The 144,179-nt window shown below is 42.8% G+C and overlaps 2 protein-coding genes and 2 long non-coding RNA genes across 5 annotated transcripts; all 4 read right to left on the minus strand.

Moving 5' to 3' along the window:
* Positions 1-5,448: 5,448 nt before the first annotated feature.
* On the minus strand, positions 5,449-61,909 carry gfra1b (gdnf family receptor alpha 1b; the record flags this gene model as incomplete). The annotated part of the gene is made up of 8 exons (XM_079492331.1): positions 5,449-5,478; positions 6,692-6,891; positions 11,331-11,465; positions 15,215-15,324; positions 20,986-21,158; positions 23,547-23,725; positions 60,943-61,026; positions 61,570-61,909. The coding sequence occupies 8 exons, from the start codon at positions 61,907-61,909 to the stop codon at positions 5,449-5,451; spliced, it is 1,251 nt and encodes a 416-aa protein (XP_079348457.1).
* Positions 41,548-42,602, minus strand: LOC306915296. Its single transcript, XR_013788787.1, has 3 exons — positions 42,544-42,602; positions 41,963-42,385; positions 41,548-41,804 (listed from the first exon to the last, which is right to left on the minus strand). It is a non-coding gene; the product is annotated as an uncharacterized lncRNA (long non-coding RNA).
* LOC306915295 (uncharacterized protein) lies at positions 42,723-50,991 on the minus strand. Its single transcript, XM_079492598.1, has 13 exons — positions 50,891-50,991; positions 49,760-49,876; positions 49,466-49,564; positions 49,287-49,358; positions 49,075-49,194; positions 48,829-48,897; positions 48,630-48,677; positions 48,446-48,517; positions 43,820-48,222; positions 43,482-43,642; positions 43,163-43,323; positions 42,927-42,995; positions 42,723-42,775 (listed from the first exon to the last, which is right to left on the minus strand). Exons 2-10 carry the CDS (start codon positions 49,860-49,862, stop codon positions 43,631-43,633), a joined length of 4,998 nt encoding a protein of 1,665 aa, XP_079348724.1. The 5' UTR covers positions 49,863-49,876; positions 50,891-50,991; the 3' UTR covers positions 42,723-42,775; positions 42,927-42,995; positions 43,163-43,323; positions 43,482-43,630.
* A 9,494-nt stretch (positions 61,910-71,403) lies between the features above and the next one.
* Positions 71,404-85,588, minus strand: LOC306914930. Of its 2 annotated transcripts, none has more exons than XR_013788759.1 (3): positions 85,392-85,588; positions 81,283-81,416; positions 71,404-73,040 (listed from the first exon to the last, which is right to left on the minus strand). It is a non-coding gene; the product is annotated as an uncharacterized lncRNA (long non-coding RNA). The 2 variants fall into 2 exon arrangements; XR_013788760.1 differs by having other exon boundaries at positions 81,272-81,416.
* Between the last annotated feature and the right edge of the window lie 58,591 nt (positions 85,589-144,179).

Raw genomic sequence — 144,179 nt, forward strand, 5'->3', positions numbered from 1 at the left:
TCAAGTAAACCAGAGGCTCCCTGGACCTCACTATGAGAACCACAATAATGCATTACTTATAGGCTACAGTACAATGGAATCACTGTTTATCAAAAAATTATAATGAAGGTCAAAATTATGTTGATTTCGAAAAATATAGGAATCATTAATCGGACCGTTAAGGGAACCGGGATCGTTGAAATCCTTAAGGATCCCAAACCAAAGCTAATACTTTGTCGTCAATGTTTTCGGTGCTGGGTTATTGTTGCAGAGGAAAAAAAAGCTTTGTGTTTCCAGCTTGTGAAAACATTAATAATGCCGCCAAAAATATAATCACATAACAAAAAGAACCATCACCCATTGATTGACTGTACATCACATGTTACATCATACAGTAGTTACACTGGAGAAAGCCGGCACAGAGCAGCGACAATAATAATATAACTTCCTCAAAAAACACAATTAACAATTATGTTACAAGCTAAAGACGGCATACTATGTTAGAGAACAGTACAATAACATGTAGTCATATGTACAAAACGTTTTTCAAGAGGTGCATTGGGGGGAAAAAAATAAAAAAAAGGTTAATGCTACCTTTCACTGGGTCATTTTCTTCAGAATTTGTTAGAGGAGCAGTATGTTTGAGATAAAGATCTTTACTTTTCTATGGTGCAAACATGTCACAGCGGTGGTTTTCAAACATTGTGTGCCATGCAGACACACAGATGGACTAGTCAAAATCTTAAAGCAGCACTATGTAACCTTTTAGCAACTATAGCGTATTATGTCCCACAAAATTATAAAGTATATTACATCTTTAAGCAATAACAACCAGTAAGACGCCTTAAGGGCGAGAAGCGACCGCAGGAAGTAAAGCATGAACACTTACTAACAAAGTCTCTTCATATCACACGTACAAGGGGGTCCCTGCTAGGGGATTGAATCGATACGTTTCTTGTTTACAAACATTGAGCCGGTTTCATGTCAATTCCCAAAAGATCCCCACACATTGTTTTGGGGAGCGCTGGTTTCAGTTCATTCAACCTCCTCTTGTGTGTGTTGGCTGGTGAGACGCACCCTAGTGAGACAGATATATTACACCCCGCCAACAGTATCGGCTGACATACAAGCTCACATCGTGTCGTGGATGCGGCCCCTGTGAGCTTGGAGGTCTGCTGTTCTTGGCCGTTTTCTGTGCGCAACATCTTTGCGTGATCAAGGAGCCAAGGAGCCGCCATATAGGAAGCACTCCCTCTGCGACAAATGCTTTGAGAATTGCTATTATTGTTTACACACAAGTTGACAACATAAACCAAGGTATATATTTCAAGAGTGTGAGATCACAGTAAACATCCATCTTAAACCTTCTTCTTCCACACTGGGAGGAAAACAGCATCGGAAAGTTTGATGGGATGCATTTTTACACGTCACTGCTGTGACCACTGTAACATTGCATCTAATGAGTGGTCGGTTTCTTTTGCACCAGAACTGCGCGCGCCTACAGGTTCTTGTCAGTGATATGTTGTCTGGAAATGTGTCAATAGGGGAGACAATGAGTTACATCCAGGCATTTGCCAAGGCATCAAGGCAGAACTGCCAGTCAAAGGGAAGACTGGCCAATCACAGCGAGTCCTCACCGGACATGCTTGCAGAGAGACTCTTGGGTAATGAAGTCAAAGCAATTGGCTGCCATGTTGTTTGTGTTCAAAGTGGCCACTGATACCCCAAACTACATAGTGCTGCTTTAAGTCACACCGTTTTTTACTGTGAATATGTATGCTGATGTTTTTTGTAGAATAGAAATGTGCCGCTGTATTGGGAAATGAGTGTGCGCAAAGCACTAATATAGTAAATCAAAACAATAATGCATAACCTGTTGTATATATTGCAATAATATTATCTTCTCATAATTGGTCCTCAATAATGCTCATAATAATATGGCACCATTTCTTCCTCAGCACTTCTAACTTGTACGTTGGCAGCAATGGGAAGCATCTGCAATCTTGTTCTTGTTGCACTGACTCTTTGGTTTTATATAGTGTAAATATGATATATCTGATATATATCTCACACACACACACACACACACACACACACACACACACACACACACACACACACACACACACACACACACACACACACACACACACACACACACACACACACACACACACACACACACACACACACACACACACACACACACACACATCTATAATAATCAGTGCAAGATTGTCCTTGTTGCACTGATTATTAATTGTTAATTGTTATTATTACCACCAGTAAGACGCCCCAAGGGTGAGCAGCGACCTCGCCCTTTAGGGTGAGTTGCACGCATACACCTGGGTGACGGCAGACTGCTGGGCGAGCGCTGGCGCTTTGGCATGGGGGGTCAGATCAACATATGGAATTTATTCTGTACTGGCCATATATGGAGCGTGTCTCGAGTGTACAAGGTTTGATGAGGACAGATCAACATATGGAATGTCAGAACAGGTCAGCTCCATATATGGAGATCTAAGGGTGGCAGTGGGGGGCAATGCGTAAATAGAAGCCATTGTTCTTTCTTTAATAAAAGAAATACTAGTCACAGCGATGATGTCACTGGTATGGGCAGGTTTCTGAACTGTCCACAACCCTCCTCTGAGATGAGTAGTGATCTGAGTAGACATGCGAAATAGTGCCACTGTGCCACAGTATAATGAGCATTATTGAGGACCAATTATATGAAGACATTGAAAATGGGCGAAGCATCTGTATCATTTTAGCTATATATCGTATGTAGCAACATATTTTTTTCTTCAAAAAACTCAGGAACAGTTTAGAACAGTAGTTCTCAACATTAGCATATATACAAGCTCATAGTCCGTCACGCTTAGCGTCGCGCTGCGAGCTTGTACATGTGCTACTTTTGAAGATTATTGAAAAATCTTGAAAGGTTTTAATTAAAAAAAAATCTTCTGTTCAAGGTGGCCCCCCGCCAGAAAACATTTTCAGATGTGGGTCCGCAGCCAAATACTTGGCACGAACAAAAGTTTGAGAACTACTGATTTAGAATGCATTCGTAGAATCGCCCCTCAGAACGTAATGGGTAAAAAGAAAACAATAAGTCAATGATTCATTGTGAAGTCTGCCTTGCTCAACTCTCTGCTCAGTTCAGACGAAGGTATCACTTCCAGACGGGCTACAGTTCAGCAGAGGTACTGTTGTAGGAACTGTACTGTATGTGCATCAGGATGCACTGCTTGCAGTCAAGATGTGCACAGAGTCATACTGGAATTCCAAGGAATCAAATGTTTCCCCCGTAGATTCCTCGCGTCCACTGCTTAGGTCAACCCCAGAGCACAATAGTGTTCCAAATAGTTCACTATGGAGTTGACTTTAGAAGTTCCCCCAAAGTCGCTTTTCCACAAAAAACAAACAAAAAAACAAGCCTCGCAGGGGTCTGCGTCTCTGAAGATGCCATCCTGTGTAATCTGCTTGCAACAGATCGGATAGGTATAAGCCCGTGAGAGGCCACAAAAAAAGCATCCTTGAATTGGAGCCTGTTTTTTTTGGCTTCCTTATCTCCGCCACCGTGTTGCCTGCCTGCCTCGTCCCCCCCCCCCCCCCCCCCCCAATCCCAGGGTGTCAGGCGCATGTCCAAGAATTTCAAATGAGTCAAATCATTGTTGGGAGTAAAAAGTGGAGGTGTTTTTTAAAATCCATGATGTGTCTGGAAAGATCTACAAAGGCCTGGGGATCTTAAAATCCTTTTACAACGATGTTAACGAGGTTCCCCCCATGCGGGGTCGGTTCCATTCCTATTCTCCCTGTACACCCAAATCTCTTCGCGAAAACCACCGATCTACAAGCTCATGCCGAGTTTGTAGCTTGTAGATCGGTTGTTCTTGCCGAACGTCCCCCCCCCCCCCCCCCCCCCAGAATAGGGGCGCTAGTTTAATTGATTTGTGTAAATTAAGGAAACAATATCATGGGCGTGAAGGTGAAGGTTAGGGAGAACATCAGAGTAGAGGAGCACAGCGAGAAGAGATCCGCCGGGGAATTCCTCGCCAGGTTGTTGGAATTACTGGGATCGTCCGCTTGAGGATCCTGAGGGAGGCAAAGGATATCAACGTTTAGTGATGATGGTAGTTTGGATTGACCGTAATGTCTTTATAATGGCATACTGTCAGTGTTGTCTCTGGACGCCTCCTTATGGGAGGCACGCGCATTGTTCCTCACGATGGGAAGAACGTAGACGCTAGCAGCCTAGGCAGCACGGAAGGTTAGTGTTAAGCTTCGGCTCCATGGTATTGATATAACCCTTACTACATGCCATTGTCGGGTATGGCGACCTCCGGGGTTAAATCTTAACCCGTCATCTGACAGGTTGCGAGGCGTTTTAGCTTGCATCGTGTTAAGAGTGAAACTACAAAGTAAGATGCTCCAAATAGCCATTGCACCCTGTCTTTTAGTTTTATTTGTGTGCAAATAAAACCCTCTTTTTTCTTTCTAGCCCATTTTTCTCCCCAATTTCATCGTTATGCCAATGAATTCCTCCCCAACACACATTCGGTATTCTGTGACAAACATCACCCTACCCGCCCGGCGTCCCTCCATCGAACACGGGCCATGCAATTGCGTTCATATAGACAAAGCCGGATGCACCACGGTGGATTCAAACCCCCAGACTCTCTGGTGGTGGCAATCAACCATACACATATTGAATACCAAATAAATATCAGCAGTTGCAAAAACGTTGTGATGATTTTACAGAATGTAGGCTACATAAAGAACAATACATCAATAGACCAAAACGATCTAAAAGAACAATTAGAATTCTTACCACACAAAGACCACTGTCCATGGTTTGATTGGACTTCAGTTTCTGGGCCTAGAAAGAAAGAAAGAAAGAAAGAAAGAAAGAAAGAAAGAAAGAAAGAAAGAAAGCAGAGAACCCAATAAATCATAGGGTTTTGTGTATGGTGGATACATACGTATAGGATAGAGTAATGTGTACAGTATAAGGTAACCTTTTCTCTTTGGCTTTGATGCCAAACTCAGTGAGTTGTGAACATTCCATTTATTTATTGTGAGAAAGTCACCGAGTACATAGAGGCAAATGAAATTTATGATAATACGCTCTTTCACACAGACCTCTCCCAGCTAAGAGCAATGTGCACCTCACATATTGATCTGGTGTGTGTGTGTGTGTGAGTGTGTGTGAGTGTGTGTTCAATCAGCTTTGTGACAGTTAAATAAATTAAATTGCCCCCCGCCTCCCCACCAACCATCTCTTTGAGACACACACACACACACACACACACACACACACACACACACACACACACACACACACACACACACACACACACACACACACACACACACACACACACACACACACACACACACACACACACACACACACACACACACACACACACACACACAGAGAGAGAGAGAGAGATGGGGAGATGGGGTTTAGGGGAATGATAAACCGACTCTGGAGCACTTGGGGGACATAATACACAATAACCCACACAAAAAATGGTTCCTGACCAGAAATACTTGGACCTGGATAGTGAAAGAATGATTAATGGCTTCTCTAGCTACTCTCCCCTTTTTCCTGGGAGAATCTCTTCTGCACTGATAAATCATATTATCACTATTAAAAGCCAATATGATAAATAGCCTTCCTTATAAAGAGTGTGATATCATCTAATTTAAACAAAATAACATATAAGGCCTATTGTATTTATCAGAGAGGGGGGGTTGTTTGGTTAAAGCCATAAAGTTTGGCCGACACGAGCGTGCCCCCCGACCCCCCAGAGTCTATTAAATCAAGTCATTTACTGCACAGTGCAAGCAGAAACAGTACTTTTTACAGTACAGGATCATGACTATTAGGGCCAATACATGCACCTTTGACAGTCAGACATTGACTGACTACTTTATTAACACATTGCGAACATTACAGCAGAAATTGTGCAAGTAAATGTATTATTAATACTATACTTTTAGGTATCAACACGTAATAAAAACCAATGTTATTTATTTAATTATCTTATACATTATATCCTCTCTGGTATCTCATGTACACACCCTGACCCTGTATTTATTTCTCTCTCTTGCACACACCACACCCACACCCCTCATGAAGAGCTCTCGTTAAGAAGAAGTCCTTAAAGGGGAAAACCACCCATTTTCAACATTTTACTATGTCATTAATATACATTAGAGCTGTTGTGTGGAAATAATAAAAAAGTCTCCCCATTTTGTATTTCCTAGAACTGTAATTATGAAAAAAATCATTAACATGGTGAAACACATCTTGATGATGTCATCAAGATGTGTTTCACCATGTTAATGATTTTTTTTCAGACCTCTAGTTCTAGGAAACACAGAATGGGGGAACTTTTTTATTATTTCCACACAACAGCTCTAAGGTATATTAGTAAAATGTTGAAAATGAGTGGAATGCCCCTTTAACGCTATGGACCAAGCTAACTGGCAACTGACAATAACTAAAGAACGGAAGTTTGTGCCGGTTACAATGCCTTTTATTTTAGGGGGGAAAAAAAGCATCCGCGTTGGAAATAAATCAATAATAGTAATCGGTGGATCTCGAAAGATGAGTAAAAACGCTGGCAGTAAAGTGAGTAAATAATGACTTAATAATCAGTTAGTTAATGTGTTATACTGACATAAAGCAGTAAAACCTCACCTGTAAGTTGCCACAGAAGTGGTAGAGCGGGTCGGCCTGTGCGTCCAGGCTGTTGGAGGAGAAGGAGTCCTGCAGGGTCTTGCTGCTTCTGTCTCCACCCTTCTGAGCCGTGCCCGGCTCCAGCACGGTGGGCTGGATGGGGGGCTGCGGCTGCCACACGCCTACATCAGTGCCATTTCCAAAGGCCTGAATGGCATTTCCTGCGCGCACACACACGCACGCACGCAAACGCACGCACGTACACGCACACGCACACACACACACACACACACACACACACACACACACACAAAATTAATTTATGGAGTTTCGGCTATAGACACATGAAAACACATTCAAATCAGCTATTTGTCGAAAGACGAATAGCAAAAATCTCCACAAGCTCACAATTTGCCGTGAGCCTGTAGATACGGGGGAGTGTATTTTGTGCTTAATGTTTGCCTAAAATACATAAGTAGACCAGTGTTCCCCAAACCTTTTTAGCCTCTCCCCGCCCGGGACCCAAACTACTGAAAATAGCAGATCTCCAAGCTATAGTCTGGGAGGGAAGCTTATAAAAGTGTATGCAAACAAGCCACTAGACTAGGGGGCGAGCACAACTTATTTGTCATGGGCTTTGAAAATCGTATGCCCATAATTTTTTGTACATGAAATCCCAGCTTATAAGCCTTTTAAGTTCCCGGCAGCCATCGTGGACGCCATCTTGACAAGCATGCCTTTCCAGAAGTATTTTTTTACAAAATGTTTAGTATGTGATTTAGCACAGTAATTCGCAAACTTATCAGGCCACGACCCCCCAAAATAATCACTTTGAAATGGGGACCCCCACCCTGACAAGCACTTGGAAGGTAGGAGTTGAGGCAATACATTTTGTTTGACTTGGTTCCACAGATACATATTGTGAAAATAGCCGATCTACAAGGTCACAACGCCTCGAAACACAAGGCGTTGTGAGCTTGTAGCCCGGCAATTTTCCCAATTTTTGCCGCTTTCTTATACAATTTGGCCGATGTTTCACCAGCTTTTATAGTATATAGTATAGTTTGTTGATTAAAAAAGGCCTTAAATTGTTACTTTACTGCCATCTGAAGACCGCCCAAAATCATGTGGGGAGCCCCGACCCACAGGTTGAGAACCACTGATTTAGCATACCCAGTAGTAACATAATCCATCGAAAAATAAATTCTAGCAATAATTTGCAGTTTCAACCAAATACTGACCTAATATTGGACTCATTGCAAACCGACCGGTATAGTCACCAAGTGCACAATCTTTATGAATTCCCTCCCAGCTATGATGTGTGTGTGTGTGTGTGTGTGTGTGTGTGTGTGTGTGTGTGTGTGTGTGTGTGTGTGTGTGTGTGTGTGTGTGTGTGTGTGTGTGTGCGCGCGTGCGCTGAGCTCTCCTCAGTATGGACGTATGGATCCTCAAATACATCACTGTAGTTATTTAACAGTAAATAAATAATAATATAGGCATATGTTAAGGCTATACAATTGTTTTCCCCTCCTGGGAAGTAGGCTAATAATCACATTCTAACAGTCAATTCTAAATATATGTTATTGGTTATGTCTAAATTACAGAATAATTAATTTTCAGAGCAGAAACGACCTGGATATTGAAAGGGGTGCAGGACCCCCAAAAAGAAAGGTTATATAAATTATGGTTTTCTTGCACATTATTAACATTTTCACGTGTGGAAGGCAAACTTAATACAGTAATATAGCACCACAATCATTTGAACCTATTAAATAATGGTTAAATAATGTCTTAGTTAGTTAGTTCTGGATATAGAGCTGACCACCCACGTTTCTCCAATTAAAGAGGTTCGTGACACCAAGAGTAGATTCAAGGTTTAGTTATTTATTTCTCCATTTCCATTCACCATGATTTATTGGTCATGAAGGCATGGCTGCCTGGGCTGGAGAATTCTGCAGGTGGACCTGCAGTGAATACATGTGGGCTGAGTAGTTCTGCAATCAAAATCAGCTGTGTTTGAAGAACGTGCAGCTATGGGATGAATTATCTTCGGGTGCCCTCGCAGGGGGCAGGACTGCGACGCTCTATTTGCTAACCTTTTAAGTAGTCAGAATATTCATCTTCACTATGATTGCACTCTCTCTCTCTCTCTAGGTCGTCCTCAGACGAGCCCTCTCCATCGGTACACCCTGGACCGTTGATAATGAGAAAGCCCTGCATTCCCTGTGCGATTGCGAAAAGAATCCCTAAAATCCTTTCAGTAGTTAGAGCCCATTGAACATGGAATGGTGGTGGCGGCAAAAGTGGAACGACACAGGAACTCACCTATGCTTTTTATGGCATAGGCAGCTCCCGGCAGGATCCGCCGGGATAAACTATGCGCAGCTGTTAGACATGAGACTAATTGATTAGAGTGACAGAGAGAGAGAGGAGTGTGTGTGTATATGTGTGCGTGTGTCAATTTAACAAAGGTGCAGACGATCAGAAATCAGCAGAGAGTGAGTGTTGTTTGCCCTACACACTATGCCGAATTGAAGTGGACTCGGACCCAGACTTTTTTTTCCTCCCTGGAAATAAAATTGTCTGGGTTTCCGAGGCTACAGGAAGAGAGATATGAGCGTTCTAGAACATCCTCTATCCAGGAAGTGGTGGATGGACATAAGAGGTTTCTGCCCGACACCAACGATATACTCAAGTACAGGCCCACTGACACCAATGATATACTCAAGTACAGGCCCACTGACACCAACGATATACTCAAGTACAGGCCCACTGACACCAATGATATACTCAAGTACAGGCCCACTGACACCAACGATATACTCAAGTACAGGCCCACTGACAGCAACGATATACTCAAGTACAGGCCCACTGACACCAATGATATACTCAAGTACAGGCCCACTGACACCAACGATATACTCAAGTACAGGCCCACTGACAGCAACGATATACTCAAGTACAGGCCCACTGACACCAACGATATACTCAAGTACAGGCCCACTGACAGCAACGATATACTCAAGTACAGGCCCACTGACACCAACGATATACTCAAGTACAGGCCCACTGACACCAACGATATACTCAAGTACAGGCCCACTGACACCAACGATAGACTCAAGTACAGGCCCACTGACACCAACGATATACTCAAGTACAGGCCCACTGACACCAACGATATACTCAAGTACAGGCCCACTGACACCAACGATAGACTCAAGTACAGGCCCACTGACACCAACGATAGACTCAAGTACAGGCCCACTGACACCAACGATGTACTCAAGTACAGGCCCACTGACACCAACGATAGACTCAAGTACAGGCCCACTGACACCAACGATATACTCAAGTACAGGCCCACTGACAGCCATTCTGGCTGGGGTGAAAACATTTTCGAAATCACTTTAAATGAGAAGGCCCGTTTTGAGTGGGCCTGCTGCTCACGTAAAAGTATTACAATCTCAAAATTGCACAGTAAATGTACTTAGTTTACGTGACATTACGTCCGATTGATTCACTTCCTGTACATGTATTTAATGATCATCATCGACCTGGAAATAAACAAATAAAGTAAAGTATAGTTACTTAGCGCCCACATCTCTCCACTGGTGACATCAAAAAGGTATTTGAACACCATGTAAACCTCAGATGCCCCACAGTGTCTGTGTTCAATATTTTAATGTGTTTTTATTTAATATAGAAATCCATTCATTATCTCAATTATGCATGAATGCCCGGGAGCACGAGGGGAAGTGAAGGGGGAAGGAAAAAACAACAACATTCATCAAATAAATTAAAGACTCATGTTTACAGTTATCTTATATTTCTCGAAATGTTTATCGCTGAATTTTACCCTCCGGGGTCAATAAAGTGAAATCTAATCCAATGGAATAATACTTACAGTTCATTTGAGCCAAGAATTCCTTTTTAAAAACCAAGACAAATATGAATAAATCAACATTACAGTTCTACTGCGAAACACGCGTTCCTCGCTATTTAATCCAATATTCTACGCTGCCGAGATTGTTTTATTACCTTTAGAGCATACGCTGAAGTATTTGCAGCTTTCAACCACGAAAAGCGGGTGAAAAATGGTCCGTTGGTTTGTTATGATCAGAAGCACCAGCGGCCATGACAATGCGAAACGAAACCACCCTGCACAGCATGTTGTAGTCTAAACAAACGGCCCATCCACTTGCATTGGCCTCAATTTCCCAGAAGCCCTAGCAGCCCAGAGGATGACTTGATTTCCGGTTTCGTCATCATAATGCGACGGCCTCGTCACCAGGTCCGGGACAAATCCGCTGTTTCTTTTTAATTATTTTAAAACAGTGAATTAAACGCATTAAACAAATAGTGGGTTTAGCGTATTAAGCGTGGTGGAACCCTGATTAAACAATTCAAGGCCTGCAGCAAAGTGTTAACCCATTAAAACCAGGAAAGCAGCTGTCTCATTTTAGAACATTTCCATTGGCTATTCAAAAATAGCAGCTGTACAAGCTTGCCAAGCTTATAGTCTACACCTGAAATTTTTGAAACATTTTTGAAAAATCTTGAAGATGTGAGAAAGACACATTTTTAGCCTTAATGGGTTATTAAACCTGATATTTTCGCTACAAACAAGAGACTTGAAGGGGGTTATATTGTGACTCACGCAGACATCGGTTGCTGGTGAAGAACTCAGCAAACTTGTCGCACTCTGCCTTGCTGTTGCCGGCGCTGCTGCAGTCGCACCAGGGTGACACGTAGATGGACGGCGAGCGCACATAGTTGGGGGTGATCACCGTACCTGGAGGAACAAACAAGAGTAGAAAATACACTCTCTATCAGGGGTCTTCAACATTTTTCAGGCCAAGGACTAATGTGGCTGCTGTGCACAGTGGCCATATTGGAATGAAATCGGGCCGCTTATTTTCATCCTTCATAGGTGTTTCCAATGATATGAATTATGGCTCTGTTCCATTCTGGTTGAACAGAGTCAGGGTGCTGATATTGTGCATGTTGGCTCAGAGGAAACACTCTGCTATATACCAGTGGGTCTCAAAGTGTGGTTCAGGGACCCTCATGGTTCCTTGAGGAGGTTCCAAATGGCCCAGGTGTGTAACTGTGTGTGACCATTGCAGGGCCATTTGGTTCCATTTGTACCCTCTGAGAGCTACTTCCTGTCAAGAAAATGATTTGCAGGTGAGTATTTTTCTAAGTGTCAGAGTTTGGAAGCGCTCGTTATCAGTAAAGCAACGTCCTGCTGCCTCCTGCATTATGTGCAAATTCAAAACAGGTAGTACGCAGGGCCGTTGAGTGATATCCAAAGAGCACTTCCAAACTCCAACACTTAGAAAAACAAGAAATGATGACGTAGTCATATTTGTCAGGTGAAACAAGCCTTGTCTCCGTTGTGCATCTGTTCCCCCCTTTTTTTTCTTTTTTCCTGCTCTCCAGTTAGCTCATAACATTAGCCGGTGTTATGCGGTGCGCCGCTCCGCGCTGCGGTGTGTATATATGTCTATGGTTGTAGAATGTGACTTCTGCGGTGCGCGTGACATAGCTTAGGAGTCAGCCAATCATGACTAGGTCGCTACTACGCGATTGGCTGGTGGTGTTTCAGCGGCGTTTCAGAGTATGGGGTCAGACTCCCATTGGCTTAAGCAGCGTTTCAGAGTATGGGGTCAGACTCTCATTGGCTTACGGGGCAGTCAATCATGACTAGGTCGCTAATAAAAAAACGGGCCTGTTGTATGTCAGGTTTCACCTGACAAAAAATCACCTCCAAGGAATTTCTTGACAGGAAGTAGCACATAAAATATATACGGTGGATTTTTTATGAAACAAACACTGCAGATATTAAGATTCAAGCTTTTCGTACAGCTGCAATGTTGGTGAGTTTGACGTACTTGTTTAATACAATCAGATAGGACCTGGATGGATGGGCTGTCAATGGGAAATTGCACGGTTTGCACCTAGTTACCACCTTGCTGGCAAGATGGACGCAGTCTGCATATGGTCAATAGGCCCATGGCCTATTGTGTTTACTGGAGTGCACAGTCAAGCTGAAGGCACCGCGAAGGTATCAAACCCCAGTCTCCACAGTGGTGGGATAGAAACTTTACTCCTGCAACACCCAAACACCCTGAGGGTCCTAGTTTGAGGACGATAAAACTGGTGCTTTCAATCAAATCTCATGTCAACACATTCCCACGTAACGTGAGCCCAAAGCACTGCCGTGGATGTGACATTCCTTGTGTAGTTTCTAATGACAACGAGCAAGTCTGACTCATGGCAGTTCTCACAGAGATACTTGAAGTCACACAAGATAAAGCAGTATTTTACAGTCCAATATTTCCATAACAGAACTCCGCTTAGGGGTGAATTTAGAGGTGCAACCGTTAATTTATTTAAACAATAATGACAATAAATCGTCAATGGATAATTTAATAAAATTATGTATTATGTACATATTCGTATGTACATAATAATATACCCCCCGGGTATATATGAAGTGGTTCATGGTGTTGTTTGTGTTGTTTTCAATCATAATCATATACGTTATGATGCCACTGAGCTGTATTCTAATTATTATTATGTGTCATATTGTATGTATTAAATGTATTATTAATTAACTGGGTATCAGGAATCACGCCTGCTGAGGGTTTTTGTGCTATTCTTTTAGCATAACCTTTGACTGTACGGCCTGCACTGTTAATAAGCACGATAATAAAGCATTCAATCAATCACTAAGTGAACTGAAAATACGCTAGATAAATTTAAACTGCATACATGAATCTATGCTGAGATTGCTGATCTGACAGTGATTAATCTGTTCTGAAGCAAACCTCATGGGGAAAAAAACTAATTATGATTAAAATGACCTACAGCTTGTTTAGTAATGGATTAATATTATCAGTAGATCTTAGTGTCCCCAAAACATGGCAGGTAATTTGTGCTGGAATTCTTCCTCTACAAAATGATATACGTGACAGATTGAACAGTTATAATATAGGCCTACACATTATTATTTTTTAGTTTAGTTTATTTTGGTCATTGAGAGAAAAAGAAACACATTAATACAAAAAAAGACCGCACGCACGCACGCACGCACGCACGCACGCACGCACGCACGCACGCACGCACGCACGCACGCACGCACGCACGCACGCACGCACGCACGCACGCACGCACGCACGCACGCACGCACGCACGCACGCACGCACGCACGCACGCACGCACGCACGCACGCACGCACGCACGCACGCACGCACACACACACACACACACACACACACACACACACACACACACACACACACACACACACACACACACACACACACACACACACACACACACACACACACACACACACACACACACACACACACACACACACACACACACACACACACACACACACACACACACACACACACACACACACACACACTAGAAACAATCCTTCTCGACTGGCCTACTTGGAACGATGCAAGTTGGAAATACATGCCTCACCCACATATTACGTCTGTGTCCCTTTTATGCCCATATATGGAGTTCTTTGTCAGGCATGCCTGCACCCCCTGCAGTGGTGTGGAACGCGTGTGTTGGTGGGGTGAATGGTTCTCGAGTTACGTGCATTACACACAGACAGACAGACGTACAGAAACCTGGTGCATTTATAGATAGATAATATCAATCACAATGCTCTCTTTTTTGTGTTATCCTTTTAGCCTTAATATCTGACTGTACCTCGTGCTGTACATTTCTGACTTGTAAGGTATTCTATGCAATCAATCAATAGGATAGCAGTATTCAAGTGTCCCGCATTACAGTATCATTTATTTTATTGCATTTACTGTATACTTTATTTTGCTATTTTTTGGGGGTTCTGTGAGGTCACTATTTCCTTTTTCATTTACACATGAGGGCAATACTTGCTCTCATGTGTAATACTCTTCACAAAAGTTGAGCTGATAATCCATGAGGCAAGGGAATAACTTGGCAAATTGTTTCTGCTTGGGAAACAGTGGTCAACACGTGTGTTGAATTTGAAGTCGGTGGGGTGAATGGTTCTCCAGTTACGTGCATTACACACACACAGACAGACGTACAGAAACTTGGTGCATTTATAGATAGATAATATCATACCAGTGGTTCCCAAACCTTTCAGGTCGAGACCAGAGTCCAGAGTAGGGATGTCCCGATACACTTTCTTCGTTCCCGATCCGATCCCGATACCGGTGTTGTGATATCGTGTTGTGTTTATAGCTACTAGCTATATATCGTATTGTGTTGTGTTTGACTCCTGACAAATGTGCACTTTCAGTTCGGGCAACTCGAAAGCAAACTCCACATGCCCCAACATTTTAATTACCTGCCATAGTGTCAACCCCTTACCCCTGTGTCGGATCGGTGGTTAGACTGGCATATTCGCCGATACCGATATGACCCGATATGACAAATAAGAGCCGACGATAACGATACAGTATCGGGACATCTCTAGTCCAGATCAAGCCAGCAGACTGTATTGGATGTTGGATGGTAACTTACCAATGAGTCCAGAGTAAGCCAGCAGACAGTCAGCATAGCTGTCTTTCAGACAGCCTGATATGGAGCGAACCTCCGGTTGACAGTTGCTCAGAAAGTCCGCAAGTCTTGACCTAAAATAGAGATAAACATAAAAAGATAGAAATTGCCTAATTGACATGTTTAACAAATGTGGGTGTCCCACACCCCCAGCAGTCCTTAGACAGGGGCTTCCAGGGAGACAAGGTAAATCATTGATAATTATGGCATAAAGATGACAGAGCATGTGAGCGGCACGGAGCGCAATCGGCGTGAGGAGTGGAGCGGGTGCATTTTGAATTGAGCGCTGAGCGGGATCAGAACAGCTTCCGGAGAAAGAGCTGTCCTCCGCTCCGAGCCGCTCCGAGCCGCTCAGTGCACACGGCACACGTTTAAAAAGTGTTACAAATAAGAGTTTAGAACCTAAACGCTTGGATTTAGTGTGTGCAGACTCTGCAGATCGCATTTACTGTACCAAAGGTATGAAAGTGTGCTGAATAATTCAATGTGTGATTGGTGTGGCGACCGACAGTGCCAGCAACATGATCAAGGCATTTAATCCCTGACGTAGCGTTGAAGGAGAAGAGGAGAAAGATGATGATGATGAAGTGGTGGTGGAGGAAGAGGAAGATATTGCGGAGGAGGAGGAACCTTATCATTGGCATTTTAATAGTGTAACTTGGGTCTAGAGTCTAGTCTACACGTCTAGTCTACACACCTAAGTTACACTATTAAAATGCCAATGATAATGAGATAGATTTTTGTTGTTTTATGTTGTGATGTTTTATTTGGAGTCGACCCCAGGCAGACTAGTGACCGTGGCAGCGGAAGCTAATTGGGATTCAAATAAAAAAGAAAGAATAAAGGGTCAAACCCGTGCTAATAATTTCTGACTAAATGCATACAAGTGAGTGTGTGCATACTACGTGTGTGCACGCGCATGAGAGTGGAGTACAATGTAGAAAGACAAATTCCAATAGCTCTGTGCAAATGGACAATGAAGTCACCCTCTTTTCTTTGGAGTCAAATCAATATTTCTCTCTCTCCCTTGAGCTTGTTCAGTGGATAATAAACAAGAGTTTGATAATGAAAACATAAATTATAACTCCCTGCATGCTGGCTCCAGTATTTGTCGAATTATACACTTTTAAAGGGGATGGGAGAAGTCCTTAGTCTCTCGCGACATGCTGTCTATTCCAGATGGTTCTCAAAGTGAGGTCCGGGGACCAAAAAGAGCCAATTTCTAAGTGTTGTCAAGTAACTACTAAAGTTAAAGTAATATATTACTTTAGGGCGGCGGAGGCTCAGGGGTAGAGTGACTGGATGTTAACCGCAAGGTTACCAGTTCGAACCCGGGCTCCCCTAGAGTTAGTGTCGAAGTGTCCTTGAGCAAGACACTGAACCCCTAATTGCTCCTGATGTGCTGGTTGGTGCCTTGCATGGTTTCCTGCCACCATGGTGTATGAATGTCTGGGTGAATGGGTGAATGTAATGCACAATCTATATAAAGCACCTTGGATAAAGGCGCTATATAAATGCACCATTTACCATTTACTTTCAGTAATATTATTCCTTTTTTCCAGTAACTAGTAACGTAACGTAACGTTACTTTCACATTTTGAGTAAGAATTATTACATTTACTTTTTTCCAAAAGTAACTAGTTACTATTTTCACGCGCCTTGGTGGTACTGTGGGTTTGAGTTTATTTATAATGGTAGACTGGGTTGGGGTCGGGTTGCTTTGCAGGCTGCTGCACACTAGTCAGTACGAGTGAAGTATCGGCTGCAGAAGGGCGGGTCTTTAACCGCCTGGATCGCCAAACAAACTAGTGTCTGACTCGTGTTAGACCGCAAGAGATGTAAACAAACTAAACATGGAGGTGGAGGAGACACCGGCACCGCACAGCGTTAAACTTACGTTCAATATTTGGAAGTATTCTCATTATTTCTTCGCAACCTTTGAACAGCAGAAGTTGTTCAAAGATTGCGTTTCATTATCATTTTGAGCCCAGGTGTGGTTTTCATTTAGTCTGTACTTGATGAATTCATACACAGTAAAAGCCTTTTAGTGTTTAATTTAATTCAAATGAGTGTACAAATGGAACCAAATGGACCCATCATGATGTGTACACTATACAGTACATTTTTCAGAGTTAAATAAAGAATGGGGAAAATGCAAAGTACAGTAAGACTTTTGGGGACAAAATATGCAATTACTGGGGGCGAGAAAAAAAAGTAGGCTAATAAATAAAGTAATAAGTAACTAGTTACTTTTGGCAGGGAGTAATAAGTAAAGTAACTATATTACTTTTTAAAAGTAATAAGTAATAATAAGTAATGATATTACTGTTTAAGAGTAACTTTGACAACACCACAATGCATCCGTTACCTGTGAGCAGGGAGTGTTGGCAGGACAAACAAAACCAAAAATGGAAACCAGAACAAAATAATTACTCTTATGTACCCCTCCCTGTATACGCAAGATAGTATGAGGATACCTTGAACCTTGACTTTAGTGGTGTCGTCTCCACCACAGACACATTGGTAGGCGTTATCATTGTATAAGAGGGCAGATGGAAGAAACCTCTTATCTCCATAGTTACACTTTTTGCGCTTTTCCATAAGTTAATGCCTTAATTGATCACACTACAGTGTCTCACAAAAGCATCAAAAGGAGCAGATCCACAAGCGTGAAACGCGCCTCGAAACGCGCTTGTCGATCTGCTATACTTTTGCTAGTATTTTCTCATTTGAATCCTGAAAAGTAACAGTTTTGGACAAATGAGGTCTCCACCCGGCAGTTTGCAGCCACCAGGTCGCTCGCCGTGATTCCATTTCAGATTGTACAACCCAACAAATAATACCGCTTTTGTCTCAAAATAAATAAAATAAGTGTAGACTTTTTTATATACATTTCTCAACCTTTTCTAAACCTCATTGTGTCTGCATCAGGGTTATCATACTTGACTAAAACTAGAAGAATTCCATTTCAGATTGCACAACCGACCAAATAATAGCCTACAGCTTTTTTCTCAACATTACGTTTGTTTTAATAAGTCGCTACCTTTTGCAAACATCAATGAGTCTGCATGGGTTGACACGTATAATCATAATAATTAATGTTTTATGTGTATCTGTAAACCGTTCAGAATGAGGATGAATTGACCTCAAAACGAGGTTTGCCTCAAATAGGATAAACCACACAGCATAAGCTTCTGTAATGACCAGGTCTTCAATAATGACCGTCTGTCCAGCAGTAATCGAGGGTGTTGTGTGTACTGCGTGCGTGCAGATAAAGCGATAAAGGCTGTTCGGTTCCCCAATAAAAAGACGGAGGAAATCTCTTTTGGAAATTACCATGAGAGGCGGATGCCATTTGCATTTGAACAGCATGTAATTATTGGAGAGTGCAACAACATTCACATGTGGGTGAAGGTGGGTGTTCGGCCCGCTAGATAACCAGCTGCATTATACAGTAGCTGCATATGCCATTCTGATCGTCCTGTTGATGTAATAAGCCTTATTTTAAGCTTCCCAAACATAGCTCGAGACCCAAAATAGGAATTCTATGTCTTCGCAGGACCCAAACAAGTGAAAATAAACAAGCTTGTAGATCTGCTATATTCAGTACAATATATATGTGTGTGTGTGTGTGTGTGTGTGTGTGTGTGTGTGTGTGTGTGTGTGTGTGTGTGTGTGTGTGTGTGTGTGTGTGTGTGTGTGTGTGCTTGCGTGCGTGCGTGCGTGCGTGCGTGCGTGCGTGCGTGCGTACACTGTAGGTAGGAAACAACAAATGAGTGACTTGTCTATTAGGAGGTAGTCTCCAGACCTGCTGCTTCAATCTGGCATAAGTATTATTGTACAAAATTACACCCAGTGTGAAGTGAAGTAAGCGCTGCCTATTACTGATGCATTCATTTCATTGAGCAGCATTATGTGAACCACAGGAACAATATTAAATCTCTTGACATTCTATCTCGAGATCGTCTTTGGACGTCTTTTTTAATATATATTGCTTACGCTTCACAACTCTGTTCTGCGCGCGCTCGTAACAATCTGGTTACAGTGCGATGAAGAAAATAAGTGAAAAGTCTGCTGGCTTATGCTGTCAACGGGAACAGAGTTTTTAGAATCCTAATATCTCGGATTCTTCTTACAGTTAAGGTGGTGGCACACTGGACGCGTTTTTAGGAAAACCGATGGAGAAACTCCGCTAGAAATCCGAAAAAACGCGCTCAGTGTGTGTGGACCTTAACAGGCTGCTTTTTTGATCAAAACAAGCTTTTTTTGCAGTTCATTTCTATAAACGATATGATCGCCGATTACAAAATGTATGATTTGGTTGAATTAAATAACATTCGCGGGACTTGATACATAGCGATTTTCCGAGAGAAACGGCTTTCAAAATAAGGTGGTTCCCCGTTTAAATGAATGGTGGCGTTCTGCGAGTATCAATTCAGCCACCAGATGGCGTGTCGGCGGCGAATGAGGTAACCCAACTGATGAGACGCGTTGTTAGCTTGAAGACCAGTTCTTGTGGTCAACAGTGTTGATTTTGACAGCAAATTTTGATTTCGTTGTAGTCATAGTCTTTTGAATAAAATTCCATTTAGTTTTAGTCGACTAAATAGCATGTGATTTTAATGCAATGTTGTGATCTTGTAGATGTGCCTTTTTCAGAACACCCGAGCACAACAAAATGCCTCTACTACTCTTCTACTGAAACTCTTCACCCATTTGAGTTTATTTTGTATTTGTTGACACCATTGCCAATATATTTATATTTAAATTAGTTCTCGTCAGTAAAAAATCAAAATCAAAAATCACACCCGTGTGAACCGAGTGGTGCAACTCCCCTCTCCCTTTCTCCCTCTTTCTTTAGTTATCTGTACCTGTCTTGTCTAACCAGACCTTTCATCTCACTAGTGGTTGTGTCCCACACTTCAAACTCAAAGTCAATGTCAAAGTTATACAGTCTCCTTCCACAGGGGGTGGCTCCTTCCCGACAGGTAAGGAGTGTGCTTTTAGCCTAATCCTATAAGGTAGGTATTTTATTTAATTTTACTTATTCTGTCCTCACTCTGGTGGGGGGTTTCTACGACGGATCGTTCCAATTGCCTCTGGTCTACAGTGGATCGTTCCACGTTCAGTGGCTAGACTGGATCGTTCCAAGTTCCACCTCTCTGGCGGATCGTTCCAAATTCCACCTCTCTGGCGGATCGTTCCAAATTCCGCCTCTCTGGCGGATCGTTCCAAATTCCGCCTCTCTGGCGGATCGTTCCAAATTCCACCTCTCTGGCGGATCGTTCCAAATTCCGCCTCTCTGGCGGATCGTTCCAAATTCCGCCTCTCTGGCGGATCGTTCCAAGTTCCACCTCTCTGGCGGATCGTTCCAAATTCCGCCTCTCTGGCGGATCGTTCCAAATTCCGCCTCTCTGGCGGATCGTTCCAAATTCCGCCTCTCTGGCGGATCGTTCCAAGTTCCACCTCTCTGGCGGATCGTTCCAAATTCCGCCTCTCTGGCGGATCGTTCCAAATTGCTTTCTGGCACAACAGCAGTGCCCCTACTGGTACTCATGAGTCACACATGAGTCACACACATTAACACAAGTTACATAGGTGAACACGAGTCACATATGTAGGTGAACACGGACATTGCTGTTCCTTGGAGTGGTTGCACCACTCAAAAAAGGTAGTCGACGCACATTGTTCGTTATAGTTTAGTAGCCATATAGCCTACAGCTGTAGGAGTGTACCTGCAGATGTAGTTGGTCTTGCATGAGTTCTGCACGGTCATACAGTTGGGCGTGTCTTTGTCCTCGTAGGAGCAGATGGGGACGATGGTTTGCCGCCTGCGCTCTGCGCACGCAGACAGGTCCCCCGGTGGACACGAGCAGAACAGCATGCCATAGCTGTGTTTAGGAGGGACCTGCAAACACGCACACACACACACACACACACAAAAAAACAATAATGTGCCTATTGTGCACTAGGTCCACTCCAAGTCAAGGTTATAATAGTTTTGGAATTGTCATTTTAGTTTAGTTTTAGTATTTATTTATTCTCTAATTAATTAAAGTTTTTAGAGCCGATTTGCTATAGTTTTTATTCTTAAAAATGCTAATAGTTTTAGTAAGCTTTTATTAGTCTTAGTGTTGGTATTAGTTTTGTATACTTACAACTTTGAAATCTAAACTATCCACATAGCCCACCAATGAGACACAGAGTGAGTAGACAGAAATGGTGCCATAAATAGTGCCATAATTGTCTCCACCAGGCCGAAGGAATGGGGAGAGAGTATGTTTTGCACTCCGTCCGTGTGTGTGTGTGTCCTTCCTTCCGTCCGTCCGTCCTTCCGTCCGTCCGTTATCAGCTAATGTCCGGCACCGCTGGCCCGATCCATGCCAAACTTTGCACACACACTCCCTGGATGCCAACGATGAACCTCTGCCCCAAATATTCCTCAACGGCCTGTTATAGCGCCACCATGAGGCCGATTTAGGCAAAACACATTTCTGTAGATGACTCGTACACATTTTATCCATACATCACACAATTCGGTATACACTATCTCCATAGTCATGTGATCAACACAGATCTGCACAATTTCCCATCTTCCATCCTGATTGGCTAAGATTGGCTTCCAAAGCTCACATGATTGGTCCGTTTCGAACAAAATGCCACAAATCACAAACACAGTGTCCAATTTTGATGAAATTATACACTCACATTTCCACTAGGCCGAGGACGACATTCCACAATTTTTTCCCCAAATCAGCCTCACGGTGGCGCTATAACAGGCCAAATCCTGTTTCGACTGCATCGACAATTTATGTATGTGCACTCCCTAGAGGCCAAGGAAAAACATTTTCCCTGCATCCCTCCACATCTGCCGGTTATAGCGCCACCATGAGGCCGATTTCTGCAAAACACATTGTTTATGTTAGTCGCACAGATTTCATCCAAATCTCACGCAAATCAGTACACATGATCTCTGTAGTCATGTGATCAAGACGAGCCTGTTGGATTTCTCAGATTCTACACTGATTAGCTAAGATTGCCTTCCAAAGTTTTCAGGAGTAGCCCGTTTTGCACAAAATGCTGCACATGTCCTGCTCATCCAGAATTCTATCCTCAGAGATGCTATGAGTGATCTGGCTCTGCATTTCCTCAACAAAATTAAGAAAATTGTTGCAAGAAACAAACAAACAAAAAAACATGTTTATATTACTCCTAAACATTTAGCCAAACATCACACACACTCCTATCCTCCTGGTGGAGACCTGTGCCCAGAAGGGCACTTTTTCTAGTTGTAGACTGTAGCTAGTTGGTTGGTCTACTATTTTTTGACAAGCGACACCGGTGTACAACTAATTATGAATCAGTATGAATCATAAAGTATTATTGGTATTATGTAACCTGACTCCAGGATCCAAATGTAAAAAATAATAATGCGTGTGCATGTGTGTGTGTGTGTGTGTGTGTGCGTGCGTGCGTGCAGGTGTGCGTGTGCAGTATAAAAAAATGTAATCTTCTCTTCTGAGGGAGCTGGGTAACCTGACAGTATTGAGTTCACCAGTTCCCTCCTCCTAGCCTGGCTAATAAGCCAGACTAATATCACACAACACTGTTGCGGTATATCAGTCTGGGCTGGCTCCACTTGGATTTCATTTCCCGGGGAACATTTTCTCTTTGATGCAATTGGTCAGAGCTACTGTCAGTCAAAAGTCTCAAGCATTGAACGTCACTGTACCAAAGCCCGCCTATATTGCATACCGTGTCCCGATTGGTCCGACCTGTTCTCTGCTGTAGGAAAGAGGCGTGCTACTGAGCCTCGCCAGACCGTAATCCGCTGGTAGGCAACTTTTTTTTGCCAACGGCTGATTCGGTCTGGTTTATTAACCAGGCTACCCTCCTCCTGCCTGCATCTGGGATCTCTCAAGCAGAAACGATGAACCCGGAAGCAGCGGGACAAACATTTGATATCTCCATAACAATTTCGAGTTGTAGTCTTGTTAGGTTGTGTTTACATTTGCGCTGTGGCAGCGCTTCAATATGTCATAAGTCTCGCGTTGATCCCGCCTCTAACGGCCTCATACAGCCGCATATCGCTCCGGACAGAATTGGACCGGAGTACATCATCTCTGCCTGAGAGTTCCCAGACTCTCCCTGCTGGCAGAATGCAAATGTTGTCCAGCAGGGGGAGTGGTTTCACCAGGCTAGGAGCGGGGGGACCTTGTCACAAAACCTTTTCAGATGGCGGTCCGAGGTCCAAAATACATATGATTTTGGGGGTCCTGAGAACTACTGTATTTACCTTGTCAAAGAACTGCCGCAGGGCCTTGTGGCACTTGCGTTTGTTGCAGACCTCGGAGGCGGACACCCGGGTGGTGCAGGGGTTAATGTAGGCAGAGCGGTACTTCTTACACGTGTCGTTCAGGTTGCATGCCTTCGCCGCGTTCAGACAGCTGTTCTCCTTGTTGGAGGGAGGCTCTCCTAACAGGGAGGGAGGGGGAGAGGGAGAGGGAGAGGGAGAGAGAGAGAGAGAGAGAGAGAGAGAGAGAGAGAGAGAGAGAGAGAGAAATGTATTAGGTACACTATAGTACTGTTTCCCGATCAGTGGGTCGGGACCAACATTGGGTCGCAGACCAATTTGTATTGGTCGCGACTTGTGAGTAAATAATCTCCTTTTTTTCCAATTCCTCTCTCTCTCTCTCTAAAAAATCTCAACTTTTCCTCAATTAAAACAATTCCAACATTTCATACATAAAATAAAGCAAATAAAATATCAAACTAATGAAAAGTAGTAAAAAGCACTTCGGACAAAACGTCTTAACTCCATTGGATCCTCAAAATATCTGCTAAAGGAACTAACTCCACCTCCTCTCATGCCAGTAATTGACAATATATAAAGTCAGAAAAAAACTTGGCACAAAGTGACACATGCACTTGCTAATTTCTGTAGTTTGAGTCCTGGGCAAACATCTAATTTCTCTTTTGGGTCTTGAGGTAAAAAGTTTGAGGAACCATGTAACGCACATTTCTAATCAACCAATCACATGACAGCAACTCGCTGCAGTTACAGTAGGCATGCGCACATGGTCGGGTGACTTTGAACACATGGCATGGTTGTGGGTGCTAAAGAATGCTACAGTTGGGTGCCACCGATATTGTCCCTTATCATTTGACCCATTTAGGCCTGACCTCAAAATTTAAAAAAATCCTTCTAAATCCTCCAGTTTTCTGAAATAAATATTTTCACGATTTTTCAAAAATAGCAGACCTACAAGCTCGTAGCGCGCCACTCGGTGGCGCGCTATGAGCTTGTAGATCTGCTATTTTTCAATAGCTAAATTATAACATAATGTTTAAAACACCAAAAGGGGTTCCCGCCCAAAATGGGTTAACTGTCCTTTTGCGCAGATCACGCAAACCTCAGCAAAAAGAAAAGGACAATATCGGTGGCACCCAACTGTACTTGCTATACTGCTTCTGAGATCTCGATAGGTGGTGAAACTGGTGGATCTGTGTCTGCAAAGGAACACAACATGTCACCTGCTGCATCTCCTCACTGTAAACACAGTGGTGACCTTTCAGACTGCAGGTTGAACACAGATCTGCGCCAGCCGCACCGCCTCCTAATCTACTCAGACTGACGCTGGTTGTGTAGTTATCCTTTCTTCCTTGCTCTCCTTGCACTCTAATTACTCCCAACACACTTATCCTGTCAGTGCCTGACAAATGTTCAGGCCGCTTGCTCCGACTTTGCGCTTTTGTAAGTCGCTGCGGACGAGGGCACTAAATTGGAAATGCAAATTCAAACAAGTTGTTCTTGTGCCACCTCTGTTCTCTTCGTGTCATGCCTACAATAGCAAAGATGAAAATTGGCTAATATGGCTGGAGGGCGGGGGGGTGGGCGGACCACGCTATCACGGTCATGTCAGCACGACGAGCCGTCGCCATTACTCCGACGGTGCGTTGATTACCAACCCTGTCTCTAACTCTAACTGCACACGAAGCCACGCTGTCTGACTAATGCTCAGCCATAACCATCAGCAGTGTACAGTAACTAGTACATTTACTTAAGTACTGTACTTAAGTATAATTTTAAGGTATTTGTACCATACTTGAGTATTTTCAATTTCCAACTCTACATCTCAGAGGTAAATATTGTATTTTTACTCCACTACATTTATTTGAAAACATTTTAATTATTATTACAAAATATACTATATTGCAGCCAACAATTCTTTTTGTACATTTTGAACTTGTGATATGGGGCATTCTGCACAATGAGTACTTTCTACTTTTGGTACTTTAAGTACATTTGTATGTACTTTATTATTTGTATGTACTTTTTGATAAGGGGGTAGTTCTACATTGCAGTATTGATACTTTTACTTAAGTAACACATGTGAGTACTTTTTTCCACCACTGATAACCATAGTCTATATACTGTAATCACCTTCAGACACGCCAAGTTGAAGTCGATTGTTCGGCCCGGTTCTCGAGATATGCGAAGGACAGGTGCACACAATCACTCACAGAGTGAATTATAATATCGTCTCTGTCGGGTGGAAACCTCATGAGTCCCAAGCAGTTACTCTTCGAGCTCACAGATCTGCTATTGTTGATGCTTTTGTGTGACGCTGTGGTTAGTACGATCAAGTGGGGCGTTCATTTACAAACAAAACACAACAATATGGAATATGGCGATCGATAAGAGGTTTCTGCCCGACAGCAAGGATGAACATTTGTGTCCGTACTGTATGTTAGAGAGAGTGTGTGTGTGTGTGTGTGTGTGTGTGTGTGTGTGTGTGTGTGTGTGTGTGTGTGTGTGTGTGTGTGTGTGTGTGTGCATGTGTGTTTCAAGGCTCTGACTGGCTGCTGTCCTTCCGTTTTGTCCTCATCATATCTCACCTCCACACATCCCTGACACCGTGCCCCCCCCACACTCACATGCGCACGCACGCACGCACGCACGCACGCACGCACGCACGCACGCACGCACACACGCACACACACACCACAAATTAAAATGTTTAAGTGTTTGGCAATCTTTAGCCCCAAGTCAGGAGTTAGGAGCTAAAATAAAGTGAGTTCGTAGATCAGCTTTTCTCAGTATGTGACAAGTATAAACTAGACATAACTCCAACCCCTAAAGCACCTTGAAAGAATTCCATGGTCCCCAGCTAAATGATGAACCAAATGGACCCTTGTAGACCTTTACCTCTTGAGAGTGTAAAATGATTCCATTTGGTTTCATTTTACGCTCTCAAGAGTTAAATTGTTAAACATATGCATTACTTAATTTACAAGAAGTCTACACAATTATGAGATGTAAAATAAATATTATTCCAATCAACATTTGCCTATTATCACTCATATGGTACCACCAACATCAAAACAGCATGGAATTGTGCCTCAAATCCTATCCAAAAATAACAACATATTCTTTAGGTTGGGGCTGAGAGGCTAAACCTCAATAGTGGTCTGTACAGTACGTGGCTCAAATGCCAAATACATAATGGACCTTGATAAACCACTACCTTAAAGGTAACCTCTAAAATGTTTAATCCTAACCCCCCTGAATACCCAAACCTCACAAGTTACGTACGTATAGTGTGCGCACGCACGCAAACGCGTGCACGTTCCTGAGAGTTTGTGTGTGTGTGTAATTGTGTATGTGTGTGTGCGTGCGTGCACGAGAGAGAGAGAGAAGGAGAGAGAGAGATCATACAAAAGCATCGCAAACATGTCACACCATGACTTTGATATTTCTAACATTAAAATCAACCATTATAAATTGAGCATTTTGTCTGTCAGGCCATCATATAGCATTAGCATATAACATATCTTCAAATACTGTGACGTTACCATATTATCCACCACAATTTAAACACAAATACATTTGCCTTTTTGTCTGATATCCTCTAAATGATGACCTTGCTACATTCCAACCCATAATCTAATAACAACGCTCATTACTGCACCAAATCAAATCATGAGAGAACTCAACATCACCGCTTACATCTGCCAGTAACTGTGGCCCTGTGGTGCAAAGGCAGGCACCCTTTTATCACTGACACAGTGAGAGAGAGAGGATTGTTGGTGTTTTTGGTGTTTTAACTAAGCATTATGTTATACTTTAGCTATTGAAAAATAGCAGACCTACAAGCTCATAGCGCGCCACCGAGTGGCGCGCTACGAGCTTGTAGGTCTGCTATTTTTGAAAAATTGTGAAAATGCGGCACAAATCTTTGAATATATATTCTTTCAGAAGACTTTTTTTTTTAAATTTCGACGTCAGGTCTAAATGGGTTAAAATAAACAATATATAATATATATATTAAATATAGTAAAATTAATTAACAGAAAAGGCTCAACCCCCCACCCCCCTAAGTATATAAGCTTACACCTGCATGGGACAACCAGCAGCAACCAGTACCGTAGAAATGCATGGCAGACAGGCGTGTCCATGCAGCTCTATATCCGCTTTCTGCAGTTAGGAGACAGCCCCTAATTGTTAAAAGACAGTTATTAAATCTGAGTGACTTGTGGTTTCTAAAAGTCTGCATGGTGAGGTCCGGAGGGCATTGGGTTTCACATCACATACTGTACATTACAGGTCGTATACAGTATGCCATGGTCACCACATCATAATTAAGGGGGAAAGGTTAATTGTCGCTGTACATTTGCACATACGTGCTGCAATTTGAACCCGTCCCATCTATTAACCACTTAAACCCTATATACTTAGTTCCCCCCGGGCTCCATTTGTTGGCTATTCAAAAATAGAAGATGTACAAGCTCATTGCACGTCACTTCATGCACTTGTCTATAGAGAGAAAATGATGTATTGTGAAAATAAGCATCGTAAATAAGCATCGTATTTGGACAACAAAGTTAAAGTGCAACTTCATCCCTTTTGCAACCAGATTTGAATCATCATTTGAATGATGCTTGGGAGACAAGAAACACTTTCCTGGGGTTTATACGTGGGTAATATGTGTTTTTAGATGTTTTAGTATTTCAAAGTATCCATGGGCTCCGTGATGTCATGGACACTGGGCTCACTTCCTTCCTGGACTACAATTCCCATAATGCTTTGGTCCACTGCTCCTCCTTGTGGATAGAGGGAGGGCTGTTTTACTGAGACAACATGTAGTCCAGGAAATAAGTGAGCCCAGTGTCCATGACATCATGGAGCCCATGGACACTTTGAAATACTGAAATATCTAAAAACACATATTACCCATATAAAAACCCCAGGAAGGTCATTAAAATAAGATCTGGTTGCAAAAGGGGTGAAGTGGCTCTTTAATAACAACTGTGTACTTTAATCTGTAGTGTACAGACCTCAACTCTGGGAGCTTGCACAAAAATATTAAAAATGTGGTAAAAAAAAAAAAAAGAAAGGAAAAAAGAAGATGGCTGTCCGCAGCCAAAAACATATACATTTGGGTGTCCTTGACAAGTTTTAGAACCCCTGCCCTAACCCACTGCTACCTGCTACCTAGACAACACTTTACTTAACACATAAAGTACAACTTCCTTATTATCGTCAATGTATGTTTCTTCATGAATTAATGCCATGTTTGATCATCACAAAAAAGGCAATCTGCAAGCTCACAATGTGTGCTACGATACGCTGCATTGTGAGCTTGCAGATCTGCTGTTTGCAGGGATACCTGCATATTTAATGGCATAAAACCGTGCATATTTTCTTACGTTTCTGCATATTTCACAACTTTTCACATTTAAAAATCTTCCGCATAGTTTCAACTTTCCGCATAATTATTTCGCAACTTTTGTGTCACAGAAACACTGCAACTAATCTGGGCGGCTTGAGCTGGAGAACAAAGATAGCTACCAATCGAAACGACTCTATGTAAATGCGTGCAGGAATGTTCACACCCCCAAAATACGCAAATAATCTTTAATTACAGAGACATTTTTGCAATGTAATTACAACGACTTAATGACACTAAAACGACTTTCTGATGGAATAAAAACATTCTTTAACATTCCAACTGTAAGGTATTTTGGTCTATTGTGGAGTTTCATTAGAGCCGACTTGTGGGTGAAAATACTGGAAGGGGTCACATATGTTCCATCTAACATGTAACAGGTGGTAAATGGCCTATAGCCCTCAGTGGCACATAGACGCCTGTGAAAGAACATATATTACTGCTAATAAGCGGAGTTTCACGACTCGAGTTTCACCGACGTTGTATGAGTGCGGTGGACATCACAATGGCGCATCACAATAAGCTTCTCATATTCTCTGTATTAGCAAGCACACCACCTCAGGACACAATCATCATTAGTCTCTTAGGATTAGGATTCCCATCAACCCATTATGTCCGTGTGAAAAATAGCCGATCTACAAGCTCACAACGCATAACGGCCGTGACACGCTGTGAGCTTGTAGATCGGAACCCAAGTATTTAACTCAGGCTTTTTTTTTTTTTTTACCCAGGCTGCCCGTCGGCGTGTCGGAAAAGGTTTTTTGTGTCAGGCTGATTTTTAACAGGTCACGGGGTCAGATTCCGCAGTGCTCGTCTGCCGTTGTTGTTGTCACCTGTCACTTATCCTGGGTATCAAAGCTTGGCCCTGGTGGCCTGGCTTGGGGGGGGGGGGGGGGGGGGGGGGTGCAACGTGATACTGAGGGGTTTGTTCTGGAGAGAGCAGGAGAGAGAGAGAGAGCGGTGGGGTTTGAAGATGGGAGGGAAAACTTTCGCCTTCTGTCTCTGAACTGGTGGGGTTGGGATAGAAAAGTGGGTTGTTAGCAGAATGTGAAAATATCTCGGGATATACCAATACCGTACTGCCAGCATGCCCCCTCTATCAGGACGCACGCACGCACGCACGCACGCACGCACGCACGCACGCACGCACGCACGCACGCACGCACGCACTTTTTATGAATGGCATTTGTACAATTTGTGACATTTTTAGCCCTAACCCTGACTGACACCACAAATTATAATAGTAATAATTATTTGGTCCGTACTAATTTCGTTTGCACATAATATAATACAGTACATGACATTAATTTTGTCCTCTGCATTTTGCCCATGCTATAGGAGAGCCGATCTACAAGCTCACATGGGCTCATGCGAGCTTGTAAATCTGTTTTCTGTGCACGACACCGGCACACAACTAAGCCATAACTCCGAGCCTAATCTCTACCTAACATTTTTAAACAAAAAAAACATTTTCTCTTTTGTTCTCACAATTGCTATGCAGTATGTCTCACATTCTTCTATATATTTGTGCATGTGCCCTCGCACACGCATGCACAGCTACTGTAGAGTACAATGCAAGCGCTGCTTCTGGGAAATGAGTCCATATTTCATGGCTGGCATGTTAGTCTAACAGTGTAGAGAAAGTGCTCATCATAATTACCATAATTCTGCAGTGACATTTTCGCTCTGTTCATTTAACTGGACCCCATTTGACACTGTCTGGGTGTCTGAGTTTGAGATGTACAGTAAGTACAGTACATGTAACTCACCCACTCTGAGGAAGACGTAACCTTCACATCCACATGTCAGTCACAGCTGGTTAGCCGACATTTTCAGATGCTTCTTTTAGAGGGGCGCTGGCCCCTCCAATACATGGCTTTTTAAGATTACGTCATATGGCAGGCTTGTCAGCCAAGTCTATGGATTTTAGGGCAGTGAATAACGACGTATACATCAAGTGGACAATATAATTCATATTGCCTGTATTTATATTATTATTATTGAGGGGCGCTAGCCCCTCCTATATACAGGTTTAATGTTTGTTTTTAGTTCAATGTTTGATTTAAAAACGCCATTGACAATGAAGGGAAAATGTACGTCATCTTGTCCCTAACGCAAACATTAAATGCCGTTTGTTTTGTCACCGTTTGTTTTACATCACCATTACATCACCTAATCATAGCAACATGAGTTAGACTTTAATATATTATATTAGCGTCCCTCACTTCACACGGGTGTGATTTTATAAATACAGGCAGCCACAGTGGGCACCCCTCACTTCACACAAGTGTGAATTTTATACATTGTTTTCAGATTTACTGATTTACGATTCAGATACTGATGACCTCAGGGATCTCCAAATCAGGGATCTCCATTTATGGGCATAAAAGGGACACGGACAGACGGGTTACTCTGACAGAGCCCCCCACACATCTGACTATGTGTGTAGATCAACACCCCCATGAAGGACCCCCAGTTTGATGTGCCTTAGGCCCACGGACCCCCAGAACTCTGTCGGTGATGCGGGTCCATTTGGTTCCATCTGTACACTCTCAGAGTTACAGACCCGTAATGGGTCCATTTGGTTCCATTTGTAGACTCTCAATGTAACTTGTCAATGCTCAGCTTATAGAGGGTATGCGCGTGACATCATCATCAAACCAGGAAGTTATGCAGGAACGCCTACTGAGTGGTAAAAAACTACTTTCTGGCCTTGACAGCCCATACATCCACACAGAAAAGTCCTATCTGATTGCATTAAACAACGTTAAACAATGTTAAACTCACTTTGCATGTTGCTTTGCCACTCGATTTGCCACTCGATGTGCCATTCACTTTAAGCATGCGCATACTCTCTATATCTGCCTCCCTTGCAAGACAGATTGTAATTTCTCCAACAAGCTCTGGTTTAAGTAAAGGTTAAACACGCATATCCGTTTTATGAAGTATTGCACTGGCTCATTTTGCAGACAGCAGGGGACAGGGTAATTATTACACTGATTGTTGGCACAATGACGTAAAAAAAAAAAAACTATTGAAGCCAAATAGCAGCAGCTGCTGCCCCATTAGCCAGGATTAATGGACAGATCAGATTGATAGCAGGGTTGGGAGATGATAAGGGAGATGGCATGTGGGGGCTAAGTGTAACATCATAGTGCAATATTAACGCTCAGAATAAAGGAGACATTTCCTTTCAGCGGTGGTACTTTGAGGGGTCCTTGGGGGGTAACTTCCAACGTATTGAGAGTCAGGGCCGTTTTTATGCACAGGCAAACTAGGCAAATGCCTATGCTCTGTCATGGGGGGGGGGGGAGGACACCTGTGCAAAAAAGAAAGAGAGACAAATGTCAACACGGCCCTGATAGTTAGGAAGTATAGCAGCCAAATGGAATGGACCCGTACAGATCTGTAACTCTGAGAGTGTACAAATGGACCCGTACAGATCTGTAACTCTGAGAGTGTACAAATGGAACCAAATGGACCCGTACGGGTCTGTAACTCTGAGTGTACAAATGGAACCAAATGGACCCGTTCCACTCTCAGAGTTAAATTAGCACTGATGATTTGACACTGTAGATTGGTGTCCCCAGTCTCAGAGATAGAAATGGTTATCAATTTGGCCTAATGTTTATTGTCACTGTATGGAACATACAACAAACGGATTAGCTCATCCGCTAAATGAAAATGCCATAAACTGTGAGTCCGTCATAAAGTCATCATAGTGTGTTAAATAAAAGCATCCAATACTGTACATACAATAATAAGTCTTAAGATCTTGAGGTCTTCAAATAAGGGGAGGCCACGGGGAACCATCCACTGTACTTGGCATCATAAGCAAAGAGAACAGAGTGTGTGTGTGTGTGTGTGTGTGTGTGTGTGTGTGTGTGTGTGTGTGTGTGTGTGTGTGTGTGTGTGTGTGTGTGTGTGTGTGTGTGTGTGCCTCCCTGTGTATGTGTGTGTGCGCTTCACCAATGCCGTCACAGTTCTTGGAAGAAGCTGTATTACAGTCACTTAATCGTGACGCATAATATGGAGAGAATGGGATTATGAATAAGAGTGTAAGAAAGTGTGTGTGTGTGTGTGTGTGTGTGTGCGTGCGTGCGTGCGTGCGTGCGTGCGTGCGTGCGTGCGTGCGTGCCTGCCTGCATGCGTGCCTGCGTGCGTGCGTGCGTGCGTGCGTGCGTTCTGTTCATAACACACCAAGTAGCTGCAGTTAAACTATAGAGGGTATGCGTGACATCATCATCATACCCGGAAGTTATGCAGGAATGCCTACTGACTGGCAAAAAACTACTTTCTGGCCTTGACAGCCCATACATACAAACAGAAAAGTCCTATCTGATTGCATGAAATTACTTTAAACAACCTTAAATTCACTTTGTCACTCACTTTGCCACTCGATTTGCCACTCGATCTGCCATTCATTTTATACATGCGCATACCCTCTATTGACGGCATAATCATAGTCATGTTCCATAATATATCCCATATGCAACGACAACAGATGCTAAAGCCTCGTTCCTGCAGCAACGCTTTGTGCCAATAATTACTGTAAAGCACACCCTCTCATGTAATATTGCTTCAGTAAACATCCCTGGACATAACGCTAGTATGTTGTGGCAAATCGACGTTGTGATGCAGCATTAAACAGGGTTTAACAGCTACATTCATAATGTATTTTTGTAAGTTTGGGTCCAGGGCAGACACCACATTTATCTTTTGGGTCTCAATCTAAAATGTTTGCGAAACACTCTCGTAAACCATGGCATGGTTTGAAACTATCTATGCATACAATACACGGAAATACACTTGGCCACTAAATGGAAAAATGTTATCTTCCACTGCACTCAAATGCATCATTATATCTTCCAAAAATGTTCAAAAACCTTTTAATACATCGATTTGCATATTTGTAAACAGGTCTTTAGAGAGCACGGAAAACCATAGCGTCAGAGCGACATTATAAGTCAAGTCCTAGTAACAAACAATCAACATGCACTTTATGCACGCCGACAGCGGAGCGCTCCTTAATCCATAAAGACCCGAGGCCGGTTCTACAAAACCTCTTCTAAACCCTAACAGTTTCCTGAAAAAGAAAAAAAAACATATGCTGCTGTATCACTGGTGCTCTAACATTTTCATGTCAAAAACCCCCATCTCAAAGGATTTTGTTCCAGGGAACTCCAGCATATTATTATCAGAATTCTTTTTTTTTTTTGAAAGATTTGTCACAAATGTTCTAGATTTTTCAAAAATAGCAGATCTAGAAGGTCATAGCATATTAGTCACGTTGTGCCGCGCTATGAGCTTGTATAGGCCTATCTGCTATTTGTATTAGCCAATTCAACCAATATGCTAAATATATATAGCTGAAATCTAACATGACACAGGTGCTTTCTCGGTTTTAATGGCTTAGCGACGCGCCATTAATCTTTTAACCTGTGGCAAGTTATTACATGCACTTTAACAACGCCACAACAATTATGGGCACCTCACTTTATCTGCAGACAACAAAAGGACAGGCAGAATATGGCTGAGGGGACAGCAAAATGAGCATGTAATTAATGTTCACCTTCACAGCAGCCACAACTCCACTCCTCTCTGGGAAGGATGTTCTGTTCTCTGGCGTCACATTCAGAAGGCAGCTAGTATAGCTACTGTAGTAACTGGTGTGTCGCGGACCCCCAAATTGAGGCATATTAGCCTGGTAAGCCCGCGGACCCCCCTCCCCATTTGAAAAGATATACCAGATGGCTATAGCAGTGATTTTTAACTATCTTTATTTCAAGGACCTACCAGTTTGATCAAAACTAGACTAAAATGTTAGGGAGGAACTAGTGGAGAAGAGGTCCAGTAGAATTAAAACAAAAGTCATTTTATGTTTGGTTGCGCTCGGGTGCTGCACTCTGACAATAGCAGATCCATAAGCTCACAACGTCTCATGCTTCGGCGCGTTGTCAGCTTGTAGATCTGCTATTTTCGGCATGCAACCAAGTCAAGTAAAAAAAACAAAAAAAAAAACAATCAATGCCATATCAAGGCCATGAGACTCCTTGGTGATGTGGTTGTTATGTGCATGTCTTAGGGTTTCTTCCTGGAGGCTGAAACCTTGACAGTCAAATGTGCCAATGAAAAAAACAGTGATATAGTGACATCACAATATCATCTCCACTCCTAACTCCTCCCCCTTTATCATACAACAACAGCTGTGGGTGCGGCTTCAGTTCAGGTGGATCACCACCCATCACCACCCACCAGGCAAACCAGGCATACTAATACCTGATGGTCATGTTTTAGGGTGGAAGAAAATCACGGCACTCCATCTTTAAATGCCAAATTCATACTGATGAAGAGCCGTGAGGCTCGAAACGTCATGTCCACTTTGGTGTTAGAATAAATCTTTAAGCTTTGGAGCTCAGTCCAGTGTGTGGACCTTATTTTCTTTTCTAAATGTTTATTTATGGTCATAAATTACACTAGAACACGAGTACACCTCAAACACCTCACAAGAACACCTCAAACAGTTTAGTGTTCGAATTAAACATGTATATGACTGACTTTTGATTGTGTACTGAAACACATACATAAACGTGTTTAAAAAGTGTAACAGGCGATTAAACATGATCTTCTGTTTATAATCTAAACACTGTGACACGTTTAAATAGTGTTACAAATAAGTGTTCAGAACCTAAACCCTTGGATTTAGTGTGTTGTTGGGTGACAGTGGCGTGCACTGATCCGTCATCTGAGCTGAAATGATCGTTGACCTTTGACACGTACTGTAGCACATCTCCCTGTGTCTTATCATCCATGAAAATTAAAAAGGCGTATGCAGCCATTTCCCCACCTGCACACACTCAATAAAGCCATTATCTCCATACTGTATGCATCAGGACTAAGTGATTGGAAAACAACAGCTTCTTCCAAGAACTGTGACAGCATTGGTGAACTCATAACTTAATTCTCGCAGCGCACACACGCACACGCACACACGCACACACACACACGGTCCCTAGGGCTCCCAAGTAAAATTATCTAATATGAACCAAATGGACCCTTATGGTCTGACTATCAAAGCTTCGGCTCCATTCTAACCCATTACAAAGGGGGAGGGGAATTGATTTTCCCTAACCAATCACTAGAGATCAACGTAAGTTCGGGGCCACTCGTCACACCAACCTGTTACAGCATCATTGAAACGTGAGTACAATGGGGTTTAGATCAGTGGTTCTCAGACCTGTGACCATGTTTGCCCGGGACCCAAACTAGAGAAAATAGACGATCGACTATTTTCACTATTTCTTAAACAATATTTGTTTCCTCTTTATGGAATTTATTTGATTTTCCTTTTATTATCTCCATGAAATTACTGAAAAAAACAAATAATTGAATTTGTTTTGAATTCATGGAAGATTTTCCTTTTTGGGGGAATGTTTTTTTTTAAATGTTTTGAAATAACATTAAAAAACAAAAACAACAAAAAAATGTATTAAAGGGACCCATAAAAATGTGTCCGCGGCCACATTATATATGGGTACCAACCCGGTGTATGGGAACCAGTGGTTCTCAAACTTTATCATGTTATGGACCCCCAAAATTATACTCATTAGCCTGCGGACCCCCATTTGAAAATATATTTGACAGGGACCCCCATAATAGGGAAGATTTCTACGGCTCTAGCAGTGATTCTCAACCATTTTCATTTCAAGGGCCCCGGTTTGACCTGAATTAGGCTATACGGCCCACCTATTTAATGGCATTTCTACCTCTGGGACACCAATGCATATTGTACAATCACTGTTAATTTAACTCAGACAGTTTAGATGCCATAGCCTGAGGGGACAATCAGCCGATTGACCCAGAACCACATCGCTGTGTCTCAGTTCAGTGAGTGTAACACATTGCAGGCAGGGCTGTCCATGATTACACCATTTAAGTTGAGGATTCATTGTCACACAGATTATTGTGTTGTAATACAAATGTAATTTCCGTTTGCCTTTCAGGTTTCGTAATAAGAATTTGCACAGGGCTGATATGACAAATAGCTTAAATATATGAATATTTGACATAGCCATTTCGTTAAAAAAAGATTGCAGATTTGCTATTTCCACTAAGTTTGATTATTTATTTTTAAGTGTGAAAATGTTTCAACGTGCAAACGAGTATTACGATTCTGCAGAATAATTGCGATAATATCTCATGATGTAATAATTGAGACAAGCTTAAACGCAGTCAGAGCTCCAGCCAAGCGCTGTATGAACTAGTGAGATAATCATTTGAAGGAAACATTTTAGTGAATTGTGCCAGTGTATTTTACAGCAAATTCTGATTTAATCTTAGTATTTTGAACACATTTAGTTTTAGTCCAAGTTAGTCATCTGCAATTGTCTTAGTCGGCTAATATCAAAAACCTAGTCTTTTAGTCTTAGCCAACAAAATGAACACTGTAGTGTGTACTGTACTGAATGATAATTCACTCAACTATCTTACTATCATTACTCCTCAGCCTGCAGCTGTCAGCTGCGCACAGCTCAACAGCATGGCAACGTTCCGTTGGTACTGATTGGTTCATTGTTAGACCCTATTGTTAGACCCTCTCCCACCCTAGGCCCTCATTGGAGAGTCTCTTTTTTTCAAACCGGTATAAACTGTGTCAAAACACAGATGGCCTTATCTTGGCCACCCCTTATCCCTTATCACTAAACTTATTTGGCATTTTTATATATCTATATCGACACGTTGTGAGCTTGTAGATCGGCTATGGACTATTCACGGCCTACCCAGACCTGTTGTTTCAGCGTGACCTCGCTCTTTAGGGTGTCTTACTGGTATTATCATTCCGGGTGTCGCCACAAAAATGTTTGAGAACTACTGATTTAGAAGGCATTTTATAGAAAACAAAGAAAGTCAATAAATAGATCTATTCAAGGTTTTTGCTCAATAACCACAATATCAAACCCTTGAAAGAGAATCAGCAGCACAGAAACATGTGCACAGACAGATCAAAGTCATAGTCCAGCTGAGAGATGACAACAATGTCTGCATGACAACAAGGACGTCTGGCCTCGTGACAACACTCATTTTAAACGCACGGGCGCACTTTATTTCAACCTGTCTAATAAATACTGCGGCGGAAGGTCAGTGGTGGAAAGTAACCAAGTACAACTCAAGGCCAACATAAGTTTGGGACAGGATTATAGACTGATTCTGATGTGTTTTGGTTTGGATTTCTCCTTTAAAAGTATATTCAGTGATTTGACTTAATTCAAATATCACTTATTTTTTCTTTTTTTCTGGATAATCCTCCCTACTATAGAGTGTGCTGACCATATAAGGAGTTCCTCCCGGCCCTCAGTGAGCCCCTGGGGTCAAAAAACCCTAGTTTCAGTTTTGGTGGCGGGTGGCAAAGCCTTCATCCAATCAGGATGAGAGGGGCCTTCCTCCAATCATGATCGAGTGGGGGCGGGCCTTGGTGCACATGCTGTTGGCCTGTTGCACTTCCCCCCACTGTAGAGCGTGCATGTGCACATTTTGTTACCGGGGCAGACTGGGTGGTTTTCCAAATCACCCAAATCACTGAATGCTCCTTTAAAAGTAACAAATGTGAATACTTCTACCAGCCCAGAGGAAGGCAAAGGTATTCGACCCCCCCCCCCCCCCCCCCCAACGCCCCCTCCCCCGCTGCGCTCCGTTGGGCCAGATGAACAGAGCACCCTACAGGCCCCGGCACCGCGCCGTGTCGTGTTGCATCTCTCAAGGCCTTTGTGTTCATTGATTTATAAATGAGGCAGCGTTTAATTCCACAGTCCTTTTTTTTCCTGGAGGATTTATTCCCTGCCGGCCCGTTGGTCGCCGTGTCACACTGCTTTCTGCCTTGGATTAAGCCATTCTGGGCGGGAACCCCTTTTGGTGTTTTAACTAAGCATTATGTTATACTTTAGCTGCTGAAAAATAGCAGATCTACAAGCTCATAGCGCGCCACCGAGTGGCGCGCTACGAGCTTGTAGGTCTGCTATTTTTGAAAAATCGTGAAAATGCGGCACAAATCTTTGAATTTATATTCTTTCAGAAGACTTTTTTTTTATTTCGACGTCAGGCCCTAAATGGGTTAATGAGCTTATAAACACTGCGGACCTTCCCCCCAGAGGACAGGCCAATGGGAGCGCAGCGGGAAGCGAGGCAGGGGTGGTTATTGACAATCATGGTGTATTTAGAACTGCTAAAACATATTGATTCTTTTCTGGGGGATTATTCATAGATTCTTTATTTTTTACCCATTAAGACCTGGAGGCAGATTCTACAAATGCCTTCTTAATCAGTAGTTGTGTCACTTTCAAGATCAAAAGAAAATAGCAGATGTACAATTTTTCAGTGTGGAACGAAGTGGCACACTGTGAGCTTGCATATCTGCTATTTTTGCATACAATCTAAACCAACACAGATGCTTTTCCGGTTTTAATGAAATAACCAAAAAGCCTTTTTTTATTATTTATTATTATTATTATTATTAATCATTATCATTATCATTATCATTATCATTATCATTATTATTCATTTTATATTTGTTATCTCCACCAGGACAAGAGGCAGAGATTACCATATCCAACCATTATAGGGTTTAGAAGTGGTTAAACAGATTTTTATTTCATGCCACTAGGGGTCCCCAGACCCCACTTCGAGAACCGCCGCCATACAGAACTGCAAACATTAAAACCATACAATGGATTTTGCATTAAAATAATAACCGGAGGAAGAACCAAATCTCCAATTTAAACCAGGGAGAATGGCGTGTCTAACAATTTGAGCCAATTACCTCCATTGTGTGAACTTCTGGACCAGTGCTATCTTGGCAACACTGTGCCCAAGGCTTGGCTTAGTTACACAGCAAGGAATGAGGTCACCTTATGCCAAATGGATTTATGAATAATATTTCCTGTTAAGTGGATTTCTTTTCTCTCCTTCGCCTCACGGCCCCTTGGGCTGTTTACAGACTGCTGTACATTAAACAGGCTACTCTAACCATCTCAGCATCGCTATCCGTCTTGCTCTCTCCTCCCACGCTGAGTTTGGCCGATACATCATCACAATACCCGAACTTTGAGGGGAAATGGCTAGCATTAACGCATTTTGGGCGGGAACCCCTTTTGGTGTTAGCATTATGTTATGCTTTAGCTATTGAAAAATAGCAGATCTACAAGCTCATAGCGCGCCACTCGGTGGCGCGCTATGAGCTTGTAGATCTGCTATTTTTGAAAAATAGAAGAACGACTGACATAGAAACATAGCTTTTTCAGAAAAAAAGCTATGTAGAAGACATTTTTAGAATCTGATCTCAGGTCAGAATGGGTTAAGTTCCAGCGGTGGAAAGTAGACAAGTATACATTTACTGAAGTACTGTAGTAGAATTTTGAGGTACTTTACTTGAGTATTTCCAATTTCCAATCATTTTACTTCTACTTACACAGTTACACTACATCTCGGATCCAAATATTGCACTTTTACTCCACTACATTTATTTGAAAACTTCAGTTACTAGTTACTTTGTAGATTTGTATTATTATTACAAAACATACATTAACCACTTCAGCCCAATACCAATACATTTCAGGCATTTGAAAATAGCAGATCTACAAGCTCACAATGTGTCGTGATGTGACGCATTGAGCTTGTAGATCTTGAAATGGGACATTCTGCATAATGAGTACTTTTACTTTTGGTACTTAAAAGTACATTTTGATGCCAGTACTTTTGTACTTTTACCAAAGTGCATTTTGAATTCCGGACCTTTACTTGTAACAGTATTTCTACAATGCAGTATTGATACTTTTACTTACATGTAAGTAAAGAAATGTAGTACATTTTCCACCACTGTTAACTTCGACATGTCCTCGATCAAAGGTCTGCAAGTCATTTGAATGACAGTCCAGACTTTCGAGTTTTGATTACATTTAACATGTTTGTATGTAAAACATATGTACTGTATGTAAACACAATTTGAATTCACCCATTTTCATACATCATCTTCATATATTTGGTCTTCACTAATGCTCATTACAAGATGGCAAATACCGAGGCACACAGCGACCATTGTTTTGCTGAGATAGATAGAAAAATAGGCAACCGAGAATGTGAGTATTTGTTAGTTCGTCAAAACATATCACCACTGATGTGTTTTGGACATGAGACACATAATTAGACAGCGGCTACAGTGATTACGACCGCCATGCACGCACTTTGACATCTCTCCTTTCAATGTATTGTGCATTCAGAGAGAAACATGGAAGATGTTCATTTAAGTTCACCTTCTGACTGGAACAATTTACTTACTTGAATAAGATCAATTACTTAATTTACCGTTTTCAAAATGTCTTTGCTTAAATCGCTCAAACCTACCTGCTCTTGTTTTTTATTCTTGTTTTATATACCGGTAAGTGACTTTTATTTTATTTTTGCATTTATTTATATTTTCATGTACTGTTTTGGATGTCATATGTGAAACACTAGAATTTCGCGGGCCTTCGGCCCGCTCATCCTAGTTCCCTGCGCGTCGCAAATCGGAGGAAGGAAATTGTGAGAGCAAAGGTAGACAAAGTCACAACATTTCAAAATGTAGTTCTCAGTGTATTTTTAATGGAGTCTGAGTGTTTTTTTAGGAAAGAATGTTAATGTTAACAGTGAATGTGTAGTAAAAGAAGCTGCAGTGCCATGAGGTTGCCCAGATTTGGCCAGTAGAGCCTGCAGAATGGGATCATCATCATCTTCAGTGATGTAGTTCAATCAGAAATGGGATTTGTGAGAATGCAACAGCCTATACATTGCAGAGGCTGTAGAATTGGGGAAACAGAGAAGGTAGGGATAAAGTATACATTGAGACATCTCCACCAGGTATGTTGTGAATGGAATGACAATGCTATGTCTATGTTTGATTATCAGTTATGTAGACTAATCAACAATGAGACTTGTAAGAATGCAACAGCCTTACGTTGATGGGGATGGTTTGGGGAAGACGCAGTTGTCGTGGAAAGGCCAACTTAGCAAAGGAACAATTGTATTTGGCAGCTGATCCAGAGGAGGGCGTGGAGGAGTGGGGTGATGTGGAAGGGGTGTTTGTGTTTCTGGTTCCAGAGATTGTCATGGTTGAGCCTGCAGAAAAGGAGACACAGATAAGGGATGAATCAACCACACAATGTGACATGTCCACCACAGATCATGTGAAAGGTAGTGATATTTCTGGAAAGTGTTAATCAATGTTACTTCCTTTTGTGTGGCTGCAAGTTTGCACAGCAGCAGTTTGTTGTTGAGGGTTCTGAGGAAAAACAGTTTGGTGCCATTGCAGAGTCCGTCTTTGGGGCTGATGTTGCGCAGTAGCATCAAGGGCATTCCTGGCTTGAGGGTGATGAGGTGCCTGGGAAATCCATTGGGGCAGAGGGTGTTGAGGTATTCCACGTTGAACCGCATTCTGTCTTGGTAGTTCTCCAGGGTGTATGTGTAGTGGGACAATGTGATAGTTGTATTAGAGTTATTGAGGTGAAAGTGTAGATGTGAGTGTAGTGCGTTGGTTACCTGTGGTTTCTGCTGTGGCCATTGGCTGTGTTGTAGCCATCATGTGCTGCTGTTTGTCCAAGTTATGCTGAGCTGAGAAATTAAGATGGGAGTGTATGTGACTATATATTCAGTACATGTAGGTATAACATACACACATATGCGTAATGCATTGAGGCAGAGGGCAACATATCTGAGGCCTTACCTCTGGTCCGTCTCACTCTGTCACGTGTTTGCTCCCGCCTGCGCTGACCTGGGTATGGATGTCAGTAGTGTGTGTAGACACAGAGGTACAAAATGTTATCGACATGTTATGCAGAGATATGTAGATAGATGTCTCTATACAGTGTGTCAGGATGCTCGGTACCAAGCAGTAAGGTTATCTGAATAACAGAAGTCAGTACCTCTGGCCTCAGCCACGTCCAATGAAGGTGTGTTGGCCATTTGTGGAGGAGTGCTGCCCTGGTGTTGAGCTGTGAAGTGATGTGTAGAGAGTTATGTAGAGCACAGGGTGTGAGTGTAGTGTACACAATTAATGTAGGTTATGTGATGAAGATACTGCAGTATCTGTGGAGAAAGAAACAGCAGTGTATTGCATTGTGCAATGTGCTGTGCAAAGTGTAGTTTTGAGCAAGTGTACCTGGTACATGTTGTGCTGCAGCTGCTGGAACCAAGCGTTGTGTTGGGGCTGTTGGCGTGTGAGTGGCATGGGAGGGTCCATGTAGTAGTTCAGCTGCTTGATGCATGCATTTGCGTGTAGCTGTTGGCGATGGATGTTTTGCAGACTATACATTGCAGAGGCTGCAGAATTGGGGAAACAGAGAAGGTAGGGATAAAGTATACATTGAGACATCTCCACCAGGTATGTTGTGAATGGAATGACAATGCTATGTTTATGTTTGATTATCAGTTATGTAGACTAATCAACAATGAGACTTGTAAGAATGCAACAGCCTTACGTTGATGGGGATGGTTTGGGGAAGACGCAGTTGTCGTGGAAAGGCCAACTTAGCAAAGGAACAATTGTATTTGGCAGCTGATCCAGAGGAGGGCGTGGAGGAGTGGGGTGATGTGGAAGGGGTGTTTGTGTTTCTGGTTCCAGAGATTGTCATGGTTGAGCCTGCAGAAAAGGAGACACAGATAAGGGATGAATCAACCACACAATGTGACATGTCCACCACAGATCATGTGAAAGGTAGTGATATTTCTGGAAAGTGTTAATCAGTGTTAGCAGCAGTTATGTATTATTCAGAAATGACATATGTAGAAATGACATGTAGCAATGCAACAGCCTTACCTCAATGGGGATTGTAGGGCCAGGAAGAACAGCGCGAAGCAAGTCTCGAAAAACCACATTGGCAGTATGATGTTCCGGCTGTCCTTCTTTCTGCTTTATGGCATAGGTGAGAGCTTCTGGGTTACCTGTCCTTGAGCTGGCAACATAAAGCTGTCCGTGACTGAAGACAGGGGACGAAAGCCAGACCCCCACTCTTGTAAGTGTCTGGCCTTGGGATTTATTGATGGTGGTGGCAAAAGCGGTGCGGACTGGAAACTGTCGTCTGGCCCACTCAAAGTAGGAATGTCTAGGATCAGGAATGAACTTGATTCGAGGGATCAGGACTTCCTTTTGTGTGGCTGCAAGTTTGCACAGCAGCAGTTTGTTGTTGAGGGTTCTCAGGAAAAACAGTTTGGTGCCATTGCAGAGTCCGTCTTTGGGGCTGATGTTGCGCAGTAGCATCAAGGGCATTCCTGGCTTGAGGGTGATGAGGTGCCTGGGAAATCCATTGGGGCAGAGGGTGTTGAGGTATTCCACGTTAAACCGCATTCTGTCTTGGTAGTTCTCCAGGGTGTCAGCACTGCTCAGGTTGGTTGACAGACCTGGTACCCAGGTCTCCATTAGGTCGTTGATGGCGTCCACGTCCTTGTTGGTAGGGGCAAGTACTGATCGGCCATCCAGCCAGCCGGTAGTAGTGAAGTTGTTGGACATATCTGGAAATATAGTTTGGCAAAACATCTTCATGGAGCACTCCTCCGCTGTGTGGTCATTGTCTGTGTTGCTTTGAATGTGGAAATACCTGTCATCTGGGATGAAGATGAAGTCGTTTGCATCGTTGGCTGTACCATCACCAATGCGGAGTGTCCATTGGTCAAAGGCCTTCAGGTCTTGGTTTTCACTGGCCCTGACTCGCATGTTCTCTGTGAGGCTGGAGACTTGGAAGTGTTGCCAGAGGCCTGAGTTATTGAGGCAGCTGTTGACAATTTGGGCAGGATTAGCCCCTTGAACCACTGGAAGACACTGGCGGAAGTCGCCGGCCAAGATGATGATTTTCCCACCAAATGGACAGTCTGGCTTGTTCATCAGGTCTTTCAGAGTGTAGTCAAGTCCCTCTAGCAAGAAGCGGTGCAGCATGGTTGCCTCATCAATGAGCAGGAGGCGTGCCCGTCGCACCAGCTTGGCTAGGCTGCTTTGAGCTGTGATGTGGAAGGGTGTGTGTTCTGTTGGGTGGAGAGGTGCTTTCATCCGCGAATGGAATGTTCTGCCTAGGTGTAGGAGTTGTGCAGCAATGCCAGTAGTTGCCATGGCAAGGGCAATACAGCCACCAGGTTCCAGACTGCGCACAGCGTCCAGTAGTGCATTGAGTAGGAAGGTCTTACCACAACCGCCACGTGCTGATATGAAGAGTTGTAAGTTGGCCTGTTGCTGGACTGCCGTCATGACAGTGTCGTAAATCTGTTGTTGTGCAGCAGTGAATTGTGGAATTGTTGCCTGTACATTGGCTTTCAGCTGGGCCACATCATAGTCCAGCTCCTCACGGATAAGAGGCTCTTCGATGTTGACCAGCCCATGGACAGTGGCCTTTTCCTCATCTGTCATTTTTTCCAGGAGGAAGTCTTGGAGGTCATGTTCATGTGACTGGAGGCGGACTTGCAGATCCAGTCTCACCATGGTTTTGAGTTGCTGGTCAGTGAAGGTCGTTGCACTCTGCTGTGCTCTCCGCTTGAAGTCATCTGTCCAGTCTGGCCAGAAGTCGTTAAACAGGCTTGCAGGGTTCGCTGGTTGGCAGAAGATGAGGATGATGACGAATAGGGCACGAATCTGGGGGCAGAGGTGAGTGGCAGCAGCCTCAGTAAGGACAGTGGACCACTCTTGGTCATCATCCAACAGGCCAAGCTCCCTGCACACTGCCTGGTAGGTGTCAAGGCGGCTGCCATTGACTGAGTAGAGGTCCTCAAAACTTGTTTTCCCTTTGGAGTGGTCATTGTGGAGGAGCAGTCTCAGGTAGAACACATCTCCAGCTAGGGGGCTGATGGTGTGGACACGGCCAACGGAGAAAGCGTTGTTTTTTCTGAGTTGCCACTTGTTGTTTGTGTAGGTGTATTTGTGAGGCATGTCAACATAGCGCTGCATGGTCATAGGGTTGTAATCTGGACCTTTGGCTGTCTTCTGTTGAGCATTCAGTTTGAAGAAAGCAGTCAACTCTGTCTGTCTGCCCTGCTCCACCACATTCTCCTCATCACCCTCGGCGAAAACGACGTATTGCTCGTGTTCCAGATGCAAGCGGAGGACTTGAACAGGAGGCTTGTTGGCGGATATGGGGAATGCGAAGAGTTTCCAGCAGGCCTCACTTGAGCCAACAGAACGCATGTCTTCATAGTCCCTAATCTCATCACGGGCAGCCTGGGCGCCCTCAACTTCAACACAAACCATTGCACGGTCCGGCCCCTTGGTCACATATTTGTAGAGATATTTGGCCGCAAGTGCAGAGATGCATACTTCTACGTTGATGTGGCAGTTGTATCGGAGGCTGAGGTAGGGGTTGTAGGGCACTACCCAACTGTTGTTGATGTGGTTCCCATGTTTTTGTGCAGTTCGGCCACCATTATCTGGAGAGCGACGGCGGTAGATAGGATAACTTGTTTCGTCACCAACTGTTGTTCTGGGCTGGAAGGGTTTGGGGAAGTTCTTCTTGCAGGCTTTGCAGTTGGAGCCGGCTTTCTTCTCCATGCAGGGATTGTTGGGATGCTCTTGTCCACAGGGACCGTGGATCATGTTAGCAAGTACAATGTCCCACAGTGGCTGGCGCCTTGCTTTTTCTTGGGCAGAGATCCCATTTTCATGCGGGTCAGGGGGAAGTTCTGCACAGACAATTTGGTCCACTTGGGCTGGTGTCTTGGGTTTGTCCTGCTCTGCTAGAATGAGGAGGATGTGCGAGTGAGGCAAGCCGCGTTTTTGAAATTCTATGACCCAGAGGTGGGCAATGGCTAGGCCAAAGATGTGTCTTTTGATGAGGTCATCCATGATCTGATCTTTCTTTAGTTTGAATACCCGGGCCACCAGGTCAGGTCGGTCTTGGGGTGTCTGGCCAGGGGTGAGGGCAGCTACGATCTCTGGCCAGTGAGGATTGCAGGTGACCGTGATGAAAAGGTCTGGCTTTCGCATGTGGCGGACTATGGCCATAGCGTCCTGGAACTTGCTGTGGTACCAGCGTGGACTGCCATGGAAAGAGCTAGCAAGGATGACTCTACCCACAGCATGTTCCTGCTCATTGTGGTGGACAGAGTGAGATGGAGCACTCCGTTCCCGTCTACGCACAGCCACAACCTGTTGTAGTTGTTTGAAGCTGTCAGCCCGTAATGTCTTCTGGTTATGGCGCTGCCAAGTCAGCCTCTGGTTCTCGCATGTTATCCAGGCATTGAGGATCCATTCTTGGAACAGTCTGCCTGCCTGGAAAAGGTAGTCGCTCGCAGTGTGACGACTGTTCATGTGATAGGCAAAGAACTCACGGGCTGTGAGCCTTTTTTCATCACCCACATGCTTGAGAGCACAGTGCCAGCCAGATGTCCCTTCAATGAAGAGGAGGGTGAAGTGGAGGGGCATGGCTTTGGGATGGTGGTCAGATATGATTTTCAGACCTCCACCACGTAAGTGGATGACCAGATCATGTGCCTGTTCGTTGGTGACAATGCAAAGTTCTTGGAGATTGGAGGGGGCATTGTAAACACCGGAATGTCCTCCCTGTGGCCTGGCTGCAGCACTTATGACAATAGTGCCTCGCTGTAGTTGTTCTTCTGGGGTTTCAAGGATTTGCTTGAAATCTTGGACAAATATATTGTGCAGGTGAATAACTTGCTGCACAGTGTGCAGCAGCTGCGCCATTGTGTCCTTGTCAGCAGTGGATGTTCTGGCGGGGAGTGTCATGTTTGCAAATCTGGTGGTGTTTTCCAGACTTGGGTCGAGGACATAAAGTTGGGCAAACACAGCAACAGCACCAGGTTCTGGTTGGAGTGGCCCGATGCGCTGGATTACCTTTCCTTGGAAAATGACAGTGGGAGTGAAGCGTGTGAATGTTTTCTCTTTGACCGCAATACTGGAGAGGCAGACAGCGTTGTTGATGACACGGCTGTGTTTCCGAAACAGTTTTGCCTGAGGGGTATCGTCAAACCACAGATCATTGATGGCCTGTGGGGGCCTAGGGAAGGCTGGTAGGCAAACCTTTCCATTCAAGCAGCAGATACTGGAGGTCTCGTTTTTGAATGTGAATGCGTGACAGTGGTCACACACACAGTTGAGCTGGCCAATACTCTGTGGTGTGTCGGAGAGTTGGTTGATAGTTAGTTGGCCGCTGAGAATCTGCGCAGTGCAAGTTGCAATTTTGGCAGCAACTTGTGATTGTCGTCTTGCTGGCTGATGGGAACTGCCTGTGAAGGTAAATGGAAAGTATGGTGTGAAGTTAATTTCATGAGAGTCATGCAATAAGTAGATTGTGGTCAGTATGTGAATGTGATGTTTTTGTTGAGGCAGGCAATGGAAATGTGTGGAGGCATTAAATTGAACTGTGTGTATGTGTAGTGGGACAATGTGATAGTTGTATTAAGAGTTATTGAGGTGAAAGTGTAGATGTGAGTGTAGTGCGTTGGTTACCTGTGGTTTCTGCTGTGGCCATTGGCTGTGTTGTAGCCATCATGTGCTGCTGTTTGTCCAGGTTATGCTGAGCTGAGAAATTAAGATGGGAGTGTATGTGACTATATATTCAGTACATGTAGGTATAACATACACACATATGCGTAATGCATTGCGGCAGAGGGCAACATATCTGAGGCCTTACCTCTGGTCCGTCTCATTCTGTCACGTGTTTGCTCCCGCCTGCGCTGAACTGGGTATGGATGTCAGTAGTGTGTGTAGACACAGAGGTACAAAATGTTATCGACATGTTATGCAGAGATATGTAGATAGATGTCTCTATACAGTGTGTCAGGATGCTCGGTACCAAGCAGTAAGGTTATGTGAATAACAGAAGTCAGTACCTCTGGCCTCAGCCACGTCCAATGAAGGTGTGTTGGCCATTTGTGGAGGAGTGCTGCCCTGGTGTTGAGCTGTGAAGTGATGTGTAGAGAGATAGTATGAGTTAAGTAGAGCACAGGGTGTGAGTGTAGTGTACACAATTAATGTAGGTTATGTGATGAAGATACTGCAGTATCTGTGGAGAAAGAAACAGCAGTGTATTGCATTGTGCAATGTGCTGTGCAAAGTGTAGTTTTGAGCAAGTTTACCTGGTACATGTTGTGCTGCAGCTGCTGGAACCAAGCGTTGTGTTGGGGCTGTTGGCGTGTGAGTGGCGTGGGAGGGTCCATGTAGTAGTTCAGCTGCTTGATGCATGCATTTGCGTGTAGCTGTTGGCGATGGATGTTTTGCACAGTATGTGAGTGTAGTGGACACAATGCAGTAGGGGTAAATTTGAGTGCAACATATGTGAATGCATTACCTCTGGTGTCATGCAGGTGCAAAGTAGGGGTGTGGAGCAGTCGTGGTGTAGTCGCGTCATCAAGGCGTTCTGCTGTGAAGTGAGACAATCATCATCAAGTTGTGCTGCTATGACATGGTGCTGTGTGATGGGTCCCTGCCGCCACACAGTAAATAGAAAGGTGTCAGTGTACTGGGTACCTGTGGGCTGGGTGTCTTCCAATGAGCGGGTGTGTGTGTGGCCACGTAGAGTGTCGCGAGCAGGGTTGTGGTGGAAGTTTGGATCCTCATTGCGTTGTTCTGTGGAGTGTGATTGGACAGCATGCATGAGTTAGTGTAAACTGGTCACGTGTGGGAAACTGGTTACGTGTGGTACGATGTTAGTAAATGGTGGTCCACACACAGTGAAGGAGTACGTGTGTGCACAGTGTACACAGACGCACACATGTATTGTGCAGTGCAAGTGTTTGTGGAAGGTTGTTAGAGCACATGTACCTTGTGCGGATGGTGCGTGGTGTTGTCTGGCAGCTGTGTGCAAGCGTATTTGGGTGGCGTTTGCCGTTCGGTATCCAAGGGATGATGTGCGTTTCTTCGGCATGGCTTTGTATGTAGCTGAAGTGGTTGAAAGAAGTGTTTTATGCATTGACGACAAATTATGAAATTATAGTTATGGTATGAGGCAAATAATGGCATTTTTGGCAACAGCGGAATTGTTAGCAGCCCTCATTTTCAGCATTGACAACATGAAGACAGAATTGGGTGGCAATAGCTGTTGTACATGAGACATGGCGGCGTGTTATTATGCTTGTAATGATGCTAGTGTTATTATTAATATTGTTATTGTCATGCTATTTGTAAGAGCATAATTGGCAACAGCCCAATTGTTAGCAGCCTGTATTGTTAGCAGGCGTTATTTTCAGCATTGCCAACATAAATGGAGAATTGTGTGGCAATAGCTGTTGTACATGAGACATGGCATTATCAGCTGTTGATGCTGTTGATGCATCAACAGAATCATAACGTGGCTCTGATTCAGGAAGCTTATCTGCTTTTTTTTGTTTGTTTTTAACGTCGTATAAAAGCATATAAGTATGCGGACGTCTCTGAGGTTTATAACAAACCAAACAGTTTGAAATTCGGTTGTAAATTGAGCAAGTTATGGTCATTTAAGAGTACATCATAGACACAATGTTATGTGGGCCGAGGTAAGATGGCCGCCACGTAACGACGTCGCTCTTTTTTTTTTTTTGTAAGGTCGTATAAAAGCATATAAGTATGCGGACGTCTCTGAGGTTTATAACAAACCAAACCGTTTGAAATTCGGTTGTAAATTGAGCAAGTTATGGTCATTTCATTAGCTGCCACACACACACACACACACACACACACACAGGGCGCCACGTAACGACGTCGCTCTCCATTGTTTAACAGCGCGGGTGAGCTATGTAGAGTTGATATATCTATATCTATGGTTATGATGCTATTAATAATAGCATTAGCAGCTGTTTATGTAGTTGTTATGCTATTAATAATAGCATTAGCAGCTGTGTTTCAGTATCGACACACGTAGCAAGCACACACAATACACACACACGCGCACGCACCCTTAAATTGTAGTTAACTTACCTGTAATGGTGGAAAGAGGCGTAGTGGTCGTGTCCAAGTGAGTAGTGAAAGTGCTGTGAAGAAGGGTGTCGTGGTCGAGGGGGACAGCGATACGCAATTCAATGCAATGCAAGAGTCCGTCCCGCGCGCAATTGTCGTCTTTTCATGAATTAAACTGTGTATGTAATCGCGCCGATCTCCAGCCAAGTTAGAATCAGTGTGTGTGAGGGTGTGTGTGTGTGTAACTTGTGGCGGTCCAACCGGATGTGAAATCCGTAACCAAAGCTGTCGGGGGTCACGTGGTTGGCTGTGGAATGTAGTGTTGCCAGGTCCTTTGCCAGTTCCGCGTATTGTAAGCGAGTGGTAGTGTGTGTAAGTAGCGTGTTGAATGGCATTGTTGTGTGCTTGTTTTCATAGACGTGGCAACAAATTAGTAAGAGTAGGCAATGGGAAAAAAGGATGCAGTGTTGCCAGGTCCGCGAGTTTTAAGCGTGTTGTAGTGTGTGTGAGGAGCGTGTTGTTTTCTGGGCTTGTTTGCATAGACCTGGCAACAGTGGGCCGTGTGTGAGTGGGGGGGTGTCGGTGCTTGTGGCGTGTTTGTGTTTATTATTGATATTGATGTTGTTTGTGAGTGTGGACGGGAGGCGGCTCTAGTGGCAGTGCAATGACAGTTTTTACGCAGGTGTTGTTGAATGTGGCCGTGCGGCGCGACATGAGGAGATAGCCGTGGATCGACGCGGAGGGTAAGGCTGTGTCGTGTTAGTGTGTTGTTGCAGTGTGTGTTGCAGCGTGTTGCAGCGTGTCAGTGACGTAGTAGCTGGTGACTTTATTTTCCTACTTGGGCACACCTTCTCAAATGTATAATAGATGGGATGGAGTGAGAGCCTTGTCAATGTTATTGTTGATTGTAGTGTAAAGGTTTCTTGTCATTGTTTGTGCTTTGTGCCTGAGGACCCCCTCGAAAAATGAGTTGCTGCAACTCAAGGCGGTTATCCTCTAGTGAAATTTAGATAAAATAAAATAAAATAAATGTGATGTTTTTTCTCTTTTGCTCTCACCGCTTAACACACGAAAAATAGTGCTGCATCTCGCACTGATCTTGATTCTTTCTCTGCCGGCTAGCTGTTAGCATTCATGAAGTTCCCAGTGCCACGCTCACTTTAAGAGAAGGAGTTTGCCCCCGCCCGCCCCACACACACACACACACACACACGCACACACACACACACACACACACACACACACACACACTTTAGTATCATTGGCACAAGCACACACTTTTACCTTTCGCTAGAAGCGTTTACATGTCGGGAGCGACACAGTACAAAGGCACAAATTACATCCGAATTTTGTATGGCTGAAGATCCACCAAGGACAGCTCTCCTGGATTCCGACTTATGGAGGTTTGAAAATCCTGTTTGTAGCCGAGGTAAATGGTGATCAGATTTTACGTCCCATAGCTGGTGGTGACGGGGCGTTGCCATAGCAATCGGACCAATGTTAAAAGCTGCCGTGGGGCTCAACCATTATATACACAGACTATACGTTCGGGTCCATATACAGACCTGGCTGATAAGGTCCCCCCTAGCGGCGGGGTCCGTATATATACGGACCTGGCGCAAAAATAATTAAAAGTGAATGGCAACCGATACTCTGATTGGTTTGATTAAAGTAACGCCCAAACCACTCCCATGACTAATTCAGAGCCATTTATCACGGGATTCCACACCAGTAGAAACTACAGCTCTTTCTCTTCCTGGAAAGTCGGCATGCTGAAATAGAAACCGTTGTTCTTGCATTCATAAAATAAATACATCTTGTTTGAAATGACTAAACCTGCCTAGTGCCTACCAATGATGTTGTTGGCAGGATTCTGAACAGGCCACTTCTGAGACACAGCGAGTAATGCGTATCATAGTGAGGACCAATTATATGAACATAGGTCGAAAATGTGGCTTCAAGTGCTCCTTTTAAGAGTTGTGACCTTCAACACAAACTCTCAGCACTCTCCATCTCCCTTGGCCTTGATGAACTGCCATTATTCTGTGTTTTCTATTTTTTTTTGTCTTGGTACAGTGAAGGTCACATCATTGATCAGGTGGTCAGAATGTCTGCCTTACTGGATTCCGTTTGCGTGATAAAAGATGCTATTCTAAACCAAATGCAGAGGAGTCACAGACCTTGTGGCGACATCATGGTTTACAGACTAAGACTCGATTCATAGTTTGTTGGGAAAATAGCTGATACAAGCTCAGAACTGGTCGCTCTGCGACGTGTTGTGAGCTTGTAGATCGGCAATTTTTGGTGCACGGTACAAAGACGTCTAAATTAAGCTTAATGCATACCACATACTCGCTAAAAAAAAACAATACCTTACACAGTGCTTTGGGTCTACACTTGTGCAGTGTACACTAGTACTTGTTTTGGACAGAGGCATAGGATGTAATAATAAGCCTACACACATTACCAACACAATCTGTTAAAGACAAACAATGACCCGTCCGCTGGTCAGCCACTAAGATGGGATGAATATCAATGTGCATACTATAATGTAATTGAAAATGCAACCTTATTTTGCCCTTCAAATCCTCTAAAGAACACAAACCAACCATTCACTAATTGAAACTATACAAATGTCAAACTAATTTGCTACATCCGTTCGGACAGGGCGAATATGGACACAATCCAGTGTGATATTTTCGATGATTGTGGGGGTGACTACTGACAATTTCACTAAATATGTACACAGTGAGATTCATGGCCCAATTATATGCCCCATATAATGAATAGGTTGACGTGCTGCGATGCGTTGTGAGCTTGTAGATCTGCTATTTTCAGCAAAGGGGTTTGGTGCAGAGGAACAAAGAGCATACCAAGTACAGATCCAAAAGGTCAAGTTTAAGTATTGGGGGTTTAAGCATGACTTGATTCAGACTTTGTTGCGGAAATACCCGATCTAAGCTCACAAGCGAGCTTGTAGATCGGCTCCACCATCTTGAAATTATCTCTAAATATGAGTCTTAATGCATACCGCATACCTGCTTCACTACGTCATATCTTCCATTTCTCATTTTTCCTGTGCTGACCAGAATGCCCATGGACATCAAGTACTTTCAAAGGCATAGAATGTAATAATACAAAAACAACATCAATTGATAACACTGGTGATAGTCCTGCCAAACAAGTCTAATTAAGTCATCTATGAAATGTATGTATGTAATGTACTTGAATCTATAACATATTTGATACAATATGCAGTGGGGGTCCTTGCTTCATCTCTCTCTCTCTCAGCTAAGGGGTCCTTGACCTGAAAAACATGGAAGACCTCTGGTGTAGTCTATGTGGTTCTAATGCCTCACGCCCATATTCTTCTGCCTAGACATATACAGTTGGAGGCCATCGACATTGTCCTTTTCTTTTTGCTGAGTTTTGCGTGATCTGCGCAAAAGGACAGTTAACCCATTTTGGGCGGGAACCCCTTTTGGTGTTTTAAACATTGTTATAATTTAGCTATTGAAAAATAGCAGATCTACAAGCTCATAGCGCGCCACTCGGTGGCGCGCTATGAGCTTGTAGATCTGCTATTTTTGAAAAATCGTGAAAATATTTATTTCAGAAAACTGGAGGATTTAGAAGGATTTTTTAAAATGTTGAGGTCAGGCCTAAATGGGTCAAATGATAAGGGACAATATCGGTGGCACCCAACTGTACGTTATGTCCTAGTATGAGCGAATAGGGGAAGGGGATCAGCGTAACGTGATTCCTTGTTCGACCCTGCAAAAACGTGCATGTGTATCTCTTCTCAGAGAATAGGATTATTGGCAGAAATGCAGAAAGCTTAGAATATCTGGCGGTCCCGTTTTCTTTTTTCAGCAGTGGTTGTTGCAATTATACCTGCACCACAATACTTCACTATATGTTGCGCTATGATGAAGAGGAAAAAAAAGGAATGTATCAATATGTACATTCCCTAATGCAATTCATAATTATAATAGCAGTAATCCCATTACAAATAAAGTCCATGGTCCCATTAATTTATTCACTCACTCACTCACTATAAAAAGCCTATGGAGCACTTTCTTCTTGGCTGCCGGCTACTGAACATTACATAGCCCTGACTATGGCCACATGTCTGTGGTGTAATTGGACCGATGACGAAGCAACATATAGATTTGTATTTGGCTTAGTTTTTAATGGATCACATTTAACACTTGGGTTTTTAACATCTTAACTGCTGAATGTCATGTGCCTTAACATTGTAATTGGTACTGTAATTGCTGATTCAGTTGCTGAGTCAGTGGCAAAATACATATAATTTTGGGGGTCGACACAAAAGTGTTTGAGAACTACTGATTTAGCGCTCTATTTTTTTGTAACCCATTTTTTCACCCAGTGTCAATTATCTAATGTAATCCTGGGCTCTACACTCCCTCTGCCAACCTGGGGAGAGCAACGGACTGACCTCATGCTTCCTTCTATGCATGAGGAGTCCAAGCCACTTCTGTTCACCTGACAGGGGGGAGTTTCCCTAGTTGGACGTAGCGCGTAGATGGAACACGTTATTCCAACCAGTTCCTTTCCCCTCCATCAGGCGCCTCGGCTGGCCAGGGGGAGGAAGTATAGAGACCAGATTTACTGCATTTTTTTTGTGAGGGTACCTACCCTAGGGGGCACGGTGAGAACATGCAAACTCCACACAGAAAGGCCCTTTTGCCAACACCCAGGGTATGGATACTGACGACACGGAGGAGAGAACACGTGCCCAGCGCCCACAGCGTCCCCAGCAGGAATCGACCGCAGGACCTTCTAGCTGTGAGGCGACGGCGACGCTACGGACTGCACCACCGTGCCCCAGAACTACTGATTTAGAAGGACTAAGGCCTCACGTCTTAGTCCATTAAAATAATAGAGTAGAATAGAAATACTGTATTGATCCCCGGAGGGAAATTAAGAACCACGGCCACTCTCATCAGCAAATCACATCCAAACTGCAGCAAGCTGCCCACCTGATCAACACTGTAGAAGCAAAAAGAGCAATTTGCCAAACTCTGTGTGCGCCGTAGGGATTTGAAGTAAATGCAACGTCGTTAGATCTTGTACAGCTCTCCTTTTTCTAAGACAACCTCTCGTCTCAGTCGCCCGGACAATAGATTGTCGCACTCCATTATCCTCTGGAAAACATGTACCGGAGCAGCAGGTACGGATAGTATCCAGTGTATCCACCATATGACATTAAAAACACTTGGATCAACCTCTCACTTGTCAATCCTGGACTTTTCCTCTTGAGCTCAAGCTAACTGCTTCAGCTAAGGAGCTGTCCAGCACGGTGGTGCTGAATTATGGATGCCTGGCTGCAGGAACTGCAAGCTATTTCATTTTTTACATTTTTACACTTCTGGTGCGACTGAATCCTTCAGAATAATGGCACTAGAGTGCCGCTTTTCCTTCTCTCTGATTTCTCTTTAGAAGTGTTAATATTGTAACCGCGATGCAGCATAAAGTCAGAAATTAGCCCAGAACATCCACGTTTGTCCATCCTGTGTCTAGGTGAGACATGACCTTTGACACGATCCTGTGTCTGGTTTGACAATGTATCCCCTCAGCAAGCAGGTAGGCCCTATTAGCTCAAAGGTAAATAATGTCAACACTTGCTCAGACACTTGTGGGTTCAAATCCGGGGTAGAAGTGGAAAGTTGCATTGTGCAGCTTTACTTAAGTATAATACATCATACTTCTTCCACCTCTGATGATAACACACCCTCACACCACTCTGCTGTTCAGAGTTTCACTGTTCAACATAAACAGCATTATTATGGCTGACACGATTTCAAAGCCAGGAGCTAAATTAAGCTTGCAAGGCAAAGCAACTCGAATAACATTTCCTGTACCAATGCTGTCCGGCAGCTGAATATCCACCGTCTAACTTGTAAACAAGTTAATTCTCCATTTCACCCCGAGAGTTCCAAGTCACGTGCTAACCTCCCCGTAACCCCACAGTGGTTTCAGGCCCAGCTGTAGCAGACTCTCTATCTCTTGTGGGTGTTCGACTTAAACTTGGTCCAAAGGGTTGTTTAAAAAAAGTGGCGGTTACTTAATAAAAAGAAGAAGAAAAAAACCTTAGGCCTGTGCCCTGTGCCATTTATTTTGAAAAGTCAAACTTTGGTTTGACTTTCCACTTTCAACCAGGCGTCTCTATTTGTGGGTATTATATATACAGTAGAGTATAGACCAGTGGTTCTCAACCTGTAGGTTGGGACCCCCGGATGGGTCCCCACATAGTGGCCCTATCTTGGGTGTGCCTTACACATTATCCCTAAACTTGTTTGACATATTTTACGTTATGTTGAAAAAACATTTGTAGATCGGCTATTTGAACTATTTTAAAATGTGTGTTTGTTTGTTTTCTCCAAAATAGTAAAACATGGCAAATACGTTTAAGGGGGTGATAAGGGATAGATATAGCTCATATTATTTATTAAAAAAAACAATGGTGGGGGGGTCCCCAGATGATAGTGAACTGACAATTTAAAACTTTTAATGCCTTTTTAACTCAACATGGACATTTTTATTTTTATGTGGTGTCATAATTTAATTTAATGTTGATATGGCACACTGACTACCAATTTAGCACAACATCATATGAGCCAAGTAAAATGTGTTTTAGTCTTAGCATTAAATGGATACTTTGTAGCTTTTGTATCCGTTGGGCATTCATGGTATTTTGGTATTTCTTCTTTTTTTTGGTGGGGACTGCGGATGTCCCCACCAATGTCCCCACCAATGTTTCAATCTGGCCTCCTGACACCTGCTGGGGTGTCCACAGCCCTCCCAGTTTGAAAACCTCTGACCACGAATGTCAAAACTCACTATACAACAGTTTCCTGCATGTGTTGCTGTGTAGCACCTGAGCAGTGTTAAGATGAATGCAGCAGCCGCCGAGCAGCAAACACCACAAAATGAAACAACTCATTGAAACCCAGCGCATGAAACATCTGATCCCCAGATCTGTGCTACTGGCGGGAATGAGCACTCCCCACAGCAGCACTGCAGCCGTTAGCAGCAGATGGATTGTAACTAGGTACCTTTTCTCGAGTACTGTACTTAAGTAAGCAAGCAGTAAACGCATACGTATACATCACACGCAAAGAGACAAAGTGCCTAAGTAATCTCAGATCATACAGTAGGTAAACCAAGAACCTAGCATCATTCTCTGAACAGTATAATCTATCCATAAGTAAGTCTGTACGTACATGTGTACGCTGTAATGCACGTAACTCGAGAACCGTTAGCCCCCCCCGACTTCAAATTTGACACACGTTCCACCCCCCCCCCCCCCCCCCCCCCCCCCACACACACACACACACACACACACACCAGGGAGTGCAGTGCCCGGTGTCGAGACGGTCGGACCAACAGTTGTCCAGAACCGCCACAAAAGGTCTCTGCCCGGGATCTGGACAGGGCCCCCGCCCAGTGCCCATGTTCCATATATGGAGCTGGCCTGTTCTGACATCACAAAACTCGGACTTGGACATGCCTGACACAGAACTCCATATATAGGAATAAAGGGACACAGAGAGATGGGTGGAACGGGTACTCTGACACGGCTACAACGAGTATTGCATAGCCGGGTGGGGCATGGATCTCCAACTTCCATCGTTACCGACTCGGTGCTCTATAGCCGGGCACCGGTCTAGTATCAATAAATAAATGATCTGTAATCTGTTGAAACTATACAAACTATATAGGCTGCCAGGTCAACAACCGAAGTAAGTAAAACAATCGACCACTTCCACTGCCACAGACAAAACAGAAATCAGCTCGTTGACAACATCTCGATTCCAAATTATACTGCCGGAAATGAATGTTCCTCCCAGCAGTAACACGCCATTAGGGAAAAACAAGTGGCAGATCTGTCATTATCACTTTGAGAGAGCTGAGAGTGAAACAGCACTGAATGAATATACGTTTTATATAGAGAGCAGGTCAGAACGTCAAGATAAAAAAGGCTTTGGGGACTGATAATGGAGGCTGAGAGCTGAAAAACCTTGCAGACTGCAGCACAAAAATGGAAATCGCTGACGGAACCAAGCACATTCTGCACCTACCTACATGTGGTCACTTAAGCCAGAGATTGCCAACCTTTTCAAATTCAAGGACCCTCCCGGTTTGATATGCATCAGGCCACATCGGACCCCCATTTGATTCCTTCTTCTTAAATATGTGGGACTCCAATGCATCACCAATACACTATAACACATTACCAGTGGGGTCTATCAGGTAGGACTGAGCAGCCACCCGGTCATCAAATTATTGGCTTAGGAATGCGAGAAAAAAAGAATCCCCATAATTCAAGGCTTCTTGGGGTGGGTATATTTGATAGAAAATGAGTCTGGGTAAACTTCTCCTTTAATTGAACTCTGGGAGTGTACAAATGAGACCAAATGGACCATTTTGTTTCTATGTGTTCTGTTACAGACCCATCATTGAGAACCATGGACTTATCTTCAGAAACGTTTAAAAGGTAGAGAGGCAATAGAGAGGCAATTTACAATTCAAGCATTCATCCAGATAAACTTAAGAGTAAATAAGGTAAATATTATAATCACATAAGAGTGAAGAGAGAACAGTGCAGTGCCTCAAGAAAATATAGCATGCCAGGTAAACCATGTACCTACTGTATACGATCTGTCTAAAAACAACACACCTAAATGACAATCTGCACATTTCAAACTATAGAATACCAGCTAAACAATTAACCTGGGATGCCTAAATAACACTTTATACACACATACTGTACGTAAAATAAATTATATGATCGCCGATTACAAAATGTATGTGCAGGGCACGTTTCATAGCGATTTCACACTTCCTGTTTCTTCGTTTCTGAGTGAAACGCCTTTCAAAATAAGACAGTTCTCCATAGAGATGAATGCCACTAGATGGCGGTCTCGGTCGCGAATGAGTTAACTGTCTTGGTTGATGGGGTCTGATTTGGGAATCATGACATTTTGTCATCCTCTATTTCTCTATATCAGTGTGCAAGTGCAATAACGTTCACATTCACAATCAGGAGGTCATTCACAACATCTGAAAAGGCGAGTGCTAGGGGGTGAGGTGGAGTCTGAAGAGGTGAGTGCTAGGGGGTGAGGTGGAGTCTGAAGAGGTGAGTGCTAGGGGTTGAGGTGGAGTCTGCAGAGGTGAGTGCTAGGGGGTGAGGTGGAGTCTGAAGAGGTGAGTGCTAGGGGGGGACGTCACTGGTCACCTCAGAACCCCTAGATGTTTTTACTCTCCCAACTAGCTCGCGCCAACTCTCCAACGTGTGTTGGTTGCTAAAGACAGTGTGTTGAATTCATAATCATATAATTGAGACCAGGGGCGGCTGTCATCATTGGGAGCAGACGAGGAGTTTAGACAAAGAATTTGTCCCCCTCTAGTGGCAGTGCATGAACAAACACTGTCATGAATAGAAACACCTCCATGACAAAACATCCAAATGGCCTGATATCCAGGTATTAAAATAGCCACGCTAGATAGACAAACAGATCAGGACAGAGAAAGCTACACAGCTGTGATTATTTCCATCCCCCATTACTGAGCAGGGGGTTTGGTTGGCAGTAAACTTAGCATGAAGGGTGTCTATTCCATGAAACGCTTTTGTTGGATAAGTGATTATCCACCCAAAAAATTATAATTACACGTCGCGATTATTGTGGCAAAAATAATTGTGATTAATGATATTATCGTGCTAAACTTAAAATGCCACTTTAGTTAACCAGTTGAACCCCCATGCATCCCCCCTGGGGGGGGGGTTGCCAAAAAAGCCAAACTACAAGCTCAAATGCACTGCATTTTGTAGATCGGCTATTTTGGGGGAAAAAATTGCAGATCTAAAAATATAGAGGGTGCAAGTGGTACTGAATTTGCAGCTCAACAAAAGATAATTCACGACAGACGACAATTTCACGCCTTATAAGTGATATCGGAAGAAAGTTCTGACTTGGGATGGATGGATGGACTTGGAGCGTGTGTAGGCGTCGTGAGGAGATGTGTAAGTTGTAACATCTTCTTACCAGAAATGATGGGAGCCAAGTGCAAGATGTCTGACAGCCGACTGTTGACCGCTTCATACGGTGACTCCTCCAACAGATCATTGCCTGGATACGAACAGTGAGCATCAATCAATAACACATTGTGTGTGTGTGTGTGTGTGTGTGTGTGTGTGTGTGTGTGTGTGTGTGTGTGTGTGTGTGTGTGTGTGTGTGTGTGTGTGCGCGCACACACGTGTGCGCGCATGCATGGGTGTGTGTGTGAGAGAGAGAAGCAGAGCGAGAGAGTCAGATATAGACAGAGGGTGGGGGAAAGAGTAAGAGAGAGAGCGCAGAGACACAGAGTGAGTGAGTGAGTCTGTGAGTGAGTGAGTGAGTGAGTGAGTGAGTGAGTGAGTGAGTGAGTGAGTGAGTGAGTGAGTGAGTGAGTGTCTATTGCAATGCATGCTTTTTCTTTTATTAAGATATCTGCTATTTATAAGCTTACATTAATTTTATGTCCACATCCATTTGTTTTAGCCCCTCTTTTTAATGGGAAATAAGTATATATTCCTGATGTTGTTTGAACTTTGAAGTATGGATTTTAGGCAAGGCAAGTATCAGAATATATTATGGACTTCTTGAATCTTTATTATTAACAAAGTTTAATACCTTGCAAACTATGGAATATGCTCCAGAAGATCCGCAGACAGTTCTTCTCCTTCTTCATGCCTCGCCGGCACCGGCAGTGGTAGAGCGGGCTCTGCTTCATGGAGTCTATGGCGCTCCGGCACTCGCCCTGCGCCTCCGGCGTGGTGACCGCGGTCAGGTTGTTACTGCTCTCCCCGCCGGCCACGCACTGCCTCATGGTGCGGTACTTGGTGCTGCAGCTGGACTCCCGCAGGCACTGCTCGCTGGCCTTCACGCAGTCCAGGCGGACGGGGAGGCGAGCCGTGGTGCGATCATCCCCCGCACCCTTTAACGTGGACACTGAATCTAAAGGGGGATTCATTCAAGTTGACAACATTTGTAGAGTTTTTTATTTTATTTTTTTGAACTTTAGGTTCATGGCAGCATTACTCTTGATCTAAGACTATCCTACCATAGATTTTGGTATTTGCAAATACGACAGTAAAAGTCAGACTCGGTCGATAAAATACATGATCGTCTTGAATCCATCAATCCAAGGAACTTTATTGTTAACTCACACTGGATAGTAAATACAAAATATACTAAAAGCATATGTTGAAGCCAAAATGTTCTGATTAGTGTCAGTAAAAAAACATTAACTGAAAGTTCTATTGCATTCAGTCCATTTCATTCAGAACGTTTTGCGCATGCCGTACATTCCATTTATCATGGAACAGGAGCCGTGTTAGGGGCTAATTCAATGTAATTGTGAGTAAAACTTGTCAGATTACTCACCCAGCGTGCACAGCACAATGAAAACAGTCGCTAAAACCATCGCGCTTTGAGCCCACGGGCGTTTGTAATGTTGCAAAGTGACGGGCTTTCAAAACAATCCAACATCCAGGCACTTTATGTCCAGATTGATCCGAGCTGTTGCTTCGCGCTGAGAATTCTCCGTGTGCAAGTTACGATGCATGTTCTACACAGTAGATCCACACGCATATAGAAACGTTGATCCAGACCAGTAGCCCACTGGAGTCAAAACTCGGAACACTAGAGGAGAAGAACGCGCGTGGAATCTACAACAAGCAGCCTGTAGGCTACCCTGACCATCAAGGACAGATCGTCCCACTCCAGCAGCTCTCGTACCGGGAGCAGACGAGTTGAGGGTCCCTGTTGTGTTGTCCTTGTTGTACGTGTCCCATCCAGCATCCACTCACTGCTCTGGACGGTTACCAACAGTGCAAAAATCACACAAGTTGTCCCAAGGTTGAGGACGGAGACGCACCACGGGGTCGTGACTCGAGAGTCAGTGCAGGGGGAAATCACAAATTGGCTGTGCGTAATTTACATTCCCAGCATCACAATTAACTATAGGGTAATTTAAGGGTTTAATTCCATTAAAACAAACGAAGGTGTCAAACGCGCTCCGAATGACAATTGTTTGTTTGTTTCGCCGGTAACGTGTTATTTGTTTGGTGGTGGATGCTGCTCCGCTCTCTCCAAAAGCGTCAAAGTGAATGGCGAGCTTTGAGTTTGAGAGACGGTGCGTCACAGCCGTGTCTGTGGCGTCGCGCGCTCAAGGACGTGCGCGTGATGAAGTTGCGCAGCGTGCAGACACAAAACGCATGGAATGATGGACTTCAGTAGCCGACCCGACCTATAACAATAGGCTGGCTAATACTATAATGTCGATGCTTGTGGAGGATGAAAAACACCAACCCTGTAGCCTACTATCCAGCTGTCCACTGCACCACGTGTGCCATAATTGTCTCCACCAGGCCGAAGGCATGGGGAGAGAGTACGTTTTGCACTCCGTCCGTGTGTGTGTGTGTACATGTGTGTGTGTGTGTCCGGCCGTCCTTCCGTCCGTCTGTGAACAGCTAATCTCCGGCACCGTTAACCCGGTCGATGCCAAACTTTGCACACACACTCCCTGGATGCCAACGATGAACCTCTGCCCCACATTTTCCAGAATGGCCTGTTATAGCGCCACCATGAGGCAGCTTTTCACATTTTTCACCTAAAACTGCACCGATCTGCGTGAAACGTTGCATGCACACTCCCTAGAGGCCAAGGACAAACCTTTGACCTGCATTTTCCGCATCTGCCTTTTATAGCGCCACCAGGAGGCCGACTTTTGTAAAACACATTTTTTTATATTACTCCTCCAGATTCTGTCCAAAAATCTCACAAATCGTTACACAGTGGGCATCATGCGCCAACCGTTCTTAAGAAGTTCTTAAGAGGAAATTTGTTCTTAGACCCACTTAGGAAGTTTTTAAGAAGGTTTTGGGATCCCTCAATATTTTCTTAGCTGTGATTTGTTCGTAGGTAAGAACAGAATCTACGCACACTGTGGAGCACTCTTAGGGTGCCTTTTTCATTCTTAAGTGCAATCTGAAAACCTAAAGGAAAAACAGCGCCCTCTGCATGATGCTCAAAGTTTGCATGATGCTCAAAGTTTCCTCAAGGACCTCAAAGGGTCCTTGAGGAAGTTCCAGGCAGTCCACAGCAAAATATGGAACATTTTACCACTTTAATCCCATTTTATACTTTGAAAATAGCCAATCTACAAGCTCACAAACGCGTCCCATTACTGCCCATTTTGAGCTTGTAGATCGGCTATTTTCAAAACATTTTGATAAATCTTCAAAACATTTCCCTAGCAGAAAATATTTTCATATGGGGGTCTGCAGAATGCATGTCAATTTGGGGGTCCTTGAAAATGTTTGAGAACCACTGGTTTAGAGTTCACAACCCAACCCAAAGAAACGCACCATACCCACCACATGGCCTGTTATAGCGCCACCAACAGGTTGATTTTTGCAAAACACATTTTTGGAACAAAATGCCTCAAAAACATGTTTATATTAATCCTAAACATTTTGCCAAACATCTCACACAGTCCTATCCTCCTGGTGGAGACCTGTGCCCAGAAGGGCACTTTTTCTAGTTATTATATCAATTGTTCTCAAACATGTCGATAGTCCAGCAGCCAACAGGCTTCTTTTGTTTAAAGTAGGACATTTGGTGTGATTGATTATATATATATATATATATATATATATATATATATATATATATCCATTCCAAGCATTAGTTTTGCAAAAAAAAAAAAGAGAAAACACTCCTAAAAACGGCCATGACTGCACTGTTAACCAATCCATACTCTACTGGTTAAAAAGCTAAAAGCAATTTAACACTGCCCGCCCCCCCTGCCCAGTGAGCTGTGACGTTCCACAAGGAAGCATATATGGCCTTTACTGTTCCTATGTAAACGACATGACATCAGCTTGTGACTAATGCAACTTGTTCCTGTTCGCAGATGACTCTGCACTGCTGGTCTCAGACAGGAACAAACTGCAGGTTGAAAAGGCCCTCAGCCCTGAAATCGGTAGAATCTGCACTGGCTCGCTGATAACAAAATATTTTTACACCTAGGAAAACGGAATCCATTCTCTTTGGATCACATAGTAATCTCAGCAAGGCAGATGGCTTCTTGGTTAGAGTGGGTGCAATATTATCACACGAAAAGATGAAATTACCTACCTAGGTTCCATCCTGCAGGCAAATCTTTCCGGTGATAAAAATGGCCACCAACGTAATCAAAAAAGTCTGTTCAACAAAAACACCTTGAAGACCCTAACAGGAGCCCTCAAGGTTTCTTCGACTATGCATGCACCTCATGCCACAGCACCTCAAAGGCCCTAAAAACAAGGCTCTAGACTTCCCAAAACAAAATGGGGAGGCTACTTGGCTACTACTTGGCCTCACTCCCTGAACCCACCTCACCCCTGCCCATTTTGACAGGCTGGAATGGCTTAGGGTTGACGACAGAGTACAGCATCTTGTAATGGGTCTGGTCCACAAGATTCGGCACAACACCAAGATACCCATGTACCTGTCAAAATACTTCCTTAATGTCAACAAAGTCCACACCCACAACACCAGGGGGAGTTCAACAAACCATGTGCAACCCAGATTCAGCACAAACAAGGGAATAAATTCATTTCGCGGGGAAGGTGCCAGCTGGACCCCCATATACAAGATTTGTGTTTCTAAAACACCAAACCCAAAAGCCTAACCCTATTCCGATACTTAACCCCAGTAAAACTATGCCTAACGCTAAACTTATTTCTAACCTTATTCTTAGTAAAACAAAACTAAATGCAAGAACCGCCGCACCGAGCGGTCAGTGGAAAAAAACAAGGGTGAGATGGTTTATGGGCGACGGTGCCCGTTACCGTTTGTTCACAGGTTAAGCTGATTGCTGAGGCTGTAAATACTGAGTTTGCTGCATGGGGACCCCATGGAACCTCTTCCAGAACCCCAGACCCCATGTTGAGAACCACTGCCATATATAAAGTAGCACCCGCGGTGTGCCAGTTGTCATTGCAATCTCTCACTATAAGTGTTTTACTACTGTAACACTTTTATCACTGAACTATCACAAATGTGCCGTAGTGGGAAATGCACAATTGCACACGTGTTATCCAGCATCATTTACAGTTAGGCCTGTGTGGAAAAACATGTCTTCTGCATGTGTTTACCGAGGAATACAAGAACGCTCTCCCCAAATTTGCCACCACTTCACAACATTCGGCATGCACGGCTAGCCTGAGCTTGCTGCAGCTAACAGGCCGCACACCGACCGCTCAGTGGTGCTTAGAAATAAGTGTAAGGTTTAGGCATACTTTTGCTGAGGTAAAGTTTAGGAATATAGGGTTATAGGCACTGTTTTACTGAGGTTAAGCTTAGGAATAAGGTTAGGTTTAGGCATATTTTTACTGAGGTTAAAAGGTCAGGTATAATATAAGGTTATAGGGTTAGGCATTTGGGGCTCCATTTTCGTCACCGCTAAACCCCTTATCCCTAAACTTCTTCGCCTTTTTTACTATTTTGAAAAACATTTTTGAATAGTTCAACTAGCCAATCTACATTGACACGTTGTGAGCTTGTAGACTGGCCATTTTAACTATTCAAAAATGTTTTGCAAAATAGTTAAAAAAAAAGGCAAAGAAGTTTAGGGATAAGGGGTTTAGCGGTGACGAAAATGGAGCCCCTAGTTTACTGAGGTTACATTTAGGAATACCAGGTAGAGACGGTTCAGAGTTTGCTGTAATGGAGCCCACACAAGCTGTGTTTTGCGGCGAGCGTTCTAGTATTTGAGCTTGCTTGGCGGTGCCTCTCGTGGCTCAAGTCTGGTTCAGACGGCGCGCCTCCGTCATTGTCACCGTTTTTGTGCCTAGCCTACATCCTAACTTAATATTAGGCAGTGGTGGAAAAAAGTACTCAAATGTTTTACTTAAGTAGCCTAAAAGTATAAATACTGAGAGTATTGGAAACGATTGGAAGCGTTCTGCGGAAAGTACGACGAGTGGTCCCGAACTGAGGGCGACCGTGTAAAATAAATGGGGGTGAGGCCGGTGAGTGTGTTTGAGTGTTCCACTTACCGCACTGAGCGGACCTCTGAAGTATTGTTTATATAAACGGAGCTACTACCTTTAAACATGTACATTTGAAATCCGTGGCTTTTTGTATAGTGATAGTTTAAATAGGTTTTGGAAAAATGCTGCTAATTGTCCAAAAAGTGACCACAAAACCCTGAAAGATTGCTGCTATTTTGTTTCTTAGAGGTACCCTTGCAAACATGTGTATAACATTGAAATGTGACATACAGTAGCTCTGTTTATACACGATAATGAACTCCTCCAACTGTACATACTTTCCCCATTTCTTCTTAAATTGTTTTATTATGTTTTGATACTTGCTTGGCAATATTAAATGTATGTGTTCTAATGCCAATAAAGCTCCTTTGAACTTAATCAAATATGATAATTAATAAACATTTTTTGCAGGTTATTATGAAGGAAGGCAGTCACACTTGTAGCCACAGTGCAAGCCATTTATTTTTATTTATTTTTGAATATTTTGTAGAGAAAAGGCCTTGCACACCTACAAGGACAGGTGCGTAGGAGCCGGCAACCAAATGCAAATCATGAGATGAAAAGGGTCACGCACACTGACTTCATTTATAGAGCAGCAGTTTATTCAGAGTGACAACGTTTCGGTCTAAACGACCTTCATCAGGTATCACTATCATTATTTATTCTTTAATAAAAGCTACACATATTTCAACTTCAGTCTTCAGGGGTTTGAGGGACATATAATTCCATCAGTCATATAGAGAACAGGAGGGACACAGATGTTTTATCATTTAGGGGACAGGACACAGGTGTGTTGTATCAGGGGAAGAGTGTCCTCAATCAACCATCACCTCAACAGTATAGGGACCAGTGAACCATTCACCCATATGCCAACTAAACAACAACAATAATACATTTTAACAAACACTTGAGATTATAAAATGCATTAAACAACATCTTACAAATATCAGAGTCAGAAAACAGGGTCTCAAAGATAACCGGATCACTCGCCCCCAGCGGTTCTTATTCTTGCATTTGTTTTACTGAGGTTTTGTTTATAGGAATACGTCTGGGGTTAAGCACAGTTTTACTGAGGTTTCTGTTATAGGAATATGTTTGGGGTTAAGCAGTTTTACTGAGGTTATGTTTATGCATATAGTTTTATTCGGAACTAGACCGGTGCCCGGCTGTAGAGCACCGAGTCGGTAACGATGGAAGTTGGAGATCCATGCCCCACCCGGCTATGCAATACCCGTTGTACCTGAGTACCTGTTCCACCCATTTGTCTGTGTCCCTTTTATGCCCATATATGGAGATTTCTGAATCTGTCTCTCTGTGTCCCTTTATTCCTATATATATGGAGTTTTGTGTCAGGCATGCCCAAATATGGAGTGTTACTCAGAACAGGTCGCTGAGCTCCATATATGGAGCCTGCAGGCAGGGGCCTTTTGTGGCGGTTCTGGACAACCGTGGGTCCAACCAACTCGTCACCGGCACTGCACTCCCTGTGGGGGTGTGGAATGCGTGTGTCAAATTTGTTCTCGAGTTACGTGGATTAAAGACATACGTACAGTATGTACACACAGAATTGGTGCATTTATAGATAGATACATTTAGGAATACGTTTAGGCACTGTGGTCACGTCACGTTTAAGAATAAGGTTAGGTTTAGGCATAGTTTTACTGAGAATTGGGATAGATGAACTTGACCTTTGTACCCAGCACCTACTCCGAGTAATCAGTTGTGAGCCCACCGTGCCCACGTGGACGTTTGTGCCAAATTCCCTTAATGCCCATCTGATATATGAGCTTCTTAAGATTGGTACGGACAGACGGACAGACATAAGGTTGGTTTGTTTGAGACGGACAGACAGACTGATGGACGGACGGAGGGACAGAAGGTTGGGACTGGCAGGTGGATGCCTCGGGCCTATAGACCGTTGCTAGTGGCCGGGGGCATACAATGCAAACGTTAAGTTGAAAAGTCAAGAGACAAGATAGAGTGAGACGCCTGCCTGGTCTTCATTGTGCAATACCAGTGGTTCTCAAAGTGGGATCCAGGGGTCCAAATGGACCCTTATGGTCCATTTCATGGTTCTAGTTGTACACTCAGAGTTATGGGGTCCTAGAAATGAAACTATTTCAACACCACTACTAGACCATAAACTCAGAAAAGTTTCTATATATTTTGTTTTCAGTCAAAAACATTAAGGCCATTAGGGCCAAGGTCGTTCAATGAATAGACCCATTAAGGCTCTCTCAATAGCATCTTCTAGGAAAAGCTATACTTAAAAGCTATACTTTCTCTCTATGCCCCTGAGAGCAGACTGTGTGACTAGCATCAACATGGCACACAGCAACAGGCTAAGTGCTATATTGTCGACAAAACATTTATTTTGGCAGGCCTTGATGGCATTGAAATGGCTGACTTTACACTTGGTTACATGCTGAAAGTAGCCGATCTACAAGCTCACAATGCGCCACAGCGCAATTCGTTAATGAACAGAAAATGACTTACTTATTTTGTATTGTATATGTCGTCTTAGTTTTAGTCTTCATAGCTTAGTTTTTATTTAGTTTTCTCAGTGAAAAAAGGTAGTCAATGACATTTTTTTTTACAAAATCAACACTACCGCTTGTCATATTGCATGTGTGGATATGGATGATTTGTATTGCCATGCTTTATATGGGCACGTGCTAATGGCTGAGCCATGATAAAGTACAGCAAAAGGTATACTGTTATGAAGCACTTGTCATTCTATACTCTGCCAAAGTCTTCATCCTTTTGAGGAAATTGAAAGCCTTTTCATAGGTTTGGGAATAGACAGCGTGCTGTCTGTGCAAGCTAGCATTGCCTGTTTGTTATACTGCATGTGTTTTCATATTTGACTGTCTGCATACCCAGCAGACCTTGAAGTGTTTCGCGTGTCCTTTGATGGGCCAGAGAGCTGTTAATGCACACATCATCCAGATTCTGTGCACACAAATTGGGATTTTTCTCCACATCACCGGGGCTTTCTCAGACTGGCGGGTATAGTTGAAGTTTGCGACATGCATGGCTGCGTATATCTGATTTATATGTCTGAGTAATGTCTGTGTGAATTTATGTTAATGGTTGCAAGCTTGTCTGCGTTACGCCGTTAAAACCCAGGAATGCATCTGTGTCATCTTAGATTTTAGTGTTGGCTATTCAAAAATAGCAGTGTTCCAAAAATACTTTTGGATTTTTAAAGACAAATCTTCTCTTCTTGTGGGGTGTTGTCGCAAACACATTTTCAGGTGGCGGGGTCTGCGGCCATATCAATTTGTCCAAATGTTTGAGAGCTACTGATTTAGAAGATTGCATTTTTAGAATCAGCCTCTTGATGGGTTACTTAAAATGCCAAAAAAGGGTAAGGTGGATAGTGCTCCAAAGCTCAAATTAAGGTTCCTTTCAACATGGTGGACATGACGTTTGGAGCTTCTCGGCTCTTCATCAGACGTATGTTCGGGTGACGCAGTGGTATAGTTGCCCACCACCCCAGTCTGGGGTATCTACAGTATCCCCCACCACGCCAGTCAGGGGTATCTATACCCCACCACCCAAGTCTGGGGTATCTATACAAACAGTGGTGATGTAGCTGCCCGCCACCCCAGTCTGGGGTATCTATACAAAGTTACAAACACAATTGGCCCGTGTTCAGGATAGAGAAGCCGGGAGGGTGATACTTCTTACTGCATGTAAATATCCTACGGACTGGGGGCGACACCTGTCAGGAGGGAGTATTAGGAGGGAGGAGCAGGACGAAGGCTCTGTCCTCCTGGTGGGGGCTCCTTACTGGCAGCTTATTCAATGGAATACAATAACACAGAAATGTGTTAAATAATAACAATAATAAGTAATAATAATAATAATAATACTGATGGTCCTTGAAATGAAAAAGGTTTAGAACCACTGAACTAAGACTCTGCGCAAAGAGCAGACCACTGGCCAGGAATTTAGCCTGAAGTGTATTGTTCACAAAGGCCTGCACGGTGTCAGTCAAGTGTCTGTAATGCATCTGCCCATGTAACTCTAACTGAGCAGCATGCATTCTCCTCCTCTGTGATTTGAGCAAAGAATAGCTTGATACATGCAGTAGAGGGCCTAAATTTAGCAGGAGGCCGTTCCGTTCGTGCTCGGCCGACGGTAGCTCTTTCATGGAATGTTTTAAAAGCTGATGCTCCCCACCAGTGGTGGATGAAATAATTCGTTTTTACTGAAGAAAAAAGTATATACCACGCGTGTGCGCACGCATGCACGCACGCACTTTAAGTTCAGTGGCTTTGCTGTTGTTTGTGGTGTATGGTTCTTTGTTGAATGCGTTTGATGCAAGTTTGGTGAATGTACTTTGGTTGTCATAGAAAATATTTTGTTTCTGAAAAAGACAGTCATTTTGACAGCGTTCCCTATTTATTAAATGACTACAGTCACAGGTGAAGAGAGGTGCTTCATTAGGTTGTATCGAACTGTTTTCCTTCTTTACAGACTTCACACTTCATGTTCAGCTTTGTACAAGTGTGTCACAATCGGTTAATCAATTCAGTGTTTGTGCTTCTGCCAAAAATAATGCCTTGTTATCTTTTAACATCGCCTCACTAGCTGCCAGCTGGGCTGCTGTTCTGAAATTGCCTGAAGATGAAACATAATAGTCTAATCCACTGTTTCTCAACCAGCGGTCCATGGACGACTACTGGTACTCTATGGCATGGTTACAGGCGTTTTAACACTATAAAAAGATGGACACTCTCGCCTAACTGGCTGACATTTTCTCACCTACATGAAAATTTATTTTTGGTTTATTAAAGAGCTAGGATACAGGCTTTGTTTTAACCAACAAAACACTCTGAGTGTGTACAAATGGAACAAAATGGACCTGTAAGTGTCCATTTGGTTCCATACTCATATGGGGCCATTTTGGAACCCACTCAAGAACACTTTGCCCTTGCCAACATATTACAATTGTTCAACTAGCCGCTCTACATAAACATGTTGTGAGCTTGTAGATCGGCTATTTGAACTAATCAAAAATGTTTTTCAAAATAGTAAAACAGGCAAAGGAGTTTCCATACGTTGTTTGGTCGTATTGCAGTTGTTCATGTCGCAAAAACGAGGGCGAGGCTTGATTTTATAGGGCGTGCCAGATTGATTTCAGCCATCACATTTATCACTGCTAGTGATATTAAGGAAGGATCAGCTGTTTGGGATCTCTTCATAAATAATAATAATAATAAACTTTACCACCTTTCATGTCAAAAAATGCAACGCAAAGTGCTTTACAGGGCGGAAGAAGATAAAAACACAAACGTAAAGTAACAATTAAGCAAGCATATGTCATGCCGACGTGAGTGTACTCCAAAACAGACACTCGAATTTGAGGCAGATTTTACACTCCATTGATAAATGAGGGCCTTAGTGTTTCCAGTGAGCCAACATGCACAATATCAGCACCCCAAATCCGTTTGACTAGAATGGAACAGAGCCTTAATTAGTATCATCGGTAACACCTAAGGAAGTAGGGAAGGGGCCCAAATTCTAGTGTTGCGTCGATCTCTTCAGGTCCCACTAATTATGACTCTGGAACATATACCTCACCCAGGCTGTCTAATAGGCAACACCGGCAGTGGAGCCTATTAGACATGAGGATGAAAAGACATCATTCATACATTGTTGTGAGCAGGTGGGGTGGTCCTTGAGGATTATTTGAAATAATCTAGTGGTCCAGACTTTAAAAAGGTTAAGAATCACTGATCCGACCGATTAAACCGGAATGTTTGGGAGGAAACTGGAGAATGGCGTGTACCCAACAGCTCCCTTTCAATGTACAGGTGGTCTTCACAACATGCTGTGTTTTCAGAATATTCCTTGGCTCAAGTTGGCTGGGGATGTTTTATTTCCTCTTGTATGAAAGATTCCAATTCCCCTTGAAGCACAAGTTCAGTTTCTTTCTTTATTTTTTCTTCTCTGATTGCTTTCTCCTCTCCGTGTTGTCTCGGCTGTTTAAAGTTGTGCCCTCAATTTGTCAAGACTGCTTTTCACCAAGTCAGAAGAGAATGTATTTCCCTGCTGAGTACAAGACAGACGTCGAGTACAATAAAGACATCAATACATACATACATACAATACAAACATCTAGAAGGCACAATTGTACATACTTTGTTGAGGCTTGTGATTCAACGCATGGAATTCAATGGCCCAAACCACACCAAAGGGTTGAGACGGTTTTAACGTTAAGTCCTTGCAACCATTTGGACCCTTTGGTGTGTTTATGGCTTGAACTGCCAGAACTTTCATTAATGTGAAGTATTCGATGTGAAGTGCTTTTAGCGGAGTTATCCTTAAGCAGTTAACTGGATAGAGATTGTGTGTAATTTTGGACAACATTGCTTGAGGTATGAAAGTGCGTAATATTCATACTTCTGAGTTTCTAAGGTCTATAGACATTATAAGGAAGTGTCTGTGTACTGCTCTCATGCATTTATATAGACCTTATAAGGAAGTGTATGTGTACTGCTCTCATGCATTTATATAGACCTTATAAGGAAGTGTCTGTGTACTGCTCTCATGCATTTATATAGACCTTATAAGGAAGTGTCTGTGTACTGCTCTCATGCATTTATATAGACCTTATAAGGAAGTGTCTGTGTACTGCTCTCATGCATTTATAGACCTTATAAGGAAGTGTCTGTGTACTGCTCTCATGCATTTATAGACCTTATAAGGAAGTGTCTGTGTACTGCTCTCATGCATTTATAGACCTTATAAGGAAGTGTCTGTGTACTGCTCTCATGCATTTATAGACCTTATAAGGAAGTGTCTGTGTACTGCTCTCATGCATTTATAGACCTTATAAGGAAGTGTCTGTGTACTGCTCTCATGCATTTGTGTTCTCAGTGAAGACCTTCTTCACATCACATTGTGAACGTATGCATTCAGAATGAAGGTCAAGTTGACCTCACTTAGGGTTTAAGTGGCTATGTCATATCGACATGGAGCCAACATAATTATAGAAACTATAATGTGTACACAAACAAACAAACAAATACAAAACCCCAATTTACACAACAGTGCTGTCAAACAAGTCTGAGGCCGTTTATGGAATCTATGAAGAATGATCTGCAGCACAATGTTATACATGTATTGTGGGGTTTAGCTATTCCTGGCATACACAACACATGTCACTGTCAGGCAGAAACCTTATTTCATCTGTTTTTTTTACTTGACTGTACATCAGGGTTACTCAAAGTGGTGTCATGAGTCGTGACGCCAGTCCAGATAATATTTGGAATTCATCAATATCACTTCCATTTAACCACTTAGACCAGGGTGGGCAACTTTGACGATGGAGAGGCCCAGAGGGCCACATTGCATTTTAATGTTGTAACGCGTCGCAGTGCAATGCGCTTTGAGCTAGTAGATCAGCTATTTTTTGCTATATTTGAAATTAAATGCTGAATTTTTTTTTGCTATTTTGGAATTGGAATCCTGAAAAGAAACATTTTTATTTAATTTCAAATGCCTTTAATTATAGTTATGTTAACTTTATGAACTAAATACAAATACATTGGGCATAGAAAAGACAATTACATTTTAATGCTACTCATTAAGCTACTATTTTAGACTTGAGTAATTAAAGCTGGTCATGTTTGCAGCTGAAATAAATACTTCATCAGTATCCCAGTAATATTAAACTGAGGGCCACATTAACTAAGCATGCTTAAAGTGAATGGCACATCGAGTGGCAAATCGAGTGGCAAAGCAACATGCAAAGTGAGTTTAACATTGTTTAATGTCGTTTAATGCAATCAGATAGGACTTTTCTGTTTGGATGTATGGGCTGTCAAGGCCAGAAAGTAGTTTTTGCCACTCAGTAGGCATTCCTGCATAACTTCCGGGTTTGGCGATGATGTCACGCGCATACCCTCTATTGGCTGTTGGACTATTGGCTGTCGGACTATGTAGTCTGTACTGTACTGCCTCTCATCATGCACCTGTAGATGTGCTACAACGTAGTCTGTACTGCACTGTGCTCTGTGCTGGTGTTACACTAACACTAAAAACACAGTTTCCATCATGCACCTGTGCACACTGCACAGTGTGAAGCTCAACAGCGCCACTTTGTCACCTGTTGGTATACTCTAAACAGACACACATTGCTGTTCCTTGGAGTGGCTGCACCACTCGAAAATAATAATAAAAATAAAGAAATAAAATAAACACCCCTAAGAATGGATGGATGGCTGGATGCAATAGCAATAACTAGAAGAAGTGCCCTTCTGGGCACAGGTCTCCACCAGGAGGATAGGACTGTGTGAGATGTTTGGCAAAATGTTTAGGATTAATATAAACATGTTTTTGAGGCATTTTGTTCCAAAAATGTGTTTTGCAAAAATCAACCTGTTGGTGGCGCTATAACAGGCCAATGTGAAAAGGGTGGGATATATTCCTCAGCCTAGTAAGAAAATGTGTGAAAGATTTCACGTAAATTGCATGCTGCGTTCATGATTTGAGGCTTTTGTTCAAAACGGGGCAATCTTGCAAACTGTGAAAGCTAATTATAGCCAATTAGGATGGAATATGAAATATCGGACAGATCCGACTTGAGCACATGACCATAGAGATAGTGTGTAACGATTTGTGAGATTTTTGGACAGAATCTGGAGGAGTAATATCAAAAAATGTGTTTTACAAAAGTCGGCCTCCTGGTGGCGCTATAAAAGGCAGATGCGGAAAATGCAGGTCAACGGTTTGTCCTTGGCCTCTAGGGAGTGTGCATGCAACGTTTCACGCAGATCGGTGCAGTTTTAGGTAAAACATATGAAAAGCTGCCTCATGGTGGCGCTATAACAGGCCGTTCTGGAAAATGTGGGGCAGAGGTTCATCGTTGGCATCCAGGGAGTGTGTGTGCAAAGTGTGGCATCGACCGGGTTAACGGTGCCGGAGATTAGCTGGTAACGGACGGACGGAAGGACACACACACGGACACACGGACGGACACACACACGGACGGAGTGCAAAACATACTCTCTCCCCATGCCTTCGGCCTGGTGGAGACAAAAATTAGATGTGGGTCTTGGTTTTAGCAGCTGCGACAAAAATGTGCAGGCACAATTAGCAGATACAATATACCATGAAGTGCAGTGCAACATAAATATCTGGCATGTAACCAGCAAATGGAGGCTACCTCTGGACACACAGGTTGATGTGAATGAATAGCCTGTTATGTTAAAACAATTTAGCTAATGGACAGTCTTTGTGTTTGGCCAAAGTGGATCAATTAGGACCGTGATTGCTCAGTCAATGGTTAGTGTCCAGTGGATTATATTGTCTCCGTCTGATGGAAACCTCATATCTCCACATCCCATCTCCACGTTTCTTTTTAGGAGAACAGGCAAATATACAAATTAACACATCATAAATATAAATAGTCAAAGATAATCAAAATAACAAAAGTAACAAAACGGTAATATACAAATACATGTATGATATGCATACTGTACATATGTGAAGCACAAAAATAATAGGGAAAATTACCTATTGATTTATTGATTGATTGAATACTTTAATAGACAGAACTGTTAACAGCACGAGGTACAGTCAGACATTAGGGCTAAAAGGATAACACTAAAAAGTCCTAGACATGTGTTTCCATTGAGGTTCTATATGTGTTCAAAGCATCAACAAAAATACACAACAAATATAAATACTATACTGTATGACCTGCTATAACATCATCCAACATAATGTATGAAGATATAATAGTGCATCGCCATGTTTCAACTTTTTTAAATGAATCCCCCTACTTCATCATACGTGTAGAAAAGTGTTGCACTCTTGTGAAAATAGTGAACATAGCAGATGTACAAGCTCACAGCGCGGAGCTTGTGGATTGGCTATTCTCACTGTTTTAAAACATTTTAACCTATTTCAACTGGGAAAGAATCTGCCATTTTAACCACTTTAACTATTATTGTATTATTTGGCTATTCAAAATAGTGCCACTCTGAGCTTGTGGATCCGTTTTTTGTTTTGTTGAAAAATGGAAAATCTTTGAATATAATGCATTTCTAAAGCAAACATGTTTGACTCAAATCTTTGCTTCTGGGGGTCCCAGGAAGAAAAATATTTTGATATGGGCATCCGCGGCCAACCAAATACCTATCATTTGTGGGGTCCTTGACATGAAAATGTTTGAGCACCACGGATATAGGTTTTTCGGAAAACGATTCAGAAGACATTCGTAGAATTGACCTCATGTCTTAATGGGTTGAAATGATTGTGTTGAAATGGTGGTTTTGGACATACAAGGTTTCCACCCGACAGAGACGATGTACAGTATAGCTGCAGCATCCTGAAAGCCATGGGGTTCAATGTAAATCACTCAGCAGAGCAGACAGTGCTAATGACAATGATTGATCTCTGTTGTTGTGGAGCGCAGCATCATGCTACATGGATGTAATACAAAACAACCATAATAATTAAAATGTATAGGGATGCGTTTTATTTTTCGATTATTGATTAGCCTAATGACATAATCAGGAAGCATGTTTTCTACATACAAAAATTGATTGTGTTGAAAGTGTTATTTTAGACTTTGTTGCACACAGCACAACAGTGTCGTGAAAGATTTGTGAATAATTGTGAAAGTGCGCTGACAAGCTAACCAGGCAAATCGGCAAATTGATTATTTTATTAAATTCTCAGTTGATCATTTTTGATAAATTAAATTGATTAGTTCAATAGTCAAATGCCTGGGATTTAAGTGCAAACTCTGTTCTCTGTTCGATAGATAGATAGATAGATAGATAGATAGATAGATAGATAGATAGATAGATAGATAGATAGATAGATAGATAGATAGATAGATAGATAGATAGATAGATAGATAGATAGATAGATAGATAGATAGATAGAGCAGTGGTTCTCAAAGTAGCAGGCCGATTTTTTACCACCTTTGAACAGCAACAATGTGTTTTTCTTGCATTTTCTTTAAGGTAGTAAAAGTAAGTAAGTCAATACGTATGCGTGAATGTCCGAGTCCAGTGTCTTCATTAAATATTCATGCATGAGCCAACATAAGCCTACCAGTCCATTGTGATGAGGTGAAGTGATATGGATCGGTCTATGGAATATAACTCATTAGCATTCCAAAAAAGGCCCAGTTGATTTATGATGCAGCCAGCGTCACATTCAATGGAACTGTCATTCATATCCGTTCAAAAACCAAATAAAACCCTTCCCATTCCGCCCAGGAAATGCAATATGCAATATTTTCATAACCATATTCTAGGATATCATACATTAAAGATGGCAGAGTACCGTATATCGTCGCCGTCTGGCAGAAACCTTGTATTTCCTTATTTCAAATTTTTATGTTTTCTCCTAAATTATTAAAGTGATGATCTACAATATTTAGCTCAAGACAATTATTAGTGATCTACAAGCTTGTAGATCTGCTATTTTATCTTATACAACATTCTGAAAGTGAAAGCCCTTAACCGCTTGAGACCTCTAGACTTGTTTTTTCCTCTTGGTGAAGAGGAAGTGACTTAAATGACAAACGGAGAAAAATATATATAATAATACATGTATTTCTAAAACCACACAGATAATATAAATGGCATGATATATTCACAACAGGAAAAATAAATAAAAATGACAATGAAGATGAAGATGAAAGAAACAACCGATAAGAGAAAAAAGAAAATAGCGCACGCGTGCACAATTATAGGTTTAACTGGAATAAGTCTTATGGATGATGACCGGGCAAGGAGAATCTCTCTAGACCTCTAGACAGTTAGTAAGCTGGACCTGACTACCGGGACAATGTTATTATTTATTAGCTTGTAAATCTGCAATTTCTTTAGGATAATAATAATGTTGAACCAATGAAAAATATGACCAAGAGCTTGTAGTTAATAAACAAGAATAACTCCATTTGATCCATTGGAACACTGGTTATGTTATTTTATGTCGTTTCCTTCAAAGTAACGTTTTTTGTTCATTCAAAGTTCCCACCTGACAGCGAAGACATACTGTAACATGGATGTGGCATGATTTCTGAATTTAGTGTCTTAATAATAATTGCAGCTACAAGGAGGTGATCTATGGTATAGTACCAATTACTTAAGCCCCCCCCCCCCCAGAGGAGAGTAGAACAAAAAAGATCCATTACATGGCTGATGGCTGTTACTTGAACTTATAGAGAGCAGCTAAAACAAATGTAAAATCTATAGAGAAATTAGCTACAGGAAGAGAGCTTAGAATTAATTCACACCAGTGCTGCTTTTATTGCCACAAAAACTGCTTCTCTCAGCACAGCCTAATGTTTAAATTTATACCCCGCCGCATGGCTGTGTCGAGCACCGGGAAATAGCCGATGTACGAGCTATTGTGGGCTCGTAGATCGGCTATTCCCGGCACTCGACGCCAACGGCGTGCGGCAAAGTAATTCGGCTCTATGCGACAAATTTACGATGATATCAATTTGGTCTGATGTGTCCCTGAAGAAGGCTTCCAAGCGCTTGCACCGCAAGAGTAGCAATTTGCATGGGTGGATTTATTAGGGGCTGATCGATATATGGTTGTACAATAAATGTATATATAGTTGGAACATCGTCTGTCCTGATGACTCTGTGCCTCCCCGGCATCCTGTAATCCAATCTACTCCACAGGCCACACTTTTTTTTTCTTTTATCCCACAATTTTTTCACCCAATGTCAATTATCTAATCATGTAATCCATGGGCGCTACACTCCCTCTGCCAACCTGGGGAGAGCAATGGACTGACATGCCGCTTCTTTTCACCTGACAAGGGGGGCAGTTTAGATATCAGGATCACTGCATGTTTTTTGTGAGGGTATACCTAACCTAGGGGACATGGGGAGAACATCCAAACTCCATACAGAAAGGCCCTTTCACCACCCCACCTATAGTATGGGGACTGATGATGCGGAGGAGAGCACACACCCACAGCGTCCCCAGCGGGAATCAAACCCAGATCCTTCTAGCTGTGAGCCGACAGTGCTACCGACTGCACTACTGCGTCCCCTAACACAGGGTTAAAGCCACACCTTACTGATGCACCAGTTTCATTCATTCATTTAAAGCCATGTCACTTTTTTTTTTTAAAGAATAAAGTGTCATTCTGACCGTATGGTAGAGTATGTTGATACAATATAACTTGTACAATTGGGATTGAGGGGTGGTTGCATTTTGTCTCCCTGCTCTTCTATTGGGACATGTGAGATTGTGTCAAAGGTCATGTCTCACCTAGACACAGGATCTCGGATCTGACACAAATTTTGACCTGGTGGTCAAAATACCCAGGACCTTGTCTTACTTTTATTGTATTTATTGCATTGCATAGCGCATTGTTTTTTTGTTTTGTTTTTAATTTGTCTGTCTATTTATGTCTGCTTCTGGTGTTTCTTTGTGTAAAATGTCCAGACAAATATCTCTTATACACTTTTTTGTTTTACCTGGTAAAGCATCCCGGTTGAATTCACATTATCATGTGTCTTCTCTTCTGAGGACCGGTCTGGCCACAAGTGCTGCGTGGGCAGTTCGCAGAAACTGTGGACGAGCCAATCAGCGTCTGTCAATCACAGCACCCTGAGCATGAGCGCAGACTCTGATTGGCTTTTCCATTTTTTGGTTTCTGCTAAAGGCCCACCCAGCGCTTTGGCCAGGGGATATATTGGGCAATGGGCATATGAGCTTCAGTAGGTATCCTACCTGAAATGGTGCTTTTTTTTGGTTTTTCTTTTTTTTTGTAATTCAAATGTTTATTTTTTCAAAATGGTGCCTTCTTGACAAATTACAATGTACTTCACATTCAACAGTGTTGGAAAGTAACTAAGTACATTTACTCAATTACTGTACTTTTGTAGTTTTTGTTTTTCTTTACTGGAGTATTTCCAATTTTCAATACTTTTACTTCTACTCATCTCGGCTATTTGAAAATAGCCGATCTACAAGCTCACGACACATCGCATGTCATGAGCTTGTAGATTGGCTTGTAGAAGGATTTTATACATTTAAAATGTGTGAAATGGGACATTCTGCATATCAAGTACTTTTACTTTTGGTACTTTAGGTATCCTATACTTTGATGACAATACTTTTGTACTTTTACTCTAGTAAATTTTGAATTCTGGACTTATTCCTACATTGAAGTAGCCTATTGATACTTACTAAAAAAGAAAAGAAAATAATAAAACAATAGCAATACCTTTTCCACCAATGACATTCACCCATTCACACACACGGCAGAGAAAAGCATGCAATCCACCAACCTGCTCATTACCTGCAGTCAGGGATGCAGTGCCTTGCTCAATATAAACACTGACATGGAGCTGGGGGAGTCGGGTATCGAACCTGGAACCTTCGGATTCCAAGACGGCCGCTTTACCTCCTAAGCCACTGCCGGCAACCAAAGCACTGGTGGAAAAAGCAATAAAATGTTTTACTTATAAGTAAAAGTATCAACACTGCAATAGAAATACTCTAGTAAAAGTCCGTAATTCAACATTTACTTGAGTATCGGCTTCAAAATGTACTTAAAGTAGGCTACCAAAGTAATCATTATGCATCACCTCGCTACACATTGTGACCTTGTGGATCGGCTAATTTCAAACGGCCAAAATGTAAATGTATACAGGGCTGAAGTGGTTACTGTATAGCCTGGCTAATCCAGACTCAAATCACACTGTCGTGTGCCGGCAGGCCATTTGTTTTTGCCAACAGCTGATTCGGTCTGGCTTATTAGCCAGGAGAGTTACTGTATGCTTAGTTTTTAATCAAAATTACAAAGTTACAAAGTAACAAAAGTTAAAAAATAAATGTAGTGGAGTAGTTGGATCCGAGATGTAGTGGAGTAGAAAGAAACGTATTGGGAAGTGGAAATACAGTACAAATACCTCAACATTTTACTTAAGTATAGGTACTTAAGTAAATCCTACTTTACTTTCCACCACTGTGACCTAGTTACAGTGTAAACATACTAATAGATTGATTCAAAAATGTTTTATTCATTAAAATAAGTTCAGCATTGCTGCTCAATGCTAATTTGAAACTCCAAGCTAGTCTCTGAACCAAATTCAGTCTAAACTAGAAAAAGTGCCCCTCGGGGCACAGGTCTCCACCAGGCCAGGTCAGGTTGTGGCCTCCTGGTGGCGCTATAATAGGCCAATGTGAAAAGGGTGTCATTTGTTCTTACACCATTGATGGCAATTGGATGATTTGAGGCATTTTGTTCCAAAAAGGTTTTTTGCAAAAATCCACCTGTTGGTGGTGCTATAACAGGCCAATGTTAAAAGGGTGGGATATATTCCTCAGCCTAGTAGGAAAGTCTGTGAAAGATTTCACGTAAATTGCACGCTGCGTTCATGATTTGAGGCTTTTTGTTTCAAAAGGGCCAATCCTGCAAACTTTGAAAGCCAATGTTAGCCAATTATGATGGAATATGAAATATCGGACAGATCCATCTTGAACACATGACTATAGAGATAGTGTGTAACGATTTGCGGGATTTGGACAGAATCTGGAGGAGTAATATCAAAAAATGTGTTTTTCAAAAGTCGGCCTCCTGGTGGCGCTATAACAGGCCATTCTGGCAAAATTTGGCATCGACCGGGTTAACGGTGCCGGAGATTAGCTGTTCACGGACGGACGGACAGAGTGCAAAACATACTCTCTCCCCATGCCTTCGGCCTGGTGGAGACAATTAATTGAGTCAGTGTTGGAGCTACTTTGAAAATCAGCATGATCAAACATAATTCAATGTAAACACCAGCGATACATGTATGAAGGCAAGTCAAAGCCTCTTTCTCTCTCTTTCTGACTTTCTAAAAATGTTTTACTTTATTAACCAGATGTTAAAACAAGAGAGAGAAGCAGACTAGAGGCTGCACCTGACCACAAGTGACGATACTGCCATCTTGTGGTAAAGATGGATCATATGTGTGATGACTTTGAGCTGTTTAATGCTTGTTTTTGAAAGTCACAACTAACTTTCACAAGGTCTGATTATGATATATGTTTTTGATGGTTCCATTGCAATATACTGTAGTCTAGTGCGAGCCCAAAGTTGTAGTAGATCGTCTCTTTTCTGTACTTTTGCACGACACTGTTGTATGATCCACCACGTGTCCAAATAATGCACACTAATTACCAAATCTGCTATTTTGCCAATCTTTTGCACATTTGATTTCTGAATGCCCAAATTAGGGATGCCAAGTTGAAAGCGGGTAAATAAAGGGATAGAACTTTCAACTTCAAAATGACTTTTTTCCCCCTATTAATTACTTACCCTAAGACTTGAATTCATGGATATTTTGTTTTTTTGTCGCATTTCTAAGCCAATTATTTGCGTTTGCGATCTGCTTGTATTAAACAACGTTAAACTCACCAACATTGAAGCTTGAATTACCCTCTTTCAATCTGCCGAGCTTTTGTTTCATAAAAATCCACCGTAGGCTAGACATTACTCATAACTTATGAGTCATAACTTATGACTCATAACTTATGAGCAACTTTCTGTCAAGAAATACTGTGCAGGTGATTCTGTGCTGGAGTTTGGAAGCACTCGTCGAAGTCACTATAAACGGCATGCGTACCACTTGTTTCGAATTTGCACATAATGCAGCAGGCAGCAGCGCGACCCGTTAGAAATAACGAGTGCTTCCAAACTGCAACACTTAGAAAAAGAATCACATGCACAGAATTTATTTTTCTTGACAGAAACATAGTCTACGGTGGATTTTTTTGAAAAAAAGCTCAGCAGATTGAAAGAGGATAATTCACGCTTGGCCTAGAGCTGCAATGTTGGTGAGTTTAACGTTGTTTAATACAAGCAGATCGCAAACGCAAATTGGATGAATGGGGAGTCAATGGAGGGTATTGCAACTCTAGATTAATCTGCAAATCGCGGCTACCTATAGGCTACTCTCTAATGGAGACAAAAAGGAGACTCTTTGTGTTTTGGGTACCTCCAACGTAATCAAAAAAGTCAACCAAAGAACAAGATTCCTTTACAGGATCTCCTCACTGGTCAACAAAAACACCTTGAAGACCTTAACAGGAGCCCTCGTACAATGTTTCTTTGACTATGCATGCACCTCCTGGTACCACAGCACCTCAAAGGCCCTTAAAACTAGGCTCCAGACCCAAAACAAACTGGTCAGGCTCCTACTTGGCCTCACCCCTGCCCACTTTGACAGACTGGGATGGCTTAGGGCCGATTCATACTCCTATTTTACCGCTGTTTCGGCGCTGTAGTGCCGAAATGATTTCGGCTCGTCAGAAATTTTCAGTAGCACCGAAGAGCCGACTTTAGGACGGTACCCGCCCCCCCGAACCTCAAATGACGTCACATTGTAGGCTCTACAGAGCCGAACCGACTTTTATTCGGCTCTAAAATAGGAGTATGAATCGCGCCTTAGGGTCAACGACAGAGTACAGCATCTTGCAATGGGTCTGGTCCACAAGATTCGATACTCCACCAAGATACCCATGTACCTGTCTAGATACTTCCTTAATGTTAACAAAGTCCACACCCAGAACACCAGAGGGAGTGCAACGAACCATGTACAACCCAGATTCGGCACAAACAAGGCACCAAAATGTGGAACACCCTACCAACAGTCATTAAGACATGCAAATCCCTTGACTCCTTCAAAACCGCTCTCAAACGGCACCTACGGCTGCAATTCGAAACTGGCCCCCGTAAAAATCTGAATCGCCCCCCCCCCCCACCCCATTTTTACCCCTCACTGTATATGTTTCTTTTCCCTTTTTACCTCTATGGTGAATTCCTGTTCTGTTCTTTGACTATATATATAAGTGTCTATTTGTACGTCTCTAAATGTTTTGATGAATTGAACATGGTGGACCCTCTTGTAAACAAGTGTAATGCTTAATTGGGTCGTCCACTCACAGTTAACAGTCTTTGTATTGAGTTTGTGCTTGAAATGTACTGTAATTCTGCAAACTGTTAATAAATATTTCAATCAATCAATCCACTGCTGGTCATCAAATTATTGAATGCGACTAAAACAAACAAACAAAATAATACTATAGTTCAAGTCTCCTGTGGAGTAATCGATAGAAGAAAAATCTTTGGGTTAACTATATGTGCGGAAGTTGGAACTATCCCTTTAATGTTGTTGATACCATGGCAGAGGCATCAGTCAGCAGTGGCATATAATTCCTTATCGTCAGGTGTCCAACTGTTGCAATTAAGATATTTAGTCTCACGCTATTCTTGTGTGACACAGACACTCTTGTGCACTAATTTATGAAGGAAAATGCCGAATTATATGGAGATGCAAGGTTTCCGCCCGACAGTGGTGATTGTAGCTGCATGGTAGGCCTACATGGATCGAGACTGCTTCAAGAGAAAAGGTAACAACAAACCAATTATTTTGGAGCTTTGGCCTCTTGCTGGCTCGATCAGTCTTCCTTGTTTGAAAATGTTTACACCATTTCCTCATTTTCCTGTCCTCGCCAACCAACCAACACTCCTGCAGTCCTGCTAAGCTTTCTGTCATTGGGTTGAGAGCAAAAACAATACTGTCACGTACCGTGCATGTTTGTGTACAAACACGTTACCCAAGTGGTACAGTGTACTCAAAACCACAGCAGCCAGTTTGACATGAAACACAGCCAGGTGTTAACAATGTCAAGTTAATTAAGGTTGAGCTCCACGTCAAATGGAGTCTATTTGTGCAATAGAGATGTGCAGCACGCACTGGAAAACACTGCTACATGGAACTGAGCCTCAATTATGTTGATTGATTAAATCATCTGCTATCTATGTGAACAAAAATAATCAAAATAACAAGATTATAATGTGTAAAAAGAAAATCAAAACATTGCCATAGACAAGACAAGACCAAGTGTTTGACACATTTGTCTGTGTACAGACATATTGACCCCATCCCCCTCCCTATGTATACACCCACGCTGTACAGTATGGCCACATACAGCAGAGTGTGTGATATTCTCTCTCTCTCTCTCCCTCTCTCTCTCAAATGGCACTAATTAGCAGGTGAATCTGAGCCGCTATACCCCACATGAACAGTAGGGGTCAGTGTTGCACCACCATGAAGGGGACAAAAAACACAGCAGCAACATTTCCCTGAATTGAGGTGTGTGTGTGTGTGTGTGTGTGTGTGTGTGTGTGTGTGTGTGTGTGTGTGTGTGTGTGTGTGTGTGTGTGTGTGTGTGTGTGTGTGTGTGTGTGTGTGTGTGTGTGTGTGTGTGTGTGTGTGTGTGTGTGTGTGTGTGTGTGTGTGTGTGTGTGTGTGTGTGTGTGTGTGTGTGTGTGTGTGTGTGTGTGTGTGTGTCACACGCACTCACACGGCTGCCATTGTCTCATCACCGCGGGTCATCCTGGATATAATGAGTTATTTTTGGAGGGTTATATATCTTTGCGGCCTCCATTGTCTCTTCCTCCTTTTAATTGGGTCCGGTTGAGATTGACAAGGAAGGCTGACAGAAGCGCTGGCGTGTGGAACCGAGCTTGTTTACTTTCCTCCGCGTGCGGCTACTTCATATGACAGTCAGTGGTGGTGGAAAGTACATTTACTCAAGTACTGTACTTCAGTGGAGTATTTCCATTCTCTGATGCGTCACACTTCTAACTCCACTACACCTCAGAGGCAAATATTGTACTTGTTATCTTCTTTTCTTTCTTTTTTTACTACAATTATGTGACATATTTTTAGATTTGGAATCGAGAATAGTCCTACTACAAAACACTAACCACTCAAGCATACAATAGGGCAAGTGTAAGTGGTTAATGTCGGAAATATAAATGTATTCTATCGAAAAAATGGAAATAATTAAACTTGGTCAAGCAAAATCTTGATACATTTGAGTAGGCTACATTTACATTGTTACATGAAGTATATTTTGATGCCAATACTTTTTGTATTTAAAAAAAAAAAAGTAATACAGGCATGCAGAGTACCTTGTGGTATTGTTACTATACTTTTACTTTAGTAAATAACATCACAGTGCTTCTTCCGCCACGGTTTGGCAGGCAGGCAGGCACACTGGCAGTCCGGCACACACACACACACACACACACACACACACACACACACACACACACACACACACACACACACACACACACACACACACACACACACACACACACACACACACACACACACACACGAGACTACAGAGTGAAGGGAAGTGCTGCTTCTATAAGGAATAGCCTTGCTTCCTGTTGCTGTATGGCATGGTTGCCTTCAGAACGTTCACAGTGGCTTTGTTGTTATGAATGATTGAACTGTCTTCATACTGTATATTTATTCATGTTTGAGACTGTATACTAGACAGTCTGTTTTCCAGAGTTGGATATTATATATAGTATATTATGTGCTCAAGTACTGTACTTAAGTAAACATTTAAGACATTTTTTACTTTACTGGAGTATTGTTGTTGCCTTGTGACGCATTGCGAGCTTGTAGATCTATTATAAGTAACATTTATTAATTGACGTAGATCAACGCCAATGGTGTTTTATGTCTTAATTATATCTTACACCCCCCCCCCCCCCCCCACACACACACACACACACACACACACTTTGAGTGGCAGGTATGCCCACGCATCCACTCAGAGACTTCTTCACATGTGCCCAGGGACACATTAGCACATCATGAACTCTATGCATCTGTGCACTCACTACATGACATCATGCACACCTCATACTGAGGACTGCAGTCGACAGGGGATGTAAGCTTTTTGGTGTTATCCTTTGGATTATGGGTCAGATGTAGTGTTGATTTTTTTGACAAACGATGAAAATATTTGTCTAGAGCACTTCCAATTTGCAATTAATTTCCTTTTACTCCACGACATCTCAAATATTGTACTTTTACTCCTACTCGTAAGCTAGCCAATCTACAAGTAGATCTGCTACTTTCAAAGGATTTTTATTCCTTTTAGAAATGATATACTGTAAATGGATTGCATGGATGCATGTATTGAGCACTTTTCTCCAAAGTGCTTTACATTACAATGTACTTCACATTCACTCATACACACTGACGGCAGAGGAAACCATGCAAGGCACCAACCTGCTCATCCGGAGCAGTTTGGGGTTCAGTGTGTGTGTCTTGCTCAAGGACACTTAATGACACTTAATTTGCCAGGAGGAGACGGAAATCTAACCTGGAACCTTCGGATTCCAAGACGGCCGTCGGCCGCTCTACCTCCTGAACCACCGCCAATTTGAAAATGTGTGAAATGGGACCTTATGCAGAATGAGTACTTTTACTTGTGGTACTTTAAGTACATTTTGATGCCAAAACTTTTGTACTTTTAATTCTTCAAACCCTTCACCCAAAGGGGCTTAATGATGAACTGTTACTAAACGTCATGTTATAAGTTTGCATGTTTTTCAGTGTCTCATCACCCTTAACTCTTTGAGAGTTTCAAGGATTTCTATATAGTTTGTAGACTTCTCTATGGCAGAATGGCGTTTTTGAATGATTTATTGAAAATTCTCTGTTGTGAATGTGTGACAACGAAAGACCTTCAGAGAAAGCTTGACTTGTCTGCTTCCAGGAAAAAAATGAACTGAGTTGATAAAATGTTTAGTTCTTGTGTTGGAAGCCATTTAAAAGAGCCTGCATTTACACTGTTTCTGTTTCTAGGACAACCAAAAAAAGTTATGCCCGGTTGAAGTTTTATTTTCTAAATAACTTTTTTTCTGCTGGGCATACATAGCCATGCAATATCTCATTTTAAAGGGTGAGTTGTCTAGTTCAATTAAAATAAAATAAAAAGTTTCTCACATGTACCACTGTAGATATTTTGCCATCTATAAATAGCATGGTCAGTCATGATCAATCTGACCTATCCAGCTAAAAGTCCCCATAGCTCTGAAATTGGAACATCATATAAACTCAATTCTTTTTTGGGGTAAAATTAGACATTCTAACGCACATTTTGATATATACCATGTTTACATAGTCTTACCAGTACCTTGTCTATTCATGCATGTATCTCAAAAACCTGTTATGAAGAAACACAGTTTTGATAAAAAACACATCCAAGGACATTGTTTTGATATGACTTGGTGCCCATGATATGTATCAAAATATAGACTTGAATGTATACTGTATTATAAAAAAGAAATTGAGTTATTACCATCTACCGTTACAGAGTAAATCACAGTTGAAACTTGCTTAGTCATATACAATAAACCTCACAATAGTGAACAAAATAGTCATGACAGGTCTAACTCATTGTAAAAGCGTCTTTTATTTTTTACGACTACTAACATAATAAAATGATAAATATTACAGAAAATAAATAGGCCTACATACAAAACAGTTACTCCTCCCCTAGCTCTGATCCATAGCTCTAAATGCGCATTTAGAGCTATGGATCAGAGCTACTCCTCCCAAATGTCCCCAAACCCAGTCCTTGACGGTGTGTGTGTGTGTGAGTTAACCTGACTCCGCCATATGGGGCAGCAGAGTGTACACTGTGTTCCCCCCTCCTGCTCCCATCTGGGAACTCTCAGGCAGACTTGATGCCCGGCCACAAAACGGCCTGGCCAATCAGCAGCAGCTTCTAGCAACTTCTAGCAGCAGCTTCTAGCTTCTACTAGCTGCTGCTGATTGGCCAGGCCGTTTTGTGAGCAACTTCGCTTCTAGCTGCTGCTGATTGGCCAGGCCGTTTTGTGGCCGGGCATCAAGTCTGCCTGAGAGTTCCCAGATGGGAGCAGGAGGGGGGAACCCAGTGTACTCTCTGCTGCCCCATCTGGCGGAGTCAGGTTATGTGTGAGTAGGCTAAATAAAAAAAACACCCAAAAACTGCCCCCCCTGAAATGAATGAATGAATGAATCCGGTTCAGTGTCGGAGAACGCCATCGCAGTCTTGACTCTTCATCCTCCTCCTCCTCCTCCTCATCTGATGCCAGTTCTAAATATATAAAAAGAAATAAACCTTTTAGCTGTAGTCAGTGCACGCTACTATTACATGGCGTTTTACCCGGCTGCTGGCGATCAATGATTTTATTGTGCAGTGTCTTTGTGGGCCGAGTCGTGGCATGACAAATACAAATAGATGCTTGTATAAGTAGTATCACGATAAAATAATATGGCAACGTTAGAATGAAACACCAATGAGTGATCGGTGGTAATGTAGCTAGCTGCCCAGGGTATATCCAGCACCATTGCGTCGCAATCATCCAGCAACATTGGTACTGGCTATTGCCCGGGCTTGTGGCCCGGCCAATAGCCAGTACCATTTGTGCAGTGTTTGTTAGCAACTACTACTAGCCAACAGCCAGTGGAATGTGGTGACGTGATGGTGCTGGATATACGCTGGGCAGCTACATTACACGCGATCACTCATTGGTGGTGTCATTCTAACGTCGCCATATTATTTTATCGTGATACTAATTATACAAACATCTATTTGTATGCCACGATGCCACGATTCGGCCCACAAAGACACAGTACAATACATTCATTTGATCAGATGTTTTTGTTAGCTACGTCGATCACCTATAGTACCGACCCTTGTTATATATTCTCCGACTATGCATGTCACGATGACTAAACCAGTTAGATCTATCCATATATGGTTCTACCACATCTATCTGATATCAGCACTAGGTCGGCTCGGGCCAAATATAGGGATCGTCTTACTAGACATGTCATATTAGGGCATTTTCGAATACAATAAAATTACCTTTTAGCGAAGGCATCAGCCTTGGTGGTAACTCCGGTGGGGAGAAGAAAAAACATTGCACACGTGTAATCCGCGAGGGTGGATGTTGCAGCCCGGCCAACGGTCTGGGACTGGAGAATGCCACTGGACACGGATGGATCATTTTTCAGATTGTTTTTTTTGCGGCGACTGCAAACCTGGCTGAAAAACTCTTCCTCCAGTGCCCACCTCGGAGGAGTCAACCAACCCCCCTGTTCACTGGGGGCTGGGCGTCAGTTTCCAATAGGAAAGCATACACGTGTGTCACGTGACACGGGAATTCTGGGAAATGTAGTTGATATTTATGCTCAATACTATATACAGAGGTGCGGACCGAATTAATATATTGGTATTAATAAAAAAAGAGAACTACGGAAAATCACGTACAGGGCAGAAAAGACTAATGCAAAACTCCACGTGTTTTCCAGTAGTAATCTGTCTAAGGGTTAAGGGCCCTATTTGGCTCTACAAGACAACGCTATTTACTAATATGTCAAATATATAAGCACTTTAATTCAAAACTTCTTGCCTCGTTGAGTGAATTTGGTTCGTGTATGTATATATATGTATATATATGTATTTTTCCACTCTCATAGTCATTGTCTGTATGTCATGAGAGCAGGACCTAGTGACTTTTTGTCTCTTATTGTTGACTATGTTGATTTCCTAATGTATTTGTACAACCATTAGTCTTTACATCTTTTCTCATATAATGATTTTTAGAATGTAACTGAAATGATGTAAAAGTTATTTGGGGACCTTGTGCCTTTAAATGATGTCAGCAAATTGAGGATCATCACAAGCTGTACCTCTTCCTCTAATTAGACTCTGTCTATTGTGATTGGTTGATTCTTTTTAAAATGTTTGTATATAAGTAACTCTGTCAAAATGATGTGTTATGCCTGAGGAAGGTCCCTAGTGACCGAAACGTTGCTTCATTAAATAAGACAATACTCTTGTGCCGAGCAGATACACAGTGTGCGGGTGTACCTTATTGCTTTCTTTGATGTCCACTGGCCTACGCACCTGTGCATACGCCTGATTGCTAGGTGTGCGATAGTTTTCTCCTACAGTACTTTTAATTCTACAATAGGTTATTGATATTTTTACTTAAGTAAAACATGTGAGTACTTCTTCCATCCCTGGCATAGTACAGTGTAATGTATGTACAGTAGACAGATGCAGACCCCCAACCCCCCTGCCTGTGGTGTCCCCTGTCGACTTGCTCTGGCAATTACGTGGGCTTGCATTCCAGGTGATTGCATAATGTTACAGCATTTTCTGTGAGATCAAACTATACATTGCATGGAGCCATGCGGGGATAGTTACAGTATGTAAGAGAGGCCTGTTCACATCCAATTGAATCATTGTTTAAACCCGTGACAGAAATGTGCTGCAAGCACACTTTAAGCTGACTAAGTATTGGCGCTCGCTCATCATAACACAATTGGACACGGGCATCGTTCCTGATATATCATATGATGATGGAATGTACTTGTACTTGAACCTTCAATCAGCTCAGACACCAACCTTCGGAATGGGCTCGATGCACACAAAATAACTCCTACTTCCTGGCCCCTTCCCTAGGTGTTACCGATGATACTTATACAGTCATTAAGGCTCTGTTCCATTTTTGTACACTGTTACATTCATGCATGGGGCCATTTGGAACCCACTCAAGGACACTTTGAGACCTGCTGCTGGTGTAGCAGAGTGTTTCATGTGAGCATGCACAATAGCAATAGAACATGCACAATAGTAGCACCCTGAGGCCACACTCACAGTATGGAATACAATTGTCTCATGATTGTCCTTGTGATTGTTCTTCCATGTCACTTCCATATTGACATGACTTGAAGCTGTTTTGTCACCCCATAGCTCCCCCCGTGACAATCACAGACGACAAAGACAGCCACAGACAACGTTGCAAACTCTATGCCAAGGCAAACATATGCATGTGGAAATTCCACAAGTGCTCTTCAGAAGTCTTGGTCTCACTTTTTAAAGCTTTCTGTACACTGTTGAATACTGCTCACCTGTGGAGTAACTACAAGGCTAGTAGCATGCTAAAACTAAAGGTTTCATTACGGTTGCTATTGCTACCAAGATGGCACAGTGCCAGCCAGTTGTTCATGAACTTGGGGGTGCCTACCTGTCAAGCCCTTCTAAGAAACGTAATGTAGTAATTGACCTATAGCTAAGCCCCTCCCCGAACTGCTATGGTCCAATCACAGCTAAGCATAACATGGGTTAGACAAACCTCCACCAATAGTTTTCCTATATGATAAAACATTGTTTTAAAAAACAAGTCACTTGTACACATATTTGTCCAGTGCATATGGCAGGCCTTGTTGACAGATTTGGAAGAGATTTTGAAGGTCTGATTCCAAAAATGAACCAGTATTTAATGTGTAAAATCCATGATAATTACATTGGAATGAATGAGCCCAGCTGGAAAGTGTCCAAGTGGGAGTGTCTCTAAGTGGTAGAGGGTGGGGCTTAGCTAAAGGTGAATTCATTTGTCGATTAGAAGAGTCTGACAACCCTGTGAATGTGATATGGACCCTGAGTCTGACATAAAGATTGAATTGAATTGAAGTGATGCCTCAGGCCATAATGTGTTACCAATAGATGGCAAATTTGGCATTGCCAATGTGCATTCTTATGTCACAAAAACTTACTGAGCAGCAAGCTGCTATGAATAATCATTAATCATGATCTTATTCACCTGTGTGATTCCCATTGGTCAGTGTTCCTCCACACACGACTGATTTTAATTAGAAGGACACTACAAGACTGCTGCTCTGTTGTGAATCACAAACATTACAAACGTTCCCGTTACACTAAAATAAGGTATCGGAAAACATTTGAGGTGAGAAATAGGCAATGCGGTAACGTGCTTTGCCACTGCAGTGCACAAGTGTGGATACAAGGCAGTGCTGTTTCACATGGCATAGCCCGAGGAGACGGTAGACTTATGCTCAGTAGTTACCCTAAAGAATTCCGAGGCAACATGGCGGTGTCCGGATTATTATTTCTGTTGTTTTTACAACTATTTCTACATGGATTTTATTGTTTATAACGTCGGATGAGGTCTGATGCGGCCATGCAAAATGATTGTGTCTGTGGATTTCTTTTTACTGCGATTTTTCCCGATTTTTAGTGCGTCAACATGGCGTTTAGACGATGGGTTGTTGTTGCTGGCTGCAATGCTGTCCCATTGGCCTAGAGGTCGGCTAGAGGCAAAGTGTGTGGTTGCCTAGAGACGAGGCAGCCAATCAGGACCATAGGTCGCTACTACAGCAAGTGGGCGTGAAAGCCAATGCGAGAGAAAATAGACCATCTGCTTACACACCAGCTGGTAAAAAAAGCCACTGCAGCTGGACTTTAAAGTGACCCGACCACTTAACACTTGACCTCCAAATTCCTCCCCTGTTTGGTGATTCTGAGCAAGACACAGCAATATGCACAGCAGCCATATTGGGAAGAAATTAGTCCTCTGCGTTACTCCTTCACAGGTCTTACCAATGATACTAATGAAGGCTCAGTTCCATTCTGGTCAGTCAGGGTGCTGATACATGGAAACACTCACTATACACCAGTGGGCCTCGGTCAAAGTGTGGTCCAGGCACCCTCATTGGTTCCATTTGTACACTCAGTGTTACAGGGGTCCTTGAAATTAATACACTATTTCCCTTTTTTATTATTACATTACTAAAACATTTCTTGTCTTAAAAGGGCCTACTGTATTGTGTGATGCTTTTATGTCAAATGTGTGATCTTTTTAATGAGATTAAAGCTTGGTACCGCAGCCTTGCAAGTGATACAAATGTAGAAGGATTCATCTTTGGTCTCTGGAGACATTGTGGTGGGCTCACAAATTTCAAATGCATGTTGGAAGCACTGAAAATGTGTTTTATTTTCTGGATAATCCTCCCTACTATAGAGTGTGCTGACCATATAAGGAGTTCCTCCCTGTCCCCAGTGAGCCCCTGGGGTCAAAAAACCCTAGTTTCAGTTTTGGTGGCAGGTGGCAAAGCCTTCATCCAATCAGGATGAGAGGGGCCTTCCAATCATGATCGAGTGGGGGCGGGCCTTGGTGCACATGCTGTTGGCCTGTTGCACTTCCCCCCACTGTAGAGCGTGCATGTGCACATTTTGTTACCAGGGCGGACTGGGTGGTTTTCCAAATCACTCAAATCACTGAATGCTCCTTTAAGACCTGAAGAGGCCGATTCTACAAATGTCTTTTAAAGACTGGGTGAAATGGCTATTTTGAGCATTTTATTTTGTAGTTTCACTCTCACACAGAAAGATGTGCATTTTTGAACCAATCAGAATGTCGCATCCCTCCAGGCTATGGGACGGTGCTCTGCTCCGTGCGCGATACGTGCACGCACATGCAGATTGTTAATCTAAACAAAGTCAGAGAGAGACAGGCAGTCCAAAAAGAAGAATCCAATATATTATGAAAACTGCGTTCCCATAGATGGCATAAGCCAGCAGAATCTTCATTTCCTTTTTTTCCTCCCTCCATTTTTTTCCATCGCACCGCAACCAGAGCGTTGCGAGTGCATTCAGAACACGGTTGTATTCAAAACGGCGTGAAAAGGAAATTTCAGCGCTGTGGGCATTTGGGGCGGCGGTGGCTCAGGGGTAGAGTTTCCAGATGGTAACCGCAAGGTCGCCAGTTCGAACCCGGGCTCCCCCAGAGTTAGTGTCGAAGTGTCCTTGAGCAAGACACTGAACCCCTAATTGCTCCTGATGTGCTGGTTGGTACCTTGCATGGTTTCCGCCGCCATCAGTGTATGAATGTGTGTGTGAATGGGTGAATGTAATGCACAATCTATGTAAAGCGCCTTGGATAAAGGCGCTATATAAATGCACCATTTACCATTTAGAAGGCGTCAAAAGGCGATCTCCGCGCAGAGTGAGTTAAAATGTAGGCTAGTATAATAAAAAGCAAAGTAACTTGTGGGGAATTATCAAAGTAATATGGAATTGCAACAATCATTGAATCGCAGAATCGCAATAAATAATTAAGAATCGCAATATAAATCGGCACCCTACGCATGGAGATCGTATGGACTCGGGCGGTACAGTAAGTGAATCGTCCCAGCCCTGTTAAACAGGCAGTGTAATAGATCGTATGGACTCGGGCGGTACAGTAAGTGAATCGTCCCAGCCCTGTTAAACAGGCAGTGTAATAGATCGTATGGACTCGGGCGGTACAGTAAGTGAATCGTCCCAGCCCTGTTAAACAGGCAGTGTAATAGATCGTATGGACTCGGGCGGTACACTAAGTGAATCGTCCCAGCCCTGTTAAACAGGCAGTGTAATAGATCGCATGGACTCGGGCGGTACAGTAAGTGAATCGTCCCAGCCCTGTTAAACAGGCAGTGTAATAGATCGTATGGACTCGGGCGGTACAGTAAGTGAATCGTCCCAGCCCTGTTAAACAGGCAGTATAATAGATCGTATGGACTCGGGCGGTACACTAAGTGAATCGTCCCAGCCCTGTTAAACAGGCAGTATAATAGATCGTATGGACTCGGGCGGTACAGTAAGTGAATCGTCCCAGCCCTGTTAAACAGGCAGTGTAATAGATCGCATGGACTCGGGCGGTACAGTAAGTGAATCGTCCCAGCCCTGTTAAACAGGCAGTGTAATAGATCGTATGGACTCGGGCGGTACAGTAAGTGAATCGTCCCAGCCCTGTTAAACAGGCAGTGTAATAGATCGTATGGACTCGGGCGGTACAGTAAGTGAATCGTCCCAGCCCTGTTAAACAGACAGTGTAATGTGTGCTGCTGTTCTCCTTGATACTTTGTGCTCTTCTAGTCCCATGGCCAATCACCCTGTTGTTGTTTCGCTGAACGTTCCTGACACGTAGGCCTACTCATGCACTTCTGCAAAGTTGTTCTGAATATAGACCATCTGCTAAATGCCCCAATAGTATACTGCAATGCTGCATGACTTCATTATAGCTTTGGTAGTCAGTCAAAAAAATACAGTATGACCTAAATAAATGTTTATGACACATTATGTTGCCGCTGTCGGGCAGAAACCTTGTATCTCCCACGTTTCAAATGTTTATATATTTTTGTAAATGAATGCCCTACTATAGGGTGTGTAGGATGGGTGACAAATTCCAAATGTACTTTGTCAATGAATTTAGCTTTCTCTCTCCATTCTGTCATAAACTATAGTAAAACCAAACCAAAACAGGGCGGCGGTGGCTCAGGGGGTAGAGTGGCTGGATGGTAACTGCAAGGTTGCCAGTTCGAACACGGGCTCCCCCAGAGTTGGTGTCGAAGTGTCCTTTCCTTGCACTATATATTTCTAAAACTATGAAACATTTCAAAGATTTCTTTTCAGGCAAACATGTCCACCATAAGATGAACCTAAATAGGTTTGAATGGGGTTTCTAGGTGTAAGTATGTAGGACTAGTAGCATGGCAAAGTTTGTGCTATTGCCATTGAGAATGCATTGGGCGTTTAAGTTAAATACAGGGGGGACATATTTTGACTGTCATAATTTATCCCATTTTGAAAGTAGATCTCACGTCATAAATGTGTGGGCACCCCTGCCCTACTTCATCATACATGAAAATGTAGTGGAAAATAGCATATCTACAAGGTCACAACATGCTGCGATGCAACATGTGAGCTTGTGGATCGGCTATTTTCACCATTACTTTTACAAAAAAATTATAGAGGAACAGTGTTGGACATACAGGGTTTCCACCTGACGCCGACAATATACATGGCTATCTTTGGACGAACAGCTTATAATCTTCGTCAGAAAAGAAATTCTCCCTTTGCCTTCTAAAATACATTTGAACGCCACAAGCATTCTTGAATTTCCACTCTGCGCTTGTGCATCTTTTTTAATACAAAGTCTCTGTGTGAATTCTCTTGGCTTTCATGATTTATGCATTGTGCTGTGTGGAAACACAAGGCAGGCCCCATATACAGTGACCTAGTAACGGAGCGAGCCGTTCATGTCTGTGTACTGTAGGCTGCTTTGGAAAGAGTGTACTGTACATTCAAAAGAGCACGTCACCCATTTTCAACAGTTCCTTCGTATAATTAAACTAATGCTCATTTTAAGATGCAGGCACCATTTCTGTCTACCCACTCTGCGTGGGGACTGCCCATAACTCTGTGTGGGGACTGCCCATAACTCTGTGTGGGGACTGCCCATAACTCTGTGTGGGGACTGTCCATAAGTCAGACATGATCCTGTTATTCAGACCTGCGTGGCCGGTTAAAACTCACCCATGCTGCGGGTAAAAATCACCCATGGCTCCCGACATGCGTGGCGGGTTACAACTAATCCGTGCTGCTGGTTCAAAATCACCTGTGGCTTCCTGTGAGGTTAGGGTTTGGGGTAGTGTTTAGTAATGGACTGACTAACGGGAGGTCGGACCAATGTCATGTTGGGTTGTGGACAGTTCAGAAACCAGTGACCTCATCAATGGGGATTACGAGCTAAATTATCCCCGGTGAGACGACTGTGTCAGTTTCCAAGTTCCGGAGATCAGTGTTGCCAAGTCTGCTTATCATAAGTGACTTTGGGCTATATATTTTTGTATCAGATACAAGTTCCAGGTCCTTGCCATGAAACAGGTTTGAGTGCCACTAATATAGCAACATATAGCTTTTTCAGAAAACTGCTGCTGAATCTCGGCTCAGGTTTTTTTTTTTTTTTTTTTAATTATCCCACAATTTTGCAACCCATTTGTTTTCACCCAGTGTCAATTATCTAATGTAATCCTGGGCGCTACACTTCCTCTGCCAACCTGGGGGGGCAGCGGGCGGACCTCATGCTTCCTTCTATGCATGAGTAGTCCAAGCTGCTTCTTTCCACCTGACAGGGGGGAGTTTCCCCGGCCGGACGTAGCGCGTGGAAGGAACACATTCCGACCAGTTCCTTTCCCCTCCATCAGGCGCCCCGGCTGGCCAGGAGGAGGTAGTTTAGAGACCATTACTGCATGTTTTTTTGTGAGGGTACCTACCTACCCTAGGGGACACAGGGAGAACATGCAAACTCCACACAGAAAGGCCCTTTCGCCAACCCCGCCTCCGGTATGGGAACTGATGACGCGGAGGAGAGAACACGCCCCCAACACCCACAGTGTCCCCAGCGGGAATCAAACCCAGGACCTTCTAGTTGTGAGGCGACAGCACTACCGACTGCGCCACCGCGCCCCCCCGGGCTCAGGTCTTTATGCATATCGGGCAATGATTTTTGCTTATTTTAATCAATAATTAAAAGCCATATTTTCGTATCGTATCGTGTAGCGATATTTCAGCGATTGCAACAATAGAGTCCCGTTCTATTTTGCTTGTAGAAGAAGTCCACTTCCGCCTCCCCAAAAGCAGCTACCACGGAGCAGCTAAAGCTAATGTCAACATCGTCTTTGTCATTACTGTGTCTTTACCAGTGTTGTTCAAGTTACTTTTAAAAAGTAAAGAGTTATAGTTATAGTTACTTATCTAAAAAAGTAACTTTTTTTAGATAAGTTACTTTACTTTACTTACAATTATGAAAGTAACTTTTCAAGTTACTTTACTTTACTTATTATAATATAAAAAACGATTTAAAAGAAGGTTTTTTTGTTCTGTCGCACAGTAAGAGAAAAGACAACTCCCTCCTAACATTATGAAATGTAGTGGAACAATAAAACATGTTCAGAAATTTTGACAGGCATCTTTATTGTAGCCTCAACTTGCCTTCAAAACAAATTTGCAATATTAAAGAAATAATAATAATCAAATAAAAAATGAGTCCATATATCTGCAGTGGTAGAGAGATATTCTAATTCATCAAATGTATTTTTGAGCTCATCTTCCATTTTAGAATATTCACTGTTCAGGTATTTGGAAAATGTATTTCTGCACATTGGCCCTGCTTTCACTGGTATTTTGCTGACCAGTGCTCTGAAAGGAACAGACCACCGTTGAGAGGGGAAGCATTTCCTCAACAAAATACCTGGCAATCATTTTGTCAAGTTGACTCTTGGTGACATGCCTCTGTGGCGATTCAAAATCTTTGTCTGTTTTGGTGATATGAGGCAGCCTAGCTCATGGACTGATTTAAGATGCTTTCTTAGATTTGCATTGCTCTTCTTGGCTGTGGACAATGCTTTCTGTCCGCCACATAATTAGCATTTTCACCTCGATGTTTTTCTGGGGGGGGGAAGGGGGGAGAGGGCAGCCCTATCACTGTGCCCGAGGAGGTGGCCACGGGTCCCGCGGTGATCCGTTAGCATGCAACGATGTGCAAGGCTAACGCACGGCTAACGTCAGGCACTGTGCTGTGGCGCCCACTAGCTAATGCTAGCTAGCGCAGGAGGGTCCCTCCTGGAGGGATGCAGCAGCAGCAATAATAATAAAGGAAGTACGGGGAGTCACACACAGCGGGGACACTCCATGGCATGGTAAAACATTTCCTTTACCCGCAAGTACTCAAATAATGCTTGTATTTCCAACCCACAAAGCATCCGATCTCGCTGTCATCCGCATTTTGCCATTGTAGCGTGTGGTAATAATGTTCGTTCAACCGGCCTTCTGTGTATGCGTTACAAGGGTTTGTGTGTCTGTGTTTACATATGAGTACATACGAGTAAGACCCGCCCTACTCTGTCAGACTGTCTCTGATTGGCTTACCCTGAAATCTGGCCCTACGTTAGCCAATCAATAACCTCTTCTGCGACATGCTTTGTTCATGTTAGGGTGTGTAGCCATGTGAGCTCAGAGGCTAGTATGAGAGCACAAACGAAACTGTCAACACAGTACAACACAGAGCGGCGCGCTCTCTCAGCAGCAGTCAGCACAGAGCCTGTATGACAGACTCACGGCGCTGTATGGGGAAACTTTTCACTTGGATCATACATTGACATAACGCTATAACGCGGGTAACGCTCGGACAATAACTATAAGGCCGTTATGGAATAGGGAAATGTAAAGCGTTAGGTTACAAGTTACTGCAAAAAGTAGCGCCGTTAGGTAACGTAACGTGATGTAAGGGCGTTAGTTACAACACTGGTCTTTACTAGCATTAATATTTCAACAGGGTGGCGACGTGGATGTACTATTGAGCCGCTAAACATAGTCGCTAAGTTCATCCAGAGCGATCTGAGCCGCAAATAGGAGATAAAGGCTTAGAAATGCCTCCAGGCCTCTCCATTGTGCTCCAGGCAAAGCCAATCGAGCCGTGGGCTACCAATCGAACGGGAGCCTTAATTTGCAATATACGTTTTTTATAATGTTATCAATTTTAATAGGAAGCTAAAAAAAACACGTAAAATCAGTCCATGTCACTCTGGGAGTTCATGAACAATCTGTTAAATCAGTCCTTGGTATTGGATGAGTTAAATCCTCCATTAGCTCCATGCAGCGGCATCAGGGCTCATTCCGGCAGGGCAACATGCGTACATATTTGTTTTCGATATCATTATTGTTGTTTTTGTGCACTTGACAGCTTAGCATCTGCAATTAAAATGTGTTGATGATACCCTTAGCTGCGTAAACAAAAGCTAATTAGCCTATATGAATGATTTTAATGGGACCACAGCGCAACATCATTACGTGACATAGGGGTGTCCGTTGAGTACATGTTAGTGCCGTCGTGGAGAAACCCTGTATCTCCACTTTTCTGTGGTGGAAATGCAAGTAAAAGTCTGTAATTCAAAATGTTCTTGAGTAAAAGTAAAACAAGTAGTGGTATGAAAATGTATTAAAGTACCAAAAGAAGAAAGTACTCATTATGCAGAATGTACAAGCTCACAATGTGTTGGCTGAAATAGGGTTGAAGTGGTTAATGTATTTTTAGGAATATAAATATAAATCGTAACTAGTAACAATTATAGAGGAGTAAAAGTACAGTATAATACAATTGGAAATACTCCAGTATAGTAAAAAAATACCTCAAAATTGCAATGAAGTAGTAGTAGCAGTAGGCCTACTTGGTTACTTTACACCACTACACTATTCAGGCATTGCATGTTTTCTGGTAAATGAACGCCCTACCTGGGAACCCATCGGCACAAAAGGAGTGGGAGGACAACGCCCCCTGCTGTTTTTTATTTTGATTTGAATTTGCCTCTGGGGCAGAGGACATTTTTGTCTAAATTCCATTTTTGCAACGAACATAGAAAATGAGTGGACAATAATCTTACCGGAAACACATAATGAGCTAGCCCACAGGTCTGCAACTCAGAGTGTACAAATGGAACCAAATGGAACCGTAAGGGTCCATTTGGTTCCATTTGTACACACTCAGAGTTAAGGGGGTCATTTGAAAATAAAACATGTGAGAACCACTAGTACTACTTGGACTAGTACTTAGTACTAAGTGGCCTACATATTCTGAAGAAAACCTGGACACACACATAAAATACAATCTCAAATTTGACACGGACAAGACCATGCCTTGCCACAGACACATTTGTCCATGTACGGACATGTTGATGACCCCTGCTCTGGGGGCACCACCCAATAGAATTCAGGTATTGCATACCTCATACAGGCATACCGCAAGGCTAGTTCAAAACACAGCATAAAAAGAGTGCACAGTAGGTTAAAACTGAGAAGACAAATAAATGAATTACCATGAATAAGCCTAAAAAAAGATGTCACTGTGAATAATTACTCCTTTGTCATGATCACATACGAGCTTTCCAAGCCGCCGGCGTCGATATGATTGGGCACGCCTTGGCACTGTTTACGTCCCCGGTCGCTTTGCCCTCCAATCCCCACTCGGCATTCCCCCCCCACACTTCCAATTATCCTTGACGTGATTGCACACATAATGTGACACACAAGGGCACACGCTCTGATCTGTCCTCCTATACTCCACAGCACACCCTCTGTGCAGCGCACTGGTGGAAAGGAACTAGTCACGTTTACTTCAGGACGGTACTTAACCCATTTTAGACCTGAGAAAAAAAATCATGAGTTTTCTGAAAAACCTATGTTTCTATGTCAGTGGTTCTCAAGCTATTTCATGTCAAGGGCCCCAACAATGATATGTAATTGGCCGCCGACCCCTATCTGAAAATATTTTATTCCAATATATTAGCGCCCCTCACTTCACACGGGTGTGATTTTTTGTCTTTAAATATCTCGATGAATTGAACACACAGGACCTTAATGGAAATCAGCCATGGGCTTATTGGGTTGTCCTATTAGCATTCTTTTGGATAAATCTGTACTGCCTTTTTTTTTATTTGCAAACTGTTAATAAATTATTCAATCAATCACTTTTTTTTAATTGTTTTCTTTTATAGAAAAATTATAAATCAAGTGTTTTTTTAAAGCTTCATTGATGTTTTATTTGATTTTTTTCCCCCCCAAATCGGGACAACCAGGGTTAACGTGGTTAATTTGTTACATAGATTATGCAAATGGAACCCTGGACCCGCAGACCTTTCAGTGTAGTGTTTGTAACCGTCAGCAAGCCTGCGCAAACAGGCTTGCTGACGAGCTTTGGGTGGGCTTGTTAGTACGTGGCGGTATGTTGGCCTCACAGCTGAATCACCCCAGTGTAATTTGACAGCAGGGGTCATTCATCGCCATGCTGGCTTGTGGTGGACATTGTTGTCAAAATGCCACGGACAACGTCGGACGTACACAATGAGTGGAAAATAATATTGCCAGGAACACATAAAGAGCATGGCTTTTGGATTTAGTGCACTGTCAGAGTTGTAACACAATGTACATTCCCCAAATAGACGAAGTATAACCGTAGTTGGGGTTCAATCGGTTAAACAGATTTTGATACTATAACACATTTTCTTGTTCATCTTTTAAACTAGGGGGAATTATTTTGGAGGTGCACAGCTCCGGTGATTCCGGTCGTTGGTTGCGGCCACCCGATGACATAATGTTTAACGCTCCGACCGGATCAGAAACTACTTGTGAGGACATCAACATTATAGGAATGCCATTTTATTAATGCCAGTAGTTTTTTCATATTAAGCTGACAATAGCTGATCTAAAGGCTCCCAATGCGCCACAGAGCTTGTAGATCAGCCATGCTCGATGCACAGTACAGGGACACAACTATGAATATGGCATAACTTCAACCTCAATAAATGTGTTTCTCTCGCATGCCTGACCCACATGCATGCATGCACACACACGCACGAAACCACATGTATGTATGCACACACACGCATGCATGCACGCACGCTCACGCGCATTTCCCAGGCATGTTTAAAATTTAACAATGTTATTACTGTTACTTGACGACGTTACATAAGATACAGTTTAGCTACAGTTCGATATTCAATAATTCATTGCCCCATCGTTCCAGTGGGATGTTTGCATTGTGACTGATGTTTGTATGCCTGTGTTTTGTTAAATGTTCCTGGATTTGCTGATATATGCCATGTGTGTGAGAGCCTTTTGGAATGCCTGCTGTGGTAATTAGATGTGGGAGGCTATTCAAGCTAGTAGCTCAGCATGTACAGTAAATGGAGAGCAGACCTTTTTTTTTTTTATAAATAACAAAATAACTTTTCCAGCTGGAGTTAGGAGTTTTTTTTTATCATTAACACACTGAGTGCCGCCTGCTGGACGAAAGTGGTATGGCGCTTGGGTGGCACATGATGAGAAGCAATCGCGCTCACCAGATAATCAGAAAAGACCTCTGAACATCGCCAATTAGTGCCACCAACAGGTGGATTTTTGCAAAAAAATCATCCAATTGCCATCCAAGGCGTAAGAAGAAATGGAACCCTTTTCACATTGGCCTATTATAGCGCCACCAGGAGGCCACAAGCTGACCTGGCCTGGTGGAGACCTGTGACCCGAGGGGCACTTTTTCTAGTTTCATTTAGTTTTAGTCCTATTTTAGTCATCTGAAAAGTTTTAGCTTTACTCTAGTTGGTTGCATGCTCACGAGCTTGTAGATCTGCTATTTTCAGAGCACAATGCAACATCAAATGAATTGTATTTTAGTTCTCTCTCTCTCTCTCTCTCACACTCACACACACACACACACACACACACACACACTCTCCCCCCCCCCCCCCCCCCCCCCCCCCCCCCCACATCATTCCCATGGTCTCAATTAAAAGAGAAAAACAGCCGATGGACAACATAGAAATGCTCTTCTCCTGAATCATTAAAGTGCTGCTTTGGTTGAAAGAAAAAACATTATGAATATAATATCCTCCATGAATATCGTATTCTTTACATGTCGCCTACAGAGGTTGTACACTAGTCACGTTGTTGTTGGGCTTTTTAAGAATTTAGAACATTCAAACAATGAGCAAAAACGTGATGGAAGAAGTACTGAACACTCATATGCTCCAAAAGGAATATTTATTGACGACGTTTCGAGCCAAGGCTCTTCATCTGGTCAACCGTGCGTGTGTGTGCGTGCATGCATGCATGTGGGTCCGTGCGTGCGTGTGCAGGCATCTGGTCAACCAGATGAAGAGCCTTGGCTCGAAACGTCGTCAATAAATATACCATTTGGAGCATATGAGTGTGCGGGTTCCCTTCTCTTTTCCTATGTCTCTTTTTGAACCCAGCACCTCCACGAAGTGATGTGCGTATTTTACTATAGTTTCTGTATGGAAGAAGTACTCACATTGGTTACTTGAGTAAATGTACCAATACCCTATTGTAGATTAATGGTCTATTACAAGTACAAGTTTGGTATTCAACATTTACTTGAGTGAAAGTACAAAAGTATTGGCATCAAAATGTACTCAAAGTACTGAAAGTAAAAGCACTCATTATGCTTATATGTTTTCAACTGTATCAAAAAGTCTTTGAAAATAGCAGATCTACAAGGTCACAACGTGTCGCAAAGCGAAGCGTTGGGAGCTTGTAGATCGACAAAGCATATAATGTATATAGGTCTGAAGTGGTTTTGTTATAATCAAAATCTACAAAGTATCTAGTAACTCAAGTTTTCAAATAATTATAGTGGAGTAAAAGCCTCTGAGATGTGGTGGAATAGAAGTAAAATTATTGAAAATTAGTACTCCAGTAAAGTAAAAAGGAAGAAAAAAACCCCTCAACATTGTACAAACAAACAACGTTTGTACTGTAGTACAGTACTTCAGTGAATGTACGTAGTTACTTTGCACCACTGAAACAAAACACGATAGGTTGCATAAAGGTTTGCTTGCTGGAGTGCGGGATCGTAATCATTCCTCCATTTGTCCCTCTCCCTCAGCCAATACTCAATACTTGAGCCAATACTCAAGTGATCCTGGATCTCTGCCTTATACTGATATCGATATGTCTGGGGAAATCAACATTCAATGTACAGTAGGAGCTAGAATGCTACGCCCATGTTAGTTTGTGAAAACTAAGCCTGATAACATCCCGATTTTAATATGAAGGTGTATCCCGATATTAATAATAATAATACAACTTTATTTGTATAGCACCTTTCATGACATGAAATGCAGCTCAAAGTGCTTTACAGAGCAATGGAGAAAAAAAGAAAAGAAAAGCAAGGCATAAACATTAAAAAACAAGAGCAGTAATGCAATACAGTGAGGACATGAATAACAAAAAATTAAAAGATCAATTAAAAGCAAGGGTGTAGAAGTGGGTCTTGAGCTGTGCTTTAAAAATGTCTACAGAGGCTGCCTGTCGAAGGTACAGTGGGAGTCAGTTTTCATATTAATATGAAGGTGTATAGTTTCATATTTCCTGTTACAGTAGCTAGCTTAATATCTTACTATAAGCATGTAAACTTTGCCAATAGGGCATAGCAATGGCAGCCATTTTGTTGTGCCACTCGAAAATATAGGACATTCATTTTTCCAGTAGACATTTCCAAAAACATTTGTATCAATTATTTTAAGCCTAGAATCTTCGTCCATGGCAGTCGAGCGTTGGATGACGGAGATCTCCATCCATGGCAGTTTAAAAGAACTTGCTCAGACAATGCATGCAACACGACGCCATGTTAAAAGCCTATTCAGACTCCAGTGGTCACCTGAGCACCTCTTCACCAAAATGGTTGTTTTGATGGCAGTACTCATAGTCTATCACCCTGCTCATATGATTATCTCCTAACCTGATCCAGGGCCAACAATTCCTCAATTTTGTCCATTGTTTTCCCTCTGCTTTCTCTCTACTGCCTATCTGCCTCTATTCTATTCCCTTCTGGTCCTTTTCTGTTCCTTTCCTATTCTACAGTAGCCTATATACAATAGTCCCTCTCTCTTTCTGTCGCTGTCTCTATTATTTAATTCCTTTGTTCTCTCGCAAGGGGGCCGCAAGGGGGCTGCAAGGGGGCCGCCCGGCCGCCCTCCCAACTTCTAGACCAATCACATTGCCCGGAGCGAGTCTCAGTGACCACCGCTTTGGTGGTTAGTACAAACGGAAAGAAGGGCTGGGGAGAGCGGTGGTTTTCTCTTCACTCGGTGACGTCATGTTGTAATTTTCAGTGATAACATCACCTAAAACTGGAGTATGAATACGCCTTAAGTGGTCAGATGGGTGGACCCTGATTCTATATGGCCACCCTGTTCATGTAATGAGATAAAAGGAAAGCAATTATCCCACTACAGTACGACTGAACAAATGTTTTCAATTTACACTGTAAGATGTTTATCATTTGTAGGGGGATTCAAGCCAGTTAGCCAGATAACTGCTAATTCATTTAGCTGAGTGTTCGATTACACAGGGAAAAGGCATGAGTCTTTTTTTTAACTGCAGTTCTGTTGTGATACAATTCTGTTCAGGCAATTCAGAATACTATAGTGGTGCCCGTTGGGCACTGGCCTACTTGGAACGATGCAAGTTGAAAATGCATGGCAGTCTGTGTCCTTTTTATGCCCATATATGGCGTTCTTTATCAGGCATGCCCAAATGTGGAGTATACAGATGTAAGAAGAACATCATTGTGATGTCAGAACAGGCCAGCTCCATATATGGGGATATAGGAGATCAGGTGTGTTCAATTGGCTAATTTGGGCAGTGCGCGGTGTCAATCGACACCGGGCACTAGACATGTCACAGTGTCCGGTGTTACCGGTGGGCGGCCACCGAGTACATTACGTGCACACCGATAGCACCGTTTTATTATTATTTTTATATACTTATTTTCTTGTGTACCCTATGAACCACTTCAGTTCATTTTCGTGTGGCACCCATGTGCTTATAAGCAGGTTATCAATACCAATATCAATTTAGTCATAACAGGTTGTATTATGTATTATTATTATTATTATGAAGAGAACAGAAGTGAGTGCTGCTCTTCAACAGGGCTACAGGCAGGCAGGAGCCAGAGCAGAGCTGTCTGAGCACACACCAGCATGGTGTCAGATTTCACTTTCGCCTTAGTTTGGTGACAGGTCTTAGCTGCATTGGACTGTAATGATTTCCTGGTAGCGTCTTGATCAACGCTGATAAAGGCTATGTGAGCTGAAACACGTGCGTTGTTGGTCTTGGTGAGGAAAATAAAATTATGAAAAGAGTTCTGCTGGATTGTTTATCTTCTAGTTGTATTTTTTGACCGTGCCTGCCTATGCTGCCTAAAGCCTCGACGTAAGTTACTTTGGAAATTAGATCTAGAAGTGCAATGCTGTAAGTGCTGTTGTAGTTTCTGTTTCTAAACTCTCTGGATCAATGCCAGGCAGGTCTATTAGGACACCTAGTGGTTGGATTCTGTGTTACTGGTGTTACCGGTGTTGAGAAGCACGGTGGAAACGGTGCGGAAATTCTAGCACCGCGACAGGCCTACCGGGCACTCTGCACTCCCTGTGGGGGTGTGGAATGTGTGTCGAATTTGAAGTCGGTGGGGAGAACGTTTCTCAAGTTACATGGATTACAACACACTGCGGCTGATATTGTATCTAAAACCGGTTTTGCCGACTTGCTAACGGGGGACCATTTAACCCGGCCACGGGTTAGTTGTAAAAGGCCATGCATGTCGGGAGCGACAATGTTGTTGGACTAATGCCTGTCGGACTGAACCCCAATTCAAGTTGACCCTATGATATTTTATTTTCAATAGAAAACGTACTTCCGTGACCCAGCCTGTAATAGAGTCTATTACAGTATGTGATCCAGGACAGTGCATCAATGGTTTCACACTAGAGCATTCCGTTCTAGTGTGAGTGCTGCATGCATGCGTGAATATTTGCTGTCCAAACGTATTAATGCCAACCCTGAAATGAATTCTCCAAAACCTCCCCAAAAATATGTAGCCACATTTATCACCATAATAATCACGTCACACTTAATATATCGCACAGTGCCTGTTCTAATGCAGGTTGGGGACATTCTGCCTTCCAATACAGAAGTCACATGGGGCGTAAATGTCACCTGCGTGTCCTCTATAAACTCAATTATTAATCATACGCCATAAACATGGGTCGAGTTTATGACTGTCTGAGACTTCTTGGAGTAAATGCGGTGGCAGTTAATCACACGTGTGCACAAAAGTATGTGCATGAGTGCACGCACGCACGCACGCACGCACGCACGCACACACACACACACACACACACACACACTCGTATACAGAAGTCATTACTGTGTGTCAGCGTGATGTGTTAATACAGCTGTCCAAATCTGTCCAAGTTGTAATTAAGGGAAAAAAAACACTAAACCGTTACTGAATTTTGTGGACTCACTTGACTGACACATGAGTGAACACTGTATTTAACAGGGGAAGCATGCAAAGGAATAACCTCCCAGTCAGTCTAAGGGAAAGCGCCGCCCGTACCTTTTTTTTTAAATGTTTTTTTTGTGGCTTTCGCCTTTTATTTTATATTTTTGATGGAGGGACAGACAGTAGGCTGACAGGAAATGGGGAGAGAGATGGGGGGAAGACATGCAGTAAAGGCCGTCGGGATTGGGAGTCGAACCCGCGGCACACTGCCAGACTGGATTACCAGCCAAGGTGCCTGGACCGCTGAGCCACGGCCCAGGCCCCCGGTGTACCTTTTAAAAACACAAATGGTTAACTAGAAAAAGTGCTCCTCGGAGCTCAGGTAGGTTATTGTGGTCTCCTGGTGGCGCTATAATAGGCCAATGTGAAAAGGGTGCCATTTCTAACTAGGCCTTTCACGGCAATCGGATGATGTGTTCGGGATCTTGTTCCAAAAATGTGTTTTGCAAAAAATTGGCTTCTGGTGGTGCTATAACGTGCCAATGTGGTAATGTATGTGCAACGTTTTACGGCAAGCGCACACTGCGTTCATGAATTGACGGAATTTTGGTTCAAAACGAGCCACTCACGCAAACTTTAGATCTTAGCCAATCAGGATGGAATATGACAGATCTGTCTTGATCACATAGAAAGTATATCAGAGTTGGAAGTGTTCGTTATCAGTAAAGCAACCTCCTGCTGCCTCCTGCATTATGTGCAAATTCAAAACAGGTGGCACGCAGCCAGGGCCGTTGAGTGATATCCAACAAGCACTTCCAAACTCCAACAAAAATGACCTTCAAGGATTTTCTTGACACGAAGTAGCTCATAACATGTCTATGGTGGAGTTTTATGAAACAAACACTTTGCAGATAGAAAGAGGATAATTCAAGCTTTTCGTACAGCTGCAATGTTGGTGAGTTTGACAGTGTTTAATACAATCAGATAGGACTTTTCTGTTTGGATATATTCGGCTGTCAAAAGGAAATATTGCACCTAGTTACCACCTTGCTAGCAAGATGAACACAGTCTGCATATGGTTAATTGTATTGATGATTTGTATTTGCACTGTTACTCTGTGCAGTGGCTACTGTTTTTATTGTGGAAGATTATACTCTGATGTATCGCGATATAAAAATGCGTCAAGTGAACTTGACTTATTGGCATCAAAATATGCTTACAGTACCAAAGTAAAAGTACCTTTAAAGATAGAACAGCACTAGTTAAAGGTAAAATGAGTAAATGACACTGATTTTCATGTGTACATTATTCTTGCATTGCGCTGCATTACATTCTGTTATACTCCCTTATTGTATTGTTTGTGTTGTCTAACGCTGCAGTGCTCTGTGCAGTGCAGTGCACTACTCTCTGCGTATTCCCCCTGGTGTAAAAAGTGGATGGACAATAAAGATCTTATTGAATTGAACGTGAAACCTTACCCCTGTGACACCAGCTGTGAGCCTGCAGCTTCATGCCGGTAAGCTATAGGCTTCACTTCTGGCCCAGAGAGACGGCAGGGACATTGTTAGATGCACTCCATGGGGAACTGGGCTACATTTCATCCCTGTCAGTTGGAAACCTTGTATGTGCAACAACAGCTACTTCTCAAGAAATGGACAAAAAATTATATAATATATCCTCTGTTCCAATCTAGCGGCAAAGAAGCTCCGCTGGTTATGAAGCCAATAAGGAAACGCTTTTCAGCACTGCAGTTCTCATGAATGGCCTAGAGGTGTCACTATTTCCCCTCCTGCTGGCTGCAGAACAATTACCACGCTATTGATTACAATGTGGATTGTATGATTTTATTACCTTAGTAAACGTTCTCATGAGTACTTTATGTGCTAGTTTTACAGCCTTCTTCAATTACCATTATGTGTTTTCGTAACATTTTTAGTTAATGATAAAATAGGGTATTCTTCTAGGTCTTCTACTAGCATTAGTTTCCGGTTGCTTTTCGGGACCAGAAGTTTCAAAATGGTGGATTTGAATTAGCCCAAAAAAGTGGCTTCAAAACCAATGTGTGATGACACCGTTCATCCATATTTGTCTGGTTCCAAAGTAGTTATTTAGTCACAAGCTCTTAATACTTTTCATTGGTTAAACATGTATAACACGCACAAACGTATTGGCCTACCACACACGCTTAACCACTTTTGAAAAGGAAAAAAAAAGACAATCTACAAGCTCACAATGCATAAGCAAAGCAAAGTTACTATATTTACCCAGGGTAACTGGAAGATACTTGTTTACAGCCAGGCCCTGCTCATAGAACATTTCATGGTAGTGGTTCAATGCCTTGCTCAAGGGCACCTGATGCATCACATCGCGACCTCATCGTGAGCTTCTAGATATTTCTGCCACTTTTCCGCAAAGTACTGTAGGGCATTCATTTACAACAAAAGAAAGAAAGAATGAGTTGAAACATGGATAATTGGAGATACAAGGTTTCTGCCCGACCAGTGACTTGTACTCAAACCCACCCTTGCTTCGTATTTTCCTGCTTGCCTTTGCGGTTCAAACCGCATCCCTTATGTTCCCCCTGCTGCTTAACAGCCGTCCCAGCCATCTATTTCAATTACAACTAACTATCTTAATATGGAAATATGGCTGCTTTGAGGCTCTTATGATTGCTCAGGACGGCACGCTGCGTACGTGTGCAGAAAATCTCCGGGACCTTTTTGACCTAGAAAAGATAATACGATGTTCTCTCTTTGTTTGTCTGCACTCTCAAGAAAGATCTAATTTACAAAGAACTCGGCAGCCAGCATTTACATTAACCGAGAAAACCACAGCATGCTGAAAAGAGTATAACACATACAAACATGAAAAGAGCTTTTTTCTGCAGTCGACATACTGTAGTGGCTTCTGACGTCATAGAATGAATGAATTAATGATGCCATTTGGTTTTAAACTGAAGGCATCACAGAGTGCATACATAATGTCATTGGTTTTACCACTTATACCATGGGCCTACTTCACTGACTGTGACCGGAGTCACACAGCTGGGGTCTATACTGTTTTTTGCTCAAAATATCTGATTAGCAAGCTCATGCCGCATATTCACGCTGCTTCACGCAGCGGCATGCTGTGAACTGATAGATCTGCTTTTTTTGGAAATGTCAGCCTATATTGTGACATTACCAGTGAAACACAGGCACCTCATGTATTTGGAGTGCAGTATGAGTCGCCACAACCAAGGACAGATGTTTTCGATGAATCCAACATGGTTCAAATGGAGTTTGAACTCCATACGGGCTCGTATATAGGAAGGGGGCAGGGCAGCTAAAAGTAATATCAAATATCTAAATACTGAATCGAGCAACTTAAAAACTGTCTGGGGTGTTCACGTAAGCCATGAGTAGAAGATAACATGACCCAATTTTATTTTTTTATTATTATTATTATTTATTTATTTTTGAAAAGTTTTAGTGAAATATCCCTTCAACATACTACTAGTGCTACTTTAAATGGTCAGATGGGTGGGCCATGGATGCTTTACTTTTCTTTCCAAGTGGGCCCTGATCCAGAAAAGGTTTAAGTTACATAGTAAAAGCAGTCTTTCTGAACACTTAACAAGCCAACTGGCAACTACTTTTCTCTCTGAATTTTCCCCAGGCTCTTGATTCTCGTTATTGATCGAATCACGATAATAATTAATGGTATTAATTATAGGAAACTGAGGCTGGGACGCTCACACACGAGCAGCCCAGATCTCTAGCATCATGCGCGTCGGTAAATAGTAATACAAACGGCCGGCATGACAAATCTAAAGATTTATATTTTGCATCACAACATGGCCGGCCCGTTAATAATGTTGAGCTCAAGTCTCTGAACGGGGTACTCATTATCACACATAAAACATTTTGTGCCTCTTAAAACCAGTTCAACACCACTTCAGCCTTCAGCAGAATTAAGTCACACTAATGTTCCGGGTGACTGGCTAGGAGATTATGGGTCAGTCATATAAAATACTACTACAATCATATCTAATGGAATGGGTTCAGGATCCATAGAATACCGGAGTCTGAAGTCAAGGTCCTCCCTCGGGGTAATAAAGATATTTTACCATTTAAAGATAATCGCATCACCTTTTTTAAAGTCACTATAAGGACTTCCGTCACATGAATAAAATATGAAATTAAGGATGCTCCGTTGGCCAGGTGGCTCTGTGTTAGTTATAGCCTATTGGACTGTCTGCGATTTATAGTCGGCGTTATTATTTTCAGCCTCTTTGGATAAATTAATAATTGGATTTTTTATTTTTATTTAACACAGTTCTTGTCATGTTTAATGAATAACATACGCGTGAGTCGGACTGTACTTGTAACATGTTACATGGATAATATTTATTTAACTCTGTCTGCATGTAAACAATGTCTGTCCCTCTACTTCTGTGTCGGTTCCCGCTCGGTTGCACACTGGTGACGTCATCACACCTCGACCTGTAGTCTTTCTACCATATCACAATCGCACCACAGTTTTTACTTTTGTGTCTTCTTTTTACTAATATATACTATTCTCTGCCTATCGGGACGTAACTCGAACGGCGCTGAGTCGGGTCTGGTGGCCTTCGCAACGCTCGGCACGGCGACTCGCTCGGCTAGCGCCTCGCTCGGCGGTGCCTCACGTAGCTCAAGGCCACCAGACATTATCGCTGATAATGACATACTGAAACAGTGAGTATGCCAGTATGGCCATACTGGGCCCATAAGATGGTATGATAACGGCCATACTGGCCCCATTCAATGGTATGATACCAGTCGAATGGGGTGGTTGTTGTATCGTACTGAATCACCTGCCAGTTCGTATAGAGTTCGTATAGACTCTATAGAGTATAGACGCTCGACAAAGCTGGATGCACCACGGCGGATTTGAACGCACAACCTCCATTGTGGTGGGCAGACACTTTACGTGTGTGTGTGTGTGTGTGTGTGTGTGTGTGTGTGTGTGTGTGTGTGTGTGTGTGTGTGTGTGTGTGTGTGTGTGTGTGTGTGTGTGTGTGTGTGTGTGTGTGTGTGTGTGTGTGTGTGTTTTTTAAGGTGGCATTCACACCAAATAAACAAATTATAATCCTCCGGTGGTTTTACTTCGCTTCAAAGCGCACCAGACTGCGGATCATCGCAAGTATGAATGAATCGCATTAAATATAGCGGATGAACGAAAGAATGTGCCATTGTGGGATGAAGAAGTTGGTATTTGGCACATGAGGAGGATTTATTACGCAGTGACGCGTAAAGATGTTCCAATGGACAGACGACGTGGTCTAATGAAGAGATAGAAGCCCTTAGAAGATAGAAGCCAGACAAGAGAGCTAGACTTGGTGCATTTATAGTTAGATGATGATGATGATATTGTGGTGTTTTCCCCCGTGCGTGTGTGCGTGCGTGCGTCTTGACTCTGCTGCATCATGAGGTCAGATGCAACACATCACTTCCTGGGGATGTGAGCAAGGACTAGTGCCTTGGTCAAATACTTTTTGCAGGGCAATACAAAAATTAACCTTAATACATTAGATGCTCTGAACTGAGCTACTATAAACTGAGTTAAAATATGATTATTTTGGTCGGTCTCTGCCTAAAATTGACTGAACTACAGTAACCTTGCTGTTTTGACCTAGGCCACAGTTTCTCCTTGCCCTCTATGGCTCACCTTAGTATATTTGTTCTATTTTGTCTTATTGTGTATTTTTGGCTATTGTGTGTTTGTACTAGTGCAGTGTATAGAGACCCCTGGGGTTGATGTTGCTCTATGAATAAATAAAACCTCACCTGATCCGATGTAATGCAGTAACACACACTACAAGATTCTGACTGAGCACAATCATTGGTATTCCTAGCACGCACGCACGCTAGAAATCACAGAAATTCACCCCACCTAGACTGAAGTCAGGGACATAATTATTTTGTTTTGTATATTGTCACTGTCAGGTGCACCTTGCGCTACAGGTATGTCCAAAACTGTCACATTTCCGGAAATTGAAAATGTGATGGGCTGTAGACTTGTAATCATCTATTTTTGCGTGGGCGAGTCAATCTGGGGTCCAGCCACCATGTGGCGCAGATGCACAGAATATTACATACACTCACGAACAATTTTATTGGATCGTGACATTTGTCATTCAAGGTGAGGTCACTGGCACTGCCCTCTGAGTATATATATCAGTGGGCCTCACCTTGTGACATCATTCCTCCATCTTTCTGCTGTTTTTACCTACCTTGTTGAGAAACGGCTCGCTGCCGAACCAGCGAGCCACACCTTTTGATGTGTTTTTTTTTTCTTTTCAGAATAGCCCCTTTTATATTTACTGTCTTCCCTGACACTTTTAAGGCAACGCTCACTTCCGCTGTGGTCCGCCAATGAAATGTTTCCCCACCGTCCGCTGCCGTTACAAGCGCAATCTTTGGCCACTTTTTTCTCTGAATTGAGGAGATTAAACACAACAGCGCTATACCTCACGGTTACAATATCAACGCTTCTGATTACTTTTGAAGTTACGATCGGCAGATTAGTTCTAGACGATTGTACTTCCGGTTAATTTAGGGGTTTTCAAAATAAAAGACCCTGTGCATCTGGCCGGCAGGGAAGCGAGTGCCGGAGTTCAATGGTGGCAGTGAGCACTTCACCCATTTTCAACCATCCATATCCTCGTAGAATTGGTCCTCACTAATGTTATCAGATCGGCACCGTTTGTCTCTTATTGGTGAGCTGTGGACAGTACAGAACCCTGCCTACCAGTGACATCATCAATAGGGATTCCAAGCTAATAGAAATTACAGCCTTTCTCTTCCTAAAGTTAGCATGTATAAAGCCATTGCTGTTGCATTAATAAGAAATAAATGACATAAGTGAAGTTGAAATGATTGGTAGGCAGGTTTCTGATCCGTCTGTCCACAGCCCTCCACTGATACACAGAGCAAGTAGACAGAAATGCTACCATCGTATAATGACTGTTGGTGAGGATCAAAATGAAGATAGGTTGAAAATTGGTGAAGTGCTCCTTTAACCCATTAAGTCACTTTAGCTTTTAACTCTTTGAGAGTTTCATGGATTTCTATATAGTTTTTAGACTTCTCTATGGCAGAATGGCGTTTTTGAATGATTTATTGAAAATTCTCTGTTGTGAATGTGTGACAACGAAAGACCTTCAGAGAAAGCTTGGCTTGTCTGCTTCCAGGAAAAAAATGAACTGAGTTGATAAAATGTTTAGTTTTTGTGTTGGAAGCCATTTAAAAGAGCCTGCATTTACACTGGGTAGTGTTTCTAGGACAACAAAAAAAGTTATGCCCGGTTGAAGTTTTATTTTCTAAATAACTTTTTTTCTGCTGGGCGTACATAGCCATGCAATATCTCATTTTAAAGGGTGAGTTGTCTAGTTCAATTAAAATAAAATAAAAAGTTTCTCACATGTACCACTGTAGATATTTTGCCATCTATAAATAGCATGGTCAGTCATGATCAATCTGACCTATCCAGCTAAAAGTCCCCCTAGCTCTGAAATGGAACATCATATAAACTCAATTCTTTTTTGGGGTAAAATTAGACATTCTAACGCACATTTTGATATATACCATGTTTACATAGTCTTACCAGTACCTTGTCTATTCATGCATGTATCTCAAAAACCTGTTGTGAAGAAACAGTTTTGATAAAAAAACACATCCAAGGACATTGTTTTGATATGACTTTGTGCCCATGATATGTATCAAAATATAGACTTGAATGTATACTGTATTATAACAAAAAATTGGGTTCTTACCATCTACCGTTACAGAGTAAATCACAGTTGAAACTCGCTTAGTCAAACCATAAACCTCAGAATAGTGAACAAAATAGCCATGACAGGTCTAACTCATTGTAAAAGCGTCTTTTATTTTTTATGACTACTAACATAATACAATTATAATAAATATTACAGAAAATAAATAGGCCTACATACAAAACAGTTGTCCCCAAACTCCCCAGTGTCCCCAAACCACTGCATTCCAGTTGTTCTTGACGGTGTGTGTGTGTGTAGGCTAAATTTAAAAAAAACAACAACTGAAATGAATGAATGCATCCGGTTCAGTGTCGGAGAACTCCATCGCAGTCTTGACTCTTCGTCTTCATCATCATCATCCTCCTCCTCATCTGATGCCAGTTCTAAATATATAAAAATAAACATTTAGCTGTAGTCAGCCCGGCCAATAGCCAGTTGGGGGGGGGGGGGGACGTAGGCTATCTGACATCATCGTCATCATCATCATCACACGGAGACACACTAAACAATGTACAATCATGATAGTATACAATATTCAATGAATGCGATTATCATGCAAGCTCAGACGTCAATGAAACGTCATACAGATCTTATATAATACGCTACTGTTAGCTTCACTCCCCGTACCCCCTCCGATCCTTGTAGCAAGGTCATCAACAACCACGCGTTGCTTCAGTAAACGATGCATGTTTGTTCTCCGTCTTTGTAGACAGTAAATAAAAGGAGCGAACATTACTCTAAAGATCAGATCGCCTATAAGGCACGCTACAATATAAAATACTTGTACTGCCATGCGTGCATGCCTGCTACGATACATTTGTACTGCACCGACCAACCGATCGACACCAAACCCCCCCTCCAGCCATTACCCAGCACCAATGCACCAACCCCCCCATTAGCCAGCACCTTTGGTGCTGGCTAATGGCTGGGGGCCATCGTGGTGAGTCATTCTGGCGTCATGATCTGACTAGTAGTAGTAATTATCCAAGCATCTATTTGTAGCGATCATCTTATGATTTCTGATCACTATAGAAGGATCTACAATAAGATTACCTCAAAACATTCCGGGTTGATCGTCTTCTTCAATGGTTTCCCGGTATAGCTCATCGGACGACGATGGGGAGACAATGAAAAAAGGAGGGAGGGAGCAGCGAGTCTCGCTGTAAGCACTGGACCAGGGCTACTCCGCCTGGAGAAGGCGACTGGGACGCGTATGGATCAATACTACTACCACAAAACTCGCTCAAATAAATAGTACTGCTTTCAACTTTTTCTGCTAGAAAATCGCTCGGGCGAGACGGGTAAACAGGCAAAACAATGAAAACTATGAAGACTCCCTCTGCCCCCACTGTTTACAGGGGGTGGGACCAGCTTCCAATGGCAACACGTACACGTGTGTCACGTGACACGGGTTTTCTGGGTAATGTAGTTGGAATATAAGCTCAGGAATTTAAACAGCGCTTCGGAGCATATTAATATGTTTAGATTAATCAAAAACGGCGAAGACGCCAATTGGCGTCATTGATCATTTACGGAATTCTGATGAAGACGCCAATTGGCGTCTTTCATCTTCTAAGGGTTAATCACTTTAACCACAATTTTAAACTTTGGCTATTTTTGGAAAATCTAGAAATGTTTTGCAAACATTTGAATAAACAAACATTTGTACAGTAACTCAAATTGTTTGCTTCTGGGGGTCCCTGGAACAAAATAGTTTGAGATGGCGGTCAGCGGCCAAATACTGTACATTGTACAACTGTGGGACTTCTTGACATGAAAAAGTTTGAGAACCACTGACGGTTTTTCAGAAAACTGTTTTAGAAGACCTATTTACATGTAGAATCGGGCTCAGGTCTTAATGGCTTAAAGGTGTAGTGAAATGAAAAATATATTTTTCACACTTTTAGACCATATCCGTGGTCATCATATGGGCATACCTAACAATGGATGCCAAAAAAATGGGCAAATTCTAATTTTTGATATCAAAAGTCCATAAAAATATATTTTGTATTACTTCCTGAAAACGAAAACGTGCTGCGTGATGACGTGTAAAATCGATAAAAGCCAATAAAAATGAAGCTCACCCGTTTAATTCCCCATATGTGCGCATCCATGCAGCACAGCTGCTATTGATTACAGAAATCCCATTCAAGATAACATCCAGACAGTGTATTACTCGGTTTCAACTTAATCATCACGCTAAAATATGTATCTGAAAACATTATAGGGTAGAAATAAGCCACATAACAGTAAACTGGTACAGCTGGCCGTCTATCTGATTTGTAAACAAACGCACACCATGCTGCTGCGTATAGCATAGCAACCGTCCCTAGCTACCGTCCCATCGCCTGAAGGGATGCGACGCGATTGGTTCAGAAACTTCAGACCGGTGTTTCAACTTGAAACCGTTTGAAACTTCAAAATAAAATGTCCACCATTTCCGTTGCACTGCACCTTTAAGAGACTTGCACCCTGCTTCTGAGCGGCTGAACCCACATTGCACACAGATACGGGGAAATCAATGGACGTTTGACAGTCTTGGTTTCATCCTACTGTCTTTGATCATTATACTGTAGACTTAGCACATGAAAATGCCAGCTTTGCAGCTTAGCGATAGCTGCATTATTTGTGAAAAGAACATCAAACACAAACTATCACACCGTTCAAAACACCTTGAATAAATAATGCAATTTTAGATCTGACAAAGGATCTAAATGTCAGAGATATCTGATAAGTTTGAATTAATGTACAATGTATGCCTGGGTGCACCTTTTGAAGGTGGAGTACAAGTCTTACATTATAGCTTATACAGGTAGTAATCATTGCTATGCAGTGTTTGTTACAACTTATTAGGAAACAGAAAATACATTTCCAGCCTGGCTTATATTTCAAAGTATACAGGATAAACAAGTGATATTGGAAGTGAGTAGGCAGACGGAAATTGGAACTGGATTGGTAGTACACAATAAAATGTATGCTGCTGAATGGGTACTTTCTGCTGATTTGCTGAAATAAAATGTATTCTTTGTTTATTAAAGAGATGGCGAGACAGGGAGACCCCACAGCCTACATAGAAATGATTACTGTCCCCTACATTTGAAAAAATCACAGAATATCTTGTGTCGCTCCATTCCGTGCACGAGTGCTCTCAAATGACGTGCACGCGTCTACGCGACAATCCGTTTGAAAGTTACAAGCTGTTGAAAACTGTTCGCGGATAGCGAGCAGTTTTCCAATGGACTGCTATTATAGTTGCGTTTTCCCTCCAGTCCTGTGCACGTGCAGTCGTGCACGTGGATATTTATTATCTGGTCACATGATCAACGTGTCCCGAGGTAATCCGAGTGCTCACAAACGTCATCGGCGAGCATCAGCTGGACACACCATACCTGTAACATTCATTAGCCCTCAAAAAACAATTTAATAAAAATATATAAATACATTTCTCCAGGGGCTACAAGAAAGGTCCCCGCAGTTAAATATCCCTGAAGTAGGCCGTTAAAAACACAAAAAGTAAGAATATGGAGATAAGAGGTTTCTGCCCGACAACGAGTCAGCGACGAGTCACGATATGTGGCTGTGGGTTGAGCCTGTTTTAATTGGACAGATAGATGTAATGTAAACATCTCTGAAACCATAACGCTCCGGGGGGATCTTTCTACGTTTGTCAGTTACTCAGTTATAGCAGCCTGAGATTCCATTTATGCTTCTTATTATGCTCTGCAGCGACTCAACATACTGACGTAAACATTCATATTATGATGATGTATGCTAATCCTGCAATTGATTATTCTTTTAACAGCTTATGTGGTGTTGATCTCACGCTTGCCTTTATGTTATGTTTACCGGTTGCCATGTTTGTTTTTATGTTTATCCCAGTATCTTATATTTGTATGCAGGTGTGTGTATATTCCTCGCTGTCCAGGGGAAACCTAGTATAAAGCATTACTTTTCCGGAATTAAATGGAAAATAAAGATAATTTATTTCAATGGATCCAATTTCACTTCAAATGTAGCGAAAACTAGCAGATTTCCACTACTTTTGAGTGACTGTGTATTCAAATTGCCAATGTATAAAGCAGGGATTTATTTTACAGAATGTTACATGTATGTTTTGTAATAATAAAGAAAATATCTATCAAATAATGGCAGTGGAGTAAACGGTACAATATTTGTGTCAGTCAGAGCTGTATTAAAAGTGCCCCAGGGGGGCCTGGGCCATGGCTCAGTGGTCCAGGCACCTTGGCTGGTAATCCAGTCTAGCAGTGTGCTGCGGGTTCGACTCCCGATCCCGACGGCCTTTACTGCATGTCTTCCCCCCATCTCTCGTCAGCCTACTGTCTGTCCCTCCATAAAAAATATAAAATAAAGACGAAAGCCACAAAAAAAACATTTAAAAAAAAGAAGAAAAGTGCCCCTGACAGGTGGCAAAGGAGCATAATATCCATGCCAAATGATATATATACAGTATACACATTTCTAAGTGAGATGCAGTCTTCCCGTTCTCATTCACGATCATCCACTCAATTCAATTCATGTTGAGTGGGGAAACGGATCACCCATAGATTCATGTTTTTTTAAATATGGAGATATAAGGTTTCATGTACTGTACGAGTATCCATGTCAAGCCAACCACTACCTGCTTCGAGGTATAGGCCTAAGCCAGCTAAGCGGTGGCTTAGGGCCACCTCTCATGCATGCAAGCAAGGAATAATTATGTAATGAATTATGTAATTAATGCAACGCTCGGCTAGGCTCGTCCACTGCCACGCCATAAACTGAAATCTTAAGACCCTTTTTAGAACATAGCCCCGCTGCACTGTTATTGGTTAGCGAAATACAAGGTTCACTCCCACTCCTATGCCATTTTTCCTGTCTCGTTTTCCCAGGCTTTATTTATTTTGTTTGTTTGTTTTTCCCAAGGCTACTGGAAACTTAATCTAAATGGAAAAACAGTGTAGATTGAGGGTTATGCAAGGATTCCACCCGACAGCAACAGCATTATGCTGGCAGAACAACTATTAACCCATTTAGGCCTGACATTTAAAAAAAATATTTTTAAAATGTATTCTTTTCTGAAAAACCTCATGTTTCTGTCAGTGGTTCTCAATATTTCATGTCAAGGACCCCAAAGATTTTATGAAATTGGCCGCCGACCCCCAACTGCACATTTTCACGATTTTTCAAAAATAGCAGACCTACAAGCTTGTAGATCTGATATTTTTCAATAGCTATAGTATAACATAATGCCTAAAACACCAAAAGGGGTCCCGCCCAGAATGGGTTAAAGCAGCCTCTTGAATCAGATTATAGCTCAACAGGCAGGGCGATTTGGCTGTGGACATTTCCCCTGCTGTAGAGTGGAACTCATCTGAGCACGGTGCACAAAGACTTAGTATTCAACTGAAACTTTTACTCTCTAGGCGTACACGTATAACATGTACAGTTTGACTATTTGTTAACGAGTTTTTTGTTTTATATTTTGTATTTGTTTTCTCTCTGTCTTTTTCACTTGTCAATGTGAATCACTTTGGTTCAACTCTTTCTTTTTCCCCCCTTTTCTTTTTAAATCTGCTCTATATATACATGATGAATTGGATGGGATCGCTGCAGATGGCATGGTGGTACACCTGTATTTTTTGGAATCTAATAAAGTACAGTTCAGTAACGGTAAATAACTGTCAGAACGATATCCAGCTAGTTCCTATTTGAAGTTGTTACAATTTTAAGAGGACAATTGAAAGTTGTTTGTGTCAGATTCAACGGAACCATCTTCGCCTGAAACGAGCTGTTCTGAGCGTAGATCCTTTGAGGGCATGTTTATTTAAAATAAAGTTATATTTGCTGAAAAGTAACCGTTTTGGACAAACAAGGTTATTTAATGTATTTAGAGAGTGGGCTACGGCTATGTTTTATGTTAATTTTAATTTGCCCAGACAGAGTGGGCTTATGACTATGTTTGTGTTCATTTAATGTGTTTAGGCAGAGTGGGTGGTTGGCAGTGTTGGAAGAAGTACTTGCATGTTTTACTTCAGTATAAATACTGATTTGTACAAATTTACAATTTAGGCATTTAGTAGACGTTCTTAATCCAGAGCGATTTACAGTAAGCGAGAACAACACATGGTAATACATCAAATACATAGCAATAGTCATCATAAATTGTAAATGGTAAATGGTGCATTTATATAGCGCCTTTATCCAAGGCGCTTTACATTCACCCATTCACACACACATTCATACACCGATTGCGACGGAAGCCATGCAAGGTACCAACCAGCACATCAGGAGCAATTTGGGGTTCAGTGTCTTGCCCAAGGACACCTCGACATGTAGACAGGAGGAGCCGGGATTCGAACCGCCGACCCATGGATCATTGGATGACCTGCTCTACCTCTTGAGCCACAGTCGCCCCTTCGTCATCATCTGTCTAACAGTAGAATAAATGTACAGTGAAGTTATGAGTAGGCATGTCCCGATACCGATACTTGTATCGGAATGCCCTCCGATATGCCCTTATTTGGTCATATCGGAATCGGCAAGTACGCCCCGCACCAATCCGATACCAAATTTTATTTAATCACGTAATGCGCGCAGCACGGTGAGACGGGGCCGCCGGTATTGAAATCTCCAGCCGTAGGTGTGAACGCCTTTGCCCCTTGTCCCCTTTGTTTAAAACAAAGGGACTTGCTGTAGTTTGCGACTAACATAAATTTGCATGCACAAGGGCTGCCATGCAAGTAGACTATCTTTTGTTGTTTTTCTTTCTCCCCCTCTCTTCGAAGTTAGACTGGACAAATAAACTCTAAACTGACTGGGCCACGGTGGTCTGACGCTCATGGTAACTTGCGCCGTGGGTGGAACGGGTGGAAAAGTTTGGTTACATTTTAATGCATCTGTCAATAATGCATTGTATTAAACCCAAATGCGATACCTTTGCATCATGTCTGCACCGAGTCGAAACAACACGGGAGCCGTCAGCTGTTAGACTGGCGCGGCCAGACTCATCGCGAGGATTCACTGACGCTTCCTCCCCGCATATGATATATATTTGCGGGGAGGAAGCTTAGTTATAATATCTCCCGCAGATCGATTGAATAGTGTCATATAATACGTGACGTATTCCAATGTGCATCAGTGCATGCAACTTCTCAATCTATCGTTGCTGAAAAGGCAGAGCTACAAGCTCACAACGCAGTGCAACCAGACGCGGTGTGAGCTTGTAGACTGGCTATTTTTGGTGCGTGACACCAACGTACGATGATGTATACATTACGCATTTAAAGTGACGGTACACAATTAACAGTTCCCTCTGTCTTTTAGAAAGGTACTGTATAAAAGGCCCTAGTAAAATGTAGTGCAAAGGGATGCCTTGGTTGGTTAAAATAAAGAGAAGATTATTAAAATATAATAAGCATATATATAATGTGTGTGTGTGTGTGTGTGTGTGTGTGTGTGTGTGTGTGTGTGTGTGTGTGTGTGTGTGTGTGTGTGTGTGTGTGTGTGTGTGTGTGTGTGTGTGTGCATGCAAAGTGGAACATCACCAGGGCTAAACTTCACGTTATTCTACGTGATAACGCAACCAACATGAGTACATGTACTTTAAACTTTTTAAAAAAAAGCATCGGTATCGGTATCGGTATCGGCTAACACATAAATTGTTGGATCGGAATCGGATCGGAAACGAAAAAAGGGTATCGGGACATCCCTAGTTATGAGTATACAATATAGAGAGCTGTCTGCATACAATGCTACCCTCCGACAGAGCATTAGTCCGACATGCGGGAACCGCTCGAACATGCGCTGCTCCCGTGCTTGCGGTTATGGTTAGGTTAGGGTTTGAGGTAGGTTGTCGTTTGTCGGACCAATGACTAGTCTGAACTAAGTAGCCTTTGCATACTCTGTTTCCAAACAAGTCTGGAATTGAAAATTCACTTGAATAAACATTTTTTGAACATGCGTCTCATAGTGACACATTGTGAGCTTGTAGATAAGCTATTTTCAAATGGCCGAAATGCTGTAGGGCTGAAGTGGGTAATGCATGTTTTGTAATAATAATCAAAATCTGCAAAATAGCTAGTAACTAAAGCTGTCAAATAGGCTAAATATAGTGCCCCCGAAGGCACTGCTGGTACCCAGGCAGCTGGGGCCCGCTAACCAGGGGCTGATAGCCAGCCTGACTGCAGGGAGGGTGGGTGTCATAATCCAGGCTCTGTTGATGCTCCTGGTCATGCTCATATGAAGATCATTCATAGCCTGGTTGCTTTGGTGTGGAATTATAATTTCTGGAGCTTATTGCTATGTGTGGTCTTTCTTGTTCAAAGTCATGCTCCTATGAAGATCGTTCATAGCCTGGTTGCCTTGGTGGGGGTTATACTTTCTGGAGCTTATTTCTCTGGGTGGTCTTCTTGTTCAAAAGTCCTAATTGTCTCTGGGGCAGTGTGGGTCTCAAACTATTGTCATGTAAACTAAAGGAACCCCACATTGATTTGTATATAACCCCCCCATCTGAAAATAGAATGTGACAAAGAACCCATAAGAGTGGGGGCGATCTTCCATTGATTCGCTACAGCACTGTTTCCCTCTAATGAACCCATTGGGGGGAATATAGAACATAAAATATTATTTAAAAATCACACCTGTGTGAACTGAGTGGTGCAAGGTCTTATATAGCCTGATCAGCTGTGGTCTGACATAATGTCAGTGACCATAGTAACCATGCTCATTCTTTTGGGCCCCACGTACAGGTACACACCTACACGGGTACAAACAAAGCTGGTTGTTGGAGTGGTTTGCACCACTCAAAAAAAAGGGAAGAAAAAAAATACACAAGCACGTAGATCAAATGCTGAGTGTTCATTTAACTCTGGATCGTTTTATATTCTCACCGGTTAAAAGTAGGTTTGGGAACCCAGAAAAATGGAGGAATCGGGATGCCGGGTTATTGCATGTACTCCTACGGGCTGGGACGGCACCTGTCATCAGGGAGTGATTGGTGGGAGGAGTATGACAAAGGCGCTATTGCGTCCTCCCGGTGGGGGCTCCTCACTGGCAGGCGAGTCATTGGGATACAATAGCAGTGACAACAGAGAAGTGTGTATGGGGAAGAATTAATTGGAATAACAACTAAATTGGGGAGAAAAAAAAAGGGGGGGGGGGGAACAAGCATTGGTTATTCTACATTTTAGGGGAAAAAAATACAATAACCTGTATGGTTCCATCTATAGTCCCAGTTTCTACCGGAATTGTCCTAACCTTAGATGAACCCTAACCTAACCCCAGCTCAGCAGAATTAATTTCCATCTATTATCTTAAAAATCTAATATATAGTGATAGGCAAGTTTGGTATCCAGGATAGGAACGCAGAAGGACAGATGGTGGTAGACTTTGCAAAGAGGATGGAGTTTGTTGTATTGAATACTAGGTGGAAGCTGAAAAAGGAGGAGTGCTGTATGGTTTCCAGGGAGGAGTTGAGACGGGCTCTGGGTGGTCAAGAGGCACTTCCAGATGACTGGACAACTACAGCTAATGTGATGCAGGGAGACAGGTAGGAGAGTACTTGGTGTGCCATCTGGAAGGAAAGTAGATAAGGAGACTTGGTGGTGGAACGAGGAAGTGCAGGATAGTGTACAGAGAAAGGGGTTAACTAAGAAGACGTAGGACGCTGAGGGGACTGAAGAGAGTAGACAAGAGTACAGGTAGATGCAGTGTAAGGTGAAGGTAGAGGTGGCAAAGGCCAAGCAAAGGGCATACGATGAGTTGTATGCTAGGCTGGACAGCAAGGAGGGAGATATGTGTTTACAGGTTGGCAAGACAGAGAGATAGAGATGGGAAGTAGGCCTATGTACAACAGGTTAGGGTGATTTAAGTATAGAGATGGAAATGTATTGGCAGGTGCTGGAAGTGTGATGGAAAGAATACTTTGAAGAGTTAATGAACGAGGAAAATGAGAGAGAACAAAGAATAGAAGAGGTTGAACCAGGACGTTGCAAAGATCAGTGAGGATGAAGTGAGGAAGGCATTAAGCGAATAAAGTGTGGAAAGACAGTTGGTCCTGATGACAGACCTGTAGAGGTATGGAAGTGTCTAGGAGAGGTGGCAGTAGAATTTTTGACTAGGTCGTTCAACAGGATCTTAGAGAATGAGAGGATGCCTGGGGAATGGAGGAAAAGTGTGCTGGTGCCAATTTTTAAGAACAAGGGTGACGTGCAGACGTGCAGTGGAAACTACAGAGGAATGAAGCTGATGAGTCATAATGCAGTTATGGGAAACAGTAGTGGAAGCTAGACTAAGTGCCAGGCAGGAAGCCTAGAGGAAGACCAAAGAGAAGATTTATGGATGTAGTGAAAGAGGACATGAAGTTAGTTGGTGTGAAAGAAGAGGACAGGGTGAAATGGAGGCAGATGATTCGCTGTGGCGACCCCTAAAGGGAAAAGCCGAGAGGAAAAGAAGATCTTAAAGTCTAATATTAGAGTCCACCTATTAAAGGCTTTATCCTACTATAAATGCGCCACGTCTCTGTGTGTGCGTACATGTGTGTGTGTGTGTGTGTGTGTGTGTGTGTGTGTGCGTGTACGGTTGTAATGCACGTAACTCGAGAACCGTTTGACCCACCGACTTCACATTCGACACACGCGTTCCACACCCCCACAGGGAGTGCAGTGCCAGGTATCGAGTCGGTCGGACCCACGGTTCTCCAGAACCACCACAAAAGGCTCTGGTCAGGCTCTGCCAGTGGGCCTAATGAGGCCAAGTCCTTTCACCTGGGCCAGGCTCTGCCAGTGGGCCTAATAAGGCCAACTCCTTTCACCTGTGCAATTTCCAGCCTCTGCCTCAACCAATTGAGGCTCAACCAATCAGGCTCTGCCAGTGGGCCCAATTGATTGCCAAGTACACTTTTCAGTTTGCAGTCTTCACACACACAGGCACATACACAGATCTCCATGTGGGACATCGGCTGACAGTTAAAACGGGTGCTATGGCAATGTATATCATATAGGTTCCCAAGTTGCATCGTCCCCAAGTAGGTCGGTGGCCGACTGCGACGGGCACATACAGGTCTAGTCTACTATATAATGCGCCATGTCTCTGCGTGCGTGCGTGCGTGCGTGCGTGCGTATGTGTGTACGGTTGTAATGCACGTAACTCGAGAACCGTTTGACCCACCAACTTCACATTCGACACACGTGTTCCACACCCCCACAGGGAGTGCAGTGCCAGGTATCAAGTCGGTCGGACACACGGTTCTCCAGAACCACCACAAAAGTCTCTGGTCAGGCTCTGCCAGTGGGCCTAATGAGGCCAACTCCTTTCACCTGGGCCAGGCTCTGCCAGTGGGCCTAATGAGGCCAACTCCTTTCACCTGTGCAATTTCCAGTCTCTGCCTCAGCCAATTGAGGCTCAACCAATCAGTCTCTGCCAGTGGGCCGAATTGATTGCCAAGTACACTTTTCAGTTTGCAGTCTACACACACACAGGCACATACACAGATCTCCATGTGGGACATCGGCTGACAGTTAAAACGGGTGCTATGGCAATGTATATCATTAGGTTCCCAAGTTGCATCGTTCCCAAGTAGGTCGGTGGCCGACTGCGACGGGCACGTACAGGTCTAGTCTACTATATAATGCGCCATGTCTCTGCGTGCGTGCGTGCGTGCGTGCGTGCGTATGTGTGTGTACGGTTGTAATGCACGTAACTCGAGAACCGTTTGACCCACCAACTTCACATTCGACATACGTGTTCCACACCCCCACAGGGAGTGCAGTGCCAGGTATCAAGTCGGTCGGACACACGGTTCTCCAGAACCACCACAAAAGTCTCTGGTCAGGCTCTGCCAGTGGGCCTAATGAGGCCAACTCCTTTCACCTGGGCCAGGCTCTGCCAGTGGGCCTAATGAGGCCAACTCCTGTGCAATTTCCAGTCTCTGCCTCAGCCAATTGAGGCTCAACCAATCAGGCTCTGCCAGTGGGCCGAATTGACTGCCAAGTACACTTTTCAGTTTGCAGTCTTCACACACAGGCACATACACAGATCTCCATGTGGGATACCGGCTGACAGTTAAAACGGGTGCTATGACAACGCATATCATTAGGTTCCCAAGTTGCATCGTTCCCAAGTAGGCCGGTGGCCGACTGCGACGGGCACGTACAGGTCTAGTTATTCTACAATGAGATTCCAGAACAGGCTGTGTTTTTACACACTCCAGGCATGGACATACCAACAACAAAAATTAAATAAGCCTTTGAGGTGAAATTGAAATGCGTGGCAGAGCAGCACTCCAGAGCGGCACTAACAGGAAAACAGGTGCACGCAGCACCCATTGATCTGGGTGCTTGCTGGTCAGTGCTGTGTTAGCATCCTCGCATGTTTATACCTTCATTTGATGCCAGCTACTTTGAAGCCAGCCAGCCCCCAGTAACACTGTTGGTCATGAATGTCAATGTTGAAGAGCTAGTCACCACCAGTGGTGGAAAAAGTAGTCATTTAGTACTCTGTTCCAAGTAAAAGTGCGCTATTCAAAATGACAAAAGTATTGGCATCAAAATGTACTTAAAGTACCAAAAGTAAAAGTACTCATTCAGGCAGAATGTAGCATTTCAGGTTTTCAAATGTTATTTTATGTTTTTATTTTGAAAATAGCAGATCTACTCACAATGTTCACAATGCTCACACGATCTGCTCACAATGCATCACATCGAGACGTGAACCAATATTCTCCAGTGGTTGCTCCAAGCGCGCCCGCCCGTCTAGACCAGAAAGCATGCTGTCTAGGCCAGGCTAACTTGTAGGACTGTTTCCCTTCTTTTTAAGTGGTGCAACCACTTCCTTAAGTGACTATGTGTGTGTGTGTGGGTGGGTGGCTGACTGACTGACTGACTGGGTGGCTGGGTGCGTCTGAGCACGAAAACAGCATGGTTGTTTTTCACCACCTGTGCGCAACCTGACACACACAAACACACACGCACATATTAACTATACATATGCTGATTTCGGGCTGTGCCAGTACAGTACAGTGACAGTACAGTACAGTAGAGGGTACAGTAGAGGGACCCCCACACGGTAACTGTCATTTCTCAACCGTTTCGGACACGGGGCGGCTCGCCGGAGTCGTGCCGGCACCCTGGGTGCGTTCCTGTGGGTCTGGAACTCCACCCCCCCCCCCCCCCCCCGGGACCCCCACACGGAGTTGCACCACTTACTTCACATGTGATTTATTTTTGTTCACAGGGCTGTGCCTTGGAAACTGGTTGATCTGCTCCTGATGCTGCGGTACCTTTTGCCAGAGTGCTGCACAGTGAACAGTGGGTGGGTGCACGGGTTCAGTCATGAATATTGTTGTTGGCTCTCGTCAAAGACAGCGAGCGGTTGTGAGCAATGTCCTTGATGGAACGCAGTGACGACCCATTGATTTTCTTCGCTGTCCTCACCACTCTCTGCACAGTCTTCCAGTCTGATGCCTTGCAGTTGTATTGTAGTACTCGAGTCCTTGACTCGTCTCGAGTCCAGTCTCGAGTCCACATTTTCATTTAATCTCTCGTCTCGGCCTTGCCCTTAATTTGACTTGGACTTGACCCGGTCTCAGACCAAGGGATTCGGGACTCGAATCACAAGTCACTACAATGCAATGAAATAAATCTATTATACCCATATTATGAGGAGCCCATTTACATTAACATTAATTATAAGAGAGCTCTATATACAGCTATCTTTTTGAGTGTAGCTGATGCGCATGCCTGCTCTCTGTGTTTTCTGTACCTATCAGAAAAAAGAGAGAAAAAAGATCTGGTCTCGACTCGGACTCTCCAACACTCGGTCTTGACTCAAACATTACTCCATTTATAACAAGCTCATTATGAGCAACATTGTGAGCGTAGGCAATACTGTAGATCTGCTATTTTCAAAAGATTTTTAAACATTTGAAAACTTGAAACGGGCCATTCTGTATAATGACTAGGCTACTTTCTACTTGCAACAGAGCATTTCTATATTGCAGTATTGATACTTTTACTTTGAGAGCCCATGCAAAACTGCCCAAAAATCACTTTCACCTAGAAAATCCATTCACATTTTTTATAATTCAGCTGACTGTGGAGACACATGCTGGAACTTTTTACTTTGAAATGTTTTATAGTTTCTGAGTTATTTAATTTAAACGCCAAATGCATTCTCAATGGCGAAAACACAAACTTTGGCGCCACGTATTAAAAAGAAAAAAAAATCATTGTTTATTTTTTTGATTAAAAAAATTATAATAATAAAAAGAAAAAAAAAAAAATATATATATATATATATATATATATATATATATATATATTTATTTTTTTTCCAAAGACGTCCACAGACGTCTTGGGCTCTACCCGTGCGGTAATACCAAAGTATTTTTCCACCACTGCACTGCCGTGTCCTCCATGAGGAGTGGCGTGTGGCTGTGCTGGTTCAGTCTGAAGTCAATCATCTCTCTTGTCTTGCTGACATTAAGGAGCAGATTGTGTGGCCCACCAACTGTCTCACTTCACTTCCCTATGTAGGCGCTCTCGTTGTCGTCCCTGATGAGGCCCACGGCTGTCACGTCGTCCACGTATTTCACCATGTGGTTGATACTGAACCTGACGCAGCAGGCGTGGGTGATCAGGGGTGAACAGCTGGGCAGTGCACTCAGAACACAGCCCTGGGGAGAGGTGCTCAGTGCCCAGCGACATATGACGCTGGAGTCTTTGTTTCCGACCCGCACAGATTGAGGTCTGTTTGTTAGTCCGTCCAGTAGCCAGTTACACAGGGGAGTGCACAGGCCCAGGGGGTCCAGTTAGTCGACCAGTTGGTGGGGGATAATAGTTCAAGGTTCAAGTTTGTTTAGTGTCCCCGAAGGGCAAATTGGGTTGCAGCATAGACAGTACATTAAACAATGAAACAGTACAAATAAAACAAACAGTTCACATAGCAGATACTAAAGTACAAAAGTGCACATAACCATTGAAGTGCAGGCATTGAAGTGCTATGCGATGGGTCATAGAAAGTGCGTGTGCATAGACATTAGGCACGAGACCAATATCATAAGGTTATCTCCTTGATCTACCCACAGCAGCATTCAGTGTGCAAATAGAGACAGGGACAAAGGAATGTTTGTGCCTGTTTTTTGTGGCACAGGGGGCTCGCAAGCGAAGGCCGGATGGGAGAAGGTTGTACTCTCCGTGTAGTTAATGAGCAGCATCAGATCGGATACACAGGGCTTTGTTAAGCACCTGTTTCTTAAAGATATGGTCTAGGCTGTTCATTTGTGAGCCAATTATCTTAGAGGCCACTTTTACAATTTTCCCTAGGGAGTTCTTGTCTTTACCATACCAACAGATAATCGAAAAAGAAATGACGGACTCGATGTAGGCACTGTAAAACAGTTTCATCAGAGTCTTGTCGACATTGAACTTAGCCAATTTCCTTAGACAGTTAGTTAAAAAGTCAAGAATCCAGCCCACCAGACAAGGATCTACACCAAAGGAGTTAACCAGTTTATCAACCAAAACATGGGGCTGTATGGTATTAAATGCTGGGGAAAAATCAATAAAGAGCAGCCTGGCATGGGTTTTACCTTCAAGGTGTTTGTGCAGGAGATTAAGTAAAGTGGCAAGTGCATCTTGAACGCCCCTTCCAGCCCTATACGCAGACTGGAGGGGCTTATTGCTCTTGGCCACCGGAACTATAGTGGACTGTTTCCAGAGGGATGGCACCTTCTGCTGGAAAATAGATAGATTACATATATAATAAAAGATAGGGCCTAGTTGTTCAGCACAGGTCTTTATCAGGTGACCCCCAATATTGTCTGGGCCGGGACTTTTCCCAGGCCTACAGCCTTTAAAGGACTTGATAACACTCAACAAAATGTTTTAAAGGGGGGGCTGACTGCAGACTGTTCCTTAACTCAATGGTTATTGCTGTATATCGAATCTAGTATAGAGTTCATTGAGGCTCTGAGCCAATTGATGATCAGAGGTAAAGTTGGGCAGCTCAACCTTTTTCCTTTCTCCCTCTTTGATTTGATTTTTATCCTTTTTTATCCTTTCGGCTAATCTTCCAAGAGTCCAGAAATAAATTAAAACATTACAGAATACATTATATTACATTACAAAATAGTACATTGCATTTCAAAAATACATTTCAAATACCTAATCCTCAACTCATACAACCGCACACACTCACACACACACACACACAGGCACAGAATATGCCTGCCCACAGACAGATACAGTTCATTCACCTATCTATAGTGGACTATGCATGGCAGGGTCGTCCTCATTCCCTGAGCCAGCTGAAAACCTGACCGCATACCAACACAGAAACTAGAACTAAAAAAACAAAGCTAAACAGAAATCACAACATAATAGTGAATCAATAAAAGCAATCCCAGCTATAATGATGAGTTCCATAATTTAACTGCCCTAAAAATAAAATTGGCTTCCCATACTAGTTTTTTATTTTTGGTAGAACATAAATATCTTTGTCTTGATCTTGTGTTGACCTGATGTTTCTCGCAAACTAATGTTAATTTATCATTTTAATTTCTTTCACCCCCGTAATTGTTTTCATCCCTGCCCAGACAGAGCCCAGGTTGTTTGATTTGAGTTGAGCTTCAATTTTGTTCTTCGTTTTACCAGCCCTGACTTCTCTTTTAATTTATTTTTGCAAATTGTGTAATTCTAAAAGGTTCCCCTCCTTAAAGGCTCTGTTCTTCCTATGAAGAAGTGATTTGAGGGACTTATACTACGGCTTGGAGTTGGGATACACTTTGACACATTTAATGGGGATAACAATGCTTTCGCAGTATGAGGTCCAACTAGTGACAACATCAGTCAACTCGTCAATGTCGGCGGATGATTCAACAAACTGTCCCAATCCGTAGAGTCAAGGAGGCTCTGGAGAGTCTGACAGGCATCATCATCCTTCCAGTAATGCGGGGCGGTAGACAGGAATGAGGTGCACACAATTGTGGTCATTACTGTAGCACATATCTAAAATCTTACTGCCTCTAGTAGTGCATGTAACGTGCTGGTGGAAGTCTCTTAGTGTGTTTTTTAACGAGCACTCAATGGCACTCAATGTGTTAACACAAACAACCGGGCTCACTGGTCCAAGTGGATTATTTGCCTATATGCTATCGTGAGCCAGTGTGGCCGCAGCCGAGCTGGGCGCCATTGTCATGACTTATACACGAGTAGTTCACCAAAACAAATGACTAATTTTCTAATTACACACCCGATGAAGCCATGAATTCATGGAGATTGTTTTTTTGTTTTTAGTCGCATTCCTGAGCCAATGTAGATGACCGGGTGGCTGGTCAATAGGAGACTCTGGTAATGTTTTGGGTGAGCTACTCCTTTAATGCCTTACTTCGCCTTATTTCAGAAGCGGTGTATATAGGCCCGGTCTTATCCGTTAGATCCGTTAGAAGTTTTTTTTTCTATTTTCTTTTTGTGAGCCAGTATACTTTGAGGCAGACACTGGTCATGAATATCAATGTTGGAGTCACACATGCTAGGCTTATCAGAACCCAGTGGGGGGGCACAGCATGCCACTACACTGCATGCACTGTCTGCAATCTGCAAACATGCTTGTATGTACATCTGCTACTTTTGCTATTTCTGAATTACAATCCTGAAAATGTCCCCCGACAGAGACCATAAGTAGAATCGGCCACAGGTCTTAATGGGGTAAGATTGTGAACATCTCTGTGTCCCCGGCGGGAATGGAGCCCGGGACCTTCTATAGCTGTGAGGTGACAGAGCTATTGACCGCGCCACCATTCCCCCTAAAACGGGTGCTATGACAACGGATATAAGGGTATTGCATACTCGGGTGGGGTATGCATTCCCGATTTTCATTGTTCTCAACTTGCATCGTTAAGTAGTCTAGTGTAAGCAAGCTGCCAGCGTATAATCGTACCTACTATTTACTGTAAATTAAGTATTCAATCAATAACAAAAAAATCACACCCGTGTGAACTGAGTGGTGTAGCCTGTCAGACGTAATGAAATCATGTCTGACGTAATGAAATCACACCCGGGTGAACAGGGTGAACATAGCAACCATGCTCATTTTTTCTGCACAGACTAACAAAGCCAGTTGTAGGAGTGGTTTACACCACTCAAAAATATATTCTAAAATGGTTAGTTCTAATACTTGATTCTGATTGGCTGGTTTCTGATTAGACGTATGTACTAAATCTCATGATAATCTACACCTTAAATCAGTTTATATTGATCCAAGGTGCGTTATAGTGATCCCCCATCTCTGTAGCTGAACTAGGGAAGGGGAGTGCTTGACTTCTTTACAATTTGATTTATTTTGGAGACTGCACGTCCTGTCTCTCTTGGTGGTGAGGACGAGACTCCAGAGGCTGAAATGCCTCTCCACGGGGGCACTGGATGGTGTTGGGGTATTGAGTCGAAGAAAGATCTTCTTGATCATGGGGAATTCATTCAATACATCCATCTCGAAAACTGACTTGAGAAATATCCGCTATTTCACTGTCCACCGACTCCGAGTACGTTTAATGACCAGCTACCCACTGCAAAGCTGTTGAACATTAGGCCACCTTGTGCTGCTCCTCCCTACTCATTTCTGCCTTTTTCCTCTCTGCTCCAATTAATGTCCCAGGCCAACTATGCTCCTAGATCAGTGTTGTGAACTGCCTCATTGTGCTGCACAAAGGACGCAAAATAATTTGCTTGTAAACCTCTCTCAGCGTCTGGGTGTTGGTCAGCTTCCACGACACGCTGATGTGACTTCAGAATACCCAGGACATTAACCCCAATTAACTAGGGGAGTTAGATATTCATTCCCATTGAAATGTGGGGTGAGAAACTGCCGTGTTTTCTTTTTTTCCCTTTAAATGTAACTACTTTGTTGCTGACATGTATTAATGATTGTGTTACAACTATGCTATGTTCATGAATTGAATACACTAGACCTGTGCCCGTCGGGCACCGGCCTACTTAGGAACGATGCAAGTTGAGAACAATGAATGTATACCCCACCCTAGTATACAATACCCGTTATATCCGTTGTCATAGTACCCGTTTTAACCGTCTGTCTGTCTGTGTCCCTTCTGTGGCCATTCTGGAGATCTCTGTATCTGTCTGTCTGCCAGTAACCCTTTTATACCCATATATAGAGCTCTCTATATCTCTCTGTCCTTGTCCCTTTATGCCCATATATGGAGATCCCTGATGTTGTCAGTATATGGGCCTGGCCATATATGGGAAAAGATCTGCAAAGTTGATTTTTAATAATAATCAAAATCTGCAAAGTAACTAATAACAACCACAATAACTAAATATTTCAAATTATAGTGGAGTAAAACTACAATGTTTGCCTTTGATATATAGTGGAGTGAATAAGTACAATTATTGAGAATTGGTTGTACTCCATTAGAGTTAAAAAAAAAATAAAGTACTTAAATACAGTACTTGAGTAAATGTACTTACCGGTATTTATTTTCCACCGCTGATGCAATCCAATGACAGCAGTCTGTTAGCGGTACAATTCTCTGCACTGCGCAATTCTCAGTGATTATTTAACTCTGACACAATGGAACCAACTCTGACACGTGACGTAATGACGTTATCGCTGCAGCACGCCATAAACATGGCATTTTGTTCTTTCAGCACAATGCATGATGATATGTAGCCTGTAGGGTAAGTTGAAGAGAGGTCAATGCACGATGGCATCTTTAGGAGAGGTCAATGGATGATGGTATATGTGTTGAGGAGTAAGCTCACTTCACCAGACTTTCCACCGCGGAAAAAAGCCTGGTATTCGTTCCAAACTGGCCCGTGTAATCCGTAGAGATGAATAAGTAAATTAAACACGGTGGTTCCGGTTGCTGGTTCAGATTTTCCGGCGCCGCTTTGTTTTGGTTCCCCCAATCCTCAAAGGTGAATATACCAAACCATTTATTCTAAACTATGCCGCATCAAGGGTTTTATTGGGTAGGCCCTAAAGTTATGGTGCCCTTGCTCGTGGGGAATTATTTTGGGTGATGCCGGCACCCTTGCTTCCGGCCAATTGGTTCTGGTCGCCTGTTGGCTACGACCATTGACTACACTACAAATGAGCATCGCGCCTGTCACAGACATGCGCAGAGCAAGTTCAGTCAGGAAACTCAGTGCAGTTGCTGCCGGCTGTTAATTTTGGCCGCCTCAGCATCACGTTCTCATTCACATGATTCACTTCATCCAATCACACACACACACTGCTCAATCTGCTTGCTTACTTGCTGCTGCACACTCAGACTGATACTGCTGCGCTGCTGCCTGCTTAAACTATTACTGCTCACCCTCCTCCACCCCAGCTACCACCTGTTGTTTTGGATCTGCTGTTTAGGTACGGGGGATTCAGAGTCCCTATGGTTGGGACTGATGCGCTTGATCTCAGTACATAAAAAGCAGATGCAATCCATCGCCAAACCATAATAAATATATTGCTCATTTTATATTCAATAAATATATATTCCATCCATTCTTGATTCCACTTCAATTTAAAAAAACATTGTCCCTCACTTCATTATGGAGTCTCTGGGATGACATTAAATATTTTCCCTTTCAAAAAACAGACGCCATTGTTTAAGCAGAATTAATCAGCAGGCTGCAGCCCTCTCCCATCTATTGTGGGGGCTTGAATAATTATGCGACACGTGTCAACATTTCTGTTCAGATTCAGAAGGAGTTTATTTGGGGGGGAATTAAAGAATAGAAGTAATGATTAGTGGAAGTGATGTCAAGTTAATTAGACAAAATGTTCAATTAGGGGAAGCAGCATACCCTCGATTCGGGTGGAAACCTCATATATCCAAAACCTGTACTTTTCAGGATTCAGAAATGGCAAAAGCAGCAGATCTACAAGCTCGAAACGTGTCTCAAAGAGACACATTTTGAGCTTGTGGATCTGTTAGTGTTGGTGCTTTTGTGTGACACTGCAGTATGATCAAGTAGGACGTTGAAAAAACATGAACAAGTAAGAACGTGGAGATGCAAGGTTTCTGCCCGACAGCGACGATGAGGGGATACATGAAGGTCATGCCGCCTGATGCTTCTGCCAACAACACAATAAAATCCTCTGTGTTCATTTAACTGTGAGCGTGTGCAAATGTTATACCAATATAAAGGTGAATTCACATGAGGAGTTTTACTGTGAAGGAGTTATTGATTGAGAGAGAGTGCAGTGCTCATTGGGACAATAGAGGGTATGCGTGTGACATCATCATCAAACCAGGAAGTTATGCAGGAACGCCTACTGAGTGGCAAAAACTACTTTCCTGTCCTTGACAGCCCATACATCCACACAGAAAAGTCCTATCTGATTGCATTAAACAACATTAAACAATGTTAAACTCACTTTGCCTGTTGCTTTGCCACTCTATTTGCCACTCGATGTGCCATTCACTTTAAGCATGCGCATACCCTCTATTGGTAACTACTGTAGGTACATTTGCTGGGGATAGAGTGGCATTCCGCCGCCATTCCGACTACGTGGTTTCCACGTGCGGTTATAGGGTTAGGGACAGGGTTGTTAATGTGGCGAGTCGGAATGGCGACGTGTCGGGAAACAGCGGGCTTTGGAATGCTGGTGCGGTGTGTAACCACATTTGCTTAGGTACTGTACTTACAGTAAGTCAAAATCTTAGGTACTTTTAGTACTCTGCGTGTGTCCGTTTTCGACCTACCCCACTACATCTCATATAGTCATAGGGAGACATTGTAACGTTCCTCTTCTACCCTGGAATTGAATCTGGTTTCCTGCGCAAGTGTTGACTTTTTGTTTTACCATTGAGGTAAGAGAGCCCACCTGCTTGCTTGAATCTTTGACCTTCTGATCTAAATTTGTGTCAGATCCTGTGTGTTTAAGTCCCTATGTCTTTAAGCCCTATTTTATACGTAGTTATGTGACACATTGTGAGCTTGTAGATGAGGTGTTCTCAAAAAAGCTTGACACATTTTTGACAAATGTCAGTATACTTTTAACGGTCGTTCACACCATGCATTGTAACTGGAATAATAAGTATATACTGTAATTGTATTTGTTCTGTTTGTGGTGTGAACTCTGCACCACTTGAGTTGAATGATTGAAATGATTATAAATGATATGTATAGTTATTACTTATTATAGCTAATGCTTGGTGTGAAAGTTCCTGGCATTGGTCTATTTAGATTCCAATGCCTTTGTACTTTTACTCAAGTGAAAATTGGAATACTCTTACTTGTAAAAAACGAATGGAAGTCCTTTTTTCCCACCACTGGTCCATTTGGCAATTGTAACAAGGTTTGTGTTATTGTGTTGCTTTAATCACTATGTACATAATCAGCCTCATCTCTGGCCGTGACATTGATTAATCCGAAATAAAGCAGCTGCTTTTTTAATGGTGTAATTTGTTGGCAGATGTGCGACCTCTAGACATGTACTGTACGTCTTTAGAATGCGTGAGTTATAACCCATTTTGACCTGAGATCAGATTCTAAAAATGTCTTCTACATCCTGACAGTTTTCTGAAAAAGCTATGTTTCTATGTCAGTGGTTCTTCGATTTTTCAAAAATAGCAGACCTACAAGCTTGTAGCGCGCCACTCCGTGGCGCGCTATGAGCTTGTAGATCTGCTATTTTTCAATAGCTAAAGCATAACATGATGCTAACACCAAAAGGGGTTCCCGCCCAAAATGTGTTAAAGTGTCCTTGTTGACGGCGGTTCTTAACTAATTGTTTTTTTCCCCTTTCTTTTTAAGACCTCATGCGTCACCAAGGTGATATGGTGATTAGTGATATGTGAGGGGAATGCAAACACACACTACTCCTCTTTGCCATTTGAGACGCCATACTCTATCACGTTTTTTTTTCCTCCCTCAGACCAAGGACTCCATAGCAGCAGGGGAATTAGATTGCATATAGATGGCTCCATAGACTTGTTTGACAGCGCTATAACATCAGTGTTGTCTAAATTATACTGTAGTTATGGTATAATGTAATTATAGTTCAAACCGATTCAAACTGGTGACAATTTAAATCGCGATTAAATCACAATTTGAATCGCGATTCAAACAGCAGAGGGCATGTAAAGAAAGTAATATTAAAAACATAATAAAAGAAAATACAAGATCTTTGTAAAAAAAACTGGGTTGAATAGAGGGTAAGAGAAGAAAATTTAAAGAGAAAGAAAATACTGGATTTGGGCAAGAGAGAGAGAGAGAACAAATAGCGTGATTTGAATCGTATCGTGAGTTTAGTGAATCGTTACATGCCTAGTTAATTAATGTTTATTTGCACATGATCTTTTCTGTATGTTAGATTCATGTTGATGTGTGTTTTCAGCATGTATAACAACTTCAATCCTCAGTAGAGCACGGGTGCTAATAGCCGACCCAGAAATATATATTTATGTACACGTTCACAGGGTGAAGTTGCGTCATGGCAGTGGTGTAAAGTAACTAAGTACTTTTACTTAAGTACTGTACTTAAGTACAATTTTAAGGAATTTGTACTTTACTTGAGTATACAATTTCCAGTACTTTTACTGTAGTTCTACACTGCAGTATTAGTACTTTTACTAAAACAATTGAGTACTTTTTCCACCACTGCGTCATGGCTGTCATGATTACAGTATGGGCGAAGATGCAGGCCACTTGTTTATTTTGCTAAATCTGCCAATACTGCTGATTGCGTGCCTTACATGATCAGTAGCAGTAGCCTATACTATAGGGAGGAAGTGGACAGATATTGAATGAAGCAGCACACGGAAGAAAAAACTAAAAAACTCAATGGCGCCGCCCTGGAGAAGGGCCAAGAATAAGGTGAACGGGGATACGTCGGCAGTGACAACAAACTGAAATGTGTGTGTGGCGAGTAATCAATGGGCATAACGACTAAATTGGGGCGAAAAAGGGTTGAGAAGCAAAAAAGAGAGTGGGGGGAAAAAAGAATGCACTTGGTTGCACTGCTGACTCCAAGGAGATGGCTGACGAGCCTCCCACTAACCAGCTGGCAGCGTTCCCAGGCTCTCCGTAGAAAGGGGTTAACCCATTAGAACCGCCAACGCTAGCTGTGTCACCACTTTAACCATGTTTTAGACTTTACTCTATACTACTCTATACTATACAAGCTCACAGAGCGTCTTGTAAATCTGCTATTTAAAAAGAATCGTAAATAATGTGTCCAAATCTTTGAAGAAAAAAAAATGTTTATATATATATATATATATATATATATATATATATATATATTTTTTTTTACTTAATTCTTTGCTTCCTGAGCTCCCTGTAACCTCATATTTTGAGACGGTGTCAGTGGTCAAATAGGCTATACATTTTGGGGGTCCTTGACATGAAAAGGTTTGAGAACCACTGATACGGCAACATAATCTTTTCTTTTCATTTTTTTTCTCCAGGAAACTGATTTAGAAAACGTTTTGTAGAATCGTCCTTGGGTGTTAATGGTCTAAACGAGAAGACGGTCTGCGTTGCAATAGCAGAGCATCATGGCTGTGAGCCTCTCCGTCTACACACCTGCTGAGAGGTGAATACGGTATGCGTTGCAATAGGAGAGCGTGGCTGTGAGCCTCTCCGTCTACACACCTGCTGAGAGAGAATACGGTATGCGTTGCAATAGGAGAGCATCATGGCTGTGAGCCTCTCCGTCTACACACCTGCTGAGAGGTGCTAGACAACAAAGAACCCGCTGGGCTTAGAAATGCCACGCGCGGCTTACAGAGCGGGAGACGGAATCCTCATGTCTTATTATCCTCCCGGTCTACGTGTCTCCCCTACACGATACAGAAACTATACCTATACCCCACCTGCCCTGGGGTGGGAGGGGCAACCACTCAACCAGCACTTTACACCAGTTAATTTCTCAAACTTTTTCACGTCAACCCATTTAGGCCTGACGTCGATATTTATAAAATGTCTTCTAAATCCTAACAGTTTTCTGGCCACCGACCCCCCCATCTGAAAATATGTTGTTCCAAGGACCCCCCCCCCCCCCCCCCCCTCCCCCCAGAAGCAAATATATGAGTTAAAAACATTCGCTCTGAAAGAATATATATAAAGATTTGCGCCACATTTTCACGATTTAAAAAAATAGCAGACCTACAAGCTCGTAGCGCGGCACTCGGTGCCGCGCTATGAGCTTGTAGATCTGCTATTTTTCAATAGCTAAAGCATAACATAATGCTTAAAACACCAAAAGGAAACCAACAGTTTATTTGGCTACTTGGACCCCAAACTCAGAAATATAGTGTGCCAAGTCGACCTCCAGAAGCAAAGCAGTTAAAAATGTTCACAAAAAAACGAGTCTAAGATTTGCACAAATGACTAGAAGATATGATAAGATATGAGATTATAATATAATATCGACTATTTTTGAATAGCCAAAAGTATAAAATACGGTTGGTTATAATGATCATGACACTAGATTATGTAATTCATGCTGGGGACCCCCTGGTACTTTGAGAACCAATGCTTTATTTGTCAGCACAGTGGATTAACACTTAAGTATAACAATGCATGTACAGTACACTCTGTTACAAGTAAAACTGGGCACAAACACTGTTCAAGGGTCTGGCATGGGGAAGAGCCACACCAGGGGCCCCTGCAGGCGCGGAACTACCAGGGGGGAAGGGGGTGTCTTTTCCCCCCAGCCCGTGACTCCCGGGGCTCCAGGGGCCCGTGACTCCAGGGGCCCGGGGCTGTCAGATGATCGATCGACGACCACACAGCGCTACACAGTCACGCACGACAGATACCCATTCAAAGTATTATCTCCCAGGGCTCTACAAATCTATCTACACAGCATGTAAGTGCACTTAAGAAATAAAACTAGTGTTGACTAATCATTATTCACCTAATCATCATCACTTATTTTGAAGAGGAAGAGGAAGTCTGTTTCGGTTGTAGCCTGTATACTTCCATGACAGACAGTTGTGTTTCAAATCATTCACACTCTCCTGGTTGTTTTTTACACAACAGTGCCTCCCATGTTGCAGAGCCAAATAGCACGCAGTTTACCGGGAACTCAAGGTGTGCAGTCTTCTTACCTGTGGAGCAGTATTGAGTTGGCGCTGTGATAAAAAAACAACAATGAAGAAGTGGTGTTTCTGCTCCATGGATTTTCTTTAGAGGCTTTAAAGTCTCATAGCATTAAGGAGAAGTCCTTCTAACGCTATGGACCAGAGCTAATTGCACATATTTATGGGGCGCTACAGCCGTGTTTAACACTTCAAATGACCATAACTCTGATCATTGCTCTGATCAGTGCAATGTAGCCTGAGAATCTATCTGCAAAGATGTATATAGATTGGTACTACCTAAAGCAGACAAATACTTGTAGTGGAGTAAAACATATTAAGTGCAATATTTGCCTCTGTGGTGTAGTGTATTAGGAGTATGATTCACCTGGGGACATACAATGGACATAGGCCTACTCAAGCAATGCAAACTGCAAAAGATAAATGGTACTGAAGTACAGTACTTGCACGTAGTTACTTCCCACTACTGGGTTGTGTGTGTGTGTGTGTGTGTGTGTGTGTGTGTGTGTGTGTGTGTGTGTGTGTGTGTGTGTGTGTGTGTGTGTGTGTGTGTGTGTGTGTGTGTGTGTGTGTGTGTGTGTGTGTGTGTGTGTGTGTGTGTGTGTGTGTGTGTGTGTGTGTGTGTGTGTGTGTGTGTGTGTGATGTAGAGCAGAGGACTGACCTAGTCGCATATCTTGAAGGATTTCACACTTCTCTTCAGTCCTGCTCCCCTGCTGTGCTCATCTCATTTTCCAGGGACGGAAATAGAAGCATCCTTATACAGTTAGCTGCAACCACTTTATATTACTGTACCGTGATCAATGGGTACAGTAACAACAAAAAATAAAATGGTGATTCTCAATGGACGCGGGGGGTAGTGGGCCCCCAAATCAAAGTTATCAAACACTTAAAAAGAAAATTACGTGGCGTAAGTGATATTTTTAACAAACGTTTTTTTTGTTTTGTTAAAAGGTTAAAGCTCTATATTAGTTAGTATTAGTAAGCATTGCTATAGAGCA

The sequence above is a fragment of the Electrona antarctica genome (assembly GCF_951216825.1).
Source record: "Electrona antarctica genome assembly, chromosome: 22".
NCBI classification, from domain to species: Eukaryota; Metazoa; Chordata; class Actinopteri; order Myctophiformes; family Myctophidae; genus Electrona; species Electrona antarctica.

What these genes read in the sequence shown, in the direction of transcription:
- LOC306915295 (XM_079492598.1), bottom strand. Translation starts at nt 49,862, where the DNA reads ATGCCGAAGAAACGCACATCATCCCTTGGATACCGAACGGCAAACGCC. An exon ending in GGAAGACACCCAGCCCACAG is followed by an intron (nt 49,359 to 49,465) that starts GTACCCAGTACA and finishes CTCACTTCACAG; the next exon opens with CAGAACGCCTTGATGACGCG. An exon ending in GGACGTGGCTGAGGCCAGAG is followed by an intron (nt 48,678 to 48,828) that starts GTACTGACTTCT and finishes ATCCATACCCAG; the next exon opens with TTCAGCGCAGGCGGGAGCAA.